The 144,179-nt window shown below is 44.7% G+C and overlaps 3 protein-coding genes and 3 long non-coding RNA genes across 15 annotated transcripts in view; 4 read left to right on the forward strand and 2 right to left on the reverse strand.

The window, feature by feature from the left end:
* PEPD (peptidase D) overlaps positions 1-16,845 on the forward strand; it is a 133,196-nt gene extending 116,351 nt beyond the window's left edge. For all 3 annotated transcript variants that reach the window (XM_068693766.1, XM_068693767.1, XM_068693768.1), the window contains 2 exons: positions 7,750-7,941; positions 16,162-16,845. In XM_068693766.1, the coding sequence (XP_068549867.1) occupies positions 7,750-7,941; positions 16,162-16,311 (342 nt within the window). In that variant the 3' untranslated portion in view covers positions 16,312-16,845. The remainder of the gene's footprint in view (positions 1-7,749; positions 7,942-16,161) is intronic.
* Positions 16,846-20,477: 3,632 nt separating this feature from the next.
* Positions 20,478-27,401, reverse strand: CEBPG (CCAAT enhancer binding protein gamma). Of its 3 annotated transcripts, none has more exons than XM_068693772.1 (2): positions 27,381-27,401; positions 20,478-22,634 (listed from the first exon to the last, which is right to left on the reverse strand). In XM_068693772.1, exon 2 carries the CDS (start codon positions 22,526-22,528, stop codon positions 22,076-22,078), a length of 453 nt encoding a protein of 150 aa, XP_068549873.1. In that variant the 5' UTR covers positions 22,529-22,634; positions 27,381-27,401; the 3' UTR covers positions 20,478-22,075. The 3 variants fall into 3 exon arrangements, with proteins under 3 accessions (XP_068549873.1, XP_068549871.1, XP_068549872.1); XM_068693770.1 differs by lacking the exon at positions 27,381-27,401 and adding an exon at positions 27,035-27,169; XM_068693771.1 differs by lacking the exon at positions 27,381-27,401 and adding an exon at positions 23,578-26,571.
* On the forward strand, positions 27,328-80,255 carry LOC137862093 (uncharacterized). 6 transcript variants are annotated; one of them, XR_011100060.1, is made up of 9 exons: positions 27,328-27,526; positions 28,238-28,300; positions 32,668-32,752; positions 42,159-42,341; positions 61,344-61,520; positions 66,995-67,160; positions 71,950-72,122; positions 72,328-72,440; positions 80,130-80,255. It is a non-coding gene; the product is annotated as an uncharacterized lncRNA (long non-coding RNA). The 6 variants fall into 6 exon arrangements; XR_011100056.1 differs by having other exon boundaries at positions 71,950-72,440; XR_011100058.1 differs by lacking the exon at positions 80,130-80,255 and having other exon boundaries at positions 71,950-72,128; positions 72,328-73,413.
* CEBPA (CCAAT enhancer binding protein alpha) lies at positions 43,239-45,587 on the forward strand. Its single transcript, XM_068693769.1, has one exon. It carries the CDS (start codon positions 43,533-43,535, stop codon positions 44,508-44,510), a length of 978 nt encoding a protein of 325 aa, XP_068549870.1. The 5' UTR covers positions 43,239-43,532; the 3' UTR covers positions 44,511-45,587.
* Positions 77,492-91,249, reverse strand: LOC137862094 (uncharacterized). The gene is made up of 3 exons (XR_011100061.1): positions 91,009-91,249; positions 88,336-88,447; positions 77,492-82,520 (listed from the first exon to the last, which is right to left on the reverse strand). It is a non-coding gene; the product is annotated as an uncharacterized lncRNA (long non-coding RNA).
* Positions 91,250-96,768: 5,519 nt separating this feature from the next.
* LOC137862095 (uncharacterized) lies at positions 96,769-101,481 on the forward strand. Its single transcript, XR_011100062.1, has 2 exons — positions 96,769-97,267; positions 98,991-101,481. It is a non-coding gene; the product is annotated as an uncharacterized lncRNA (long non-coding RNA).
* The last annotated feature ends 42,698 nt before the right edge of the window (positions 101,482-144,179 follow it).

Below are 144,179 nucleotides of genomic sequence, written 5' to 3' on the forward strand. Positions count from 1 at the left end.
ATGTAGCACTGAACAAGCACTTTCTTCCTTTTTTACAAACACTAAAAAGTTTGCATGTTTTCTGTAAAGGATACTCTTGAATATTAGAAAATATAACATTTCCCATCCTTTATTGCCATAATAAAGAGTAATGAGTATTGGCCAGCAATAAAGGTGGCTTAGCAACTATGTTTAAGACAAGATTTCTAAAAGAACGTAACCACTGGTGTTCCCCTTTTAAGCATGCAAGTAAATGTCCTGATTTTCAGAAGTGCTCCACAGTCAAGAGCTCCTTTGAGAATGTGGCCTCCTGTAGTGCGCCACGTTATTCCTACTGGGGAAGCTGAGCGTTGAATACTACTTTGAAAATCTGTCTGCTTCTTTTAAGGGTCTAACTAAAACTTGAGCAGCTCTGAAAATCCAGCCCCAGTGGTACTAATCACTTCAGAAAATCTGGCCCTCAGTCAGAAAGAGCTAGCTTCAAAGGGTGAAAACTCCACTGGGCTTAGCTTCAGCTGTAAAATTTAATCATGGAGGTGGTTTTCCCACACTCTTTCATTTGTTTCTGGGTAAATTCGATATGGGATATAAATGAGGGTTTGTGCCTGTTGCAATTGAGCAAATGTGGTAGGTGATCCCAAATTTTCAGACCCTGAGGTAGATGGGGCTGAAGTTTTCATTTAAATCTAGGTTCTGTGTCTCTAGATGCTTGAGTTGATTCAATTTCATGTTATATTAATTGACTGTAAGGCTCTGAAGAATGCTAAGTACATTTGATGACTTTCTGTAATAATAAGCCAGTTAATTTAAGTTAGGTTAATAACTACTGCGATTTTAACATCTTGTGAATTAAGAGTTTCATTTTGTTTTGTCTTTTAAAATTACAAGATTTACCTTAGTTTAAAGTTTTAATTCAGTTCTCTATTCTCACGAAAAGCTGATCCTTTCATTGCTATTCTGCATCGGCAAATTAAGGTTAGCGGTTTGTTTTGATCCTGGAGTTATCCATGTCCTCCGTGACTGTGCGTGCTCGGGGAACATCTCTGCTGTTCAGAGATGTGTGCAGGCTCCGTCTGGCTCAAACAGAAAGCTTTCTACCAGGTCCCAGATGACTGTCTGGGGATTTAGGTCACCAAATCTACTAGAGAATGCAGGAATAATCTTGTTCCCTTTCTTGTTCTGACAAAAATTATTTTCCTTTTGTATCCTAGTTTATGCTGAAGCAGAAAATTTCATTTTTTGTGGTTAGCATTGCAAATGATGCATTAATGGTTTTTCCTTTAAGAAGCAGAGGATGAGGTGAATTTACCAAGGAGCCTAAAGCTGTTATGTGGAGCCCCAGTGATGCAAATTGCTTCACTTGGTCATAACCTCGCAAAGCCTTGCTGCAGCTTTGTGTACCCAGGACCTGCAAACATGAAACAACCTGTATGGTAGGCACTTAAACGAGCAAGGAGAAAAAGGGCTTTTTACCAGTTTTAGCTTTTTTTTTTTTAATTTATTTTTTATTTTATTGTAGTCATTTTTTTTTGCCTTGAAAAAATACAAGAAATTTGCTTCTCATGCCTCATGGGGTCCCCTTGAATCACTTTTCTTTTGATTCTTTGCATTCTTTTACAGCAGTAGCAGATCCGTGTGGTTGGGTGGGCCACTGAGCAGGCAGAGTGCAGGCAAAAGACAAACTGATAAAGGCTTTCAATTCTGCAGCATTTCCATGCAGAATAGCACTGAAATCCAGAGTGTCTGTGTTGGGTCTAACACCAGTAAAGTTTCCTACAGCACTAAAGATTCTTCTGTGGGATTTGAAACCCCTCCCAGAGTTAGGTTAATAGATCTTCTTACCATAGCTGTCACATCTTTCATATGCTCAGAAAAGTTGTGATCAGGTCCCAGCAGCCTTTCCCTGCAAGGTCTGTTGCTGGAGTGTGGGTGTTCTTGGAAACTTAGGACTTGGGCAAAGGCAGAACAGAAGGGAAGGTCCAGGTGGTGTGTCAGTGCAGTGCCTGGTGCAGACCATGGTCTGTCTCCCCACAGGATTCCCCTCTTCCTCTGAGAAAGAAAGTGTTGTGGACTTGGGTTATTTATTGCTTGGATTGGGTTTCATTATTTTTTTTTTTTTGAAGTAGATACTTGCTTATGTTTGTTTTACTTGCTGAAGTTTGTTGCAAAACACTTTGTGTGCTAAGAGAGCTTTTATCTGAATATTTGTTGTCCAAATCTTTCTGAAAGTTTAGCAGAGACTAACAGAACTTGTGTTTTTGAGCAAGTCATTCTACATGCAGGAGGAATCTAAAACCAAGATAACAGAGTTACAACTTAGTAACAACTTTTTATCACAATTCTTTTGAATTATCTATCTAAATAACCTATCTATCTAAATAATATTTTCCTCATCTTCCAGATTTATGCTGTAGTTGGCAAGTTAGTGATTTTTACTATTTGCTCTCTGTTATTCTCACCCTTAGGTTTTAAGAAGAAAAAAAAAAACAACTGTACATTGCATTGTTTCCATTATGATAGCAATGGAGGTTGGTGACATCTGGGGATCAGGCAGTAAAAATGACAGGTGAAGTTATGGACAGAACCGTGTCAAAGCGATAGATTGAAATTCAGCTGTATCTGACTCAGAGCAGGCAGTTACCTCGAGTAAGTGACAGGTGATTCTTCCTCACTCCCTGCAATAGCAGAAAACTTACCAGGCAGTTTAAACCTGATACCACCTAGGAAAAGAACAAAAATGTTCCAAATAAAAATAGCCAGATAATATCATTTGCCCTTCATTCCCCCAATATTAACTTAGAGCTGTGTCCCAAAAGCTCCAGCTAGTAATTAGATTCTCCTGCAGAAGTGGAAGCTTTGACTTGCAAATGCCACAAGTGGTATATGATGCTTGGGGCATGTTCTCGGGTAACCTGCTGCTGATTTCAAAGGCAGGAGTAGCAGTACCTTCAGGTGACTATAGGCAGCTCAGGCTGCTGGGGAAAAGCGGGACAGACTGAATAAAGTAATCTTCATTAGCAGCACTCAACTAGAGAAACAAGGGCTGAGAGGGAAGGGACCAGGAGACAAGTGAAATGGAATTCAGGCCTTTTATTTTACTAGCCACATAGGGCTCCATTCTTTTTACAATAAATGAGCTAATTAGATGTTGGGTATACACAGTGGGAGAATGGGGAAGAGGGAAAGAGCTGAGATTTCACTTCAGTGTTAATTTTGTATAATCTCAATACAGCGTTGGTATTCTGTTGAATTAAATATTTGATTGAACTCAATTTGGTAAAACAGTTAGGACTTCACTGTATCGGATGTGGTCCAAACGGGACAGTCTTATTTTTCAGGCTCAGAGAAGTTCTGTGATGATTTAACTGGAAAAAAGCACCAGAAACTAGTTTTGTGTCTCTCAGTATTTGCAGTTATGAATAGCTTTGGTGATCTCTGCTGTGGCCGTGTTTTGCTGCTCTTGCTGGCTTGAGAAAACTTGTGGGCGATGCCAACTAAGCCTTGCAGCCCTGGTTTCTGTGTTTGTGCATCGCCAGCTGGTGCATCGGCTTTGTAGGAGATGAGCAGCCAGCAGACATCACCTATGTGTTTTTCTTCTGACCTGATCTAAAGACACACCCAAGATCAGTCTCACCCAAGGGTTCCAAGAGCTCTTTGTGCTTTCCATCATTGTGCCTGGTAGCTGGTGGCTGTGGGACAAGATCCATCCTGATGCACATTGCAGTTCTTCCATAGAAGAAGTAACATACCATTAATCACTGAGCTGCTTAAAAGTAGATCGCTATTCATCCTTACATTGAGGTATTCTGGGATATTGCAACTTCTTGTCTTCTGTAAGTCTTCCTACTTTCCTGAGCGATAGGCATATTTGCATACTTCCTAATTCCCTCCTTATTCCAAAAATAGATCTATATTTTATATTACTCTCCACTTAACTTAATTTGAACTTTTATTTTGCTTACATAGTAATGAAATCAGTTTACATAATAATTCTCTTGTTCCCTTGACAGTCCTTATTGCCTAGACATGCTGTTTTTTGTTACCTTACATGAACCATTAATTGGAATCCGATGTTCTTGGCAGGAGTACAGTCACAAATGACAGTGTCATACATCTGTGCTTACTGTGGGAGTGTCTCAATTTTAAAATGTGAGCAGAACCTCCAAATAAAATCAGTCTTAGAAAATGGTTTTGGATATAGTTTGTTGTAGCATTATACAGGAAAATAAACAGTTCTTTGAAAAGTAATATTCCCAAAATATCACTAGGAGTCTCTTTTTGGATGCCTAGGTGTTAATATTTTCTAATTATTCTCTCTTTTTTTTTTTTTGTACCATCTTACGCTTTACAATTGTACATACAGCACTGAGTCTGACAGGGTCCTGATCCATGGCCAGGCCTCCAGGATATAACAATAATAGAAACAGATATCCACAACTGCTGCGCCGGCATTCAGACTTTTACTCTTCATTTCATCTAACTCCAAAACAACATCATGGTTATTGTTGAAAACAAGACATTAGCTGTCTAGTTGCAAAATACATGGAAGCTTCCTCCTTACACAGAAGGAAATCTGTTAGTGGCAGAGGATTCATACCAATGGAGCAAGGTTTCACCAGCAGGCTTTACTCTCAACAGGATTTGACATGATGATGGGAAATGGCAATGTCCTTGTTTCAGACCTCTCACCTTCCATTTGAGGAGGAGGTGTCTCGGTCATTACAAGAGTCCTCAGTTGTCCTGGTTCTGTAAACCACCAAAGTGAAGCTGGTGGACATGGTACCTACCGAGATAGTTACAAGTGCCTAAGACGTCACTTGGGATGCTGAGGCCATAGCTATACGTATGTTTTAATCCAGTGCTGCTCTCAAAAGAAGGAATGTTGTCATCACCCCTACATGATCATCTTCTGTGCCGTGCTCTTGCCCTTCCTCAGCACAACTTTTCCTCCAGCTTCACGTGAGACAGACTGAGTATGCATGGCCACATACAGGTGACAGCCAGAAACTCGCTTCTCCTCTTCCATTTCATGCATCTCTTAGTGAACACCTTGCCAGACTCTACTAAAGGGACAGGTAGGGCTTCCCTGCCATGTGCCCACCCACTGGTGTCCTGCTTTCTGTCCTTGATAAGCTGAGCAGTTATCCTTTCTCCAAAGGCCCATAAAAGATGCTTTTGTGGAAGAAATGCAGCTGCTGCCATTTACCCAGTGGCTTCAGTACCCACAAAATCCAAGGATATGGAGATGAAACCAGGAGCTAACACAACATGGAGTTGCTAGGATTGAGGGAATATCAGAAAGTTTGCAAATTCCTTCTGCTTCTGTAGGAGCAAGACTGGGGGCTGTTTCCTTTGTTGGTGACCATCCAGGGAGCTTCCACCTCTGAAGGCATCCCCTTGTGTGTCCCTGGCTCTTGCTTGTTGGCTGTAAGCATGTTGTTAGCTTCCTGGAGGGAATGCTAAAAGCAGAATCGGACTGCAGACTGTCCAGACAAAGAATCTGAGTGTTGCTTTAGTGCTTGTATGGAAAGACCTGAGGTGTGCATCCAGGCTCGATCATCACACCTGGTATTAAATCTCCTTTGCTTTAAGAAAAGGCAAAAAATGCACACGCAGTGCCAGCGCTGCCTTCAGAGGATGTTTGCCATTGTTTTTCTCACTGTGCATTCATCTTTCTAGCATCTGTCTTGGATTGACTGCCTTAGAAAAGGCATTTACAAACAGAATTGAAGGGAAGTACACTTAAAAGCCAAATATGGGTTGTTTGTTGTAAAGCAGCCGATAGATACTTGGCAACACACCAAAAGGTCCAGACACTAATCTAATTGTTTACAGCTCATGGAAAGATTAATCCACAAGATTGGATGCCCTCATTTCCTTTACGCATTACAATGAATGTGTGAGATGCCAAACCCCATGGGGCAGCAGCAAAAAGAAAAATGGCTCCATTTCTGCACAGTTATTGTTTCAAGTTTAGAAATACATTGATTCTCTTTGATTTTTGATAAGAATTTAAATGCAAAGTGCTGTGCTTAATATCACACTATTCATGTTTCCTAGCCTCATTACATCAAAATTGTGCCTTCTTATTTTAATGTAACATGCAAAGCATGGATTGAATGTTTGAAATGAAAGGTAGCAATTATACAGTGAAAACGGTCAGAGTACGTTTGCTGCATCCCATTGGCCTGGCTTACAAGGGCACCAAGAGCAGATGCCCTGGGCACATGCAGATGCCCAAGCTAGTAAGCTCTGAAAACCTTGACTACTGTAAGATGTTTTGCATTGGGACAGAATAAGCTCTGCAAAAGAAAAAAAAAAAAAGCAACCCCATTATTGCTTGGGTGACCGGTGAGAACAAAACAAACAGTGCTGAGTGGCTACTGCAGGCTCTGCTCCTGTGAGATAGGCTTTCTCTGAACTGAAAGTGGAGCTCAAGAGCAAACAGTGCTGTGGGGTTAGACACGCTTTGAAGAGGGAGCGATTCAGTGAGATTAAAACATGGCTAATATGCAGGGTATGCCCCTGCCTCCCCCTGGCGTCATGGCACTTTTTCCAGAGGCGTGGAAGAAATGCAGGAGCACAGCTGTGCCAGGACGTGCAGCCCTGGCTGCCAGGAGCAGAGGGTAGCATCCTGGCAACGTGCTTCCCCTTCCAGAAGGGGATGTTTGATCCAAGTGCTACCAGTTACAGTGCCGGTGCTTTTGAGAAGAGTCAGCCTGCTACCAATGGGAAAAATTTGATGACTTTGGCCATGAGAAGGCCTTGGGAAAGCAACCTGGAGACCAGATAAATAAAGCCTTTGTCTTGCAAACCCACTAACCTTTGGCTGTATAGTTCAGAAAAGTTTTCATTAGTGAAGTGTGTACATGTTTGTAAGCTGGCTGGCCTGCGATCTGTTTGCTGGTCATCACGATATTTGTTGATGAAATTTTGCTACAGTTGCAAAGGATTTTCAAAAAACTAGTGGGATCGAGATATATTTATTCAGATGTTGCAATACCTGGCACATTTGGGGGAAGAAAATTAATATCCTGAACTAGTCTTTGCAGTGTTTCTAATTCCTTGACTAAGCACGTCCTCATATATCATTTTACTTTACCAGCTTTTGAGAAGAAGAGAACATTTTGCTAGTCAGAACTTGTTTTGACTTGGTGCTGACTGATATTATTAAAAACTATGTTGCCTGAAAGTCTGAATCTGACAAAAGTTTAGTTTTAAATGGGCTGCTTTTATGAGGTCATGTGTAGACTCATTGCTCATGAATCAAGATCATAAATATATAAGCTTAATAACATACAGTGAGAATAAACATTTGCATATCCTTGGAGAAATTGTTCTCTGTTGTATAGTTCAGCTATTTCAGCCAGGATGTAGAGGGTGCATTTCAAGATTTTCATGTTGCTTAAGATACTGTATACTTCAAAAGAAGGTATAGAAAGAAATAGTGCAAGAAATTATTTGTTCTCCAAAAACAGTACACACTATCCCAAGGTAGAGTGTGACAGTACTGAGCACATCCTAAAGCCAGAACTTCTGCAGCCTAAAAAACAGTTTGGCTATTGGCAGTTGAAACCTGGTAATCACTGTGCTTGAAAGCTAAATGAGAGAATGATGAGAGAGAATGTTATAGCACAATTTCAGTCCTCTAATTCCCAATTATTTTATGTGTTTTGGATGTCTTATGGAATGGTCAGCATTGGATGGTCTTGATAAGAGGTTTGCCACAGGTGGTGTTTCTGTCCATCAGAACTGGTGTTTTTTCCCCAGGGAGTGGACCGCATTGACCTGCCAGGGCTCCGAAGCCTGCGCACTGCTCGGAACCTGGAGCAGGGCATGGTGCTGACCATCGAACCAGGTATCTACTTCATCGACCACCTCTTGGACCAAGCCCTCTGTGATCCTGCACAGTCCTGTTTCATCAACAACGATGTCCTGCAGCGTTTCAGGGGATTTGGTGGGGTGAGTAATTTTTGGTTGGAAGGCTTTCTGAATCCCCTTTTCTGTTTCTTTGCTATATACTTAAGAAGTTTTAATGTCTTGTATGGGGGTCTGTTCCTGAAACAGTACCTCAGGCCATTTTGCCCTGCAGACAAAATGGTCTTTTCTTGTTATTTTTAAATGTACTTTTATACTTGTGATACCTAATTAACAAGGGACCTGTATTTTTCCATTGATTGAAATACCTTCTGTCAACACTGTACAGTTACGTGCCAGGTAGGAGTTCTATCCAATCCAAGACGTGTATATGTTATGAAATAAGAGACTGAGATTCACATTCCAGAGTTACAGCAGCAGCAGTCGGGCGCTCCGTCCCAGGGCAGGAGAGTCTTACACTGTTCCGAGTCAGGCATTACAGAAAAACAGCAATAATTACTCTTAATGCCTTAATGCCAGAATGGCCTGAAACTGATTAATGTAAAACCTTCCCCTGTTTTCCTGAGGAATGGCCAATGGTCTTCATGAGCTCTCGTGCTTAAGGTATCACATTGCAGGGCTTATGTAGTAGCGTGTGTGCAGAAAAGGTTGGCTGACTGGGGAGTTAGCAGTGGTCCGAATGATCGTTTCCACTCAGAGCTGCTGTGTAAATAGAAGGGCCTTGTTTCTCCATGCTCTCCAGGGCATTTCCCATTCAAAACCACCACCCTAGCAGAATGTGTAGCAGTTGCAGTGGCTTCCAGTAGGTTTTCATTTTAGCAGAGCAAGCATTTGAAGGGTGCCGCATTGTTCTCTGGGCTTCCGTATTCATGCACAGAGAAGATAAAGCAGGCAGCTGTAATGCCCCATCCTTCTCTTGGCTTTTCTGCTAAATCTCAACACAGCTAACAATCGCTGGCAACGGCGGTGATTTTCTGGTATGAGAAGTCACTCATTAGGAATTGTCTGTTGCTGCCATACACTAATTTATCACTGTACGCCAGCCATGAGAGGGTAATTACTGTAACGTTCTTGGTCTGAGCTGGCTTTGAACCACCAACCCAGACCAAAAAGTGGTGTGTGCCATTACCAGCTGTGTGAGTCACTCAGGCTCCTGGGCAGCTGCCTCTGGAAGCTCGCTATCCGGTGTGAGCAATCTTATCAAAAGACGTGGGACTTTACCCTCTCTGCTATTTAATTCACTGCTGAGGTTTGGGACGTTATCTGTCTCTGTGTTGTTTCTTTATCAAGACTTGCCAGCCAGCCAACTGAGATACAGATGAATGAAAGGCAGTTAACTCTCCATTTTCTAATTTTGAACACATTATATATGGTACCACGCGCTGAAACATATTCTAAAGGAACACTGTAGTGCACTCATGTAGCTTAACACCACAATGAAAACAGTTTTAACTATTTTCATTTTTCTTGCAAACATGCTGTGGGAGGTTTTGGGCAGTTGAATTGATTCCTGGTGAGCTTTCTTTGGAAGCGTTCAGTGAAGCCCACATTTTTCCGTGGTTTGCTGTGAATGCCCTCTCCATCTCTGCTGGCTTGAGGCATGCATGTGGCTCACCTGCTGTGTGTGTTTGCATGCAACAGGGATGGCAGCACAGCATCTCTACCTTGGTACGTCTTGCTGAATCAGTCACTTCTGTTCCAGAGATTCCAAACAAAGTCTAACTTTCTCCCCTGTTTTTTGCTTAGCTTCCTGTAATGATGACTTGTAAGGAGAGCTAGCCAACAAACTTTGCAAAAAGGGGGAGCTGCCCAAAAACGATTGAGCAAAAATCTAAATCTCCGATCCCCCTGTGAACAATACATTTTACTTAGAGCAAAAAAATAATACACACACACCCTGAGCCAGATGTTGTCACTTGATTTTGTCCAGGAGAAGAATGGAAATAAAATCTCAGACAGAAATGCATCTGAATATTTCTGAATTCTGCACAAAAGCTGAACAGTAATGCAATCAAAATGCAATTTGTGTTGTTGAGAGTGCTTAGTTATTTGCATGCTGGTTCATTTTAGAGTTTCCAGAATGAATATTTGTCTCAAACATATGTCAGAAAACTTTCTCTCTACATGATTTAAAGATCTTATGAAGCCCTGTGTTGTTACGGATGTGTAGTCATATGTAGTCATAGAAGTATGGGGATTAGTACTGATGGCAGTTCTAGCCAAGGAGCTCACTACAGTCATGTCCAATGTTTCTTTAAGTTTGTAAGAAAAATATGTACTGAAAAAGGAAATAACTAGCTTATTTTCCTCTGCAGAGCTCAGCACTAATTAAAGTATTCTTAATTTGGTATGGTTTAATTCACTTCAAAAATGAACTTACATTAACCAAAGTAATACCACTGCAATTCTGAGTAAGATGATCCACACAGGGATTTGTGGAGTTTAATGAATTCACCTTGAATTCATGTCTTTTTTGGTTTTGGATAATTTTCTTGAATGTGACAAGTCTCTGCACTGAGAACAGAAGCCCTCTTGCTGTGCCAGAAAGACCGTAGCCATTTACTGTAATTCATGCTGCCTAGTGTTAGCTGTAAGAGATTATAAAAGCTTCAGAGCAAGGAAGAATAGAGAAAAAGAGAGTTTTTCCTTCTCTAACTGTGAATATCTGCTGGTACCCACCATCGGTGCTGGTGCAGCAACACAGCTGCACACATTCAGACCAGGTGCAAGGCAGCCCAGCCTTTCTGCCTACATGTAACGCAAACACACCCAGGCTGTATGGCTGTAACTGCTGCTCGGAAACCTCGTAATTTGGCCTCTTCCCAATCAGGAGTTGTTCTTGATCAAATACGGATCCCTCTGGAGCAAGGCAAGAGTTTTTGCTAAGGGAGCTGCTTCTGAGAGCTCACGTTGCCCTGTCTGAAGCCCTAAACTCATACTTGACAGACGTGAAGTCCATTTTCGGGTCCATTACAAGCTTCCTCAACCAATTTTGGGAAGTCACTCGGTCACATGTACTTTAGTTCTGTGAATTGAAGGCCCAGTTTACTGAGGTCATAAACACTGTGGGGCAAGGGCTGCCGTCAGGCAGTGGCACAGCGCCTGTCCCAGGGCACCTCTGCTCTGCCCAGGCTCTGCAAGCGCCGCTCTCTTGAATAAACAGAGGTGCAAGTACAGCACATAGAGGTATGTATATGTGGTTGTATGTTTTGCTCAGGAAAAGCATTTGGTTCCTGAGGGAAGGGGAAATACCAACTCCAAATGCTGCCCTTTAGGGTTTGACATTTCCATTCTTCATAAGCCGATTTCTGATTCATGCAGTTCATATGATGTTTTCTCAAAGACGCAGTAAAACCATTCAGTCTTTTTTTTTTTGGCCGTAAGTATTCAGTCTCTGTTCAGGCTATATTTTTCCCTAAGATTTGTAGAACCAGCACTGCACTTAATATGTGAAAACTGTATGTAACTTAGAGAAAACGCTCCATCACAGCTGAATGTTGAATGTATCACTTCCTTTCATTTGCAGATTTTTCTCACTTTAAAGTTCAATATCCAGCTCTTGAAGATCTGCAAAAATTGTTATATTTTTGAAACAATAGGACTTCGTTTATTCAGGAAGGAATGTTAAATCAGATAAAAAGCAGAAAATATTTCTCTGTTTTGCATCTCTGAAAAGATATTTAATTGCTTCTACCTTTAGCTCACAAAGCCATGCGGTTGTCTTTGTCATGATTTCTATTTTGCATAAGGCTGAGCTCTGTTCCTGAGCTTGTGGCAAATGTGTGTTGTGGAATGAAGTAGCTTACTACACAATAAACATTATAATGCTCATCTGCTTTTTAACATTTCACATTATGCAGCAGTAATAATGCTACTCAACATATTTTGGAAAAGTTTTCACAGAAAAGCAGTTGTCTTCATGAAATACATAGCTTTCTTTAAAGTTTTGAGAAGTGATAATTACAGGCAGCCCAAAATCAGTGACTAGTTGCTTACAAACATTTACCCTTTTCTCTTAAGTTGTCTAATTAATGTAATTAGGTTAAACTAAGAGCAGTTGCTATTAACCTGTATTTAGCTTATAGTTTATTGCTTCTTTTTGAGGCTTGATGAAGGGAATGTGTGCCTGAAGCTTCTTTTTCCAGCTATATCAGTTGATCTAATAAAATGCATGGCCTCACCCTACAAATCTCAATCCTTTTTTATGAAATCTTTATATGTAGGCCTTTAAAATAAATTGTGCCTGACACGAGAACTTGCTTTTGAGTAAGAGAAGGGAGACTGGCAGCAGTGGATAAGAAAGAGTCCCTGCATAGCAGAGAGACTGTTAGCCTCCGGAGGAGACGTCTTGATGTTACCTCTCCATAGAATGTTGGAACAGGAGAATGCCAGATGTTTCCCTTGTCGTGCACCATACCCACCTCTCCCTAACTTTGACATAGGGGTGAGTCTATTTTCTAGTCAATCCTCGTATATCCCCGTGAAGTATCGAAGTTGAACTCTGCTTGTGATAAGTTTGCTGTATTAAAAATTATTGGTGAGTCGATGGCTGAGTCCCCTCGTCTACATGTGTCTGCTTCTGCAGGAAACCAGCTATAAAAGCAGATGCATGGCTTCTTCAGCTGGCCAGAAGCACGTGTGCTAATTTACTCTGTGTGGCAGCACATGTGGCACATGCCCTGTAATCCTTTCCCAGGCAGGTCTCCTGCTCTAGGATCTTGAAGCGATAGTATTGCTGCCTTCCACAGCCATAAACTAGTGCTCAATAGATTAAAAAAATTGAGATGTGTCACCAGTGGTCTTTTTTAATCACATCTGGGATCTGTCATCGTGCAGATCTGGACTATTTAATTGGCTAAAATTGTTTCTTGACTCTCAAAAGCCTTTTATATATATCATCATCCAAAAGAAATGAATGAGTGCTACAACCCCCTTCGCTTGGAAGATAACACAAGAGGCTCTGGGGAGCATGACTGTATTAGTTAGTCAGGACAAAGTGCGAGGCTGTATATATAGCTGACAGCAGCATGGTGTTTAACTCCTGTGCTGTCCTTGGCTGTGCCCGCACAGCCTTGCTTTGGGACAGGCTTAGGTTCGTTGAATCAAGCCACATGATGGTCTGTTGCTGGCGTTAGGCAGTTGTGCAATCAAATGTATCTAAATAGATCATGCCACTAACCATGATAAGAAGAAGGCATTTTAGAGTCCTGACGTTCCTTTGCAGGAGTGCTTCCTGAAACATGCCATCTCATGCTGAAAAAGCAAAGTCCCCCCTGGGGTGTTTGCAGGGAGCCCCTGAGAGCCGCTGGTGCAGCGACGGCCCCGCACCTCCCTTTGCTGTTCCTTTAAGCCGCGTTTGATTCCAAACCACGTTGTAGCCCTGAAACGAGCAGCACTGTGGAACAAAGAGCCTGCAAACAGGGACAGCTCTAAGAGCAAGTTTCATAACAACTGTCCCCCACTGGGAAAGGCAGTCCCAAGCTAGTAAGCCTTGCCAGCCAGATCCAGCATCTTTTGTCCATTTGGACAGGAGACAAGACCAAGTGCCGGGCTCTCCTGGAGGGAAGGTTTTGCAGGTCCTCTGAAGCTGCTTCTTGCTGCTGCTGAGTTTAAGCTCAGTGTGAAGCACTGAGGATGTGAACAGAAAAGCAAATGCAAAAAAAAATTTCCCCTCTTGAGAACCTGTGTTCCTCTGCACTTGTGTTCTTTTTAGGTAAGGGGATCGTATGCACCAAGAGTGGGAAGTATTTCTTCTCTGTTATGGCAGGTGCACACTTCAGGTTAGATTTATCCAGTCAGAGGGATGGTTGGATCCTGGAGAAGGAGCTGGAGCTTTCCTAGGAGTGATAGGTGAGGCACTAGGGGAGTGGCACGTTCTTGCCTCCAGCAGCATCCTGTTGACCTGCTGAGCAGCTGGTGGGGATCAGTGGGAGACACAGGACTGCAGCAATCCACAGCAGCCTCCTAACAATCTTCCTCCTATATGCCCAGTCACTGTGTGTGGTACTCCAAACTTGTGGGTCTCCCCTGTCCTCCTATGTTTGGTAACTCCCAGTTTTCAGACGTAGATGGCTCCAGCCTCCCCTTGTGCTTTGCTTGTTCAGGGTCTTTTGCTTTCCACCTCTGCCAGAACCTCCCTTTTTGTAGTCCTAAGCCAGCTCCCATCTTTTTGTCCCTTTATCCTCTTACAGAATTGCCCATTTCCTGGCTCCCACCATTCCAGACTTTACCTCTTCATCCACTGTTTGTCAGTCCTGTCTGGCCTCTCTGTATCTCGCTTTCCATGGCTCCTTTCCTCACTCTAGCTCCATTTTCCAGCTCATTCCCCATCCTCATTTTCTCTTGAGGCACATATAGGGTGCAGTATTGACAGACACATTGCCCTACCTGCACTTCCCCATGTTAGGCTTGCGTCTTCTGCTCTGTTTTCAAGGTTGTCAGTCCTCTCAAGGAGTGCCCAAGTTGTGGAGAAAGCGTGCGATGCTGAACTGGAAAATAAGATCAATTTTGGTGTGTGGGTTTTTTGTTGTTGTTGTTGTTTTTTTCTGATCTTACTTGTTAAGCAGATGAATTGTGACTGAAATGTCTCTGTAGCAGATTCACTGGCGACTTTTAGCTCAAAGAGGTGACACTGTGCAGCTGGAGGTGCTTGGGAAGGGGCTGTCCCACAGGCAGTTCTAGCCTTAGTTCTAGTTCAGCCTTACCTCAGCTGAGTTACTTTGGCACTTATATTTTTGCTTTCCACATCAAAACTGTGCCCAGATCCATTTTCAGTGGTGAAATGGGGTGTTTGGGCTTTTACAATATCACCAGACAGCCCTATCCCATGGATTCTAGCACTTCTGCACACTGACTGGATACCAGCAGGTTTTTGGCAGGGCCTGGAGAACCCAGCACCTGCAATGCGCTGCTATCAGAGGCAGCAGGATGGATGCTGGGGGCTGAATCCTTGGCTTATTTTTCACTCAGATGGCAAAATTTGAAGCAATGAATCAAGAAAGCAACCCTGGTAAAATCTGTTGAAGTGCACAGACTTGTTCATTGTGTTGCTGATTTCCCCTTCTGCAGCCTGGTGTGGGCCTTTCAGACACACCGAGAGGAGAGGGACTCACAGCTTTCAAATTTACAGCTGTCCAAATCAAAAGTGTGAACTCAGTGGAGTTTGTTTATTTAATTCTGCTCTATAATACGCTTAACTTGATACCAACTAAAAGAAATAATCTGGCAAAGACATCATTAAACAGTTTAATAAGGGCTGGATGACTCATTTTGTTTGAACAAATGGATTATTTTGCAATCAGAAGTACAAATGTTAACCAGCTTTATTTTTAGTTGAAAATGTCAAGAGGTCAGAAACAATTAAAGCAACTGTAAGGTGGGAGTCCCCTGAGTTTGTGTTCTCTTGGATTTACACCTTACTAAAATTGCTTTTATTGCAGCTTAGCGACTTAGTAACATTTTTCTGATAAGATAACGGGAAATGACTATGTAGGCATATTTACTGGTAAGGAGAGATTAGAGTCAAACAGAAATGGAACATACTTTTCATTTTAACAGAACGAGAGCTGGAAAACTGAGAGGATCTGTTTTTCCCTTGCGTGATTTGAAGTGCAATAATTGTATTTTAAAAGGAATGTCTGACCTGTTTAGGGTTTTCTCGTTGGCTCCAAATTCAGTGTTTTGAGTATCAGCTACAAGCTACTTCATATTGCAGCTCCTCCTTTGAAAGTTGGTTGTATTTAGAGAGAAGGGAATGTGGTTTGTAAGTGCAGAGTAGTTAACTGCAGCTCAGCAACAGAACTGCTTCAAGAACAAGCACTTCAGATGTTAGCAGGCACTGCTCTTCAACCTGTCCCTAGCGAGCTGTGCACTAGCAAGTTTGGAGGCAAATTCAGGGGGAAATGTACCTTTTTCTGCTCTTGATGTCAGAGGGTGGAGGTTTATTGGCCCCATGTAATTATGCAGCATGAGCTCACTGATGCAGCATCTCACTCAGCCTGTCCCTGGGGCATCCGAAGCAGCAGAGGCACCACCTGCGTCACCTGCAGAGCCACCGCAGGGAAGGGGAGCCTCTGTGGTGCCGGGGCGGGTGGCAGGAGCCTGCAGCCCGAGGGGGATGTCGTCCTACAGAGCTCTGTGCCACTGCGGTGCCGAGGGGAAATGGTGCTGCTTGCTTTATGGTCTGCCTCTGTTCTGTCAACAACTCAGACCGAAATGCTCCTCTTGTTCCCACTGCCATCGCTTCCTGATGTGCTTCTCGTCTCCAGCTGGAATACCTTGATAACTGCATCTTCTCTGTAACAGGTCCGGATCGAAGACGACATTGCAGTGACAGCCAGTGGAATGGAGCTGCTAACGTGCGTCCCACGTACTGTTGAAGAAATAGAGGCTTTCATGGCAGAAGGCCAAAGCAGTGTCAAGTCATTTGACTCCTTGTCCAGCCAAAAGCAGTAAACTGCAGTGGGATACTTAATGTCTCACGCTAATCAGTCATCATTCTGATTTAATGCTGTGGCATATAAAATGCATCTAATTCTTAATAGCAAGAGAAGCAAGCTGGCTATTAGCTGGAATGATTCACTAATTAAAAATGAAGGTAGAAGGCTTCAGCACTGGATATCCAGGTAAACCAAATGTTGCTGCTTGCAGTCAGCAGTTTAAATGACAAGTGCCACCTGAATAAACCCTGCTGCATAATCGGTGGGGCTTACACTTCTATCGGAGCTTAGCTCTGACATATCTTTCTTCCAATGAAATCTGAATTTTGATGATATAGACTCTTTAAAGTAACAAGTGGATTATATGAATGCTGTCAGCAGTTACAACAGTCTAAGTCATTTATTAAACTTCAGCACAAGTATTGCGAAAAAGAAAAAATCAGCTATTCTTAGTGGACACAATGACACGTATATTTTTCTTACGGATCTTATTTCAATGAAAATGGAGTAAACAGAATGAAATTTTTATTAAAATTCATCCATGGCATCATTTGTGTTCACAACTTTGTGTTCATTATGTTCTTCTGTTGCCATTTCCTCTTCTTTATCTGACCTTTCTACCAATTTGTGCTCTGGAAACTTTGACCCATCATTAGACAGATTTTTCTGCTCTGGATAATGGGTATATTGATCCTTCACACACAGCTCAGTGCTTATTAGATTTGTCCATCTATTTGTTCCTTAAAAATGTAGACCGCTGTGGTGTTCGTGAGCCTTAAAAATTTCAAGAAGGAAGTATCTTTGTTACAGGGATCGGGGTCATTTCAGCAGCATGTGCTCTGTGAAATGATAGTTCTTTTTAACTGCCCAGTGCTAGTAGGTTCAGAATTAAATAATGTAAATTTTATTTGGATAGACCACAAACATATTAATAATCATCATAAAGTGATTTTCCATTCATGCAAGATTTAAATTACCCAGAGAGTCCTTTCTTTACTGTAGGTGAAGCCTGCGGGAGAATAAATGCTCTTCTTGCATCATAAAATAGTCCTGGTTGTTCTAACTACATAAGAATAATCTTCCTTACTGAACACATCATGCTTACGTTCATTGCTTATGAATATGTGAAAACTCCTGTTTAGTCTTCAGGCTCTTTTGCACAGTTGGACTATGAAGCAGCTTCAGAGCATTCTTTCCACTGTACCTGGGGCTCTGGAGTCACAGCAGCATGTCAGAGCCCTTCCATGTCTTATCATTTGCCAAGGGAAGATTTTCCCCTGCGAGGAGATCTCAATCATCTCTGCATCTCCTGTCCTGTAGATGGTACATGAGCAACAGGATCTGGGGGCCTGCAAGCTCCTGTCTTATATGGGGTGTGCAATGCAGCATGGGCTTGGAGAGTGTGGAAAAGAACTGTGTTGCTGTTAGATCTGAAATAAGTTCTTTCAAAATTGTTAAACACATCACTCTTTCTGCTAATTGGGTTGATCAGAGTGACAAGGACCTGCTCTTCATTTCTAAATGCTTGGTGACCCATTGCCAAACAGGAAACTTGACGTGTTAGAGGCTAAAGAATCACATTCTGAAATAATCCAGGGGACGTTATAGGCTCATTTTTTAGTAGAGTGACGTTAAACATATTTACATTTTTTCATAGGTGGTTTGGCTGTGGTCTGTAAGAGGTAAGTACAGGAGGTTTTGAGCAAGAAGGGGAAGGGATGAGGAGGGAAGGACGTATGATCAGCAGCTTTACATGCAACTGTGCTAACACTTTCTCTTGCAGTGACTGGCAGGCTCGTGGCCTGAAATGCAGTACTCATGCAAAAGTCTCAATCTTTGCTTTGGTGAGAATAGATTTAGTTTGTGCAGATACACAAGCACAGAAACCTGCTGACACTGCTCCAGGCACGTCTCCCCTTAAACCTCAGGAGGTTTTTTCAGTGCGAGACCGTGCTCACGGCCTCGGCCTGCTTCCCTCTGAGTCAAAGTACGTTTCTGTGGTGTGCTCTGAACACACCCAGGAGCTCACTCACTGCTTTGGGCACTCTGAAACCTGCAGTTGCTTTGGTTCAATAGCAGTTACTATTTTAAAGTAACACTTCACAGATTTTCAAAAAAAAATAATTTGGAATTGTTTCAAGTAAGCTGTAACCCCAGTGTAGTTAATAGGCCTTTCCCTGCCTGTGATTAATCTTGGCAAATACTGGTCTCTGCTGCTGCAGAACAGGTCGAGCAATCTGGTGTTGTGCAGGAGGCAGAACTGGTTTTGCTTCGACATGTACCAGCGAACAGGAGCTCTGCGGGGAAGGCGCTCGCTCACGTAACCGGCTGCTCTTCTGTTGTGCTTGCCCAGGATGGGGAAGCATTGCAGTCAGGATGTGCACTGTCCTCCATTTTCCTTCCTAATCAGGCCCATGAACTCGGTCACTAGAAATTTCACCCTTCCTTCCAGAGCTCTGTTCTGTAATTATGATAATTTTAATCCACTTAAGCAAAAAGTGAATTGGAATTATATTTTTATATTAGAATCCGTTGGGGGGGAGGAGGCAGGGAAGAAGGCCTTTAAAAAACGCAAAATGATATTTAATACATTTTAAATGTATGGGGAGGAGAGAATGCAGGTTATGACAAATTTTCTTTTTGGCTACATTAGGATTTGTTAGGCTGTTATCTGTATTTTCCCAAATGCCTTTCCCCCCTGGTGCAGACTCAAGTAGAGTCGCACCAAAATAGCAGAGTGCATTGTGTTGAGCAAGTTGGCTGTTTAAAAGGTCCAAGTAGTGAGCTGATATATTTAAATTGCTTCAGCTGCCTGGGGTTGGAGCCACTCTGGGTTTATCTGCCACGCAAATCATGCTGTTGCAGCAACGCAGTATAATTAACGTGGTAGAGCCTCCTAGTGCTCGTGGAAGTTAGAGTAGGGAAGTTCTCTTACAGTAAGAAAACAGCAATCAGGTTTACAGGTGAAATGTAGAGCATTGTAGCACTTTTTCTTGTTGTGAGAGGCACTATGTTCTGTCACAGACTATAACTGCTATTAAAAATTGTATCAAAAGGAAAATATTAGTTTTTATAGGACTATACTAAAATTTTCTTGTGTAGGTATGTATTTATTACAAATTTTCCTTAGGAAGAAAAGAGGTTCTTCCGAGTCGCTTCACTGTGAGAGCTCTCCTGTGCCTTACTGAAGATGCTCGGCTGGATGGGGCTGAGGCACTTTGCTGCCAGTGACCAGGAAAGCCTCACCTCTGCCTTTGATCCGCAGGGGGCTGAGACAGCTGTTGTAGCAGGAAGGGGTTTAAAATAACAGGCTCCTGCCTCTCTTGCAACCAAGCTCACACTGTGAGCAGATATTATTTTTTTAAAAAAGTAAAATCTCTGGTCTGTGGCCTCGCATGTTGAAAGTGACATGCTGCACAGTCTGGATGCTTCCCTAGGCAAACACAGCAAGTGCATGGACTGCTAAGCCGGAAAAGTCATTGTGCAAACTAACAGCTTTTTGTAACTCGGTGGTTTTGTTTTAAAGAAGGAAGTGGAACTGGTGATGTCAAGATGTTGAAGTGACCTACCCGAGCATTCTAGGTCTCCATCAAAAGTTTTATTCCTACTCAAGAGATTTAAGAAATCATTCATCTAGAAGTAGCCCATTTTCACCAAAATCAGAAAAGCGAGAGAGATTTGGAGCTCCTGGTTAGGTTGTCTGGAGAGAAACCCACATTAACCTGTCAGACCAATGGCAGGATAACAGGGCGATGTAGTCTCAACTCGCAGAGCAAATAGAAGAGACTAGCTCCTGCGTTTTGCACCAGAGCTTCTGCCCCTCTAACAAACAGGGTGCAGTCAGGTCATCTTTATCCTTCTACAGCTGTTTTCCCTGCCCACATTCCCACGACCTATCATAACCTTTTAATTGTAATACAGGTTCAGGAAAGGTAGCTTTTTTTTTTTTTTTTTTTTTTGAGGGGGGGTTGTTGTTGTTTTGGTTTTGTTTGTTTTGTTTGGTGAAATTGGGAATTTAGCTAAAATGTAATTAGTTTCCAACTCTCCTTCCCCTGAATAAAAACCTAAGTAGAAGACAGTAATGGAGACTGTTGCATGGATTTCTCAGACAACAGCTGTTCAAGGTGGCCACCTCTGTATTTGAGCAAAAGAGAACAGGGACAGGAAAAATAAGGCCAGCACTAGAGGCAAAATGTTTTTATTAGATTCTGATATTTCAACCCTACCTATTCAAGCTGCAGCTAGAACCAAAAAAACGTATCTCTGTAAAAAGACTACCATAGTCCAAAACAATCCATAAAAGACTGCATCTAATTACCTTTGTATTAAAAATTTAAATTCAAAAAGAACTTTTAAAGGCTTTATTTTCTAACAGCATCCTCATAGAGATAATATCCAAGTTCTTTTCCTAAGTACAGATACAAGGCAAACAAGCATCCTACAAAATAATCTATGGAAAAAGGTAGTGTAGGAGGGAAATTAAGACAGTGTAATAATCCACTAGCCAGACACACAGGTTAAATGTAACACAACCATACAGTCAATGAAATATTTAAAAATGAAAATAAATTAAGGTTACATCAAAGTTCCTGCTTTACTTTTGTTGTTTAAATCCTCAATATAGTACATACCACTGCATTATGGATCATGGCAAAGACTTATCACTAGCATTTTAAAAATTGCTATAGCAAAACTTTGATGGAAATAAAACAAGACTGAAGATACTCCTTCACGCAACTCTATGATGGCAATAGAAATTCTGCTGAATCAGGTACTCAAACTAGGGCCATTTATTTTTAAAACCACTTTCTATACGAACTCAGCTACAAATCTGAACGCCCATGAAAATGGAAATGAGTGTCAGCAAGCAGTGGTCCATACATTCTGGCTGTACAGATGCTGCCTTAATCCTTTCATTGCTTAGCCAAGCTGCGCATTTTGTTCTCCCTGATACCTGCACCCCAGCAAGAATGCAGTTTTGCAGAGCAGAGGTTTTTGGTAGTACTTTGCCATTTTCTGAAAACCAAAATCTTGTTCTCTTAAGGCCCCAGAGTCACTGTGTGAGCAATGTTAACGTGAACACAGGCTTAAAAGACTTTGTCAGTGTGCTGCTTTACCTCTTATACTTGCTTCAGACTATCATTTGCCTTTTGGAAGCCAACTGCCTGTATATATTATTATAGTATATTGCTGTTTTTCTAGAAAACATCAGTAAGCATCCTAGCTCACTAATACTACACCCTCCCCATTAACTATAGCCAGATATGAAAGACCTAAGTGGTGCTTTATAGGACTTGCTCTACAGGTTTAAAGTAGTTGACAGGACAGCAGACTCTCTCCACGGCCTTTGCAGTTTGTAATACATAATGGAGAAAACAACGGGCTTAAATACACTAAAAAGTATTTAAAAGACAATTCACCCGGTTATGATTTACTGATACTACAGTGAACCATCCCGATGGATTCCTCCCATTACGCAAAATATAAGAAGGTAAGTACACTTCCGTGAACATGTTATTTCCCTAATGCTAAGCTCCTTGTTGACTATGAATTTAGATCTGCATTTGTTAGACAAATCTTCCAGAGGAGAAAAATATTTAACGCTTTTAAACAAATAGCCTAAGCAGTTTCTGGTTTAATCGTATCAAATCTTCAGTGTTAAACCTAAAAAGATCTCCAAGAAATGACGGTTAAAAGAACACATCTTTTCCTCAGTTACTGCATGGGTGGTGCAGACAAGCTGTACCTCGAGAGTTCATTTCATGAGGTTGCGACGGTGCCTACTGTCCGCTGTTCTCTGGGTTTGTTGTGGTGGTTTCAGTGCCAACAGGTTGCACATTGTCTGCGAGGTTGTGTGCGTGCTCAAGGAACAAGTCTTTCAGTACGCTCAGCTCCTTGGTTAGGAGCTTAATTTTTGCCTCCAAACGTTCATTTTCTTCTTTGAGCTGGGTGACCCTCTGCAGCGTGTCTTGTGCTTTCTGCTTGCTTTTTAACCGGCTCTTTTTCACTGCCATGTTGTTCCGCTCTCTGCGCTGACGATACTCATCACTGTTTCTATCCACAAAGGAATTTTTCTTTCCCTGTTTGCTTGGAGGCACAGCTTTGCCTCCACCACCAGGACTAACGGGAACCAGCTGGGGAACCTGCTGCAAACCACTGGTGTGCGCCTGGGTGTGAATCACACTTACTCCGTTCGCATCTGTAGCGGTGTTCTGTTGGGATGTCTTGCTCATTTGGACAGACTCTTCTTTGACACAACAGAATATATCAGGAGACTGAAAACTGTTTTCTAGAACGTGTTTCCAGCGGGTCTTCACATGGATTAAGGGCAAGGTGAACCTAGTAGGAAAAAAAAATGCTGTTAAAGTTTTGCCGGGTTTAGCTACAGACTTATACATCGCTGGCTTTAGCATAAGGTACTGATGGTACATCTGGCAGTAACACACCAAAACTATTCTGGAAGTAGAAAAGCTGCCAACTGCTGGGACATTTCAGAAGCCTCTCGAACATATTTGGATTGGAAGGGACTGTTACTGGGTCATCTAGTCAAGCTGTTTGCATTGTTCACTGGATTTACTCAGTTATTCCAAAGCCATCCCTGATGGATGGGTGTCTAGCCTAGCCTCGAATATCTCCAGTTTCACAACCTCTGCCTTGGCAACTGGTTCCACTGTCTAACTTTTCCTCCAGTTATATAATTTTCTTAATTTTTAGACTGATTTTTTCCTTCTGCAGCTTAAACCTATTAACAGCCTGACTCTTGACCAACAGGAGTACTTGATCCTTGTCCTCTTCAGACCATCCCTCTGGGTATGTGCACAGACACATTCATTGTTGGCCTGTCTTTTCTCTGGAGTGAGTGTGTTCAAGCTATCCACCTTTCTTTCAGCATCTTCTAGTGCTTTTACCAGCTCTAGGACTACTTTACTTGTTTTTTGAAGATGGTGTCCAAACTGATGATTGTTTCAAGGTCTCGCTAGTACCCAGTGGAAAAAAATAGCTGTGATTGCTGTAACCGGGTACCATGAAAGGAACCCCTTCAGCCACTAGGACAAGTACTGTAACAGCACTGCAATGAGCAGGTGGCACAGGAAAACACAGTGATGACCACGTGAGCATCACTACGCTTGAAAGCCAGGGGACTGTTGCCACCCATAGGGAGACGGGGGCCACAGCTGACATGCCTACAAGCCACCTTCCTCGGCTGTAGCTCTTGCCCCAGTCACTGCCCGCTCTCCTGTCCGGCAGGCAGCCTGGCCTGATGAGCAGGATGCCCTCTCACCTGACTCACGTCCTCCAGCTGAGGTTCAGCCTGCTCCTGACCTGCTGGTGGTACAAGCAGGACTCCACCACAGCTGCTGCAGGAACACGGCCCTGTCAAGGCTAAAAGCTGCTCCCCTTCTCTTCCCATCTCACAGGATGTGACCTCCTAAATGTCTGGGAGAAAAGCTTGGGGGAGAAGAGGGGAGGGGGCAATAGGGTCGTTCTAAGCTCCTGAAATCCCTGCCTGTGGCTCCAGTGAAAAGTACTTCCAGACTGCTCAAATGACTATTTGATTTCTTGTTACATTAAACAAAAGCATCTAACTGGCATAAAACAATCCTACTCCAAGATCTTTTTGTGTTACAAAGGTGCAGCCCCACGCTCTGTCACATGTGTACGTGCAAGCACACAACAGGTATTCAGCTACCTCCCTGCCTGCCGCTGGGAGGAACCAGGGGGATGAAAGCAGCTGCAACTGGTGGGGGCACCACGAGCTGCCCAGCATCCGCAGCGCCCAGCGAAGGGCTCAAAGCTTTACGTCCTAAAAGCACGGGGTAACTGCAGCCCTGCGTCCGGCTGCCGAACACGGTGAGTGGCTGTAAATGAGCTGCGGTGTGTCACTCCTCCATGTGTCACTCCTTGTCCTGCAATCGGGTTTGTCAGCTGCTCACTGCTCTTGTTTGTTTGTTTTCCTCAGCAGCCCGAGTTGCCACTTTACCTTCTGCTAGGTTATCATTAACGAGGTTAAAATGTTACTGTCTAGATCAGTTCCAGTTTGTCTCCCATAATAGGAGGGAGCCAGAGCTAGATGCAGTTGCAGTGTGGTTCAGTAAAATGCACAGAAAAGCCTGTTAAGTCTGGCTTGAATGTTACTTAAAATTACATTGTCATGAAGAAGTCTTCTCACTTAGTACAAGCGAAGAAGTGAATACCTGCACCCCTCCTAAAGAAATCGTTTCATTTTCATTTCAGGGTAGAAGGATACCAGAGCACATGTCAGCTCTGACATAGCTAAACCTATGTACATACATGCTTAACATTTGTATTTAATATTTTCCTGATTTTGGCTGTTGGAGCAACTTTTGCAAACCACATATAAGTCTTAGATTCCAACCGACTAAGCAGTGCAGATCGGTGGCTGAGCCGAACACACAGCTAACAAGATGTCACTGTGCACAAATAGCGGCATTGCAAGGCCACTTACAGTAGCTGCATGTGTGATTGCCCAGATATTTTTAAAGTCAAGACACAAGTGTATATTCTCTTCTGGCTTTGTCTCAGCTGCAATTCTGAAAACAGGATTTCTGCAGCCCTCAAATAGTACAGAGTTGTTAGATCGCCTCCTGTACCTGAGCTTTCCCCCTGATTTTTGGCATGTTTTCGAAGTCACACAGCATGGTCTCCTGTCCCCTCTATTTCAACACAACAGTGCTTACTAACTTCATCTGGACAACCCAGTTTAGTAACACGTCAGAAACATTTTCACCAACTGCTTTTTGTGCTTGTGGATACTGCAGAGGAAGGGGCAGCTCCTGCCCCCCCAAGATGAAGAACCAAAGCGTCCCATTGCTCAAGCTACTCTTCTAGCCCTGACTTACAGGGTACTCTGGACTAGATCTTCCTCAGTTCTTTCTTACTGCAGCTGACCCACTTTGTATCCAATAACTATTTATTCAGTGAGACAAGCTCTAATTTGGCCTGACGATCAACAGAACACTTGCCTGGGAGATGTGACACCTGGACTCCTGTCCTGCTCCAACTACTATTTATGCAGAGCAAGTATTACCAACTGTGCTGTATCACAGATAACCCCGGAGTCACAACAATTAAGGCTTGAAGCTAATCTCCCCTGGTTATCTGGAGGCTGGATCTACATCACCAGCTGTCAGCTACTCAGTTGGGCAGCGAGAGGGAAGGACACCCTGGTCGGCAGCGAGTTTTGTGGGGCACATAGTACCTGGGGAAGGCCAGGAGGCAGCTAGGGCCCAGGGCTCAGGTATCGTGCCACACAAACAGGTTGGCTCGCTGTTAGCCCTGACACAACAGGAGGCAGCTCCTTGGAGAGCCAGCTCGAGTTTCCCAGCATCTTGTTCCCATAAAGCAGCTCATCAGCCGGAGCTCGGTGCCAGCCCTAGGCTGGTTCCACCCAGCACATGTTAGTGTTTCCAGTGGCCAGTTAGAACTGCCTTGTTCTCTCCTTGGGCCACCAACTGGCCACCCAGGACACCAGCTGGCCACCCACTACAGCATAATAGCTGGTAGCTCAGGGGTGTCCTCACAGGCAGCCACTGTCTGACAGCACTCCGCAGGGACTGCAGGCTCCCAAGCAAATCAAGACCTTTATTATCTTTGCTTTACCCCCCTAAAAAACTTTAGACTTCCAAATGTTTGCCTTGGCGGGAAAAAAAAAGTATTTTAAATTGTTAATTAAATCAGTGGTTTGTTTGTTTTTTGTTTTTTTTTTTACTTAGCAGCAAAAACTACAAAGCATTTCTCTCTACTCCTTCTCTGAGATGTGACTCCGTGGATTCTGTTAGTCAGGACGGCTTCACTGCACAAAGTCACCCAGATGCCTCTACCCAGTGCAGAATCAGCGCAAGCCTGAACAGCAAGAGGTAGCCTCCCTTCTCTTTGACTTCCGTACAAATATCCCAGTAGGACCTGACTAAACCCAACTGCTGCTGCACAAGAAACAGCATAAACCTGCGGGCAGTTTGCTGAGCGCTGGGGGAGCCCCGTCCTGCAGGGCTTGCTGCTCGCCGCGCTCAGGGGAGGTGTCCTGGCCGAGGTGGCCTCCATCTGCCACCCGCTGCCAACCTTTTGCCTGCATTTTCCTCCTAACCTCCAATTACTCCTCGTGAAGGGAAAACCCTTCCTCACCCTGCACAGCGCGCAGCCCGACATCCTTTAAAAGAAAAGGGAAAAGGGACAGGGGGCACAGGGACCCGCTGAGTCCCCCCGGCTGCCCCCAGACCCGGTCCGGTCCCGTAGCGCTCCCCTCCCGCTAAAGGCGACAGCCCCTGTCGCGATAAGCCTTGCGCTGTCGCGACATGCCGCACCCCGCCGGGCCGTCCCACCCGGAGCCCCGCCCGGGCGGCCGCTGCCCTCGGGGCGGCTCCGGGAGCCTCCGCCCGCACCTGGCCCGGGGAAGGGGCGGGGGGGGTGGAAGCACCCCCGGGACACCCCCGGGGCCCGGCCGCCGCCTCCCCGCCGGGCCCGCAGCCCGGGGGCCGCGCTCCTCCCCCTCCTCCTCCTCCTCCTCCTCCCCCCCCCGCGGCCGTGCGGCAGCGCCAAGCCGTGACTTCACCGGGGGGAGGAGAGGCGCGGGGCCGGGGCCGCCCGCCCGCCGATTGCATCATGCGCGCCGCTCCCCATGGCCGCCGCCACCGCCACCACCCGCAGCGGCAACGGCAGCGGGCACGGCCCGGCCCGGCCCCGCACCCCGCGGCGGCGCCCCCCGCGCGGCCGCCCCTTACCTGCGGCAACGGCGGCGGCGGCGGCGGCGGGGAGGGGAGAGGGGGGGGGGCGCGGCCGGGCCCGAGCCTCGTCGTTAAAGCGCCCAGCGCGGCCCGAGCGGCGATTGCGAAACCCGCCCCGCGCCCGCCCGCCCCCCAGCCCCCGCGCCGGCCAATCGGCGCCCGGCTGCCCGGCGGGGTGACGCAATGCCCGCCGCGATTGGCAGCCCGAGCGGCCAATCCGACCCCTCCTCGGCTTTAAAGGGCGAGGCCGGCGGGCCGCGAGGGCGCTGCGGGGCGGCCCCACCTCGGCGCCCTGAGGCGCTGCGCGAGGCCCCGGCCCGGCCCGCGGGCGCCATCTTCTCACCTCAGGCGCCGCGGGGGGCCCGCGCGAGGCGGGGAGCGAGCCGGGGTTGCTGGCGCATTCTGAAATTGCGTTGGCTCTTCGCTCGTTTTTCCCCTTGTGAACACCTCAAAACAAATAAAAAAACAACGGCCAAAGGTTTAAAACAGGTTAGGAAACACCTGTGTGGTAGCTAAATGCTGTAGGAAGGTTAGGCGCAGCTGTGTCTCGTCATACAGCGCCTCACGTCTTGTGGAGGACGGTTTGGGCCCTTAATGCTGTTCAGAGGCTTTGGCTCGCGTCTCCTGAGCTCTGCCTAAACAAGATTACAATAAAAAAAATACATGTTTGCATCAAAGTTGTAGGTGCATAAAATGCATCTAGTAGCTCTTTGAAGGGGAAACGTGTACTCAAACGAGGAGGTGTATGTGCTTGCAGCGGGCAGCTCCAAAAGTCATCAGTTTGTAAAGTAAGGAAGTTGCGAGCAAGTTTATGGGCACGCGTAGTGAAAAAAACAGTGTGGAAAAAATAGTTACTGTTTAAATACAAAGAATTCCAGTCTGTGTTGTACTCCAGTTTAGGACGTAGACCTACCTGTGGAAACTTTTCCTATGCAAAAGAAATGAGAATGATCAGATTTGTGAACACAGTTGCAGAGCTTGGTAACATAGATATTTGTATTTGCCATTTCTATGGCCGTCTGATGTTGAGTGTTTTTGTTGCTTTTATAAAGCCCTGTGGAAAATAAACCACATTTGCAAAGAATTCTGAGGATTAGTCTGGGCAAACAGTTTTACTCAGCTCATTACCATGAAGATACTGTTTCCTTGTCAGTCATCAAGTATTTGCTTTAATATCTCAAATGTTTTTCTGTTTCTCAGTTGAAACTGTTATGTTTTCTCTGGCAATGACTCATCCATCTGTAACTAGAGCAAAAATTCCAGGTAAGCATTAAACATTATCCTCTACTTAAAATAGTTAAGTAGGTGTATGCTCTTAGAGTGCTTTCCTAGGATTTTAGAGTACTTTATCACCATTTATTCATTAATCCTCATCAAAGAAAGATGAAGAAAATAAAATGTAGACAAACTCATTCTCATTCGGTCTGATTATTTTAAACATTAAAGCCCATACGTAATTCCATGCATCTAAGGAGCTCCAATGCTTGGTTGGCATTGTATCCTATTACAGGAAAATCATCACACAGTGTACTTAAGTGTTTGCAAGATAATATTTTTCTTTCCCACAGTAAAAATGGATTATGGTGGAAGCAATTTAAAAAGTAATCACAAAATATATGGACTACTGCTCTTGAGGCATGGCGTTGAAATACACACCTTATCTGCTTACTGCCATATACAAGTTACACGAGCTGTCATGAGCTGGACTGTCCCTGCTGGGATGGAGTCCTCACTCTGATTCTGGATGTATTGCTGTAGCAGCAGTCTGCCTATAAGACTATAGATAATATTGTAATAGTAACTTATTTTCACATGCATAGTCCAGTCTTATGGTTCTTTAAAGACCCCAGTTCCTGAAAAATAAAAATTTTAAAAAAAATCCGCATCTTCAAATAGTATCTAGCAAATCACAATTCAAGGCAGAAAAACTATTGAGGAAACAGAAGCTATCTATGGGAGTCAGAGGCAAAAGTTTTAGAGGGGAGAGGAACTTTGAGGGAAATATCCTTGTTTATTGCTTGTTTACTTAGTGCTTACATTTAGGCAGTTTTCTGCAGTAGAACTCAGTGTGAGAACTGTTATGTCTCTGAATCATTTTTATTGTCTTTTTACAATGTTTATGGTTGTTACATCTCTGTTCATGGGCAATTATTTCTTTGTCCTAAAATAAATAATAATAATAATAATAATAATAAAAACAATTAAAAAAAAAAAAAAACAATATACAAACAGACTGGACTACAACCTATACTTTTTTTTTCTTCTTCTTCTGCAAGCATTCAATTATTTGCCTGCATGTCCCTCATGGATAGCCTTTAATGGACTTTTTAATTCAGACTTGAACGTTTCAGTTAAACATTTACCTTTCACACATGATTTAACTGTATAGTTTTTCCCTTTGGTGTAATATCATGTCTTTTGAATTCTTCTAGCTGAGAATTTAGTCATTTACTTTCTTGTGATTTAGAAGAGAGAAAATTAAATATATATGTATATATATATGTATTTTACAAGTAGAAATAAATACCCTCCTTGGGTACTATTTCAGGTTGTGATATAAAGTGTGTTTGTGGGCAAATGCACTGAATGATACCAACACTTTCTGTCCTATTTATAGAGATTATCCAGAAGCTGAAGAGACAGATCTGTAATCCACCCCCAGCAGCCTGTTAGTGATCCAGTTTTAATCATTCAAAGAGTGCAAAGTCATGATAGAATAGTAAACAAATGGTTAGAAAGCAACAGTAGCAGTCTCTTCTTGTCTGTTTTGACATGAAGAAAAAAAGTTACTAACCTTCCTATTGTCAGTCTTGTTATAAAAGTTTTTCGTAGTAACTGCTACCCCTGTTTTGTTGAACTAGATTTGCTTGAAACTGGACAGAAAAACACTGTGGGATATGATCACATTCCTTACAATCATCAAGCAGATGACATTCGTTTAGAAATATCCTAGCAATACAAAGCCTGTAGTAGAGTTTTTCCCTAATCTTATTATTGTAAAACTCTCTTCACTTAATAACCATTGTATTGTGGTGTTACAAGACTTATATTTTGCATTCAGGACTGACCTGCACCAAGATGAAAATCCTACTGTTAGAAATGTCTTTCAATCTGATTCGATAATTTAAATGGTAGAAATTTGTCTATTAATAGTTCATTTGTCAGAGGTACCCTTTTTGAATAGGTGAAGAGAAAGGAGAGGAAACATTGCTTACTGGTGATCGCTATTTCAGGACTGCACTTCTAATTCTAGCACTGACTCACTACAGCCTTGGAAAGTTACAGTGCTTTTGTTCTAGCAAATACTAAGTAAAGAAAGGAGCCATTCTATTCAAATAGCAAACATCCATTTTATTGTAACACTGCCTGGAGTTCATTTACAGGAAAAATCCAATGCTTTTGTTCTTTCTCTCTATGCTGCTAATAATTTTTGCAAGAAAGTATTTCCAGTTTCTAGTTTAGCATCTTCCAGTACTACTTTCCTTATTATCAAAATATCAAAGCCACACAAATATCTAGAATTACTTACACTGGTTTCTGAAAAGAGATCAACTCAATTACATGTGCAGAGTAAAAGGAGTGTTTCGCCAGTGGAGGAGGACATAAAAAAAAAAAAAAAGCCAACAGCTGTTCCTTCTCCCACAACTTCAGTAGGCTATTGTGTGATAGCAAAATGAATCAGACTAACACAGAAATCATACAGTGCATTAGAGAAAACTAATGCATTAATGATCTTTTTTACTAGAAACCCAAACTGTTGCTGTCATAAGTGCTACATGCCATGCTTTTCTCTCCACCTACATTTTATTTTATATTTTATTTTATTTTATATTTTATTTTAGCATATATCCATATCATCTCCTGTCTTTAGAGTATTCCAGAGGACTTCTAAGAAGATGACCAAACTATTCTAACTGTATCAGTGACTAGATACTGATTAGTGTTCAGTAGCCGCAAGTCCCTTCCAAGTCAGTGAAGCTGCTGGACTTACTATTTGTGACCTTGCATTCAAATATCTGAATATGGAATTGGAAGCTTTCTTGTAGGTATTTGAGTTTGGAAAAAGCAAGCATGTCCCTGAAGAATGCCTGCTCTGTGGGGAAGCTCTAAGTGTGTCAAGTTAGTGATAGGACCAGAGGGAGCAGCATAGAACTGCGACAGGGGAGGGTCAGGTTAGATGGTAGGAAAAGTTTCTTCACCAGGTGGGTGGTTGGGCACTGGCACAGGCTCCCCAGGACAGTGGTCACAGCACTGACCCTGCCGGAGTTGAAGAGGCGTTTGGATAACACTCTCAGACTATGGTTTGATTTTTAGGTAGCCTTTGTGGAGCAAGGAGTTGGACTTGATGGTCCTTGTGTGACCCTTCCAACTCAGTATATTCTTTGATTTTATGATTATCCCAAACAGTTCAGGTCTCTGGGAGAGGATCTAACAAAAAAAAAAAAAAAAAAAAAGAGTGCCACATTCTAACAAGGATTGTACAGCTTTGCTAACCTGTGTTTGAACATTCTCTGGCTTTGCTCTGAAACCTAGTGCTGCAGTTAAAATTTGTGTACCCATTGTTGTGAATATCACTGGGGCCTGACTTGCATTTTAGCTGAACTTCATTAATAATTGTGCTAAGCTTAATGCAAACCGCATTTTTTTTCTGATATCTATAGAATGCAACAGTGGTTTTTAGACTGCCACTGATCAATACTGTTTTTTATTTTCATGTGCATGTAAAATGTTAGGCAGGGTGAAACTGTATAGTTAAATATGAGTAAAAACAAAGTAGATAAATGGATTGAAAGGAAAATGTTGTGTATCATCTGTGTATATATAAAATCTTGTTCAAAAGAGACTTGTTAGAACTGAACAAGTCTGAGCGAGAATTAATGGCCCACACCTGGGAATAAGAGGTGAATTCTCAAGTATCCAGGTTTAGTAACTGCCACACCTGTCCTGTATTCCCAAAAGCATAAATGAGGTCTGCAAGGATTTAGATAGCTTAGCTTCTGAATGCACAGTGCCATGGCTCTTTTCCAAGGCATCATCAGTCACCGCATGAAAATCCCCACCCATAATTACTAGGGCATTATTTGTCACGGGGTATACTCTAATGAAGAACTTCACCTTATTCATATGATATCAAGAAGAGTAAATAGTTTGAGGGATGAATTTTACCCTGACTTTGAAATGGTTCTTCACAACAGAACCTTAGAGTACCCTTCCAGAAAAGCACTGAAGTTGGAAAGGCATAACTGTTTCATCTTCAGTCCCACGGTATTGGGAAAACAAGGAGCCAAACTGATTTTTTATCAGTGTCTTCATTATTCCCTGCAACCTATATATGGTCTCTGAAATACCATAAAAAGCACAATGAACAACTGTGTGAAAAAAGAAGACAAGAGCTTGTCACCTTGGGGGGGGGGATGAAGAGGGTATGGTCCACCTGCTTGTTTACCCTGTGTCACTTCTGTTCATACAAATGAACAGAAAGTTATTTATGCCTGGATGATACAAAATATGCAGGAGGGACGTTTGAGAAAGTGTACTGGCAATTACAGAATGTCTGTCGTTGAGCTGCTGCTAATAATATCTAGGATAATTTTGTGCTAGATTATCAGTGATGGTGGTATTTTTGTCAGGCAGGTACAGTGTCTCCTCCCCAAGAGAAAGTAAAGGAAGTACTCGGTGCCATCGTTCTTCCAGAAGGCTGATCATCTGAGTTTGGTGAGTTAACTGGCAGAAAGGCCTTTTCTTTCCCTGCATCCTGAAATGGAAGCAAAAGTAACAGAAACAGTGTGGCACAGCTCTCTGCTGTTTGGCTCTGCATACTCTCTTAACATATTATAGACTCCCAGAGGAACAAAGCAATTACATTTACACATGCAGGCACCTGAATATCTCTGTCACAGCAAATTTACCAGATACAATCTAGCATTAGGTTTCTATTGAATATAAATGCTGCAGCCAAAACAACACTTTGGTAACATGTCCCAGGACAAGAGTATCACTGGAGAAGGGCTCACCTGATTTTCTCTACTCGTGATAGTAAGTAGATCAGAATTTCCCTCTGATAGGCAGTAAAAGCTTTATGTCCCCATGTCCCTTCCTCTCTAGTCTGCCTATAGAGGTCATGTTTCTGTAGCTCACCAGTCTTAAAAAAAATAATCAGCAAATCTCCGTATAGGAAACTGTCCTTGATCTGATTTGTTGTGCCAGGGTTCTCCTGCACATTTTTTTTTATTATTATTATTTTTTGGGTCAGAAGATTATCAGGAATTTTGCCTGAGGAAAGAATTCAGGATCAGTAATATTACAATAAAGTTTATGTTGGTGAGTCATAGGGGAAGAGCCTGTCTTTGAAAATTCGGAAACAAAAAAGAGTAACGTGCAAAGAAAAGTTGATGCAGGCACAGAACACTTCAAAATGCTATGAACCGTGTGGTGCAGATTCTCAGTGGTGCACATGCACTTGCAGTCAATATAAATGCCAATAGTCACTTGGCAGAAACTGAGACTTACTCTCCTAAAGCGTCCCTGAAGACTTTCTCCACATACCCAATATTTGCTGAACATACACATTGCAAAGCAGATTTTACCAAGGTGTATACAATCCTAGAAACCTTCAAAGCTCTGCAGTGAGTGTGGTAACAGTTAAAATCATTTGTGCAGGCTTTTGAGGCCCTCCTTCAGGGAGTACAGGTATTGCTTTGAAGTCACCTACAGTTCCAGTGGAAGTGTGGTTTGGCAGTTGGAGAAAAGGACTTTGCTTACCAGGAAATGAAATTACTGGAGGTGCATTGTTTATGTGTACTTTTACCTCACATCATGTTTTTCCTCCTTTCTAAAGCCCTTTGACATTAAGGGACCCTGCAGGTGGGACAAAATTGAGGCTTGCAAAGTGTCTTCTGGTGTTTTCCTTCCTGTAAAAAAAAAAAAAAGGCAGGATGAGTGCACACAGGTGTATGTGTACTCCTGGCAGCAATATGCGCATGGGCAGCCAGTCCCAGAGAACTCCAGCTCTAAGCGACTGCCTTACTTCTAACAAGCTAATGTGGGATGTTGTGCTATGCTGATGCCAGAAATAACTGGAAAGCCTTGGGTACAAATGCCAATGCCTTGAGCACAAAAAGTTTATAACAAAACATTTCAGTTACATAAACACCATCCTAATGTGGGGACACTTATTAAACCATACTCTGTAGCATCAACAGAGAACACTGCAGCATATTCCCAAAGCCATCCATATGTCTTTGGATTTCATCAGGTGAAGGGACACCAGCTGTGGCTGTAAGCTTAATGGGAGTTCACAGATAGCTCTGACACCTCATACTATAGCAGCACTGGTAGCTGAGCTATGGGAAGCTGAAGAGCATGCATGCTTTTACTTAGTATTTGAGTGCTTTTAAATTGATTTCTAGAAAGATTTTCAGTCAGCTTAAAATTTGATACATGGCACGTATTCTGCAATCCACCACCAGATGTATTTTTTAGCCTTAACCAAAACATGTAGACCCAAGGACTCACAAGTTTTCCAATCCTGCAAGGGAGGTTGACTGAATAGCTCTGACCTACAAATAGGCCAAGGGGTACTGGGGCAAAGTGTCACGTCCTGAATATTGAGTTTTCAGCTGATGCGTCAGGAGATATGAGCTCTACCTCAAGGATTACCTACAGTTTGCACAGTTAGCCTTTTCTTATAAAAGAGACATATATTTGTTTTCCATAAGGGCATATTTTTTTTGTGTAACCAGTGGACTCAGCAGCTGAGCTTGCACAGCTATGTGCAAGGAGACCCATGGTGCTTTCCACTTCCATAAAAAAGAAGGAAAGAGGCCTTTAACTTTTGTCAATGGCATGCTGAGCTGGGCAACCAAAGTTTCTTTCAGTTAATTAATAAAGGAGAAAAGTCATTCCCTTGTGGTGAGGGATCTAGAGACACTACTGAAGATGCAAATGATCTCTTGATGGCTTAAGTTAAATGTAAATAATTCATAAGCCCTGCACTTAGCTATATAAATATTTGCATCTACTAAACCTTTCTAAAGGTCCCAGAACATTCATGGTATTGTGGGACAGCCCTTCCAATTTCATGGAAAATACTGACCTACTACCAACTGTACTGTCTTATCCAACCCAAATACTAGCTGTGTTGGCTACGGTAACTGTCAGGAGTTGTTTCTCTAATAGAGAAATACATATTTTTGTGCTAAGTTAGACTTTTCTGTCCTCCTTTTTTGGCTGCTGAGTGTAAAATAGCAGATAACAAGTATGGATCCAATCCTACATTGCATTTTAAATGATTAAGCCTTCTAATGATATGAGTTCTGTGGTGTGCAGGTTTTTAAACCATCGTCTTCATTTTAAAATCATGTATTTTATTAAAATAAAATCCAGTACTGTAGCACTGAACACTAGAACATTTCATAATTCTTTTTAGAACCGTGCAATTCCTATTATTAAAGATCTGAAGTGTTTGCCAGTTTTTAAAAAATAAGACTTATTTTTCTAAAATGAATTTTGACTTTTCTGTGTTAAATTTTACTGTATGTCATGTTTACCACATTTATGTCAGCAATTTGCACTGCTCACTTTCCCTGCTAATAGAATGTTGGATTTTTTTTTTGTATTATGAGGACCTGATTTGAGAGCTGATTCCTTTTTTTACTTAAACACAAGTAGTTTGCAAGGGCTTTTTGTTCTGGGACTAGAAACCTCTCAGCCTCAGCCCTGGGTTTTTGCTGAGTGATTAGCTTTGGTAAGACTTAGTTCCACTATTAACTGTATGGACCAGTTGTACATGACATTGTTGATTCTCCAAGTTGAGGGACAGTGACTTTTCAGCATGGCTTTATGAGCATTTAGATATGTAAACTTCTTGCAAATAGACTACCACTGTCATTGGATTTTTACTTTCTGAAATATTTTTGCAAACAAAAAAAAACATTTTTATGCTTCTGTGAAATGAATGAAAAATATGATGGTGTCCATCAGAAGAAGCCCTCTGTTTTTATTCATATGAATTCTGATATTTATTTAAAGCACTCAGTAGCTCTACTGTCAGTCACCCTTAAAAACTAAGCATAAGGAATGATTTGTTCCAAACATCATATTTTGAGGTAGCCAGTCCAGTTTTCGTCAAAAACTTTAAAATGTCCTTGCTCCCTCCTGACTATAGTTTCTAGGTTTTTATGGGACTGTGATCCACTCAGGAAAAGTCTACTGATCATTAGACTGAACTGGTTTGTGATTCCCCTTTATTGCACATAAGATAAAGACTTGTTTTACGCAAAGCATGACATTCCCATTTGAACAGAAAAATTGTAAAAAGGTCTCACAGAAGTCGTGCATGGGTGAATAATGCCTCATTTTTATTAACAAGACTGCTATGCTGAATGTTACTGTGTGTAATCTGTCTTTCTGCAAAGGCTTAGAAGGCAGAATAGATGTTATCTCAGCAAGTAGGAGTGCCAGGTCCTTTCACTGGGTGTTTTCAAGCGAGCTTTGAATCTCTGCAGGGAATGAAGGGCCATGTCTCACATAACCTGCCCCTGGTTACATGAGAGAGCCTCTATTACCCATCACTGTGCTACATGGGCAGTCTTCAGGTGAAACCACACCGTAACAGGGTCAACATGCTGCAGAAGGGGACTTCAGTGCTGTATTTCAGCTTGTAAGTGTAAGCTGTTTCTTAAGTCTTTGTGCAGAGGTTATTCTTAGGAGAGCCTAAATTCTGACGCCAGAAGTATCTCTGTTATTAGCTTGGAACTGATAACAAAACCAATGATTTTCAAGCTGAGATTGCCTCTGACTTGTTTCCTTCCTCCATGTGTCTGCGTTTCCCATGTGCTGGCCGCTTCTTTGATCATGGTTAGGATTCATTTGTGATGTCACTGGGCAACTCTAAGAACTTTGCAAAGCTTCCTTGTGACTCCCTTCCTTCTCGGTGCCTTTGACATTTTTATTTAGTAGGCCAACTCCTGCTTAGATTACTCATGCCAGTAATCCCTGGGCTGGCAGTGGTATAATTAGAGAAAGCTGAGTTTGGCTCAACAGAGAGGTCAAACTTTCAGATACTGCTCAGCATCTACACTGAGCAGTGAGACTGTTTTCTGTTAGTATAGAGTCAATATTTTTTTAAACCTGAAGTTTCAAAATGCTAGTCAAATGTAGCCCCAAACCTTTCTGCCACTGAAGTCAGTTGCTTCATGATATTCATACTAAAAGGGTTGTACCAAAGGTGAATAGTTCTTATATTTCCATGTCTTAGTCCTTAATTCCATAGATACTTAGAGCATTGAATGTTTCCAGGCTGAGAATCAAAAGCTATGAGCTGGGTAGTGAGGCTATCCCATTGTCTGACTTGTGAGTCACACAGTAACTTAAGCAAAAGAGAAACATAAAAAGCCCATGGGATCCTTGAGTTCTCTGGGAAGCCTCATTCCCTTCTCATAAAGCTGAAGTCTGCCACAGAGTCAGCAATGTGTTTACCTGTGGAAGGACAGTGGGAGGCTTTCCTATCCATATTACAGAATGTAATTTTTTGCCACATTTTCACTCTAATTTATAGCCTTGTCAGTCTCACCTATGGAGGAGTAAAGTTGATTTAGAGATGAAATTGATTTAGAGACAACATGGACAAATTAGTCTATCTCAGGGACTCAGTTTTGTGACAGAATGTTTCACATACTGAAATACCTAATTAAGAAACAGCGTGACCTTATTTTTATAAGCTGGTCTTCCTCTTCTTTTCCTGTTCCATCGCTCTCACTTTTTATATCTTGTTCTTCTGATTGTAAATTTTTTGTGTAGCAAAGAGTCTCTTGCTATACTTATGGAAAGTGCCTAAACTATTTTGGTATTTACATAATTCTGAAATTTTAGTTTTTGCAGATACCCTTAGAATAATGTCCACAGCTCAGACAAGAACTATTTAGAAAAAGTGGTAAAGCCTGAGCCATGCTGTACCATTGTCTTTTTGAAAGTCCTTTGAGGTCAGGAAAAAGTGGCACTTAGGTTAGTGGCAAGGTTTGTTATTACCTAGGTGGCCTTCTCAGAATGTATTTGTCCATCTTTTCAAATGTACCTTCTGAAAACTAGATGATCTGTGGCTGACTTTACATGGTGTCTGTACACATTGCCAAGGCTATGCTTACCCTAATAAACCACCTTTTGCATTAAAATAACAGGTGTGAATCATGTTACAGGATGACTGAATGTTTTCAAAGGATTAGTGCGGTCAGAACACAGGTGTAATAGACAAATGAGTATTTTCTTCCTGTGATTCTATTACATTGCAGGGTTCTTGTAAGTGTGCAACAGTTACCAATATATGTGTTCAGCTTTACGCTTCAGAGTTGCAAGTGAGTATTTTAAGAGCAGCTGGTAATCACAACACACTTTGGGTATCAGAGTGAAGTACTTGAACAAGTGAGAGGGGCTCTCTCTGTAACTAGTAAGATTTTGTTAAATAGTGATGCTAACCCAGGTGTACCGTCCAGCTGGCTTTATGCATGACAAGACTATCAAGACTCTCTCCGTGTTATTTCAGAATCTGTTTTTTTTTTTTTTTAGGTATGGTTCAGGACATTCAGATTTGCGAGCCTAAGTTCCCTGCATGTTCCCTTCTTTCCTCATGTAGACACTTGGATGCCATCTAAATTAAATGCCTAAAGTTGGTGTCACACATGTTCAAACAGACATAAGAAGCCATGGTCCAGTTTTCTAGATTTACCAAGAAACTGAATCTCATTTCTTGGATTATATCTTGGATGACACCATGAGAAGTAGCTAGCCATCTACTAAGAGTTAAAATCTCCAGAGAGACTTTTGAGAACATTCTGCCCCTAAAAGGGGAGTTGGGAACTGAGTTCGGAGTATGGTGCTAACTGCCCTATTACTGTTCTGCTGCATAATTTGTCTGTTAGCTGAGGTCTGTGTCAGTTCCCACTTAGATCGATAAGCCTGCGATTCAGGATTCAGCAGAGTAGGAGTAAGCTCTAGAGGAGGAGTAACAACACTTTTCACCTCCCAGGGAGACTTAGCTATGAATGAATAAAAGATTGTGAGCTATTTGTGGTGATAGAAACCATTGGTCTGTAAGGTAGACAGAGGATTGAAAAGTGATTCGGGAAGGAAAGAAGGAAAGTCTTTGTTTAGTCTGAAGTAAAAGTCTAGAGAGAGAATGTATGATTTGTGGATAGGCCAAATATTGAGCAATGCAAAGTATTCAGAATATTCCGGGCACCATGCTTACGGTCACTAAAGTACAATCCTAACTACAGAAGAGGAACTATCTATTTAATGGCTCATTAACAGTGTAAAACTTGTGAATGGGTAAACCGTTTACAGTTTCACACCCCGGTTGTATGTGATTACAGGTGACAATTAGGAAAGATTGGGTTATGAGTCCCGTGTGAATGGATGCAAGCTAGTATTCAGGCAGCTGATGGAAGTGGAAAGGTGTTCCCAGTCAGTAGCATGGTAATTGCAAAGGTTCCGAGTTCTCAGAGAGGAGTCAGCAGTTAGTTGAGCACAAGGACAGCAAGGGTCGAGGGCACAGTGGCAGAGACCCTGAAGACAAAGGGAATTATATGAAAAGGGAAAAGGAATATAGCATGGTTTTGCTTTCATTCACCTTAGAGTTGTGAACACTGTTTCTGCAAAGGAAAAAAGCTGTAACGATAAGTAATTAAATCATCTGTCATTAGACCAAACTTCGCACATCAAAAATGGTGATCAGTCACCAGCTGCCTTTCCCAGCTGAAGGGAAGGTCCTGGTTGACTTGTCATACCATGCTGCATACTGATCTACCAGCCTCCGAGGCTTTGGCACATGTAGCCTTTTCTTTTGAAAATTGTCATGTGTGGCAGTTTTTACATGTACAGTATGATGTTTTCCCTCCCTGGGGCAGAAAACACAGGAGAGGGGAGAAGTTTGTGTTTCATTGCACCAGAAGAAATAAGACGGTATGTTGCCAGCTCCTTATTCACGTATAAAACTTCTGCTCCTTCCCTGCCTACTTCTCTGGTGCACCCATGGCACGGCTCTGTCCCCAGCTGAGCCTAACGTCCTCTCCCCCTCATCACTCCCAGGACAGCCATACTGCCCTTTCTGCTCCGTAGTGGACTCCCTGTCCCTAGCCAGATCTGTCTCCTTTTCCCTCACCCCTTTTGCAGGTAGGAAAGAGGAGGGGTTGGGCTCTGCTGGCACTCATGCCCGAGTTTTGCATGCAGACAGGACATTCTGGAGCTTTGTCAATAGCAGTGAGATGCTCTAGTTTAACAAGGTAGTAATATAAACTTGTAATGGCACTTTGATTCGTCACTGGGCTGCTACATGCCAGGTTCTGTACTCCCAGACTGGTGGATCAGAAAGCAGAGCGTTGCTGTGCTGCCCCTGCGGCCAGTCGAGATCCTGGAGCAAGGCAACCCGTGGGAGCCAACGGCCTGTGAACAGCACAGGAGCCGAGTTCAGCCAACAGGAAGAGAGTCCAGCTCTCTGGTGCGATTAAAACCTGTCACAAAATTCACTTCAAAATTCAGCAGGGGTATTTACATTTCCCCCATGATTGTGATTTTCTTTGGTTTCCATCTTTACTAGCAGAAGCCAGTACAGCTGACTTTGTATAAATGACTTTCAGCGTCGTTTAGGGTTTTGGAGCATTTTCCAGTCCTTCCCTGGTGAGATCTGCTTTGAGATGGAAGAATAGCACCCTCAAGAGTTGACAGCAGTGCTGCTTCAGCGATCCATAGCATGCAACAGACGTCCTTCCCCTTTTAGTTAAATTAACTCACTGGCACACGCAGCTGAAGCAATGAGACAGAAAATTTTCTTTTGCCATTACATTTGAAATATTTGGTATCGGTCACTGCTGATAGGAGTGAGGAAATCTGCATTTGTGTATGTCTGAAGGATGACCAGCTTCTGAACATTTTATTTGCCTTCAAGAAAGGAGAGACAATAAAAAGAATAAGAAATGTCTTATTTATCTAAATCTGGGAACTTCATTTTATACCATATTTAAAAAAAAAAAAAAAAAAGGAATTAATGTCTTTGTGTAAAAAGGAGATTATTTAAAAGTTCTTAACTTAGATAAAAGGGGTCTACATAAAAAGTACTGAGCAAACCAGTCCTTAAACTGTGGGGACTTGTTCGTTAATTACAGTAATTAGGAATGGAATCTGATCCTAAACTTTCTGATTTACTTTGAATTTCTTTTAATATGTGGTTAGGCCTGAAATTCAGAATGATTATAAAATATGAGATCTTTTTAAGACTACAGAGGCGTAGGTATTGTTATTAAATGGCAAACTTAGTTACACGCTTCTGCTGTTTCACGCAGCACTGACCTTTTATTTTAAATGTGCCTGGCCTATTCCTGCAGAGCCTGCTGAGGCCTCCAGAAAGCTGGAAGTATGAGCTAGTCACCACTGCTGCTCCCAGTGACATTCCTCCCAGTAGGCAAAAAGTCAAGCTCTGGATTTGTCCCTTTTCTGTGAGGGGGTTTAATGGGGTAGCACCCGCAGAATTCAGCCAGCCAGATGCAGCTAGGGATGTGTCACTTCCCACGCTGAAGCATCCAAAACTTGTTTCTGTCACAGACTTGAGGCTTTTCCTCTGTATCATGACTTTTCTCAGAGTTCTTACAGGTGTTTTGCTTGTTCAGACAGTGGCCTTTCTAGCCGCTGCTTATGTGTTGAAATGTAATTTCAGAAGATACTCACCATATGTAAAATGAATTTAGGATTTTAATTGTTTTCTATTGTTGCTGAAAGGTATATTCTGTGGTCAGAAAGCCAGCTGACTGCTGCCTTCCTTCTGCTCATGAAACAGAGGGTCACAGGTGTACTGTGTGATACAAAAAAATGGGTTCTTGGTACATTGTAATGTTGTTTCCTGATTAAAATTTTGTCAATTACTGTTAGTTGTGAGGAATCTGTCAAACCCTTTCTGAGCAAGCAACTTGCTGTCACAAGTTTCTGGGTTATTAGGACACCTAGGACTAAAAAATACAGCATTTTTTTTCCAGCCACCGCTACGTTTGAACTCTTCTCTGCAGATCTTCCTCTAGCAGTTACCTGCAGCTGCTCTAGCAGCCTTGACACATCTTTTCTCTCTGCCTCTTTCCAGGTGACCCGGACCACCAGAGCTAAGTGCCGGGGGGCTTCCCGACGCGAGGAGGTAGGCGAGGGAGCCCCGATACGCCTCGTCTGCGGGCTGCAGGATGGCGACGAGAGGAAATCCCGGGCATCCGCACCCCTGCCGAGCTGAGGCTGCACACCGGGCTCCTCGGAAGGCTGCGCCCAGGAGCAGGTAGGTCCGTGCGGCCCTGGACGGAGGGTGGGCGGCCGGGAGCCTCGGGGCGCCGCAGCCCGCCGGAGCATCGCCTGCTCCCGGGCCACCTGGCTGCTGCCGCCGCGCTGCGCCCCGGGTTTATCCCGGGTAAGCTCCGGGAGCCGTGCCTCGCTGCGCGCAGGCTGCAGCTACACGGAGCTGCTCCGTTCGCGCTGCGGGACCGGGAGTGGGACAGAGCCACGCGCCCACCCCGCATCGTGCCGGACTGCGGCCAGGGGCAGCCGCCGGAGCGGCCCCAGCGGCCCGGGTCGAGTCGTGCCGAGCCGAGCCGGGCAGCCCCCGCCGCCCCCCGCCCCGAGCGCTCCCCGGCCGGGTCCTAGCGCCGCTCGGGGCCGGGCTCTGCGGGTCCCCGCTTCTGCCGAGCCGGGCCGGGCCGGGCTGGGCCGGGCCAGGCCAGCCGCGCTCCGCAGGTGCGGCGGGATGGGGCTCTCCGGGCACAGAGCCCCTCGGCTGGAAAAGCGCCGTCGGTCCTGCGGCAAACCCGGCGGGGCTCCCCTCCCGTCTCCCCCCGTCTGACCAAATATTTGCGAGCACTAGCGGGCTGTGCTGAACTTTGAGACTTTCCCCGCGGCGCCGCCGGTGGGAGGGCGCCGACCGGCCCCGGGCACGCAGGGGGCAACGGCCCCGCTCCCCGCACATCCCCGGGAGGCTTCGGGCAGCTCGGGACCCCCCCTGCCCCCGGGGGCGCAGCCCAGCGCCGGGAGCCCGCCGAGCTCGGGGCGGCTGCCGGGGGCGGGCGGGCGGGCGGGCGGCTGTGCCCGGCCGGGGCGCTAAGACCCGGCTGCGCGGTGGTCAAAGGTTCCCGGCAGGAGGTGGACACTAGAGGGCGATCCCCGGCCCTGCTGTGGGGGTGTATATATACGGCTCACAGGACGCAGGCAAGCCACTAGCAACAGGGCAGGCAGGCTGCGAGCGGGGTTCGGCCGGGCTGGGGCGGGGGACGGGCTCCGGGCGCGCCGAGCCGCGCCGTGCCGTGCCGTGCCGCGCCGCGCCGAGCTGAGCTGAGCTGAGTCGTGCCGAGCCGAGCCGTGCCGCTCGCCGCCGGGGGACCGCGGGGTGCCGCGGGCTTGGCAGAGCCGCCGCCGCCGCCCCGTCCGAAACCTGGATTGCAGGAGCCCTTCACCATGCCCGGCAGACTGTAGGTGCTTCATGGAGCAAGCCAACTTCTACGAGGTCGATTCCCGGCCCCCGATGAGCAGCGGCCAGCACCACCAGCTCCAGACTCCCCTGCCCGGCAGCGCCTACAGCTACAGAGAGGCTCCCTCGGCGGCGGCACCTGCTGCGGGCGGCGCGGAGCTCGGCGACATCTGCGAGAACGAGAACTCCATCGACATCAGCGCCTACATCGACCCCGCCGCCTTCAACGACGAGTTCCTGGCCGACCTCTTCCAGCACAGCAAGCAGCAGGAGAAAGCCAAGGCCATCCTGGCCGGGGATTTCGACTTCCACAGCATGCATGGGGCCGGCGCCGCCGCCTCGGCGCCGGGGCACCAGCAGCAGCACCACCAGCAGCCGCTCTTCGGCTGCATGGCCAGCTACATGGACGGCAAGCTCGACCCGCTCTACGAGCGCATCGCCGCGCCGGGCTTGCGGCCGCTGGTGATCAAGCAGGAGCCCCGCGAGGAGGAGGAGGTCAAGTCGGCGGCCCTGTCGGCCCTCTACCCCCACCACGCCGCGCAGCAGCACCCCTCCCACCTGCAGTACCAGATCGCCCACTGCGCCCAGACCACCATGCACCTCCAGCCCGGGCACCCCACGCCGCCCCCCACGCCTGTGCCCAGCCCGCACCACCCGCACCATCCGCACCCCCCGGGCGGCCTGCCCGCCGCCGGCGCGCTCAAGATGATGCCCGCGGACCACCGGAGCAAATCGAAAAAGACAGTGGACAAGAACAGCAACGAGTACCGGGTGCGCCGGGAGCGCAACAACATCGCGGTGCGCAAGAGCCGGGACAAGGCCAAGCAGCGCAACGTGGAAACGCAGCAGAAGGTGCTGGAGCTCACCACCGACAACGAGCGGCTGCGGAAGCGGGTGGAGCAGCTCACCCGGGAGCTGGAGACTCTGCGAGGCATCTTCAGGCAGCTGCCCGAGAGCTCCCTGGTGAAGGCCATGGGCAGCTGCGCCTAGCGCCGGGACTGCGGGGCGCCGCCGAGCTGCCACGCTCACCTACATATACATATATATATATATATATTATATATACTGGAGTGCAGCGATCTCAGATTGTTGGGGGGTTGTTTTTTTGTTTTTGTTCAGTTCTTTTTTTTCCTTTTTTTTTTTTTTTTTTTGAACAATTAACGACCAATAAAAGAAGCCAGGCAGCTGTAGTATTAAAAGGGTTTGTGCCTTAGGGATGACACATGAATAAGCTGAAAACATGGTGGGTTTTATAAGGAGAGAGGCGAGGGGAAGAAAGAAATAAAAAGCCCACGTGTCTACACAGGGTAAATAACAATAATAATCATAGTAATAAAGCACATATAGCATCCCAGATGTGCCTTAAAAGCTGGCTGCAGGAGCTCTGGGGCTTTTCTGTGCCCCAGCCTGGCAGGGTGCAAGGAAGCAGGGTGAGGGCCGGAGGGGCTGGTGCTGAGGAGGAGCAGGCAGCAGGGAGCACAGGCAGCAGGGCCCGACGCCTCTTGGAGCAGCGGGGGACAGCTGGGGGGCCCCATCCTGGCCCCAGTGCCTTCAGGCCACCCCGGGACCGATGGACACAGCCTGGACTGCCGGAGCAGCAGCTTGCGAGGGAGCACGGTGAGCTCCCTGTCTCAAAAGGAAGAGCGGCAGCGTTTTGTACTGTATGTCACGACATGGCGAAGCACAAGTGAATAAATACCTATCGATGCGGGTATTTACTATGAACTCTCAGTGTATTTTGCTTTATTCCAGGACATTCAGCTCTTCTCCAAGTCTCTGTCTGTCCAAGCTGTGCCTCATGTAATGTGAAAGCCTTTCCGTGTATACTAGCTACACTTTATTTTTATTGCATTACTTAGATCTTTGCCATCACATGACTTTCTTATCTGGTGACAGAGACTATGCCCTTGTGCTGCAACGTTATTTTATTATTTGTGTGGGTGGGTGAGTGCGAGTGTGCGCTGTGCTGCCTCCAGCGCGGGCCCGGGCCGGCCGCTGCCTCCCCGCCGCAGCACCTTTGGACTCCGGAGCTTATCCCCGGCAGAGAGCGGAAAAAAAAAAAAACAACAACAACAACAACACACAAACAAACCAGCCCAAACAAACCCCCTTCGCCGGAGCGCTCGTAGCTGGAGCAGGGCAGCAAGTCGGCCCGGGGCCGGGGCAGCGGGAGGGCAGCGCCGGGGCGTGCGTGTGCGGGGGGCGTGTGCGCCGCGGGTGGGTACCCAGCGGTGGGGTTGGGGATTGTTGGGGGGGAGGGAGGGCTGCATATAAAGTTTGTTCGAAGTCCTGGTTACACTCATAAATAAACAGCATATATTCGACCATAACCGCCCGCCTCTCCGTGTGGTGCCACTTCTTCCCCGCGGGCTGAGCCGTGCCGGCCGGCTACGCCAGCTGCCGGCTCTCCTGCCCCGAGCCACGGACACGCGGCCGCCTCCCGGGGCACGGCAGCTCCCCGCACGCCGCCGCTCGGTGCCGCGGAGCCGGCCGCCTCGCTCGGGCCGGGGCGGACAGGGCCCCGCAGCGCTCCCGGCTCCCGGCCCGGCCCGGCCGCTCTCCTCCCTTTCCCTCCCCTCCCCCGGGGAGTTTCGCCCCAGCCGGGCCGGGCCCACAGACACCGCTCCGGGGCTCCCGGGCGACCGCGGGGCCAGCCCCGGCCGCCGAGCACGGGCGGGCGGCACCGCCGCGGGTCCCCGCCCCGTTCCGCTCCGCTCCGCCTCGCCGCGGCTGGGTCCGGGGCCGGGCCGTGAGGGGAGGTGGCGGGAGGCCCGGCGGCGATAGGGCGCGAGGGCTCCGCCCCGGCGGCTGCCAGCGGCGGGGCCGGGCCGGGCCGCGGGGCCGCGCCGCCCGCGCCAGGCACCGGGTGTGGAGGGGGGGGGGGAGGCCGCGAGGGGCGGCGGGCGGGAAGGTAAGGGGCGGCATGCTCGCCGTGCTGGGCACCGAGAGTCGGGGGCTTGTCCCTGCCCTGCGGAGCCGGGACTCCGGGATACGAAGGGAAGGAGAAGGAGAAGGGGAAAGGGAAGGGGGAAAGGAAAAGGAAAGAGGAAAGGGAAGGGGAAGAGAAGGCTCTGCGGAACACACCGTGGCAGTCCGTGAGGATGTATCAGAGGGACATGAATGTGGACCAGAATCAAGGATTTCACTTTCCAGTTAGATTCAAACCAAGGGATTGATAGCGTGTACTTTTCCAAGGGGAGAATCAAGTTCTACTTGCACTGGGCAAAACCAATGGTTTTTACTTGTGTTTCCTCCTTCCCCCACCCCTTCAGAGCTGGGCTCCCATCGCGAGTGATGCGCCTCCCTAAGTAATGCTGTCCAACGTGTAAAGTGGGGAAACGCTGTTATCATCTGAGCAAAGATTATTGCAGGGTATATGTGGGAGGGACTGTAATCTGGTGGTTAGAGCATGGGAATACAGTCCTGATCGTTTGAGTTATGTTCTGAACCGTGACTCACTGTGTGTGTGTGTGTGGTTTCAGCAAATCACTTACGGCCTCAGACAAAGCAGATTTTTCCATTAATTTAAATGAACTATAGATTAGGCAGGTCTTCAGCAGAAGAATCAACCATGTTGTGATTCAAAATTAAGATCACCTATCTACCACATAGGTGTTTCAATAGTTATATAAACATAGCGTGCCACGGAATATTAGGAAGAGTAAATTATTGATAGCAGAAAAGTGTTTAGAGATGCTTGCCTTAAACACAGTGCCAGAGTGAGCAACGTGCCCCAGTCCTAAACCAAACCATGGGCTGAGCCCTGACGAAAGGCTCTCGCAGCACGGTGCTCTCTGCAGCCTGGGTCTGCGCTGGCAGCCCCTTCCCACTGCAGTTTTGTGTTTTCTCTTGCTCTCCAGCAAGAGGCTGAGCTTTTGACAGGGCCCCAAGCCATTGCCCAGATGAGGAAGGTCTCACAGCAGCGTGTGCAGGGATGTTTGCCCTCACACAGCAGAATTACAGAAAGCAGTGCTCCATCTCTCTGAAAGGACAGAGGACTTTACAGCCATCCTGCCTCCCAGATGGGAGTGGGAGAGCAGGCCCCTGTTACCGCAGATTGAGCTGTCAGATTTCCTCCTCTGGGGGGAAGTGGCAGGGGTCGGCAAATCTGGAGAGCAAAGGCTGAGCCTCACCCTGGAGAGCATTATGAATTATTCCACCAGTGTGGCGGGCCGTGGTCACACCATCAGCTTCTGCAGTGTGCCAGCCACGAGGGCTGGTGGTCACCCTGCTAGGACACGTTGGCTCCAGCAACAGCGTCCTGCCAGCCTGGGCAAGGGGACACAGGTATGGGCTGGCGTTAACTCGGGTACGGTGTCTGTCTCTGTCGTAAAGGTGAGCTGACGAGTAACGCAAGAACATTTGTCAGAGCTGTTTCCTTGAATGGAGGAATGCTGTGTGTGACCCCATGTCTTGCCCTCGTAGTGGCATATGAACCAAACTGTTCTCAGTAGCATTTGGGTGTGCGTTAGGGGCAATAGGCAATGGAAAGGGTTTTTATGCACTGTCTGGTCCAAAGATCACAGAATAGTTGGAAGGGATAGCTGGAGACATCTGGGGATCATCTTGACCAGTGGATTAAGTGCCAACAGGCACCAGGCTGTGCTGCTCCAGATGCAGTGGCAGCAGGGACTGCCCTGCTGCAGGGTGCTGTAAGCAGCATGGTGAGCCTGCATGGCTGTGGGCAGCAGCTGGCCTTGTACACAGTCGTCCTGCTCACCTCCCTGCACACACATCCGCTGCACCAGGACCAGTTATCCTGACTTGGCCAAGGGCTTGAGCAGTTCTGGCACTGGCAGGGTGCTGTGGATGGGTGCACACTTGGGCGCGTTCATCTTTACAGCTTGGGGGGGAGGCAAGTTTCCTCCCGAGCCTGTTCCTGTGAGCAGTCCTGCTACGATGCTGCCAGCCCCTGCCCGTCCCAACACACAGTTCCATGGCGGCGGTGCAGGCCTTCCTCCTCCACCCCATGCCCTCGTCAGCCCCAGGCCTGGGGCTGGGGACACGGAGGGGGTGAGACGTGGGGGTGGGCAGTGATCACATGCTAGGAGGGTGCGGGGAGGAAGGGAGTAGTTGTCTGCTAGCACTGTGTACAGAGTTGAGAGGTTGCTCATGATCATAACAAAGTCCTGCAGTCTGGAGTGGCTCAGGGTGGGGGAGGAACATCAAGATTTCTCAGTGATTTTTTTTTCCACTGCAGTGGGGGAATTACCCCAAAGGAGATCCTCTTCTCCACCTGTTTCAAATTGTTAGAGGTTAGGAGACAGTTTCTGGAGTACTCCACGACAATTCCCACACTGAAAAGGGGGCAGTGGAAGATCGTTGCTGTTAGGAGAAAGCAGGTGTTTCTCCATGCTATGTGCTGGCTGGGTTTGACCCAATTTGGTGGTGAAAACAATGACGAATGTCTAATTGACTAAAGGGTGGAGGAACAGGCCCACTGCCCTCTCTTGGCTAAGCCAAAAATAATGTTTTATACATTGACATCTGTGGTTCTGGCCTTCTCTTTGGTCCCCTGTAATGAAATCCTCATTTATACAAGTGAAATTCCATACAAACACACAGCTTGCGTGGAAATATCCATGTGTAAGTATGATTTGCTGCACCTTATCTGAGGTCCAGCATTTTAAAGCCAAGACAACACTTAGTGGGAATAAGTATACCACAAGAAACTTCAGAAGAATCAGAAAGTCGGTTCAGATAATTCCTTCCAGTCTGTATTATATTATTAATATTTTTTAAGGTAATGCTAAGAGTCTCAAACGTAGACTGGATCTGAAGAGAAAAAGTCAGACCTTATTCCAAAGAGTTAACAGTTTTGGTGGAAAATCAGCACTCATATATCCAGAGTAACCCAGTTCGGTGTAGGTAGCCTGAAATAAAAATCAGCTGTTTGGAATACATATATAGAAATATTTATGTCAGTTCCATTATCAGGCTTCTCCTTGAGCTGCTAAAGGCAGCACGGTCACCCTGCTGCCTGCTGGGTACTGTGCTGGGGACTTCCATAAACGCTCCTTCTGTGCGAGAGCAGTGGGCTGATGTTCCAAGGAGTATGTGGCAGTAACTCCTTAACTGGAAGGGAATCCTCACAAAGGGAATCCAATTCATTTACTCTAAATATTTAAGTGCAATTTTCGTAGTTTAACATCCTATTCTACTGCAGTATTGCATCTTGCCTCCAGAATTAATAGTTAACCACTGAGAAAGACAGGTCTGGCAGAATGGAAATCAGGCATTATATTATCCCATGAGTCATGTACGTACAGAGAACCAAACAAGTGTCAGCCAATGGCTTTGAGCCCAAAATATGTCAAAGATGAGATGCGTATCTTCATTTATATTAAGGAGATAGAAAGCTTGTTGCTGTTCCCATTAAACAGGTTGGAGTCCTGCCACTGACTGCAGTGAGAACAGGATTGGGCCCATGCAGCAGGCACTGGCTCTGGTTACCTGCACTGACTGTATTTTTTGTGCAGCAGGGGCAACTTACATTTTAACAACCGTTCCTAGTCAACAGGAGATTCAAGACCTGCCCTAGTTTAAGACATTATTCCCTCCTTTACTGGACGCATCGGTTTCTCCTTTGAAATATGAGGATGCTTGGTAGGAGGCAGCAATGGAAGCTTTTCTGGGTGCAGCTTCACTGGGAGTCAGGAGCAAGTGACTGAGGAGAGGGGTTAGCACATCTCCTGTTATGAGCAGGGTTTTTGTGATTTCTAATTATTTACATTAAAAAAGAGCCACAGTTAGGAATTAACCCTGCTTTAGGCATTCAAACCACTTCCCTTGGCAAAATCCCACTGGAGTTAGGGAAGGTCTTGACTGAACAAATACCTCAAAATGTTTCAGAACGTTTTTGCATACGGTGGGACTTCTGTACCTCAGTTTTCGCACTCTAGATATTCCCTCTGCAGTGCCTAATGCATCTGGCTGTAGATCTGCCTCAAGAACCAAATAAAACTCAGGCTACTAATACATATTGGATCCACCACGTGATTTGTACTAGTGTTCCTCAGGGAGAGGAGATAACACAACCAAATACCAGTAAATACACCCCAACTGGTAACTGGGAGATCAGGGCTGACTGCCAAACCTGCTGTTGGTCACTGAGTCTCACATATTCTAGCTTTCATCATATGCAACTGTACAGTCATCTCTGTCAGATATATGTCTTATTTTCATTATGTTGTCATTTATACTTCAGGTTTCTCTTTGGTGGAACAGAATTCAGTTTCATGCGGGGATTGGTGGACTAGGAATGCGTATTCATGAACTTTAAAAAAAAATTATTTTCACATTTTTAGTGACATGCCAGTTCAGTTAAAACACTCTTGACAGAGTCAGGCTGAAACGAGTATTTGTTGTTGACTCATAATTGTGAAAATTAGCATTTAGACTTCTCGTAAAATAGTATAAAATCTGGAAGTCTGTGTGCAAGTGCTGCTTGCTTCATTCCAGTCAGCAGCCCTCCCGTGTTGACTGGAACTCAGGCTAAATTCCAAAAGAATGGGACTAGCAATGCTTTCATACCAACATTTTCTTGACCTATCTTATTATTGGTTACAGAATTGGCTTATTCCCATTGTAGCTGAAGGCAGGGGTAAAGGAGGGATTGCTGTTCGTGCAATAAAGCTAAGGTTTGATTCTCTAGTCTGCAGTTTTAAGAATAGCACTGTATTATTTGGCTCGCTGAGAGAAGAATGTATATAAAAAGTATTGGCAACATTTATTTTAAAAAGTCAATATATGATTACCACATGAAAGCATCAAGTTTTGATTGTAAGTGAACATGTAGGTAATGTAAATAAATAAAGCTCTAGGCATACTGTTTAATGTTTACATTGTGAGCAATAACATTTGCAAATATCCCATCAAGAATTCTGAGTTGATAAAACCAATTTAAAAGCAGCCTTTGCTAAGGCAAATTCCAAGTGGGGATTTCATGAGACCTGTAACAACACATAGGACATTACATAATAGGTAAAGAATGACGTTCACATTTTGAGTTATCTCACGTAACTTATTTTGTAATGTCATGGCCAAGTGGTGTTGTAAATGTGATTCTTTAGCTGTCAGTAATACAACTGTAAATTTTTTAAGCTAATTTGTATATGGATGATTTCCTTAGAATTATAAACAGTGGCAGATGTTTCTTGACACTGCTGGTGTTCGTACTTTTGTTCAGTAGCTGGGTGCATTTCTCAGCTTCACGTCAGTGACCTGAATTATCCCTGCAAGAGCTCACGAGCAGCATTAAGAGAGTGCTCTTGTATTTGTTGTAGTGAATGAAATTTGTTCTTTCTGTAGCCCTGTAGGAGAAGACCTAAAATAATGAAAGTGTTTTAGGGCTCAAAGGAACAGTATGTATTTTGGTAGGAAAATGTGATACTGAGGGGAAGGTAGAGAAGAGAGCAGACAGACGGCTGCTGTTGGGGTGCAGAGCTGAGGGCATTTGGAGTTTGCTTCTGCTGGTGACAAAAGTCACATCATATTTACAAAAGTCACATCATCATTCAGGGCTGGGAGGAAATATTTGAAGGAAGGCAGGTCTGAGGGGGAGCCAGCTGTCCGACTGCTGTAAGAGGGCCTAGTGCTTGAAAAGGTACCCAGCTGAAGCCTGTGGTGTGTGCACTTGGTGATGGCAGACAGGGAGTAGGCGTGCTGAGGCCATTATTTTTGTAGCTTTCATGCTATACGATATAATGTGTTTATTTAGAAAAGCATATTTTTTGCCCCAGTCGGAGTCATTTCCCATGAAAAGCAAAAGTGCTCTTGCTGGAGGACTGCTGGGTTTTGTGAAATATGAGAACAAAGAGAAAAGTTTCAGTAAAGTTTGAAACGTAGGGGAATCCTTCGCTGCATTTCTTCCATCACAGGAGTCCCACCCAGAATTCCAGTGCGATGGGAGCGTGGGGCAAGGGAACAACAGTTCATGTCTTGAGTATGTGCATGTCCTGGGCACGTTTCTGTGATGTACAACATGAAATTGGTCTTCTCACTGGGGGAGGAAACACATAGATGCAAGTGAGACTGGCTAGCAGATGTTAGCATGTACCACAGACATGGGACATCAGCTTTTATAGACAATTCCTTAGTTAGCATTTAAAATGCAAAATTACCTTCTGATATTGCCATTTTAGAGCAGCAAACTTGCCCTGTTAGCACCCATGAATCACAGTGACAGCACTTGTATGGCTGTGTGTGTACAGCACAGCTAATGAGTCTGTATTGTTACTGTAGTTCGTATGAAAATTATTTTCACACACTGAAAATCTGGTGCGTTGTTATGCATGTGAAGGAAGCTGTTATTTACCTGTATGTACAGTCTTCTGATTTGGATAGGTAAATCTAATTTTTCTTTAAAATCTTGCATTCTACTTAAAGTGCAGGTCAGAGGATTACAGGATTTTTCAAGCCAAATTGTATTTTGAAGAAATCAAAATGTATAGGCTATATAGAGTTCCTTTAAAATGAGCTTTCTAGATTTCATATGTGACTGCATTAGAGTCTATAATCTGTTGGCACTTACGACTTCTAGACCTTTGCAATTTCAGTAATTTTATGTGCTAATAAATGTCTCGTAGGCAGCTCCCTCTTACCAGTCAAAACAACAATACTGACTGAATTGGGAGAGTTTTTGTTTTTTTTTTTTTTTTTTAAGAAAAAAAAAAGGAAAAAAAAAAGAGAGAACGAAATGTGGAGATGTTTTGTTCGGTGTTTTGATCTTATACCCTTTTAGTTTAGAGCACTTGAGATAGATTTTCAAGCTTTTTCATTACGTTCATTTTTTTTAATAAAAAAAGCATTAATTCCTATGAGGTCAGGGAAACATCATTTGCCTTGCAAGCTGCGATCAGGTCATAAGCTGTGCGTACAGCTGCGTATCGTCTTGCTTTCCAGAGCTGAGCTGATGCATATGACTTGGCCACTGCACATCTGGCCGCACTGCTGCAGATACCTGAAGGCTTCGAGCCTGCGGGATGCCCAGCATTTGTTCTGCTTGCACGGGTGGGTGCTACAAAGCACCTGTGTGAGGAAAGCCTGCTTGATGCTTCAAGCACGGTTCTTGTTCAGAGGTGGGGTTGGGGTCCTGGCAGCCAGGGGACGGGTGCGTGTGCCAGGCTCCGTCCAGAGGCACAGAGGGTAACAAGCCTGGACTACCTTAACTGCGAAAGAGTGACTCAGCTGTTTCTGCAAAGTTTTGAGTTTCAGCAGAATATTTTTTCCGCTATGCTGACAGCTTTTCCACCCACGTATTGCAAATGTGGCTTCGTGCCATAGAGGTATTTTAGGATTATAAAGTCTAGAGTAAATTTTTAGCATTACGTATGAAAAAGGTGCCTTCTGGATCTTGCAATGTGCAGGTTTGTGTATGGAGTGGGGGAGCGGGGGAATTCTTTGTAAATCCCAAGGCTTGGGGGAGATACGTTCCCGTCTATCATTTACCTATTTTTATTTATTCCACTGGAACCTAGTCAATGATGTTCTCAGCCCACCTGTATCTACAGAAATAGAACTACGTTGAAATCCCCCCAAGTTTTGGCAGTGCTTTCATTGTGGGGCAGAGTTAGTCACTCACACACCTGGTATATACTGTTCCTTTCTTGATCCTGTTATTGTAAGGCATTCCCAAACAATCCTGCAGGGAAAATAAAGTGTAGAGAGATATACAGGGAATTAAAACAAATAAAATGCAGAAGGTTTCTTAACCTGTCAAGTGTATTGCAGTGTTCAGTGAGTTACTGTACTCAGCTGAAGATGAAACTGGATGGAGTGTGCTTGTGATATTTTTCCAGCACATTGAGCCCCTACATGCAAATAGATCCAGCTTGCTCTGAGCCAGTCGTTTGTCAGTCCTTTGTGTAAGACCGTGACCCTCGCTGTCTGTGGGTGCTGCGTGGATCAGGCATGGGAGGACTGATTTTGGAGGAGGACAGTTAGGAGCTGGGGTTGTGCTTGGTCATGTGTTTGGGCAATCCAGCTGGTTTGTCAAATCCAAAGGTTTGTCACAATTGTTTTATGCCACAAATGCTGATACAGCAGCAAAAGCCACTATCAAGGGCTTCACCACATGATGGGACTGGAGAAGAAAAAGAGCAGAAGTCTGGAGAAGTGATGTTAGTGACCAGTAACCACCACTCTATGGCAGATTACTCTTGTGAAGCCAGCAGGGCTATGGCTTCTTTTGACTCTGTGTCAGCTGAAGGAGCAGTAATTCACTCGCGATGTCTGCAGCAGTCCTCAGCTTTCTGTGGGGTTTGGATTTTGGGGTTTGGGTCTTTGTTTTGGTTTGGTCTTTTATGAAGTAACTTCCAAAGAAAAGATGTAATACAAAATGACAGCATATATTAAGCATAAAAGCATTACTGTCCTCTGGGAGCTGTCGGAGAAGCAAACACAGAGCCACTGAAATGCAACCCCACCAGCTGGCCTAAGTGCTGCCGGCAGGTCAGCAAATCTCTGCGGTCATTGCTGGGCAGATCTAAGGGAGCCAAAGGGACAAGTGACTCTTGTCCTTGGCTAGCAGGGAGCCGCCAGCCAGGGGAACAAGCTCACCCTTTGTTTCACCCTCAGGCTGCAAACGGACCAGGAAATCAGCCCTTCCAGCACCTTGCGCTGGATGCTGATCGTGTTTTCCCTGTGTCACAAGGCGGCTTGGTTCCTCCACCGTTTGATGCATTAGCGTTCAGAGAAAGGGGAAGAGTCCTGCTCGATTGCTAGAGCCCCGGCTTGGCAGAGCTTATCGCTCTGGGCTGAGTCTGGAGATTTGTGAGCCTGAAATTTAAAGTGAAACTCGGTGGATGGTGAGTGCCATGGGAATCAGAGCAAGCCGGAGGTTTGCATGGATCCCCTTAGGGTTAGAGCTGCCGAGTTTCATACGGTGCTAGAAAAAAAAAATACAGTGTCTCTGGAAAAAAAATCTGTCTGTGTCTTGAGGCAACTGCGGGCACCTCCAGCCAGCACCTGATTCACTAGCGAACAGTTACCTACGAGGCATTTCAGCTGGCAGACACTTGTCCTAGGCGCCGCAGGCCGTGAGGGCTGTTCTCGGTTTAATCTATTTTTAATGTGGCGCCTTATTCCAAACTGCTGAGTTCTCACATTCCCAAGCTGTCATGGTAATAGGATTGTGCAGTCTTATTGGCTAAAGTTTTCCACCCCAAGTGCCAAAAGTTAGGCTCCTAAATCCATATTCAAATTCCTAAATGAGGCTGATGAATCCCGCAGGAGTCAGTAGGAACTGGACGTGGTGCGCACCTTGGAAAATAACCCAGGCCATTAGATGCATGAGCAAAGCCTTGCTGTAGGCACCCAAGCTTTCAGATGTGGGACACCATATGAATTGACTGAGCCCAAACTACGAGGATGTATCCCCAAAGGTCAGAAAGGTTCAAGTGCAGGTTCTGTGTTCAGCCCTGCTGTGCCTGTTGTGAGATGAAACTTTACAGCTGGTGACTGTGTGAGCTGTTTTGAAGGGGCAGGCTTAAAAGCAACCCATCTCCTTCCTAGTGCGCTGGTCTTTTTTTCCCGATTGGCTGTGAGTGTCAATGTGAAGGAGGGAGGTGAGGTTAAACAAGTGGGAATTTTGTCAGAGATTTGGAAATGGAGTGCGTTCAAAATCGTGGCAAATAGCAGAGAGCAACAGCGTGCCTATCCCTTTCATTGGCTTCCTGTCTGTGCTACTTCCATACCCGTGATCTAACGCTGCATATTTTTACTCTGCTACCTTCTTCTGCTATTCTATTTGTAGCACCCTGCTAGACTTGTTTCCAAGCCAATCCAAAATTCTTCTGAAACTCCCCGTGCTAACAGCAACGTGAAAGCAGAACTCTGCAGTGGCTGCAGCAGCTATGCTGGGGGTTTAGCTTTAGTGGAGTGGTGGTGGTCACTTCAGCCCTCCAAGTTAGATTGAAAATGGAAATGCCATCTGCCAAGAGAAACAGCTTACAAAAATTGCATTACGTTGCTTGTTTTTCATGACAGGCCTGAAAATATGTTACATGGAATTACCGGCCAACACTTGAAACGTGTTCTTTTATTGCTTTGTTTTGTGTGGAAGGCTTGTTTGCTTGTTGTTGGTATTGAAAGATAACACATAAGGCTGCAAAAGTACAATGCATTTTCATCCAGAATTTATTTATTACACTTTAATGCAGAATTTATTTATTACACTTTAAAGAGGGTTTTACTGCAGTATGAAAATATCAAGTCATTTTTTCTCCCATTTTCTACAAAGGGGGAAGAAGCAGTTTTCAGTGTCCTGTCCCACTGTCTCAAAGGTAAAAGCTTTGAGAAGTCAAAACCAGTTCCCACAGAACATTGCCATTCACTAGCCAAAGGACCCACAAAGCTTCAGCAAACCACATCCGTTCACCCAAAGAGCACAGATGGAGTGGCAGACCCTTGTTCTGGTCATGGCCCTTGGGCACCCCATCATCGAGCCCTCAGGGAGGTGCTAAGTGGCTGCTGGCCCACGGATGCCAGGCTCAGTGCAGGGCACGGTGCTATGAACAGCAGGTGCGGCGCTGTCTCACCATAAAGCCAGACCCTAAAACCAAAAGCAGAGCTGATGTACTCAGGCTTCCTAAGCACAAAGCATGTTTGATATCCAAAGGTCAGCCTGAAAATATGGGTGTTTCTGATTTTTTTTTCCCACTCTTGCCTCCCTTGCCATTCCATCAGAGCATAGAAACCCCACTCAGGGCTTCATGCTTGAGTCCTCTGAGGACTCCAAGCCCAGAGTCTTCTCCCCAGGGGTAGTGCCAGCAATACCACTGAAGTGAGAGAGCAGTGCTCCTTCCTTCTGGCTGGTGTCTGTCTTCTAAGTCACTGTCTTTTATTTTAGAGCATTCGCTGAGGAAGTGGGAGACCTGGGTTCAATGCGTTCCTCAATCTGCGAGCGCTTGTCTCTCACTTCCCATGAGAGTGTCTAACTGCCAGCCGATCAGCTATTCCGGGTGAAGCTCTTCAGAGTGAAACCTGCATGAAACCTCCACTAAACGGATGTTTGCTCTCTTCGTCCTGCTGGTGGTGGGCAGCTCCTGGGTTAGAGTTAAACAATTGGAGCTCTGTGCTAAGAGGAGCCTCAGGATGCATTTGGCTTGCTTGGAGCTGGTTTGCAAGACCTCCACCTCGGGGCTCAGGAAAGGGGTGTCTGTGTCTCTGTATGCCCATGGAGGCCGGTGTAAAATGCAGCTACTTGGAGATGCTGTTCTGGGCAGGTGTGCCAGCAGAAAATGTGAATGTGAGCCAAGGAGAGACCACAGAGTGCAGGTGGCTGAGAGACAGGGTCCTCTGTGAATCTGGACTTCAGTGCCTGAGCTCAGTTAAGTTTAAAAGCCAAGTCTGGTTTTAAGCACTCAGGGCGTTTATTGGTGGCAGCTCCTTAAAGCTCAGCTCTGCATTTGGATCCCCCCTGGGCACAGACCCTGGCAGATCAGCCAGGATCTCTGCCGCTGCTTCGATAAACATTTCCAGGGTTTATTAAATGTGCTTGATGACGTTCTTTTGTGGAGACAGTAATTTGACAGTCATCACGTGAGAAACTCAGGATTTGCCATCTGGCCTGGCAGGACTTTTTTCTTCTCACCATTAATTAAACTGACGTTATTGCAAACTTTTATTGTGGTGGTTATGATTTGGCCTGCGATAACGCTGGGGCTAGTACTGAGGCATGCAAAGTGCCTTCCACTCGCGTGACGTTAGCAGGAGGTGCAGCTGAGCACCTCACTGGACTCCAGTGTCAGCTCCAATAACAAAGTTTCTGAGCCGATTCCTGTGAGTCCTACTCAGGCACCTTCCCCTGGAGCGGGTTCTTCTGGTTCTGAGGGGATTGTTTCACAAGTGGGAAGACGTAGCTGGGGGGAGGAAGGGGGCAGCTGCTCAGCTGCAGTGGTGGTGTACAACGTGCCCTGACAGGAGAGCTCACTCACCACAGCTTTGCCCTGCTTGGTGAGGCCGTGGCCATTAATGGGAAAGTGGATTGGCAGCAACAGATTTTTAGAGCACAGTGCAAAAAGAGAGGAGGGCAGCGCAGTAGGACTAATGCTGAAGTCATCTGCACAAAGCCGGTACATCATGCTGGTAGCTGGTGTGAGGAAGAAAGACATTAAGCTTTTCTGGTGATGGGACATGAGGTGGCTGTATTCTGTCTGGGGTGGATCACACAGAATCACAGAATTTCTAGGTTGGAAGAGACCTCAAGATCATTGAGTCCAACCTCTGACCTAACGCTAACAGCCCCACTAAACCATATCCCTAAGCTCTACATCTAAACGTCTTTTAAAGACTTCCAGGGATGGTGACTCCACCACCTCCCTGGGCAGCCTGTTCCAGTGTCTAACAACCCTTTCAGTAAAGAAGTTCTTCCTAACATCTAACCTAAAACTCCCCTGGCGCAACTTAAGCCCATTCCCCCTCGTCCTGTCACCAGGCACGTGGGAGAACAGGCCAACCCGCACCTCACTACAGCCTCCTTTAAGGTATCTGTAGAGAGATGTGTGTGGTATCCAGCATCCTAGCCCATTTCTAATCCCTGTTCAGATCCAGCTCCAGCTCCTGGGATGGCAGAGCTTCTCCATTCTTCCTTCACTAGTCTCCAAACTGTGACTTTGCGAGTGTGCCAAGACCAGTAGGTTTGAAGAAAATGGAGGGCTGTGAGGTTTGTGAGACGGCGTCCCCAGCACTAACTCTTGCCATTTTTTCCCTGTCAGAACCTTGAATGTTCAATGGCTCAGAGATAACTCAGCAGCTTCAAGGGATTCAATAATATTTGTTTTTGCCCAAATCCCTCGAAGTCTGAGGGAATGGAGACAGAATCAGTTTGAGATGAAGAGCCAAGACAAGTAAATCATCCTTGTGTCTGGGTGAGCTCTCATTTGAAGAGGCCACAGATGGCAGGGATGTTCATGAATCAGCACTTTCACAGACCTCTGCCCATTCAGAGAGCAGTGTGTGTAAACAAACATGAAAACGGCACGGAGCCACAGAGCTTTCCAGATCCTTCCTGTTCCCTCTGCACCGCTGAGGGGGCTGTCCTGGGAGCAACCACAGTGGAGAGGGCTGCCACACTGGTCCCAGGCTGGTCACCCTACACCCCGTGCTTTGGCTATGTGAAAGCCAGAGGCTGGGGTGATGGCCTGGGGCTGTCCCCTGTTCACCCCACAGCACACCCAGGTGTGCTCTTCAGGCAGGGAGGCAGCTGCTGACTGGCAGGCACTCAGGGTTTATCTGAAATGGAGGTAAGGAAGGGTGAGGCGAGGACACGAGCTGTTGCACCACTGCACAGCTGCAGGTGACGAACAGCTCCTGTGCATTTGAGCTCCATGAGGTGGGCCTGCCCCTGGTGTGATCCTGCTCTTTGATGCCCGTGTTGGGTCCACGTGCCCATGAGCCCAGGGCTTCAGAACCCTCCTCCAGCTCCTGCTGATGTGAAGCAGGGAGATTCTTCCTGCACCTGTTTGGTGTTTGTTAAATGTTACACCAGGAGAAGGCAACACCAGAGGGCTGTGCCGAGAACCCCCCTTTGCTGGAGTTGTGTTGTGTGTTCTAGGACCCGCTGGATAAGAGGTTCCCAAGAGCCACAGTGTCACTTCCATGCCTGCCCAAATGTCGGCCTGGGGAGTGCTGCTCCTGAAGGGTGACATGTAAGTGACGAGGACTGGCCAAGCCAGTAAGTGTGCCTAAATTGTTTGTGAGACTGTTATAGACAATCTCTCTGGGCTGAAACACAGTCCAAATCTTCAAAGCACTGTGTGGGATGGCAGCTGTGGGACTCCTATTAAAGTTACTAGGCATCACACAACCAAAAACTCCTGTGACACCAGTGTGTTTCTGCTGGGAAATAGCTGCTGCTGAGGCTGCTGAGACAAAGGAACGTGGAGGAAAATGGACTCCACCAACTTGCTCCCCAAGAGCAATACCTCACTAGATTTCAACCCTAGGGCTTGTGCGTTTCTTGTAATAATAGTGGATATCAGGAATAGTGGATAATAGGTATAACAGAGGATATCACCAGAGATGTGCAGAACATTTGAGACATTGGGACCTATTGTCAGCAAATGAGATGCTTCAAATTCATTGCAAAGTTGGAGAACATCTAACTCTGTAAAGAAGTTGATGGAGTTAAATGAAGGGAATTGAGTGAATATGATGAAGTCAGAGCATCAGGTTGTCATCCATGTTCCCAGAGAAGGTTCTCAGAGAAAGCCGTCACAAAGCATTACCCTGAAAAGTAACTGCCTCCTACAGTGATAAATAGTCAAGAAAGCAGCTAAACATAAAAAACGTAGTCACCAAATGACTACAAGTTGATAAGCTTGAAAGCCTGGATTTTTCTTTAGGAAGGTTCAAGAAAAGCAAAATCTTTTTTGTTACTTTTTTGAGGGTTTCCTGTGATGGTGTCCAAACTGTAGTGGGGTTGTCTTAACCAGCTTTGACTGTCAGTGGTAGAAGGCAGCAGCTGAGAAAAAGCAGCCTGCTGACAAAGCTCAGAAAGTGTGAAGTGTCATATGGCACCGGGATTAGAGAGGGGTAGAAGAGTTTGGGATGGAAATGAGCAGTACAGAGCAATGAAGTGCTTGAGGGAAAACCTGCTTTAGTGAGTGAGCACAGCCACAGGGCAAAAAGTTGCCCACCAGGCAAATACCAGTGATCATATCATAGGCAGGGAAATGGAGTCAGGCTGGTCACAGTGCTTTTTGCAACTCTTAGAAGACACTGATGGATGAAGACTCAGGGAAGAGAAGCTTCCTTTTTCTTACTGTTTTGACATCTTTCAGGCTTTAACATGAACTAACTACCATTATCCTAATTTTACAGATGGGGACAGACGGGTTACGTGACATGCTCAGGATCACATGAGCAGTCTGTGTCAAGAGTGAGAAACTGCACCTGGATCTCTCAGTTGTGAGGCTGCTGCTCTGGCACCGCGTCATCCTGACTGCAAACACAACACCGGGATTGACTTTGCCTATGTCCTTCCTATGGCTACCAATGGTAAGGTTTTTGAACAAATCAAAGAAAGCAAAAATAGTCACTCCTCCAATTTGTATGTCCAATCCTATCTAGGCAGTGGCATAATGTACCCTAGAGGAGTCTGTAATTAATACAACTAATTACCCCTTGCTGCAAAGACTTTGAGACATCACTGGTTAAGAATCTAGATGAAACTTTCACCTTGTTTACAGAGTTCTTTATGTTGTGTGATTCAGAGTGGATTGGGGTGATATCTGCAGGAAAAATTAACTTATAACCAAGATGAATACTGCAAACTCCTTGGTGCCATTGACATGACTTGGCCACCACTGGAGCTTTAATACACCTAGAGAGAAGTCAGGTAAAAATTAGACTGGAGAAGTAGTCATCAGCTATTGCAGAAGGGTTCATTGTGTTTGTCAGCATTCATCTCCACCACTCCAAAAGGTTTAATACATGTATAACAGCTGACAAAGGAATGGGTATCAGTAGTCTGTTGACACAAGAGCACATGTGGCTTCTAGGCATGTTCTTGGTTTTCAGCTACACCAAAGATCATCAGGATTGTTATTTTCCAAAGAGCCCAGGAGACCATTGTTCCCAATGCACAGCACACCTGGGGCGCGTCCCACTCTAAGCAGGGCAGCTACTGAAAGCCCAGCCCTCAGTGGAAGGACCTATCCTTTTGACTCCAGTTCCCAAACCTACTACTGACTTATGCTGCTCCAGATATGTGCTGTGGGCTGCTGCTTTTAACCTGGCAGTGTTGCCAGAGGCACTGGGCACCTGGCATTTCATGACACCTAAGAAACACCCATTAATTGAAACTCATCAGGCAAACAGCCACTTCTGCTTGCTGTGGCTCTGTTTTTAGCTCTTCAGCTCTGAAGTAAGGCTGACAATTTTTGCTGGTTTCTCAGACCTCCTATTGAGTTTTGCTAATTAATATTTTTGAACTACTTAGCTGTTCTCAAGTCTATGGTGATCCAGAGAATTATTATTACTGCTGGTATTATTAAGACTAATAATACTGCTAATAACCTTAGTAAGCCTGGCAAAATTCAATTTGACTAAAATTCTTGCCACAAATGAAAAAAAAAAAAACTAACTTCAGTGCTTCAGTGATGTGAGGGGGTACGTGACTCAGTTACCAGTACCTGCTGTTTACAAGGGGCAGGAAGAGTATATTTGCTCAAATGAAAAAGGTCAAGGCAGAGGCCCATTTGCTGTTTGTTAATAAGTAATCTGAAGTACAACACAGCTTTACTGTAACAAATCGGCCTAGCTTAGCTGTCCTTCCATCACCATTATTTCCAACACAATTCTTGACTAAAATGCCAGTTCAAAAATAATCCACATTCTCATAGATTATTTTCAACATCTCCAAAGCCACGCAGAGGATTTGTAGCTGGGGATCCACAGCAACAATAACATCAAAAAACCTCTTCCATATTTTTGCCAGTGCTTGTCTCAGGACACTGTTGGCAGCAAAGGCTGAAATGTCAGATAGAGCATTATTTAACTCCTCAGAAATTCTCCTGTAGACTTAGTCAGACCCATGCATCTTCCCTGAGGAAGTGTGCCAGTCCAGAGCCGTGGTGTAGCTAGCCTGCGTACAGCCAGCCCCCTAAGTTACTGATGTAACTTACAAATCCACCTACGTCATCTCTGCACCTGGCCCACAGTCAACAGTTAAAATTCAAACATGGACGTTAGAGAATATCTTTCTTCCAAGTATTGAGCATACGTGCACTTCATGCATTGCAACCCCTGCCCTGTCATTGTCTTTTGCCAGAAAGATGGTCATTGTCCAAGCAACAGTTGTCTTTAGTCACCCAGCAGTATTTTGGAAAAGGGCTGGAATAACGATGAGCCTTTGTGGTTCATCTATTGGCTGCAGGTAGGATTCATTAGAAAAGGTTTTCTTATTAATGAGACAAAGCAATACTTGTGCCAGCTGCCAGCTAACCACAGATTCTCTTCTGTAACCCTTAATGTTCATGTACTTCAACTGTACTGGCCTGGGGCACTTCAGATGTCACACATCTGTTCCTTAAAATAGGGATTGTGAGGTACACCATGCCAGAGCAGACGCAGCCCTAGCACAGAGCGTGGCACTCTCAGCAGGCACCCCAGCATGGGTTTGTGAGGGTGTTTTGCCATATGCACAAGTATTTCTTGGAGGAAGGTAGCTACACACACATGCATGAGGTCACCTTTGGAAAGAGAAACCATGTGGATAGCAAACTGTGATTTCTAGCTTCCTGAAATGCAATTTCAAGAGGCAATGATCCTTTAACAAGTCAACAACCTAGTCCTGACTGCCTGTTAACTGAGGGGGAGGGAATGAGCTCGGTGAGGGAAGATTTCCCCTGCAGAACAGGTCACATTTGGCTGTGAGCGCAGAGCATCTTTCTGGTGCCAGAGCCTTACTAAAGTCTCCCAGAGCTCTGTAGTCCTCGAGGCCACCAGAGCCTGCCACCACCCAGGGCAGCAGCATGCGAGTGATGAGAAGTAGGAATGGCTTTCTGCAGCTGCCCCTCTGGCATCACACAGAAGACAGTGAGGCTGAGCAGCAGATGTGCAGGTGAAGAGAACTCACAGCAGACAGGGAAGAACATGCATGGCAGCAATTGCAGGGTCTTTGTGGTGGGATGGAAAGAGGATTCTTGCAACTGAGTGTTCACACACGTCAGGAGACAGTGTTAGTGGCTCCTAGCTGCCAGGAGCGGAGTGCTTTGGATGCCCTGGAGCCCTCTTGTTGTCTGGGGGAAGCTGGCATGGCTGGCGCTGCCCTGTGTGTCTGTACCTGCACAATTGGCTGCAGCTGGGTGGTTGGCAAGCAGTGCAGTTCACAGAGATCCTTGAATTGATCTGATGTGCACAGGATGTTTATCCCAGAACACCTGGGATTGTGGTGGAACTGATGCCCAGTTCTATGAAATTTGGGCTGATTTCATCTGGGATCTGGACAAATACCTTCTAGCTAAAGTGAGGCTAAGAGGAGGGTAGCATGAGGTCCTAGATCCCATGCCACCATGGTGCTCTGAAGGAGCATGTGGCTGTGCCATACGTCACACGTCCTGGCAGGGAGAGTAATAAGCATTGCTAGCTGGCAGCCTTGGCAGAATGGTGATGCCACATGAAAATGCACGTGTTCATTACTCATGAGATACACATTTGCTGCCCATCCCCACCTTTTCGCAGTATTATACACCCAGGGTGGTGGAGCTTTCTGTGCCTGTCCCTGGATGTTGTGCTATTTCCTTTTCCTGCACTTTGTCCTGGGTAATGTCTGTTGTAGTGAGTTGCAGGAGCCTTTAAAAACACTGATACATTTTGCTCTTCCTCCAAAGTCCAGTGAGCTTTTACTTCTTCCCCTTGCAGCAATGGGAAAACAGGGGTTCCTGGATGTCAGGTGATTCTCCTGAAGCAGTGAGACTAGCTAGAAAATGCTAAGTATTCTCCAAACCTACTCCTGAGCGTTAGTCATCACCCCCACGTCACCCCTCAATGGCATCATGACAGCCAACTTGTGGATTATGCAGTCGTTCATGGGAACATGAGAAGCATGTACTGAAAAGCAAACCCAGTGCCGCAAACAGCACCGTGGAGACGCACACCCTGTTCTAACCAGTAGCCACGATACTGGGAAAATGTGCAGGTGGTTTCAGAAACTCGTAGGTAGTCTATTATCACAGAGAAGGGGGGGAAAAAAAACTTAGGGAGGTTTCCCCTATGACCATCTGTTAATTTTCTCCTGAAGCCACTATTGATTTTCTCATGCTAATGCCCTGCACACACTGCTGTGAATCAGAGCACTGCACTGCTGTTACTGGACCATGCAAGCTTCCCCGACTGGAATTAGCATGCTGGCATGCTTCCTCGGTTTGTACCTCAGTGCTTCATTTGCCTGGCAGTCATCAGCCTTGGAGACAAGTCTTCTGCTTTCCCGCAGATCCTGGGCTTTGCTGCACCTCAGCTTGTGACAGAGGTGGGCTTCCTTTTTCTACTCACCTGCCTCCTTCCATATAGTTTCTGTAGCCCGTCCTATTGTAACAGAGGCCTTGCTCAGACACCTAGCTGTGCTTCAGCCCGAGATCACGCTACTATTTTGTGCTACCTTAGGGATCAAGTGCTAAGACTGCTCATTGTCTGCAGTCCCCTTTGCACTTATATTTTGACCACTGCATGGACACGTGCAACACAATAAAAATAACCACCCACCTTGGTGACAACAAATGTCAGCCTTTTGTACGTGCCTTGCTGTATCCATAGCCCCTGTAGCTAATGGTGGTCTTGGGAATGGACCCACCAGGAACTAGCTCTGTGCTTCTGCCTTGTGCCAAGCTGTGGATGACATGGGTTTGTTGGGGCAGCAGCTGTACGGCCTTACAGCGTGGTTGCCAGCTGCCCCTGCTTTGGGCTGGAAGTCCCTGATGTTGCCTATGATGGTGAATGCAGTGAAACTCCAAAGGTGAGCTATGGGGCAGTGATGGTGGGAACCTAGTGGGGTTAGCTTGGGCTGGAATACACAGTTCAGAAGAGCTTTCCCAGCTTTCTCTTTCTTTTTACAATCTTCTGAGATACCAGAAGAAGGTGTTGGAAGGCAGATCATGGCTTGGGGGCAATACAAACAGCTTTGCTCTTTATCCTGGCACCTGAGAGCATTTATTATAAGTGACTCGGGCTGTGGCTTCATCCTGATGTGTTGTGTGTGTACTGGGAGTGCTCAGTGGTTTCCAGAGGAACTTACTGAGCGTTGCAGCAAATGGGGAAACTCACCAAGGAACAGTTGCTGCAGTAAGTGAAACTTTGAAACAACTTTTGCTTTTCATTTGTGAGCAAAATACGGCATTTTTAAAGCATTTTTATTTATTTGTTTCAGAGCAGAATTATCAATTTCTACCATTGCAAATATAAATTTGTGCAGTGAAAACAGAAAGCAACCAGCTCAAGTTGCAAACTGTCATGGATTTGGTCCCGATGGAAACTGGTGTAGTTGAATGTTTCCTCAAAAAAACGTCATAATTTGTGCATTTTTATGGTAAATAATTCTGGAAGAAAAAAATGTTTCTAATATCTATGAGCAATGCAAACAGATGCTGAAAGTGTTTTGCTATTTACTGGTTGTCTAAATACAATTTTTCCCTTTTTTAGAAGAAACAAAAAGGCTTTTCCCTCCTCCCACAAATGAAGAGACGAATGCACCACTGCGTGTCACGCAGAGAGCCGTAACAGGGAAGGATTTAGTGTGGTGCTGGGGTAGGATGTTGCTTCTGTAGAAATAGAAGCAATACAGAATTTTCCAATGGCTTTCCCCCTTTAGTGGATGCTAATTCACGAAACTCCTCATTTTATGGACCAAGACCTGAGTGCCCAGCCTGAGTAACTATGTGGTGTAGCCATTTGCAAATGCAATTATAAATTTTTGAAGTTATACCCAAGAGCAGTTTGATATCTCAGTATTAAGCTCTGTGCTTCTTGATTGGTAGTGCCCACCTGCTGACTGCAGAGCCAGTACTCTGCACCGTGTGCCCAAAGCAAGCCTGGAATTTCCTTGCGAGGTCCGAAACCTTCAGCATCGTGATCAGAGAGACTAATAGGGGGATTTTAAGGCTTTAAGTCTGCAGTGACCCAGTCCAGTGGATCCTTTTGAAGGTGAGTACAGACAGCCTTTCTGTCACAGCACACCTGTTTAAGCTGAAACACTTATTACCATCAGCCAGGAAGTGACAAACAGGGTCACTGTTCTCCTCAGGGTCATTGTTCCCATCTTCCACCTCTTGCAGAGCACCCAAACCACAAGGCAGTGAGCTAAACACTGCTCATCTGCCCTCCGCTGAGGATCTGCTGCTCTACAGCACGGCACTGTTGAATCATTGGGCCAGAAAGCAAGTGCACGCGAGGGAGCGTGGCTGTCTTTCCTACCAGTTTGAGTATTCACATGGGAGTTTGAGAATCTGGTCTCTACTCCCAGGACTGTTTATGCATTTTACATGAAACAGTCACCAGGTAACATATAATCCCTGATCAAAGCCCTCAGGGGCTTTAGGCAAAGCAACGCCCAGTTTCTGGATCTTCATCAGAGTTAGGTGTGAAATGGGCTGAGCTGCTTGGTCCTGTCAAGACTGGGGCAGTTCTGGGCATGCAAAAAGGTGGAACTCTAGATAGCTGAGGAACTTGGGAGTATTAAAAAAAGTTGGAGATTGAAAGGGCCAGATAGTGGCAAGGACCTAGAAGCTACAGCAGGACGTATATGCTGGCATTTCAAACCAACGTGCAGATTTAGGGTACAACCTCCGGTGCTTCAGTAGTGAAGTCTTCTTACAGGGAAATAATTGTTCTCACAGATTCCTGAAGTGGAAACTTCTTTACATAACAATTTTATGTCTTGTTTTTTGTTTCTTTTGTTTGTTTGTTTTTTTTTAATGTCCCATTCCAGTCACTTCATTTGCTTGGATTTCTTTCTACTAGGCAGCATGTGCTGAGCTGCACAATGGTGGCTGCCGTATGAATAGCTTGTTATTCTTACCAAGCGTGACAACTGCTGTAGCAAAATCAAGAGCAACCTGCTCTAATGTAAACTGATTTCAGATTGCCTCCGGCAGTCCCAGCTACCTCATCTAACCTCTTTTTTTTGCCAGTCATTTTTTCTTTCTTTCCTTTCCTTTTTTTTTTTTTTTTCTTCTGCTGAAGACACACCCTATGCTTTCTTACAAGGTGTTTTATCATGCTGGCTTTTGTACCACTGTCCCCAACATGCAGAGTGTCTCTGGTATTATCCTTGGTACTTTGCACAGCCATTTGGTTTCTCTACCTGATGCAGAATCCGGTTGCCAGCCTGCCCCAGGGTTGAGCTCTGCCGTTGCTGACGGTTGTACCCAAGAATACCTGGCTACAAAACACCACAGATGTGTGCCCAGCTCTTGATGGGGCTGTTGTATCTTTGATACCCCACCTGCATTTTGGAGAGTGCTATAGGGCTTGATAAATGCAGACAAAGTCTTATTCAGAGTGACAGCAGTGTCAAGTGGGCAGCAGTTGTGCTGGTAAGGGAGAGGAGAACATGGAGGGTGGGTTTGGGGCAGGCAGTATTGCTGGAGAAGCAGTCTGATTTGCCAATCACAGCTGCCAGATCGGTGTGTATGATGGGTGTGATATAAATTACTACCTATAAATAAATACCACAACAGCATTTTAATGAGGTGTTTTCTAGTAGCACTTGTCCAGGCTGGTTGTGTTATGCTAAGGCTGGAGAAGTATCTCCAAGCAAGCATCTTGGCTAAACCTTCATAAACACGGTCTCACCCAAGATCTAACTATGATTTGTTTGGATAAGAGGTTTTGCTTGTTTGTTTCTGGACATACTTTCAAATACATATGGGTTTTTGCCTTTATTTACTTATTTATTGCTTCTTGGCCCAGGTTTTGTGTTGGTGTCATAGACCCTAACTGGTGCAGAGACAAGGGCTAAATCTGGTGCCTTTGCCGAGCATTCATTGTTGTTCTGACAAAAAGTTGCAGAATGGCTGGGTCATCTGTGTTTTTTGGGTGGGAATTTGGGGCTGTGACTCACAGGACTGGCCTGTGTTACCCCTTACACACCGTCCCATCTCAGGAAGCAGTGTCCTTAGCTTCTCGTGGTGTGCCAGCAGACCTGGTGGTGCCGCCCGTGCTGTTGGTAGCTGTGCTCTCACAGATCCACACCCCACATCTGCACTGTGGTTCGCTAAGAGCCAGAAACCAGTCCTGAGGACTTTTCACAGCAGCTAGCAATTTTTAATGAGCCTTTGGCAGCCTGGGCTGCTGAACAGATGGCTGCAGATAAATGTGCACATATACACTGTTTATCTGTCCTGCTCTATAGGGTCCCCTCACAGTGTTGTATCGGATCCTGTAAGGTTGCCCCCTGCATACCTGAGTGCACACACTGCTTCATACAGCTGTGCTAGGGTAGATGTGAGTCTGAAGATCGGTCATGGTTTTCTATGAGAACCAAACAGATCCTGGTAGGAGGCAAATACTGAGGCTGGGGTTGCATTTGGAAGCTGTATCTCAGGCATGGCTTTTACAACATTTTAGTACAAAACAATAGTTTCATCAGAAAGCCTCTCAAATGCTAAATTGTCACCGCAAGAATGTACGAGTGCTGCATATATCCAAAATAAAGTCAAGAAATAGACTTGCTCATGAACTAAGGAGTTTTTGCAACTTTGATGCTTGTACATTAAAGGCAGGACCTCTTTTCTGCTCAGGTTGAAGATCTGAGAGAGAAAGTTCAGTTCTTTGATCCTTAAAGATAAAATCTCTGAAGTGAAGTCTCTTTACTGTCTGGACTTGTGATGCATACACCAAATTCATTCATATTATAAATAAGTAATAACTGGCAGGTGATGCTATGGAGATAACAGCTTCATTCTTTTCGAGGAATCATTAACTCCAGCCAGGTCTCCCAGATCAACAGCTATTAAAAAAAAAAATAATAATAATTTTGATGGTTGGAGGGGACATCTGGAGGGCTACACTCCAACCTGACTAACTTCTATATGAGCTTAGGTTGCTCAGGGCTTTGTCATTACATTTTGGATATCTCCAAGGATGGGGATTTCACAAATCTCTCCCAGCACCTGTTTCACTGCATGCCTATTCTCATTTTGAAAAATTTCTTCTATTCTATTCAATGGAATTTCTCCTGCTACAACTTGTGGCCATTGCCCTTGTGCTGCATGCTGCTGATGAGAGTCTGGTTCCATTATCTGCATGCAGCCCAGGGTGCAGTTGGCCATCATTACTCACAGGCACGCTGCTGACTCATGGTCAGCACTTTGTCCACCAGGACCCCAGTCCTCTGTTCAGTGAGCTCAGTGTTAGGCACAAACATGCCGAGGATGCATTCGCCCTATCATCCAGGTTGCTGATCAAGACTGGCCCTAGTGTTGTCCCCCGAGGAATGCCATTTGTTAATGCCAATTAGAAGTCTAGTTGTTGACCATTGTTGCCTTTTGACCTTCATAGTCCAGCCGTGTGCTTTTTCCAGCCGTGCTGTGGTCTGTCCCTCCAGTCCATACCACCCGTTTGGTAAGTGTGGGAGACAATGTTACAGGTCATACTAAAGCCAAAGTAAGTGACATCCACTGCTTCCTCAACCTTGTCCATCCAGCTCATAATCACAGCACAGAAGACAACCAGGTTGGCCAGGTACAATTTGAGCTTAGTAAATTCACGTTGCCTGTTCTTAGTCCCTGTCTTGTCTTTCTTCTATCTGGAAGTGGATTTTACGTGGACTTGCTCTGTAATATTCCCAGGAAATGTGCCGATACTTTACAACTGACATCTTTTTATTTGCTAATGCTTTGAGTAATGCCTTTCAGAAGAAGCCAGGTGATTACATGTGTGGGGTTTGTGAGTCCTCCAGCATGAGCTGTGTTGGTTGAAGGAATTTTTGGTAGAGAGTGGCTGAGCAGGTCAAACTCAGAAGCAAGCTAACCAGGACACTCCTGCTGGGAATCCCTTTCTTCCCAGCCTAGCCACCAAGGATGACCTGCCTACCATTGTTGTCATGGCTTTTGTGTTACCACAGGGCAGGAATCCTAAAGAGAGAAAATGATAAAAGAGGAGGAATGAGGCTACCAGACCAACAGACAGTGGAGTATGATATTGTCAGAGCTGGCACCAGGAAAGGCTTTGACTAGTTTGAGTAGGAGGAAGAAATAAGGAAGAAGAAGGGGTAAGGTTATCTGCATGGAGTGCTAGGTACAGGCATGGTCGTTTCTAGAGAGCATGAGTAGTTCAGTCAACAGGAGGGGTCAGGCACTTGCCAAAACACACATTAACACAATGGCATATAGTAGGTTGAATTCACAGAAGGCGGTTGAGTTTCACTAGGTAAGACATTGGCAAAGCAGTTGGCCTGGTCTGGCCCCACAGTCAGACCTGGTGGATTTCCAACCATTTTCTTTCTTACTTTCTATAGTCACACTATTGTACTTCAGGCCTCTGTGAATTAATCTGCCATGCCCTCAGAAGCTCTCTTTTGCTGCAGGGGCCTGGCTGCAGATACAGCACCTGCTTCTGGACAGGGAGGCATCCAAGAAGTCCCCTGAATCCCTACTTTTCTGTAGAAAACAAAACTCCTGGAAATGCTGGTCAGAACATTGGTGGTCTTTGTGGGAGACACTGGGGCATTCTCAGCTGGAAAGGCTTGGCAGAACAGATACGTCCCCTGTGCATGAAACTAGCCTGTGTAATTGGAATGAAGGAAAGAGGCAGGAAGGTGCAGTGGTGGGAGGTGTCAACTCTGCATGAGCACTTGGACAGGCAGCATTGGGCATGGCTTGCTAATTAGCAGAAACATACATAATCCTATTGTATTTCATTGTGCCCATGTTAATGTGACTGAGCAGCTGTATTCCTGTGATGGCCTTACCTTTGTAATCTTCTTACCTAGCATATGAGAAGACTTTCAACAGTGATGCACAGAAAAGCAAATAGGACATTGGTGTAGTGACAGCCCTGCTGTGGCTCCATGTGCATCTCTAATGGAGGAGACACAATCTCAGGCACATGCAGCTGAAGTTTGGATTTCTCTGCACAGCAGACTGAGGTTTCCAGGGTCCCAAGGTACATGTGAGTACCTGCACACTGGACTGCAGTCCCTCACACACTAATGAAATCTGACTTGCTGGGTCACCCTCCTGCTTCATTTGCAGTGACACAATATCATTTAAAGTTGTTTGCTTATTACAGAGATAATATCACAAGGTGTGGTGCCCTGATGGGAGTCTAGCAAGAAAGTAACACTCATGCACCCTCCCACCTTTGGCAGATCGTCTGAGGGTCCCTCATTGGCTTCATGACGGAAAGTGGTTGATTCACCTCCACCCAGCGGTAATTACCTGTTGCTGTCTGCTGGAAGTTCCCATGTTTGGCATTGGAGTGGTAAGCCTAGAACTCACTGCTGAGATTAACTGCAATGTAAAACCATGATTTCTTGATGCCTCTGTTTTATATTCAGCCTAGTAAAAGTTGCTTAGTGCATTATATCATTTACTTGTGATATTATATAATCATTAAAATATGCCTAATTGCTGTTACCCTGATGTACTCATACTTCTCAGAAGCTATTTGCATGCAGCCTTCCCATCAAACAAGAGAGCAGTTCTGGTAGCAGAAGAGCTGGTGGTTTTTTTTGTTGTTTTGCTTTATTATTATTTTATTTTATTTTATTTTATTTTATTTTATTTTATTTTATTTTATTTTATTTATTTTATTTTATTTTATTTTATTTTATTTTATTTTATTTTATTTTATTTTATTTTATTTTATTTTATTTTATTATTTTTATTTGCCTTTTAGGAGAGCCCTTTTTTTCTTTTTCCTCCCTCCTTTTATTCTAGATCCTCATGCATACAATAGAGCTCCTTCCAGAGGGGCTTTGCCCGCCCCTGAAAGCTGATCGTTTTAGCCCCTCAGCTTTAAGATACAATTACTCCCTTGTCAGTGCAGTTCTTACCGAACCAGGCTGGCTTGGCAGGTCTCCACTCCTTCTTTGTTTAAGTTTATTTATTTTTATATCAGAAAGGTAGTAAAATTGACAAAAGAGGTTTATTCAGACTCTAACTGTACAGTTTACCTCACACACAAAATAAAACATCCAGCACACTTCCTTTTGTTTGTGGCATCAATGCTGAACTCTTATAAAGCCACAGTTAGGTAACTTCTCCCTGCCTTTACCTTTTGAAACCTTTTTTGCATCAGTGTCCCATGCTGAGTTTTCTGTTGTTTGCTCTGCACCCTCCATCTTTTTGGGATGTTGTTGGCTCAAAGTGGAAAACTTTTCACAGAAGTGAGCCCAAGCCTTTAGGGCCCCAGCAGGCAGGGCTTTCAGTGGAAGAGAAGGATGGAGAAATGAAGGGAGGGGGCTCCCACAGGGGCCATTTTGGGTGGAATTAGTGGTGCCCCCCTGAGCAGTTCACGTGTCTCCTCACTCAGCTTCTGTGGGTCCCATCTGCACAGGGGGAAGCTCCCAAACACTGCATCGGGACCAGCCATAGCCTCACTGGGGTCAGGCCTCCACTCGGCTGCATCCCATCCTGGAGCACCTCAGAGCTGCTGTGCTGAGTAACCTCTTCCATGGCACAAGCACTAAACCCTGGAGTCCTTACTCAAACAGTGGGCTCTCATTTAGGGATCAGATTTAGTATCCAAATGATCCTATAAACACAGCTATGGAACAGGAGCTGCAATCTATTTAGCAAGGTCTGTTTTCATGTATGTTCATCAGTGAGTTGGGATCAGAGTGGGTGTAGGTCCTGGGGATGGGTGACTGGAGTTAGCAAAGAAGAAAGAGGTGTGGGAGGATGGAGTAACATTTCAAAAGAGAAGGTCAATTCACAACTCTGTTTCTAGCTGGTGTACACTAATACTCCTGCTACAATTATATATGAGGTCTGGAAAAATGAATAAATTGTCTTTAAAAACCTGGTTTAATTGAGAAAATAGAGCAGAGACAGCAATGCAGGAAGGAGAAATTAATTCACTCGATATTATTTGTTAACATAACAACTTCTCCGCCTTTATACACACTGCAGTAGTTCTGTCATCCAATGCAGGCACACAACATGTCAACTAATGGGGACACTGCTGCTGGGGAGGCTCTCGGACAAGGTGAGCAACAGCCAGACAAATACTGAAATGTTTACTGCAGACGCAGGTTCATTTGTGACCTGGGCACTGGGACTACCCAGCCTCCAGCCCCATGTGTGTATTTTGGCGCCCGCCTTCCTCTTCTGAGGCTCTGCTCCTCACCTAGGCTGTATGTAGCCAAGTCTGTGCTCTGCAAAAGGCAATCGGTGACGTTACTGTGCTCTGCTGACCAGGGGTACTGTCTAACAGGTGTTCTGAGTGCACTGCAGGTTACATGCACGTTAACCAGCATTTTGACTTTGGGGAGGGCTGTAACCTACATCAGATGGTGGGCTGGGATATTTGCAGGCTTGTCCAAGAGCTTATCATGTTCAGCACTACCAAAAGCCTGGGGAATGGGATACCCAAATCCCTTTGGTGCTGTTACCATCCCAATCCAGCTTTCCTCGGCCATGCCTGGAACTTGTCCACCACCAGCATTGCTGGGTGTCTGTGCCCATGTGCTCTAAGTGCCTTCCTTTAGAAACAAGAGAAGGGCATGGCCTCCTGTGCTGGAAAACACGCACAGAGTCTCTGTGCTTAAACTCACCAATGGGTACAGCGCAAAGCCAGGCCTTGGGAACTCTGATTTTGCCTCCGACACCGTCTGATGATCTGAGTCCGGCTCTTGACAGCCCAGAGCTGCCACTCACCCTCCTGGAGGTGAGGTGACCCTGGCTTGGTGGGTCACAAACCCACACCATCAAACCCTCCCAAATGTATGCAGTGCATCATCACCTTTGTGCTACTCCCAGCTGAACAGAGAGAGGACTTCACCTCCCCTTCTTGTATCAGAAAGGTCAACCCCAGCATAGACTGCCTTTTCTTTTAAAGCCATTAAAAAGATTTTACATCATAAAATGCTGTAATAGCAATGCAATTAATGACTCTTTAGAAGCATTCAGAGATTACTGGCTCTTGGTGCAGTAAATAGAAAGCAGTAAGGTTCTGTAGTTCATTTCCAAACAGGTGAGTGGGAACTCTGAAAGCAGCAGCGATTAGTGTGTCTGCAGGTCTGGTTTCTCCTTTCCCTGAAGTGAAGGTAGGCGTTAGTCTGAGGTGTGCAACATCAACATCATGCCTGATCTAAGATTTGCCAATGTTCGTTTGTTGCTTTCTACTCTTTAGCAATCAGACAGAAACTTTTCAGCTGGTACCTTCTGGGTGACAAGGTTTGAGAAATAACCTTTCGGTCACTATTGCAGCATTGTGAAAATATTCTTAGGTGATAAGACAGCTGCATCCCATGAGTAGAGCTCATTATAGCAGCGCAACCTGTGTTCCCTGGTATGGTTCAGAGAGTTCACTACCAAAAATGTACATTACTTCTCTGGGTGGTAGTGTATATACTGCAAGAGAAATGCTCCAGATGGAGCTGCTCAAACTTACATTGGCATATTTGCCTGTTCTAGAAACCTTTACACTTGGTTCTGTTTAAGCACCATTAGTGGCAAAAGCTACATTGCGGGCTGTGGCAGTGGGACTGGGTCAGTAATGGCATGTTATGATAAATGGGCTGTGTTGTATCACAAATATTGTGATTGCTCAGGAGACTGGTGACCCTCTTGTTATGTTCTGAAGCTATATTTAAGTTTCAAAATTTGAGTTATTTGCTATATAAGCCATTGTAAAAATGAGTATCATTGTAGTGATATATAACTGACAAAGGTATCTCTTCCCAGTGAAGCAGTGTTGAGTCATTATATATTACCACCAAAGGAACAAACTAAGTTTTAACAACAATAGTTGGCAGTATTTCTATTAAATGGCATTAGCCAATAATTTCTAAAAAATGCCTGTTAATTACAGCATTCAACCCTTGCAGACAGTTCTATTTTACATGAGTGCAATCCAGTTTCCAGCCATCAGCTGAAGACCGTAGACTTTCGTCGTAGCTGAACAAGACCATATATTACCAGATTCCTTTCTGGGGTACATTTATTGTCACCATTTTGTTTTGTTTTTGTTTTTTTATTATTTTTGGTTTTGATTGGTTGGTTGTTTGGTTTTAATCCTGACACTGCCAAGTACCATTCAAAAGAGACAGTTTACTCACCGCTACCTCCAGGCAGCTCATCTGGCTGGTAAGCAACCTGCCGGCTCAGGTCCAGGGCAGCTGCTTAGCTCAAACACAGTGCTCTGCCGCTGCGGCTGGGCTGTCGGGGCAGCCAGCCTGGCTCCAGAGCCCAGGTGACCTGCTGTCCTCACAGCAGCCCTAACACCAGCAGCAAACTGCACGTCCAGAGGCACAGTGCTTGCACAGTGCCACGTCGCACTGTGGCAGCCAGCCTGGGCTGAGGACTGCTGGTGGAGCCGGGGTGGGCTGAGGAGCAGGAGCTGCCTGCTAACTGGGGCATCCTGCCCGTTCTGCCCGGGCATCTGGGCCATATTGTGCGTCCCTGGAACGCTGAACCCCCTTGGCATGTTTGGCAAGAGGGCTGGCACAGGGTGTGCTGCCATGGCCATCTGCTGCTGACCCTCAGCTGCTCACAGGAGGTGTCTGCTGGGTTCCCAGCACATCTGGTAGTTGTCGTGTCATGCCACGAAGTGTTACCTTCTAGCTACACAAATGCATCCTAGAACGCACAGAGAAGGAGCAGATATGGATAAATCTCATAGGCAACTGTAATAGTGGCAGGAAAAAAGTGATATTTGTTTTGTACTTATCACTTCGACTAGCTGTAATTATTATTGCTATTGTTAGTGCTTCTATTTGCAATATTACCTGAGGCTGCTCAGCCAGCACTGGGCTCCATTGTATTCAGCACAAATGCATCCAGACCCCTCCAAAAAGCTTCCAGATCAGAATGCAAGTGACGTATGATGGCAGAGAGGAGGGATAAAACCAAATGGATACAATTAGCCTAGGCACAACTTAGTCATTCTCTTCTTGGTATAATTATGAAATGGACAAAGGTAGCGCCAAATAACCTCAAATGCCCTTCTGGCCATAATTAATTATATTGCATAATAATAGTGTCAGTTTAAACATTGTTTAAAACCGATGCTTTGCTCAAAATTACTGTACAGCCACACTTACATCTTGCACAACAGACTAATACATAGCAGTGTCTTGACTTCCATTTTCTATTTCATTGTGTCCTCAGTGCATAGGAAAAGCTCTTGACCAAAGAGGAGTCAGTGGTACAGTGGTAAATAAAAGTGGGTAGATTCATCTGTCTGTGGTATAGAAGAAGCAGGTAAATACTCGAAGAGCCCAGAGTAGAAGTGGGTACAAAGGGAGTGCCCTTTGCCTGCATTTACCCTTGACTACACCACTTAGAAGAGTTGCATAATTGATACAATTGAACCACATCAGTCCTTTATTTATAGAACATAATGAAATGGTTTTCAACATCCTGGATCACGCTACATGGGTGATTGCCATATATGCATCCAAGGAGAATAAATAAAAACATTTCCCTAAGGTATTCTGTCTCTTCACCTTCTCTAGTTGCATCCAGGACTTAATTTTGAGAGATGTTCTGTAACTAGTGCAGCACGTAATCCTGTGCTGCTATTGCACACACTGTGTCCAGAGAAGAGCTGCAGTGATGCTGCCCCATAACATTGGAGGTTCACATTTCCCATGTAGTACATCAAGTGTTGTCATAGATCAGGGAAGCTTAGAGTGCACACATAGCTATACATACTGCAAACTGTTTAGCACAGACCCCCACATTGTACTGAAGTTACTCCTTTTTTTCAAACTTCATTAGCTTGTATTTGACATAAATCTAGCTTGCCTAGAAAGCAGACAGACTCAAGCTCATATATATATATATATATATATATATATATATATATATATAAAGCTGTGGCATATGATAGTTGCTTTCAGTGATGGAAATGGAAGTGAGTCATGAAGCAGTCCCCTGATAAACACAAATGGCATAGATAATCTGAGCCCACTGTTTGAGCCGCAGGCTCCTGCACCAGCTTGTGCTTGTGATGATCGCAGAATCATAGAATCATTAAGGTTGGAAAAGACCTTCAAGATCATCTGGTCCAACCATCACCCTACTGCCAATGTCACCCACTAAACCATGTCTCTCATTACTGCACCTTGCACTGTGATCATCATCATCTAAGGACAAGTGTGGTCTACAACAGAAGCATGAGCATCAGGTAGAACTGAGAAAAGATTACTATAAAAGTTACAAAAAATAAAACACTGCCATTATTATTTTTTTTTTTCCTGTCATTGGAAAAATATGGATAATTCAGAAGTATTTCTCTTGCTGGCTGTTTTGTCCATCTTTACATGATGTTCTACTATTCCTATTGCATCATTTGAACTTGGCCTTTACTTATGATGCTACATTGTTTTATGTATACACTTTATAATTAGAACTACTAATTGCAAGCTTGCTTGTTGCCTTTAGTTGATTTTCCAGGGCATTACTTGCAAAAAGATCACAATTACTCAGTTCTTTTCAATTGCTCAGTGAGTATTTTCATACATAGAAACCAGGACTAGGTATTAAACGTACTGTATTTCTAAGCTTTAGACTGTGCCCACCTGATGTGCAGAAATGATCTGCATCAAAAATTTAATATTTTCTGAGGTGTTTAAGTTCTCTTCTCATAAGCTTTTATTTTTTTTTTCTGAATAAAATTAAAAACCAAATCCGATCAGACATACTGAGGGAGTTCTGCACTAGCTGTTACATTAAATTTTAATTGTTTGTGTTTTTTTTTTTTTTTTTACATGTATAACTCTAGCCCAGACATATTGTCATATTCTTGATACGTTTGGGAAAAACAGCACACAAAAAATATCCATATAGTTTAATCATTCTGCAAGAAAGAGCTAGTCATTTCTATATGCATGCTGCAAACCTAAATACAATGGTCCCATTTTATCATTTGTTATTTCAACTTTGCTGATGATTCAGTGGTGTTATTCCAGTGCAAAAAAACTGGAGTAACACAGCAGTGAATCAGGCTCATTGGCTCTGCATCTCTCTATCTAAAATGAGGATCCACCTACAGGTAAAATACTATCATATTGCAAGTATCTCACAGACTGCAATCTGTTCTGGCATGTCAGATCTTCATCAGAAAAGGATTGCATAGGTTCAAAATTAAAGCACATGCTGAATGCTGTTTTAGTCAATGGGAATACTCGTGAACAAGATGAGCTGGTTTTGGCTTTTCTAATGACAAATCACTCCAATGAAAAATATCAGAGCATATGGTTACTTTTTTTCTTTTTTTTAATTGCCCATGTTTTCATTACCTGTGGCTGCCACGGATGGAGATAGCAGCACCTCCACCGCTTTCCCAAGCGGGCTGCAAGTTGTAGGGCCAGCTCCCTGCTGGGGACAGGGCATGCAGGCCAGAGGAGTTGCTGGGTGTGCAGTGAGCTCAGTGATGCGCTGACAGCAAGACGCAGTGACTCTCTCTTGTCACCACACTCTGATGCTGGTGACAGCTCCAAGGAGACACCTCCAAGTGTGTTCTTGCAGCAGTGGGAGTTACATCAGACACTACAGCTATTTTATTGGCAGCCACGAGCTCAGCTTCATTGCATTTTGGTAAAACCTCAATGGCAAATAATGCTAGAAAGTGCATATAAGTGAAATCAGCATATTTTTTCAGTATGAGTATTTCATGATTTATTAAACAGTCTCTACTCAAACTGCCAAATAACTTCCCCCTTCCCTTCTGTCATTCCAAGTTTGTTTCTTTCCAAAGGCAGTCTTAAAGGGCATCCCACAGAAATCTGCATTCAGTCATGCCTGCAGATGTAGCTCTCTCCCACTTGCACAAACACACATTTAGCTCTTGTGCACCTTGTGATTGAGCTGATTAATAAATAGATCCCAGGTATATGATGGTCCTGATATACTTGGCAGGAAACAGCCAAACGCCTGTTGGGTTGAGCAACAGCCATCAGAGGACCTGAGCAATTAACTGAGTGTATTGATCTGTTTGCAGGTGGGAGGAATTACCAAGGTGAGCTGCCTGTGGCACACTGAGGGGCTAGGAGAAGGGCTCTACTGTGCACCCAAGGATTGCACTGGGAACACAACTGGAAAAGCTCTTCTGTTTCCACCACATGGCAACAGCATCACCTTGGGTAGTTGCTGCAAGCACCCTGCGAGGCCTTGGACCCATGGCTTTGCCCAGCATGGCTCAGATCTCCACACCTGACCTGCTCACGGCACGAGTGGTGTCGTGTCACACACGCTGCAGTCTTCAGGGTGACATCAACACTGAGACATCACCGCTGGGCTTTGCTGGATTAGCACAAGCTTTTTCACCCCGTTAAAGGCTTTGTCTTTTGGTCTTCAACCTGTAATCAACCCAGGTGTTAGCAGGTGAAAGTTGGCACTGTCTGCTGGCATTCAGCTGGAAGGAGCTGATGGCATCAGGGTGCAGTGACAACTGAGTGACACCATAAGAAGAGCGGCAAGTTGTTGGCAATCCCAGCAGAGAGGGAAGGGGGGGCCATGACCTGCCACTCCCCTGCTGAAGGCACAGCCTTGGTGGCAAGGTTTGGCTGCAGCAGATGGGAGATAAGCAGTGTGTGTAATTGCACTGCACAGCTTTCAGGAGCAGAGTGAAGGCTTCACTCTGCAGTGACACCCAGCCTCTACCAGCACAGATCAGTTGTCATTGTCAAAGAGACTTCAGGTGAACCCAGGAAAAGTGAAACATTGTGAGAAAAAATGAAGAATGAACCAGAAAGAACCTTACACTAACACTAATGTGAACACTGCTCTATTAAGAATTGTCAGACTAGTTTTTACCTTGTATCAGAGAGATTGTTTTTGAGAACATATGCAGAGTGAAATGAATTCATAAACCTCTGTACCAGGTGCAATCATTAGTCAGTAAATGAATTACACATAATTATCTGCTTTGTATTTAATTCACTTGGCTTCCAGTTTCTTACTCTTCATACAGTGAAACTCTCTATCTCTCTCACACAAACACACTCTCCATGGGCAAGGAGGTTTTGGAGGGCTGCCATCATCCTGACTCATGAATCAGACTCCATGATTTGAATGATATTTATCTAAGCCTGCAAACAAAGAAGATGGCTATGTGTCCAATGAGAGAATAATTATTGTTATTATGTTTATAGAGCAACAAAGTCGGGAGTTAGGACCCCGGGGGAAAGGCGGCAGGAAGGGCGAGCTGGGCAGAGGCAGGAGGCTGTAGGCAGTGTTTCAGTGCAGGCATGTGCCAGGGCCCTTGCAGGGTTCCCTGCCTGTGAGTCACCTCTGCCAGGAATCACCCAGCGGCCAAGGCGGGTGGCGAGGTGATGCCTGCCTCAGCAGGGACGCTCGCTGGGAGCCGCAGGACCACCTCGCCGAGACACCAGGACAACGCAGGGCCTGAGAGGGCTTTGCCAGTGGCTGGAAGAGTTGGGGGTGGCTCAGAGCATCCTTGCCAGCTCTGCCACTGCAAGGCTGAGGACTGAGGATGGGGATGTGCCGGTCTGCGGTAAGTCAACCCCAGCCATGCGGGGTAGCAAAGCTGAGCAGCAGCCTCCTACTTGCAGTAAATGTTGTGTATTGTTTTCTTTGCAGAAGCCATCTGTACACTTATATCCACAACTACTTTATTTTAACTTAACTAGAAAGAAAGGGAAAAAAATCCATAAGGGAAAAAGCCTCCTTTGCATGTAACACAGCTGCTGCCACAGCAGGTTGCTTAGAAATAGAAATGTCTCTTGGCATGGCATTTGGGCTCACCTTGCTCCGTGACCTCAGTGCACCGTTGGACAGAGGAGCCCTGCTCCACCGCCCGGGAGAGCTCTGGACACTGTGACAGTGGCAGTTCTTGCGTGACCCAGGCTTGCTGCTGCCAGGTCAGTGCTCAGTGTGCTTACAGAGGGCAGTGACAGAGGAGACTTTACCTGTTAGGGCAATCTGTAGTAGGCAGTGAGCTTGGGAGAACCAGCAGTTTGAACACCATATTTCTAAAATGCACCTGCCACTCTAAATCCTCATCCTGCCTGGGACCTGTTAGAGCCTTCTGAATTTAGAGGGCACCCCATGCCACGCCAGGAAGGGGACCTCAGGTGGCTGATGTGTGGCTGTTTCCAAGGCACACACCTGCACAAGGCTCAGGCAGGTTTCTTGCTGGGCTCCTGGAGACAGGCCAGGTCTCACCTGTGTTCACAGCCAACTCCTGCTGCATCTGTACAGCACAACAACAACTGGTAGCTTTCCTTCATCTTGGCACCACCAAGCAACAGCCCTGGTCATCACAGCCACTGATCTGCCTGGAGATCTCAGAGAAGAATGCCAGCCTCTGGAAATGGTTTGGTTTGTGGTTCAAGGACACAGCCAACCAATGTAAAGGCAAACAGCACTCCTGTTGAGAGAATCAGAGCAAGCGTTGACAACACACAGCCAGGGAGGCAGCAGGACAAACAGTTGAAATTACCTGTCAAATAACAATGAATTTAGAAGAAATCCTACATGAGGAATAAACCGTCCTGGTATTGGTCTACCAAGATCAGTGTGAAACACTTCCAAATTTAGCCTTTGTTATTGGAAGGGTGGCAAAACCAATAGCCTACCTAATAATCGATGCTTCAAAAATACCACTAAAAATAGAAAATAAATTGATGTTACTTCCAGTCAGCCCACTTTTAGAAACAAGTTTTATCTTGCTAGATGTTTTAACTGATGAATAAATCTATATCGCAGGAAGAAACATGGAAAGGCTTTGACTAAGGAATTATTGCCAATGGAATGATATGAAATGATACTTTGGATCACAAAGCATTCCTCTGGGGATGTGTATTGCAAGTGCTGGCTTTTATAAACTGTAGTAAATCTTCCTTACTTAATTCCCTCTTCAGAGTAACTTACATTTTCTGGAGAAGGTTGATAGAAAACATCTATGTGCCAACATTAACAGCCCAGAGAAAACAAACAAACAAAAATCTTTTACATGAGAGCAATCAAAAATATTGCTGAGACAATACTGGCCACAACAGGAGAAAATGTGTTTTTACAGGCTTTTGGTAAAGTCTGGGAGTCCTGGACCAGGGCTGTCCTGATCCCACAAAACTGGTGCATAGCCTTGAGAAAGCCAGCCCAGCTCTCGGTGCTGCAGTCTGCCTCGCTGCAGCAGCGATGTGGCACTGTCTGCCTCCCCAGTGGCCTGGGAAAACAAGAGGACATCGCACTGGTTACACAGACTCATGGCACTTCTAGGGCTGTATTTACCACTGAGGACTGCTGATTCTCTTGAAGATCATTTTTTAGAATGGAAAAGGACCTCCTGGAGGGACAGTCCTCTCACCCTCCAAATAAACAATCAGTTGGCCTAATAAAAATATTACTGGTCCCCACACGTTTGGTCTACAAGGCATTTTTAAGATCCTTGGATGGAGGAGATGAACAAAACAGTATATCAGGTGGGTAGAGAAATAGCTGAGCACAGGACTTCTTAAATAATATTGCATGCTGAGCAGTTCCTGCATCTCCTGCTCCCCCCTCAGTAATCCATATAGGCTTTATTATTAGAGGGAGAAAAGACAGTGCCCACACTCACACGACAAGGGCTCTGCTGTTTACAGTCCCAGAGAAATAATGCCATGAACTATGGGACCAACGAGAATGCCATAAATACTTCTCACTGAGCTGGCTGACAGAAAACAGTCAGAAGTACAGAGCTATAAATTGCTGCTTCATTATAAATCACTGCATTTGGCACACCTGTTGCAGCACACCTTGGGGCTGTTGCTGGACATAACGTGCCTTTATTTATTTATTTATTTTAATGTTGCAACACAGATGGCAGCTGGCTTTGTACATGTGAGCATGGTCATATTGTCACATGCACCACAAGACCACAGAGCAGTCATACTCTTCACTGTCAAACCCAAGGAGGTTTCTGAAAAATGTGGTTCTGCAGTTGCCTGGTCTGACTGAGCACACATGGCAAGGCTCAGGCGCTGCGTAACACGGCTGTGCAGCCGGCACCCGTCCAAACATCGCAGAGCGTGGGCAAAGCAAGTTCAGGGCTGTCTGCACCTGTCTGGAGAGATGTATTTTTTCAGCACAGTATGTGGACTTAGAACCAGGTCCTTTTCCAGTGTGAAGTCCGTCACAAGGCAGTGATCTTGGCACAAGATCAGTAAGGAAAAAAATATTTCAAATTTTGAGAGAGGAATTTTTCACAATTTACAAAAGGTTTGATGTTAACAAAGTTATAAATTGAAGTCAGTGACACAGGAGTGCAGGTTCAGCAGGAGAGTTTTGAGATAAGACTTACAGTCGCTGGACTTTTTGAGTTACACCAGTGAAGCTAGACTAGTATTTTATGGGATGATTAATAGTCTGTGCTTGCTGGGCTTTTACTAGTTTTTGGTAAAGATACTCAAGCAATATAGAATAGGAATATTGTTTACCAGCCCTGGGAAGATGTAACATGGCCCCTGCTGGGCCATGTTCTTCTGCACTTTGGACGACTCAGAAGAGGACAGGGAGAAGGAGGAGGAAGAACCACATCCTCCTCTAGATCACAAATCACGTTTGTTTGTACCTGAAGGACCATAAATTGATCTGTTTGCAGAGTACTGGCATGTAGCCTGGGAACTTCCATTAAAAGATGTTGCTCCACTGCACTGCACCTCTCAGTGTCAGAAGTGGCATCTTCAGCATGCAAAGAAAAGCTTTAAGACCATGCCTGTGGTAAAGAGAAAACACCCTGATGGATCTGACAGCAGAGTTCACCAGTGCTTTCCCATGGGACACCAAGATATTTTCTCCCTTGACATTGCAGCACGCTCTGGCTCGCAGCTTTTATTATTGCATTTTGTCCTGTTGCACCAGCCTTGCTATGGCATGAATATATGAATTTGTATTTTGGGGATGTAATCTAGCACTGACCTACTGCGGTTCTTCACACACACGTAACGAATCCTCTGGAGCCGGGGAGAATTTGGCTCTCCAAGCTAATGGCAGGACAGGTCATGTCCTTTATGTCCCGGGCACAGGAGATCTGCCTGCATGCCCACAGTCCCAGACCTTCCCAGCCTCATTCTGTCTGCTGCGACGGAGGAGTCATAACCTGGGCTCCCACGAGCAGCTTTGTGGTGTGACCGGGCTCTGTGAGGCCATGGCAATGAGTCCTCCAGCACAGCTAATGGGCACGGCTGTGAAATACAACCTTTTCTGAAGAACCCACTCCTGCCCATGCTTTCTGCCACCCCGTGCCAAAGTAATGAACTAACCTCATTTACAATTGTTTTGCTTGACATATGGGTCCCAGATAATGAGAAAGAGCTAAAAGAAGGTCGGTTTAACTCAATATGGGGAAGTCCCTACTGCACTGGGTGTGGGTATATACTGGTGAGCTTGGCTCTACAAGAGGGAAAAGGACAAAGGGACAGCCAAAGAGAGGAGAAAAGCTGAGCTGGGAGGGAGGGGCAGAGGAAGATTTTGTGTGCGCCTGGGAAGGAAACAATGGGACAAGGGGAAGGAATTAAAAGAACCACATCCTTCTCTGCATCACACCCCTGCAGTTTAAGTTACTCCCTCATGCTGGACCAACCCGTAGTGCCTAACATTGCTCCCCTGTGACTGCTGTGGTGAAGCTCTGTCCCATCAGATGTGTCTTGATCAGGCACCATGAGGCCAGCAATGCTCTTAGCATGGCAGATAAAACTTCCCTCCTTTATGATGACATTTTGACATGTCCCACTACTCTCTCTAGCCTATCCCAAGCCCCTGCACCTAAGCTCAAGTGCCACAATTTGGAACATAAGCCAAAACACGTTCCTCCCTCCCCTCCATCTCTGATCAAGCCAACCCTGAGCCCAGCTCCCTCCAAAGCTCTCTGCAGAGCTTCCAGTCAGGACATCTTTACAACCCACCCACCCCACTTCCCTGCAACTCCTCCTGGGGAAACGGTCTGTGAGGAAGGGAAAAACGCAGGACAGAATTTCCTTGCACCTTCTTGTGCCTATTGTCTTCTCCTCTCAGCTCAACTCCCCGCTTATGGATGGCTAATTAATGCCAATATTGATGTCTTTTTCCATTATTCCAATATTCCATAATGTACTCATACCATTTATAATATTCACCCTTCTGCACTCTTTGAAGATTCAAAGCATTTGCAACCGTTTAGTGCTTATTTTTCCGCAAGGCAGTGCAAGATAAGTAGGGATGTCAGCACTAGCAGCCCCCCCTAGCAGGTGGACCAGTCAGTACAGAGGGATACGGATTACCAGTAGCACCGTCAGCATTTGCCGTCCTGTATGAGGTCTTCTGTTCCAAGCAACAGAACAGAAATAGGTCTCCTCAATTTACCATTCCCTTCAATTAACAAATGTCTGAAAGTGCCCAGCACTGAGTCAGCTTAGAATGGTTTGGGCTGGAAGGGACTTTTAAAGCTCATCTTGTCCAACCCCCCTGCCATGGGCAGGGACACCAGACCAGGTTGCTCAAAGCCCCACACATAAATGTAGATATGTAATGTATATATACCTATATGCAATAATATATATTATATACATATACATCTCCATGTGAGACAATCAGGTTTGATTTTGCTTCAATAAGCCTTTGAATCTTGTTGAAGTATCCGTTAGAACATCTGAGGTTTCTTTTTTGGCGGGGGAACTACAAATGTCCAACTTCCCTGTCTCCAGAGACTGCAGAGGAACTTAACCCTCTCTCAGAGCACCTATGACCAGGAGCGCTGGATTGGCATTCACTTAGGAGAAGCGTAAATCAATCTGAACACCACCATCCTCTCAGCTCTTAAACTCCTATGGCTCTGAAGTCACACCTTAATAAATAGCACTACTACTTGGAGAGCTTCTGTTGCTGAGAACAAGGCCAGTACGAGGGGACAGGTTACACACTTGGAAGCGTACAGAGTCCTTCAGGATTTATTTGTTCACTCCAGAGAGAAAGTGAGTCATGAGAAACCTTAAGGTGGAGCACTCAAAACAAGGAGTGTATAAATGATTAGCAAGGGAAGGTCAGCACTAGTCCTTCAAGTCTGAGCATGCCCCATTGTCGATGGTACATAAATAATACCAGCTGGATGTTTGTGGTTGTAGGAGAACAGCTATCACACTTTTAGTTTCTTACACGTCTCTGACTCATATAATACAATCAATGAGGCTGATCTCAGTTTTCTTATAAAAAGATAGTTAAAGTTACAAGAATAAAGTGGTTGATAAATGGAACTCAATCAATAGACCCACTTTCAAGACAGAAATGCAGCTTGACAAAAGCCAAGCTTATTTTTTAAAATCAAACAAACTTTTTACTAGATGAAGATTCAAAGAGGGATGAGAAATGAACCTGAATTCCACTTGCCATAATGCAGCAGTGCAATAAATCATCCTGTCTGATAAAATCCGATTGCAGAATCTGTATTAACACACTTATGCAAATGAATGAAAAAACACTGCATGTTTTCTTCACAGGTTGAATTTAGTGTATTTGCAGAGAACAAAAAAATCAGTGAGCAGGAACAATTGGTCATTCACTCAGAGATATCCAACAAGATCATTGGGATCTTTTTTTATTTTTTTCCTAAGACACAGTTCTATAATATAGATTTTACAGAAAATGCTCTGGGTAATATGTAAGTATGCTAAACACATTATCTCTAGATCCACTGATACTTGTGATATTGCATGATATGGCATCTAACTACTGAGTACAGCTGTTGAAAGGCTGTAGGTTCTGCTATTTTCACCAGTAGCAACTGTACTTTACTACAGGGGAATCCAAGCCACTTTTGTACTTTATTATCCAGCTGTGACTGCTCTCAAACATTTCTGACACAAAATCTCTCATGAAGGTACTGAGCACCTTTTCCAGGTATACTAAGCTTTTCTTCAGATACTCCTTACTAAATTACTTCTCGAGAATTTAAGTTGGACAGGTGAACTGCAACATAGAGACTGGCCAAGTCCTGAATGGTGCAGAAAGCAGAAGCTTCTGTGGAGTGTGAAGGTATATAATCACATACCTTTATCTGGTCTTACATTAATACACACTTAAGTCATTTCACAGACATCTGTATCAGGTGTACAGCATCAGGTGAAAAAGCAATATTTTTCAGCTTATTTCTGTTTAGAAATTCAAAAGCACAATCCTACCACAACCCAGCAGTTAGAAGCAATGTCAGGAAAAGTTATATATTTACATACCACAGACAAGATGGTCATGAGTCTGCCCTTTCTCAGGGAGCTTCTCTTGCGCATTTTCTTTCATGCAGTCACTCAAAGACACTTTGAGCCCTATATCCAAGTAGATATCTGGCTGAAATAAAAAGAAGTCACATCTGAAACTGATGTGGCAAAGAGAAAAGAGACCGCAGAAATGCTAATTGTATTCATCGAACTGTGGGGAATGAGTTGGATGGGACACCCTGCACTGCTGGATGGAGAGGACCAGTTAGAGCAGGGTTGTGAGGAGCACAGAAGTGTGGTTCAGTGGCTCCTGTCCCAGCTGGAATAGGACAGGTGACAACCAGATGAAGCCCATACAAAACCTGAATGTTTGCTGGTGCTACCTGCCCCCCCTTGCTCTCAGGCAGTGAGTGGCAGGAAGGTGACACTCCTGTCCTCTGCCTCTTGAGGCAGGAGGCAAGAAGGACATACGTAGTTCCTGGGTGTTCGGGTAAGGAGAATATTTGGGCTTGTTGTAATATGTGCATGCTTTCCAGTCTCAGTGCTATCTCCCTTACCAACATTTCCTTTGCAGTCACCACTTTCTGACTGGGGTAATTCTCAGCTCTTCTGGGGATACTCTAGTGCTGGTGATTTACTGAACTACAGAATTAAAATGTGATTTTGAATTTTAATGAGTTTTAGCATTGTTCAGAACTGTACAAAGTTCAGTTAAGTCAATTTGCATTTTTTTCTATCTATATACACGTATAGCTATGTGTATCTTGTCTAATAATGCATTTGTGGATGTGGCCCATACATTGCCTTAATTTGAGAATCTTAAAACACTTCTCAAATATTAACTATGGAATATAGAAACTTTATTCTGAACTGTTCTTAATCCTCAGGAGAGCTAACATGCAGGGAAGACATACCGTCTTCTGCACAGAAGGTGGTGTATTGGGTAGGGACCCCAAAAATTCTGACATTGAACTGGCCAAGGAAAGAGATGGGTCTCTTGCTTTGGTAACTGAATGTCAACGCCTTGTTTGTCAGACAAGTTAAAATAACACTTGATCATGTCTGGTTTGCAGATTTATTTATCCTTTTGCTTTCTGATCAACAAAATAATAGAAAAAATATTTGAAAAAAATCATAAAAAGCTGTGTGCAAAATGCCAATCATTATACAAACAATAACGGGTGAAATTGTGAGATAGGATTTGCAATGTCTGAATATGTGGCGGAAGGAAGCTGTACCACTGGATGGCTGCAATATCATCTTCAAGTTGTAAGACCCCTTTCTAAGCCATTACAACAAAAGTTATATTCTGAGTTTGTCCTATCTTTATCCACCTTCTGCAATCATGTGGATATCCCCTTGTGCAGCAATACAGTTAGGGAAATGAGCTAAAACCTAATTACTTTATTTAGATAGTTGAACCTCTGAAATGCATAAAGCCTAACTGGTCTTGTAAGTGCTGCATGTGGACTAGGCTCACATATGTGCATTGCATTTTTGCCTAGAATTGTGTTGTTCTTATGCATTTCTATGGGCACAGTGAGCGCTGATACGGGCATGCAGTTTACTTATGCAGAACTAAAGTAATGACGTGTGGTCTCTTGCCTTTTCTTCTTTGGGAGGTGCTGCAGATGGCTGCTGTTTTCAAAGCAATTGTTAGTGAAATTATGTCTGCATCCTTTTGTATGAAACAAAAGAATGAGACGACAAAATATGAGTTACAAACTAACAAAACAGAGGTTTGGCAGTTGCTTTAGATCACAGGAAAATGTCTCAATCCACATACATTTACATGAATAAATAACCAAATTAACTACATAAGCGGTGCTATGATTCTTTGTCAGTGTGATCCTCTGGATTATGCAAAGTATACGAATGTATGACAGCAGACAAGCATTTCAGAGAGGAGATAGGTAACTCACATTTCCTTGCAATGAACTATACTGAAAAAGGATGTTTAAGCCTGTAAGCTCAGAATTGCTGTGCCATCATCACACAAGCACATTACTGAGACATGGCTGACTGGAAGCACAAACTTATTCTCACAGAAATCCATAACAAAAACCATGTATTTATTCGTTTTAAAAGACATGAGGAATAACCCCCAAAGCTGACCAAGCTATTTCCTTCTGTCCCCTTTGTTATTTTCTAGTATCTCTGGGCCTGAGTCAAAACCACAGCTGTCCACCCAAGCTTTCCCACTGATTTCTGTGGGGCTTGGAAGGGGCCTGCGTGTTATCTGGCTTTGATGCTGACCTTAGCTTGTCATCTCATCTCCCAGGCTCCCAGGAAGACAGAAGAGCAGACCCCAAACAATGTGAGGGAAGACGCTGGGTAAAGTCTGCCTGGCACAGGTTTCAGTAATTGCCTTGAGATATAACTGATGGCGAGGCATGGCTTCAAAATCCAAATGAAGGAGTGATGTCTCAGCATGATATCCCATGTGTCTGAAGAGCACCAAGCTCACTGGAGAGCAACAAGCTCACTACAGGGTGCTCCCATTATAGGGCACCCCCAAACCTCTGCATTGTAGAAGGAATAAAAACTGAAGACTTTGGGCAGTTTCAATGATTTAATAATAATAAAAAATAGAATTGTGACTGAATTTGATGCTTGCCTACAGTTCTTGTCCTCTCAATTTTGCCAACATACATTACTGTTCCATTTTTTTCTAGGAAAATAGGGACATACCTGGAAGCTGTAGCTTTCTGCTAGGACCTGCAGCCTTTTGAGCAGCCGTCTACAAGTGACTCAGGCATAAATCTTCTGTCATCCAGAATGGCACGGAGAACATCACTATCATTCCCAGGCTTGCTAGCAGAACGTCTAAAAAACTAATGCCATGTGTTCATGTCCTGGCTCAGGACACATCCTTTAACCAGTGCTCTTTGTGGACCAACAACCTTCTGTTCTGTCACCCATGTTCCCTCCTAGCTTGTACAAAATATGTAAAGCACAAGAGAGAAAAAGTCAATGAATGCTCCATTTACTCAGTAAGGGCTTGCACATGAGATGGAATAACACGTGGCACCCACCCAGGATTACATCAAAACATCGCTCTGCTTAAACATGGTGGGTTTTGACTGAAGAAGTAAAATCAGGAACTAGTTAAAATTAGAGGAATAAGGTAGAGTTTAATAACCACAATAGACAGCTTCTGACCATGCAGTAGTGCAGAGGTTTACATAAACCCAGAAACTTTGCAGAAGCTGGCAAAGTGGCTGGCAAAAAACATGCAGGACACATCCAGTGCTATTTTCTAAGGTAGGCAAATGGGAGGGATGTTCGTTTCAGTAGGAAAATAGAAGTACTTCTTTATTCACTCCTTTATTCACACCTAGGGAGAAAATATCTACTGTTGACAATAACCCCAGCACACACAAGAAGCCTTCTCTCTGCCAGAACATGCAAGCCTACAGACATGAAGTAAGGTTCTTCCATAATAGGACACCCTCAGACCTCTGTATTTTAGGAAGATCAACCACCCACTTTGTAGACAAGCTCTGCGTTCAGGATATCTCTGCTGTTCCTGAAGATCTGTGGCTGCTTCTGGGAAAGAGTAGAATTTCAAAAAATCATATTTTAGGCTAGTGAATTATTATAGGTGATAATTTCCATCATTCTTTTTAAAGGGATGGTTCAGTGGCCCTTTGAGAATTTGAGTATATCTTGTTTTTGCTGTTTGGACTAGACAGACTGCAACCATGGATTTGAAAAATAAATAACTTGTTAATACCCTGCTGGCTTTAAAAAAGAAATTTTGGCATATGCATCTTCCCTTTGGGATTTTGACTTCTAAGATCTGAAACCCAAGTAGCAGGGGAGCCATCATTTGGCAGTAAGACAAAGTGTGGCACCATGACATTTTCTGTTCATGCAAATCCTTGCAAATGCATTTTTTCTGAAGTGCAGGTAAAGGTTTAACACTGTTTAAACCTGTAGCTGGATGGACTAAGACTCTGAGAAATAAAGCCACTAGAAAATGGTATTTCACTCATGTGGCTCCATGAGTGAAATACCATTGCCGAAGAGAACCTGAGCATCACCACAGGCCAGGATTATGAACCTGAGGGCTCAGCTCCCTGTTGTAACGGCAGTATAAATGTACTGGATGAGTTTTCAATTTAAAGAGCAATAAACCTTTTGCCAGTCAACCCCAAAATATACCTAACCACTAACTCCTTACCCCTGCATATTGATGACTAATCTGTTGTGCTTCTTATCCTCATCGTGTTCCTGTTTTCTCTGTTTTCTCTCTTGTTTTGTAAGCTCAGACCTGCTAAACAGTGCTATAGGACTTTTCCTCTCCAGTCTTGGTGCCATTTTGTACTACAGCACTCTAGTGCCACTTCATACTGTGACGAGAAATAACGCATCGACTGCAATGTATATTGCTCGTGTTCTTCTTCACTGCAACAATGAGTCATTATTCAGAGTATGTTTATGTAATATCATAAATACCAATCTCTGGTATTTATGCAGCATAGTATTTACTTGGGCAAGTTGCCACATGCACTAAAGAAGTAAACAAAGAGCCATTCTTTGGAGGGTTAAAAAAGTCTTAAAATGAATCCAATTTTCCTTCATAAGGCACTCCTTGTTATTTTACCTAAAGTGGCTCTTTAAGATATACAGTATGATAAAACACACAATTCCTGGGAGACGTAATTATGGTTCCTAAGAGACTGGTGAATAAACAATCAGGAAAAGAGTGTTTGTTTTCCCTAGGTTTTTCTTAACTATTAATGGAAGGCATTAAAAAAATGGGGAGGAATGTGTTGGGTCGATACATGGTAAGAAAATTCGAGGAGCACACTTCACTGAACACACAGGGTTTCTGCCTTAAAAGCAGTACTATTTTATTGGATTGCAAATAATCCTATTTTGCAAATGTATTTGCGGTGGGTGTAAATACCACAGTGGACTCTTTGTTTGTTATATTTAATGTACTGCGTACATCAATGGCATGGTGCATGTTCTAAAGTAAAGAGCTTGCCTTGTCTCACATTACCTTTAAGCATTAACACAAACAACTTCCTTCAAATCAAGGCAACAAAATCTTCTGCATTGAACGAAATGTTCTATCTGACACAAATTCCTCAGGAGTGGTGGGGGGGCCCGCCTGGTGCAGCGCTGAGCAAACGCCTTCCTAGCAAATCAGGGACACTGCAGCCAACCCTATGTATACGTGGCCACTGGAAACCTACAAGATGGCTGAGGCAAAGCTGAATCAACAACTGAAGAAAACCTTTTTGCAACCTGCACGTATGAGGATGTAACTGAATCGGGGACAGTGTTTAATAGTATTGGTGCCCATAACGTCACCCAGTGGTCTATCACCTAAAAACAGAAGATCCCAAAGTCACTGACCACTTCTCTACATCAGTTCCCTGTCCTGTAAATTAGACTGATGAAACCAAGTTATTCTATTAGATGCTGTGAATTTTTAATTTGCTGTCATCTATAATATCTGAGCAAGTGATGGACTTCAGAGTACCCTCGTAGAAGCACAACTTCACACCGCAGGGCCCGAACAGGACCAGCACCTGCCACTGCGGGTTTTTACCCTCGTGAATATAACCATCAGATCTGATTAGTTTAGCAGAGACACATGGAGACTTCACATTTCTCCTGTGGCAAGTAGGTGTCAGAGCAATAGATCACACTGCTATAATTAATATTCATTTATGATCCACTCACTTCCTTTTTTAAAAAATACAGAAAATTCATGGTAAGGTCTTTTATTCCAGAAGATCTGAAGTAAATGTTGATGCCATTAGCAGGCTGAGGAGCACACAGCTCACGAGCTATGAGTTACTGCCTAAGTGATGGGAGATAAAATTTTGTCTCTTTTTCTCTATCCTTCATACACAGATTTGCAAAAATGGTTACAAGAGAAATGTATGCACAGGATGAATCTGGTCAAGCTAGTACTTGTTCTTGTCTTAAGGATTTATTAGAGAAGTGAATAAACATACTTGTTGTGGTAATTAACCCCATGTAAATCACAAATCCTGCCTTTATAGGGTTTTGTTTGTGCTGCTGTCATTAAGGGCTATTCAGTGTTTCCAAACCGAAGGCAGGCCCGAGGTAAAACCCCGTCAAGCAAAGGGGAAGACACGCAAAATGAGGGATAAAGGAGCCCCTGGCAGGGGGACCCCTTCAGGAAGCCATCCCCCTTGTCACTGGATCACTTCCTTGAGGGTCCAGAAAATGAAATACAACAGCAATAACAACCATCAAGTCTGAGCATCTTCGGGCAGTCTCGGCTTGGTAACTACACTCTCGTCATCTAAAAAAAATAAAATAGATTTACCTCCAGCCTCTCAGTCCCCAGGCCCTGTTCGTGTGAGGCCCATTTCCCTTAGCCAGACAAACAGAGTTCAGGGTCTGGCCAGCCCAGAGCTGCCCCATTGTGTGTGGCACGTGTGTGGCTCAGGATACCACAAGCTGATGAAGGACAAACTGCTCATGCAGTGCTGGGCTAGCTGCTCCTCAGCCTCTGGATGGTCCCTTCCAGAGTCTGTAGGAATCTTTTCATTGATTTCAACAGGCATTGGGTCAGGTTTAATACTCCCAGACAAGACACCTGAACAAATGCAGTGGTAGTGTTATCTGATCTTCTCCTTTGGTTTGCTGGGCTGATCCTGCCTTGTTTCTTCCAGCAGTTAACACCATGAGTAAAGGAAGCCCCTCTCTAGTAGGAAACGCCTTCCTTCCTGTAACAATCCCCCCAGATGAAATAGCAGCAGTGTGATGCCTTTGAAGAAAATCTGAACCAATGCTATAATGCTGAGTGGATACTTCAGTTCAGCAGGTTGCTAGACCTCTTGCTGACATCTGCTCTATAGAGCATGCAAATGATTAAGGTTCGGTAAGAGCAAAAAGGAATGAGATGTTTCTGTACACACACTTCTGATCACTTCGGTAAGGAGTGGTCGATCAAAGATGCCTTTCAGTTCAGGCCACTTCTTTCTAGAGGAAGTTTAATCAATGAATAATCTGGAGCCACCCAGTTAGGAGCCTGCTGGAGAACTGGAAATATAGTTGGTTTTTCATAGGTCAATACTGCTTGTGAGACAACTACACTTTTCCTCTTGTGCTATGAACCCATCCTGTCTTCTGGCTACACTGGTGAAAAAATGATCACCCAACAAAGACAGCACAACACAGCAAAATTGAAAACACATTTAGCAATTTGCATACCTTGCATGCCATAGAACACCCCCAAATCCTGGTGGAAATGTGCATAATGTGCCAGACATCTTGAACCCAGGAACTCCCCTCCCCATAATCCCTCGGGACCGAAAAGTTTCTGATTGTACTCCAGCTTCCCCATAAAAGCTTCATTGTTACTGCAGCCCAGCCTTTACCAGGAGTCATGGCATTGGGCCACAGCCTCCAGGGACACTCTCAAGCTGCACAAAACAAGTTTTTCCAAACAGTTTAAGTATTTCCCAGCCCAGACTCTCACATTCTAGTTGTTTGTGCAGGGACAGTAACCCACCAAGCCCTGCCTAAAATACTGGTTGTTTAAACTCCACAGAGACATTTTTTACTAACATTCCTTACTGCTGTAACCTCTTGACCATTTTAAACTACTATTAACGGGCAGACTCCATAGGCCTAATGTCAAGGAGTCATCCCTGCTGCAAAAAAGCAGCAGGCAGACAATAGATACATAATTGCTGCTTCCTTGGGACCACTAGTTCAGCTAGAAATCTCTTGGTTCAACCGTACTTGGGAGCAGTCCTTGAGATAAACATAGTGCCAGCTCAACAGCTCTTAGTCGCGATCCTGCTGTCTGATGAAAGGGAGAGAAGGGGCCAGGTGAGAGCTGAAGGGCCCAAGGGGCAGTGCTGTGGTCCAGGGGCACTGGGGGAGCTGTACCTGTTGGAGGGGCCCAGTCCACACAAGGGGCAGCAGCACCAGCGGCCGGCTCAGTGCTCAGCTCCTGTGCTCGGTGCCCAGAGCACCTGGGGCAGGTCTCCGAGGAGGGCAGGTGGCCCAGTGCCCATGCACAGATTTCACCCTCTCAATGATAAGCAAGGAAGTGCTGCAGAGGGAAAAGGCCATTGGAAAATCACTTCTTGTAATTAGGTTTCTTCCATGGGAGCAGGGGGGATCCTGGTATTTGTGCCAAGGGTGCAGGCAGGCTGGGTGCAGGAATGTGATGGCAGCAGGGAGAAGCTGGGGAAAGAGGAATGGCACTGGGACACTTGGCAGCTGCCACAATTGCCTCTGAAGATGTCTCTCATGCACTGCTCGTTTGCAAGGGGCTGCTGCATGAGAGTGGCACAGGCTCCCCGGCTCCTGCCAGCTTCTTCCACGTGCATTACATGAGCACCCAAAGACCATGATCTGGCTTGCAGGGAAGGGCTGGCAGCCTGAAACACACTGCCTTTGGGGATTTGCTGAGAGCGGCCGTTTTCCATAGGGACAGAAGCAGCCTATCCTGGCCACACAGGAGCCACCAAGCTGCACATCTCCTCCCTGCAGGGCAACAGCTCCCCAGCCCCACTTAAACCGGCACCAGACCCTGGGTATCCCACACCTTCCCCTCTATCCTAGGCCTAATTGAGCTAATCAGGGCAGTCCTCTGCTAAATTAGTACTAATTAATGAAACGCTAATTAAAAAAAGGGCTGACTGTAATTCACAGCTGCTGCTCGTCATGGACTCCTCTCTCAGCACTCAGGAGGCACTGGTGTCTCTGCCTTGCACCGAGGAGGTTGGAACAAATCAAAGGCATGGGCACAAACCACTGGGATGCTCCAGCCACACTGTCTGAGCTGCACGGGGCCCTTCAGAAGGTGGCTTTTAGGTGGCTTGCTCTGCAAAGGCGATAAAGTAAACAGAACTGGAGCTAGAGAGGAATTTCTGGAGTGCTCAGCACTGGGCCTGGCCTGTGCCAGGAGCCCAGGCTGCCCTTAATGAGCTGCTGCAGGCTGGTGAGTGCCAAGTGGGCAAAGCCTTTTTGCAGGTGTCTAAACACACACTGCAGTCTGAGGGGGGGAAAAAAAAAGGCTTTAAAATGTGCTTGTGAATTCAATCAGGGGTGCCTGTGCCTAAGGGCCCTCAGTCCATCAACACTTTATCCCCTTGGACATCGAGTGGCTTTGGGCAGGGCTGAGGACGGTGTGGGCAGCCAGCTGCCCTCCCTGCACACTGCCAGGCTTTCCACTTCGTGGCAGTGTCCTCTCCAACGAGGCAGCCTCAGCAAGCAAGCATGTAGCACGGCATCACCTAATGCCTCGGTAAGGCCCTTTGGCTCAGTTTGGTCTAATTTGCTAACACACACACCATAATTACAGGGCTTGTGTTTAGGCATATCTCAAGAGTTCCTCGTACATGTAATAGGAGAGGCTAATTCATCTGGAGCCCAGCAGGGAATAAAAGCCCTATGCCATCCAGGGCCAACCCATATAGAGGCCATCACACAGGTGAGAAGAACCTTGAAAGCCACGGGAGATCTGTTGCAGATCAAAATTGACATCTGGCAGGGTTCTGCTTTTGCACCTTACACTTGCTTCCCAGCACCCCTTTTGGGTGCCTGCTGACAAGTTGGAGGCAGGGACAGAGGCAAGCTCCCTCACAAGGGTGCCCAATGCCACTCCAGCCCCCCTGTTCCTTGCTTGCCCCATCTAGGGACACCTTGGCAAGCTTGAAGGCCCCAGCCTGGAACAGATGGGCTCAGCTGCCAGGCCAGAGGGTGCTCTGGGGAGACAGTCACCAGTCTGCCCATGGGTGCACGATGCAAGGAAGGAGACCCGGCTGCTTACTCAAGGCCTTTTGCCAGCATAACTACGTTGCTTAGAGGTGCACTACCTTTCTTTTTCCTGATCAGGGTAACTATGTCCGCAAAAATCTAAATAGAGACCAAGCCCAGGTGTGGGAGTTGATCCTTTGCCTTGTGCGTGCCCAATGGCAACATCTTGTGTTGTCTAATAAGCTCTATCTTGCATCTCTCAGCGCACAGGTTGAGCCATGGAAATGCTTCTTGGGTGTCATACAAACCCCTAGCCAGGTAATGCAGAGTGGGCAGCTTCTGCAGGATCTTTGTTCTCCCTGAATGACATCTGCTGCAGTTCTGCACTGAAACTGTCCTTGCTCCAGACTCAGCGCCGCTCTGCTTTTAAACACTGATCATCAGAGCTGGTTTACATGCTTTGAGATGCCAGCAAACCAACAAAGAACAGCTGACACAATTCACTGATGGAAAAAGCAGTGCGTGACATTTTTTTGGCCTAGAAATGTATCTCACAGTAATGAAACATTCTGGTAGAACTGCTGTGAGCCTGTTCTCCGGACAGACCTGCACCTGATGGAGCAGGACTGTGCACTGTGCAATTACAAGTTAGCAGGCTCTGGGGGTAACTGAGAGTCTGTGCAAGGCCCCAAGGGCTCAGCACCCAGGGGGCTTGTATTTCAGCAATCACTGTAATGGATTCTTTTTGCAATACAGTGAATTTCTGGTCTTGAAGTGGAACTGTTGTGTGAGGGCACAAAGCAATGGTCCCAGCTCTGTGAGCGGCTAGTCTTTGGGGAAATGGGAGGATGGCAGTGTCACCAGCAGGGTTGGTGCCTCTTTCTGGATGCTTTTATAGAGTTTCTGACAGTTGCTTAAGACATTAAATGTATATGTGTCTCAAGAGAGACTTTTACTTTCTATAGGACTGAAACATTTTGAGATCTTACAAGGAGTTATTGGCTCTGGCTGAAGATAAAACCCTGCAGCTGCCTGGACCAGAATGCTTCTATGTGAGGATGGACACGGATGCCACGTGCGGACCCTATCGCCGTGCTCCCGACAGAAGATCCCGGTTCTGCATTGGCAGGAGCCCTCCCACTGAAGTGCTACAATTGCAACTACTCTACTGAAGCTACATTTGGCCTTTTATCTGACCTCCTTTGATCTTTTCCACAACCTCTGGCAGGTCTTCAGTGCATTCAGTTCTTTATATTAGAGCAATCAATCCCACATGCAACCAATTAGGTTTAGACATAGTTTGGTGACCATAATATTGTACAGACATTCTACCAAGTTTTCAACAAGAGAGGGTGGCTCCTACATGTCACTTTCTAGTGGGGAGCACGCTGACTGCAGTTCAGAAATATCCCAAGGAGAAAAACATATTCCAGAATTATACTCTGAGCCCAAATGTCCCACTTGTAGACAACATTCTGGCTTTGTGTACATACAATAGCAACCCAAACACTGTTCCTCCTCAGCGCTCGCAGCACACAGGCCAAGAATCTCACTAGACCTGTGTGACCAGGTTTGTCATCCAATAACTTCATCACCTGCCATTGTCATTGCCTGTGACACGCACCAAATATGTTTTGCTTATCAGAAGCAAAGGGGCAGCAGCACCCGGAAGGTCCATTTGTTTTGTCTGGGCCCCCAGTGAGGGATGGGAATGCAGTCAGCATGGGTGGGTACCTGCCTTCGCTGCCTTTGCACTAAATACAGTTTGGTCCTCTCTCCCTTGCTTGCTGTACGGATGCATCACACTCTGGCCGATGCTTATTGTATTATCTGAAGCTGCTCCTTGGGAAATTCTCAGTTAGAGACACATCTTCTGTCTGTTCATGGTGCGAATCTCCTGCTGATCTGCGCTACTGACCCAGACAAAGATAAATGGGGTCTCATCCTGATCCTTTCCAAACGTGTATTGCACGTTTGCTGTAATGGACATAATACTTCACAGGAGTAACCATAAAAGATTGTTTGGCATAGGCTCTTGGAAGCAGGCTGGATACCTGGCCCAGATATGAGTTAATGCATGGGTTGTGGGGTTCCCTGACCAAATGAAAGACAGCAAGATGAGGAAAGATACTGGATAATTGAGGTGGCATGACAAACATCACAGTTGTTATTCACAGGAATGTACTTGCAATCTGGTTTCCCTGGGTAGGACAAGAGACTGCAGTCCCTGAGATCATCCCCATCAAGAAGCACATCCTTCTTATGCTGTGAGTGCCCAGCACCTCGCAGCACCAAGCCTGTACTTACCAATTAAAGCACAAAAATAAATCACAAAGAAAGACAGAATGGAATGAAAATTCAGGAAGCAGTTCATACTTGGAAACAAATGAAAAATGAAACTTGGGTCTGTTCAGATAACCCTGAAACAGCACAGGTCTTCCAAAATCCTGCACAGGCATTGAAAGCACATCACTAACATCTCTTTTGAGCCTTGGAATACAAACTATTGACACTGCTGTTTGTCAAAGGATCCTAGAATCTGTTCACCATGGACTTTGCTCCACTAGTGACTGAGGAGGAGCATGGTTCCTCACGTGGGTCATTTCCTTTCAATGGAAGGAGCCAGTGTTGGTGCTGATTAGTAGCTCGTTTGCTTGCTCCGCTGCCAGGGAGAAGATTTCTTGTGTCAGGGGGCTTGGTGGCAGCACGAGCAACTTCACATCAGTTGTCCCAGACCCAGAAAGGCCTCCTTAGAAAGTGTTTTCTCCTCTCCCTGCTCACACGTTGACAAGGAGAAAGATATCTGTGGGGACTCCCTAGTTCTCGCCATAGCATAAGCACATAATAAGAAGCACTATAGACCATGGTGCTGGTGCTAAACTATTTGTAGAGTTTTTGCATTACAGCTGCTGTAGAGCAAAACATCTGGATAACGTGGCAATAGAAACTCTAATGAAGTTCAGATGGAAAATTATTTAATGGAGTAGCTTTCCTTCAAAAATGTCTTTCTGTCAGAATCAAAATGCTTTGTGAAACATTACTTTTACCAAGATTTTTGGTGGAAAAAATCACAGCAATTTTGAGGAAAAAATAGAATTTTGATTTTATATAATATTTGCATTTTTAAATGTTATAATGATTTAAATAAGCCAAAACTATTTATTTTTGTGGAATTTTCCTTTGTGGAGAATTTCAACATTTTGAGGTTTTGTTCTGAATTGGAATGAAAACAAATTTCAAAATCTCAAAATCGTCTGTGAAACACAATTTCCATTCTCTGGCCAGCTCAAGTTTCAGGCTAGAACATGTATAATAGGTCCCCTGCAGGGAACCCCCTTAGGGGAAAAAAAGTCTCTGAATGAATTTACTGGTGCAAACATATAGTTTTTAGGATTTATCTATTTTTCCAAGTACACAATGGCGCTCTGAAAACTTCTCCAAGTCACTACAGAAGAAGCCTCCACAAGTTCCTGAAAAACTTATTTCTGAAAGGCATTGCTAACTTTGCCCTGTCGATGGTGGCCATTTCCTGGTAGTGATATTAGTCACTCAGTTATAGTTGTCACTTATTTCCCATAGACCACAGAACTAATCTCACAACTATTTTCTTGTCCAACAAAGGCTGGACTGCTTTGAATAGCTTTATATTACACTTTCAAGGTAGGTGCTATCTGCTCAGATTAAAATATTCAATAGAACAGAGTTTTCCTCTGGGATATCTAGATGGATTTAAATATTTACAGTCTTAGCAAATACTTCTGCCCCAAAATAAAATAAAAAATCAAACATTACAAACAAACAGACTTGCAGCTGGATGTGCAAAGACCAAAAATCCACTGTAGGACAAATTAATTATTAGGGACGCTGATGGATACCTACTGCAAGTGCTATTGTCATGGGAATTATTTTGGATTTACAGTGACATAAAAGATTTTTGGCCTTCCTGTTCACAACAACTTTATGTATCACGAAGGTATGAAGAAACCAAACAAATGAATTAAAATAAAAAGTTAATCATGCGCTCTATTAAACAAACAAACAAACAATCCCCTGCATATGATGTTTTTGTTTGCTGCCTTTTTCTAGTTGTGTTTTACTGATGGGGAGTTTGTATGCACTGCTCTCGGTGTGTGCATGGCACACTGTCCTGCTGTATTCTGGAGAGTCTCTGCTCCTCCAGAAAGCAAAGGCTTAGTGTCAAGGTGAAAGCTGAACTAAACACACACTCTGCAGTCAAAGTTTGTTTATAACTCCTGACTCTGCTGGGTCAGTTATGCGGCAGTTTCACTAAACAAACAAGTAGAAAGCAGGTCAATGTCCAAATACTGGAGGGCAGCTCATTTAAATTGCATGAATAGTTGTCAGAGGAGTAAAGTTGTAAGTGAAACACATCGCCTCTGTGATAAACAAAAGTGCACGAAAGGTGGTAGATCAAACTCATGCCCAGGTATGACTCTGGGCTGGCCTTGCCTTTCACTACAATGCCTTTGACCAACTGTCTCAGCATAACGCAGGAAGTTTTTGAGAGCACATTTGGCACTTGATGCATTTGTTGCAGAATCAGCAACATAAATCTTTCATTCCACTGTCTCGAGCTGCTATATTGTAAGGTGTGTGTTAAATCACAACAAGGTTCATCCTCTGAAGGGCCAGAAAGGGGAAAACAAACCAAAATTGCATGGTAAATCTATCAAGGAATGACACAGAGGAGCCCAACTGGTTAGATTGGTACCATGGCAGTCCCTTTCCCATGCTTCTGTTCAACAAGGCATTTTCTGCTGTTTCACCCTAGTGTGTTGGCTGTTTATCTTGTATACACAAACCCTCTCCTTTGCTGAACTGCCCATGCCTCTCATACCCTTAAACCAGTTCTCTTCAGAAACCCTGTGAGGTGCAGAAGTGCCATTCCCCATTTTATAAAGGCAATTGGCGCCCAAAGTTAGAAGGGCTAACTGACTGCTAAAATGCAAGCAGCCCTGTCTCTAGCTGAGACTTCCCTCTGAATTTTCTTCTTGAAAGACTGAATGCTTGTCTGGATCCAGAGAACATTTCCAGCCACTTGTCTTTCACAATCCTGCATATCTCTTGCTGAACATACACATATCAACAAGAGCAATCAGTCATCTGATGCACATAAATTCATTATGATGCACAGAAGTTCATAAATTTGTTATCAGCCCCTATGATGTAACCACAGCCTTTTGACATAATACCCCCCTCTTTCCTTTTGTGCTAGAAAGCATGTAAAAAACCTGCCCATCTGATTAGAAACCTAATTTTAATTTTAAACAATCCCAATATAAATATATTCCCTCTTTGACTTGTATTGTCCAAGAAATATGTTAGCATGCTTCCTGCTCTGAGGCTGACTTTGTGATGCCATTGTCACGGTGCCCCATCACACTGCCACCGGGTAGATGTGTCAATGCCTCGGCTTGGTCCAACTCTTCCACTTCAGAAAGGAGAAAGCACTGTGACTGTTGGACATGGAGAGGCAAGAGTCTCTCAAGAAGTAAGCTCCCTGCTGGGAAGGAACCTAATGTGGTTCTCATGTAATTTATAGTAATTCACTTGTATTATATCAGCAAATTCATTAACTAGAGTCTTGTTCACTTTCCTCAGTGAAAAATTTCAGTACGGACAATTTAGAATCAGTCTTTAAATTTTTACGCACTTTTTAAGGCTCTTCTCTTTCCAGTATGCATCTGCTCCTGTGTTTGGAAAATTTCCCTTTAGATGCTATCAATTCCCTTTATAGTTTTGCTCTCCATCGGTATTTCTGAGGGGGCTGTCAGCAGCATGCTGTAGTCTCAGTCTGCTCTGTCTGTAGCATGTACTGCCTTTGACAAGAGCAAATGTAAACCAGGGTCATCTACCTTTGAACACAGCAAACTGAAACAAAAATAAAGATTTGCAAAATGAACGCAATCATGTAGATTTATTCTAAGGGAAGTGGGCAGAGAATTGGTCCCAGGCAGACTGCAATACAGGAATCCCTAGATTCCTAGACAAAACCTGTCTAAATGAGTTTGTGGTCAACACTTGAAACAAGCAATTGGCCCTCCCATCAGCTCTTACAACAGACCGATTATGGCAGAGCTCCATGTGGCTGGCACGGAAAGCTCCTCCGCGGCTTCTGCTGGCAGCCTGACATGTGAAGGTGCGGTAACGCATTAACTGCGCACTGCGAGATAGAAACCACTGATGCTTTGGATTTTACCTCAAATACTTTTTTTCAACTCAGTATGTAAACATGCGAGCAAATGGGCAGAATGGTTTAAAAAGCAGCAAGCATGATTCAAATGCTTAAAGGAGAAGAAGATATTGTTCGTCTGAGCAGAAGTGAGAGAGAGGCAGCTATCCAACTTGGAGGGACAAGGGATTTGTTCAGGGAGCCACAGAAATATTTGTCTAGAAGCCACAGAAGAAAATGAAGAAAAGTATGCTCTATAATTAATATCAAGACAATCTTGTATCACTAAGATCTAGCTGGGAAATATTTCCTTCAGGGAAGCTCTAGACTTTAAAATCTAGCAGAGATTTTCTAAAAGCTATGGAATAAATACATGCATAGAGTAATGAAAATAGTATTAGATTCCCATGCAGAAGGTATAAATGAAATAGCAACAGCACTTCTACAGCAGCAAGATTTATACAGGACTAAAACTCCAGTGAGAAAAATCTAAACTGCTGTCCCATAGACAGTCAGTCTCTGATCCATCCCCCGTCAGTGGGAAATAATGGGAGAAGTTAAGTGGGTCAGTGTAAAAACAATAAGGAAGTGAAAGAAACACAGAGTCAGAAAGTTCATCGCTTTCTGTTATCCAGTTCCTTTTACAGTGTGATAGCTGGTTTGCAATGACACAGTGAAAGAAAAGCCTACTGCAAACTTTTTTGCACCTTTCTAAGCAGATGAAGACAATTAGAAACATTAACAAGTCTATTTTATTAGTAGTAGCAGCAGCAGCAGCAATGGTTGTTGTGTTACAGTAGCATTGAGAGTCACAAACTGTATGCCCGTGCCCACTGCACTCTGCATCCTACAAGCACACAGTAACAGATGGAAGAGTTTAAAACCTTGATCTTATTTGTTTGTAAAATTTTGATTTGATTTAAAATTTGTTCTGTTCCAGCAAAGATTTATTTGTGTGCTTTCTTTACTACTGTGAGGAACGTGACTAGTCACAATGTGGAAAGCAAAGCACATGCAGGACGAGAATCAGAAACAAGCAAGAAAGAGAGGGGAGAAGGAGAATATTAGCATCCCTGAAGACTTTATTTTCCTTTGCCTCTTTGTACTGTGAAATTTTATTTAATGCCAATCCCCGCTGCACTCAGAAAACATGGGTGAAGACGCAAAGAAGGCTTAGATTGCCTTAAAACTTCAGTGATTTAAAAATGGCAACACAGTTTGGCTTCTTGTTGTTTGGCATCTGGTTTCTGAGCCTTGCAGTGCATTTGGATAACATTTTCAGGCTTTTCCCTGCAACTGGAAGAATTAGAAATTTATTGTTAAAAAAAAAAAAAAAGAAAAGAAAGAAAAGTGAGAGAGTCATGTGATCGTGTGCTTCCAGGAGCCGAGACTTGAAGAAAAAGCCCACCCCAGACTCACAATAAAATCATGAGAATTGAAAACACCAGACTTAAGAAGCTCATCCAAGATTTCTGCTGTGCATATGGAAAACCAGGGTGTTGTCAGGACTAGTTAGCTAATGTTATAAAGCACTCAGAAGAAAAACGTTAGTTATTATTTAGGAGGAAACCAAAGTGTAAAGTGTTTTACATATAAATCTGCCCTTTAGAAGGGCAACATTAAAAACACAAGATTGAGCTCCGGATTACTGAAGGGTAATAAAGAGGTTTTAAACACAGCCATAACTCATTCTGCATGAAAATGACTCAGCAGTGCCTTGACCAAGCTGAAAACAGGACCTCTGGAAGTGATTAGGAGTGGACTGTCTCCCATCACGCCTCCCCACCTCATCTTCTGCTCAGGCTGGTAGATGGACGCAGCAGCCCAGGGAGAGGAGTGAACCCAGAGCCAAGCAGGGAGACCACAGCTCTGCGCCCTGCCTGTGACTCCGGAGCAGGGCAAAAGGTGGTGAAACGGCTCTGCTAGCTCTGGCAGGTAACGCCACACAAAGAAGCGTATCGTGCTGTAGTGTAGATGTCCCTGTGTCTACATCACAGCGATTTCAGGGGGTTCCGACCAGTTCTAGCCTGGCAGTGTGGACTGAAATAGTACCAGCAGTTGGAGCCTGCCTGATGCGCTTCTGGAACGCCTCTGCCCGCCTGGTTTCAGGCAGAGCAATCCAGTTGGCACAGCTGAGGCCATCTTGCTGTGCAGCAAAATCAGGGGAGGGGGAGCAATGGGGAGATTTACTTCAAAAGTGACTCCTGAGCTGAACTAAGACACTGCCGCAGGCTCGCTCACCACTCCGTGTGACAGCTGTAGGGAACGCTGGGTCTGAGGGCGGAACTGAGCCTTCTGAAAAATATATTTTAGGCCAAGTGTTTTTCAACTGCATCCTTTTGCGGGTCCAAACAATATTGCTAAGGGGGTGAGAACTCCTTTAAAGCAAACGCAAGCCTGCTGACACAGGGTTTGCTTTTCCTTTGCACCTTTTGCAGGCTCTCCAGAAATCCTTCCTTTCCCGAGAGATCTGCTGCCGAGGATCACTGCTTTCAGTCTTTTGGACTGGATCTGTGAGTGGCAGAGCTCTGTTCAGTTTGGTGGCACTAGAATAATTCGCACATGTTGAAACATTCATTTCCTGCCTTTAGCTGCTTTGGAGCTGGACCTGTCTTACACGGCACTTAGCTGCTTGGAACCCAGCAGTCCGTTCCTCCTTCAGGTACAAGGCAAAGGGAGTCCCGTTGCTTTGTTAGGAGAGAACTTAAAACAAACAAGCCGCCACCAACTGCAGTTCATGTATATGGTTATGATTTTAAATTGCAAACAGGAGGCTACTTGGCTTTGCATGGTAAGCATTGTCTGGCAGCGGATGGGCTCCTCTGATCTCCCTGAGCCTTGGATTGCTGCTGTGAGATTGTGTCACAACTAGTCATTAATTATTTCATCAAAAGCTTATTTTTCTCATTTCCTCATCATTATTTCCACCTAGTTTCTTATAAATTGAATCCAGTTATTGGCATGGTTTGTTTCTCCCAAGCAGAGAAAAATATTGACCTTAGAAAAAATGTACTGTTGATATATGTAGTTCACGTGCATATGTATGCGCACACCAGGCAAGAAATTACTGTATATGTGTATAAATATTGCTCAGGGCCTCTTTGTCCTCCCACTTACTCTGGAAGCAAGCAGATTCCCCTTCTTCCTACCTGTTAATTGGTGGACACAGAGCCTTTCTCTGGGAAAAAGCAGAAAGAAGGTGAGTGCAGCTACCAGGAAAAAAATGGGAGATCTAGCAGTGCCATCACCTCCTCAGGAGATACTTATTTTTAAATGTGCCACTGTATTCTTGGACAAATGAGACCCCTCCTGGGGTAATGGCAGCCTTGATAGACAAAACAGCATAGCTCTGGCACTGCTTTGGGGAGATAATTACAGCCTCAAGAGAGTCATGAAGACCAAACCCAAAGAAGCAGGGGAGGAGTGAGGCAGCCGGAACATCCAGAGCTGGGGCTCGGCAAGCTCTCCTGTCACCAGCCGCCAAGATGCGGCAGAGAGGAACGACCAGATCCACCGACCCCTCCTCGCCCCCTGAGAATAAAGGCAGCCTCGCAAATACATTGCGGTTGACAGCCCGAAGCATGGAGGCTACCAGGCTGCAGTGGGCCGGAGGTGAGGGGATTGCCCCAGGAGAGGCTCTCCAGGCAGCCCAGCAGACCGACAGCCCCATTGTCAAACTGAGACAGCAACGAAAGCTGCTGGGCAGCATGTTGCCGCTGCCACCCTTCTGGAGCCTGGGGCAGGAGACGGGAACACTAGCATCTTGGTGAAGAGCCCAGTTGTTTTTGGGAAACACAGAGTCTTCTCCTCACAATATGTTCAGTATGCAGTGTGCAAAGCATTGAGGAATGTCAGCGAGGTCCCTTCTGTGCCTGACTCAGCAATGGCGCCGCGATAAGCGCGGTTTGTCCTGCAGCTCGTGCTAAAGACCGCGGGATTTACCACAAGGACTCCAACTCTTTCACAACACGAGAGGCACAAGAACATGACAGCAGCCACACTGGGCCAGGCCAAAGGTCCAGCTAGCTCCTGTCTCCAATAGTGGCAAAAGCAAAATGCCTGGGGAAAAGTATGAGCACAGGGTAAGCACATACAGCATTTCCCCTGAGTGTTCTCCAGCCCCCAGCCATCTCCAGCTTAGGAATTTCTGGAACCAAGTATGGTTTTGCTGTACTTAGAGCCCTGTAAACTGCTCTGAGTCGCATCCTTCAACAGTCCTTCTGTTCCCCAACTTTTCCCCAAGTTGTCATGCTCTCACAAGACTTATTCTTTCTGGTAGCTTATTTATTTGCCCTCCTGATAGCTTGACGTATGACTGTCCACACCATTCATCTGAATTTTCCACTCTTGGTTTTATGTGCTCCTCTCTTCCCCATCCCTCAGACTTCACTGCACCTGCCTAAAGCTCAAGCCACCTACTGGGCCTGCCCATCACTTGAAAGTTGCCTCTTCCATGCTACAAACTTTTGTGGAACCTTTCAGTCCCACACTACAGCTATCATCTTGTGTCTCCTCACCTGCACCAGTTCTTTCTGACCCTTTGTTTTTGCAGTTTTCTGTCCAGGACTGGTGCCTCTCTTTGAGGTTTACCAGCGGTCCCTCCAAAATCTCTCAGAATTTTATATAAGAAGTGATAAACTAATTTTTGGTGCTGTCATCCTGTGTAATCAAGGTTAGGCCATGAAGTGTGTGACACTCCTGAACTACGTGGATCAAATGCACATCTGATTTCTGGAAGTATGCAAAAGACAAAAACATTAGGTCTTTCTGGAAATCCCCATGCAATCCTTTTTGGCTCCTGAGAAGGACTCATTAAACTGTCTGTGAGCCCTCATTGGCAAAGACCTTGAACTGAGAGGACGCTGCAAGGAGAGGCCCAGTTTTAGTAATTCAGCACTGACGGTGCGGAGACAAGTCCCCGAGATCTGCACCACGTAGCTCATTCCCAGAAGCAGCAAGTCATGCTCAGTGCTACGACAGTCAGGGGAGGAGTCCGCGTAAGAGATCACAGCTGTCCCTTTTGGGAAGGCGGTGTCCATACTTCATCCTGGACTTCCCCAGTGATGAATCACGTCTCCAAGAAAGCTGTTCCCATGAGTGCAGTGGGTTCAAAGAACAGCTCTTGCACCCATGGCAATGAGTCAAGCCTCTGCTCTCTATGCTTTCTGTTGGATCATCCTCAACGTGGACAAGCAGACCTCACTGCTGCTCTGACAGGGGAACAAAACCAGTGGAGCTTCCCTACCAAATCAAAGAAAAGCTATTCCTCTCACATCTCATTCATGGTGGAAAGCAAGGAGGTCAGGGAAGGTCCTATTGCTTTTCTTATTTTCTCCTTACCAGTAACCAGAGTCAAGGACAGAGCCTTATGTACTCTGGGCAAAAATTTCCTTCTCTACATTCTGCACAGATACTCATAAAAAGTTAATTCCTTGTCTGGCTACTAATTCTAAAGATTAAAGTCCTTTTCTTGTAGAAATGATGCACTCTGGGCAGGGTTCTTGTAAGCACCTCTATACATACCTCTATATCCCTGTGCTGATCCTAAGGAGTAGAGATCATGTCTACACATCCGTGGGGAGTGTGTTTCAATGCCCATCAACCGCTGGCTTCTCACAGCCAGTAAGTGTGTGTGTTTCAAGTGGCATTCTCATGAGCTCCTGGGTGTTGCCCTGTCAGAAGATATCTTCATTTAGGAAAGCAAATAGGGAGGCAAGCTTCATCTTGCTTCACATGCAAAGAAAAGAAAGGATGCAGAAAAGAGTGTAGCTTAACCATTGGATGCTCATCATGAGGACTTGGCACAGCATCCATCACAGCCCTTCTGCAGTATCAAACCTCTGCTCACCTCTGCAAATGGCACTGGGAGAATCTGCACATACTCTAATGACATAGCTCACCAAGACTTCAAAAGCAGATGACCAGCTGAAAACTCATCCAAAGCTGGAATGAGCTCCTCCACCAGAAGGAGCACAAAAAGCACAGAGGAAAGCTATTATCAACATAAACAAGTGTTGTATTTTTGGCTTTGCCCATTGTTGCCCATTTGTGTCTGCTGTGAAGTCATTGTCCTGCAACTAACAGCAGGCACATTGCATGCATGACATTATCAAAGCAGAAGGAGATGTTGTCATGCTCCATTGGAATTAGAAGTGTTGCCAGGAAGAGAAAATAATATTTTAAAATATCACATTGCTACATCCCCATGTATCTACAGAACAGGACAGTGTTTTGAGATGCTTATTTAACATCACTATCAGTGTATAAACAAAAGGAGATGATTTTATAGCTAAGGTTTACCCGTGTAAAGACTGGATAAAAAAAAAAAGAATACTTGAAGTCCAGCTAATGAGCATGCAAATCAGCTTTTGGTTGAAAAAGTTTCACTGAGTTCAAAATGTTATTACTGTATTTACTTTCACAAAAACTTTTTTTTTCTACCTATTCCTTTAAGTCATTCATGTGTTCAAAATGAAATGCAGGATTTTTAATGCTTGCTATGTAAAGACTGGGAGTTCTTAGGGGCAGGGCCCATATTTTTTTCTACAACATCTAACACAACAAGGTTGTGTCCTGGCTAATAGCCAAGACATCTGTTCCCATATAAATATTAATGCTATACCTCAGCATGCACCCTCTGATAGTTGTCAGGGCTGTAATTCACAACACACATCTCACCAAGAGATTTTCCTGCGCAGCACTCCAAAGCCCTAACAAGCTTTGAGCAGACGACAAAACAGCCTGGCAAGCTGGCAGTGACAGCGGCAATGGACATTTCTGCAGCAAACCCAGAGATTTATGCAACATCTTCAGGAACAACGATACATTATGGAAACACTGCACATCTGCATAATTGCACTCTACACGATGCCATCTACTTGGTACAGCCCACTGTGCCAGAATATGTGCACCAATCACCTCCGGTATGCTGGGCTCCATTTAAAACACATTAGTACTAATCGCTGCATCTTCTCCCACTTGGATGCAGGATTAAGCACCAGGAGGAATATACAAGTGCTCTGCCACCCCCCCATGCACACGCGTCGTGCTCACAGCAGACCTGAGACTCAGCGTGACAGAGGTTATGTCCTTATGGGGTAACGTCACTATACACAGTGCCTGGGTTTCATTATCAAGAATGCAGCTGGTTTAATGGTAATGGGTCCACGTAAGAACTTTATATCAAAACATTCCCACCCCTGGACCAGCCTAGCTCAGATGAGCTGTTGTTTCAGTGTGCTTATGCCAGCAACCTGTCTCAAAATCTCCTTTGCTCACAGACCCTTTTTTACAGTTGCTCACCCTGCTGCTGTTCCAATAAAATGTACTTTGGACACTCCTGAGCTCCACCTTGGAGCTCTCAGCTGCCACTGAACAACAAATGTGACAGCAATGGAAGTGCCTCTGACACATTTTGATCGCAAAGCTTGAGCACAGCCCAGCATGAGCTAAAGGAGCCCATGGGTGCCCTGCTCTCACAGCATGTGCCACCCCACAGGGCTATTTAAGGGGCACCTCCACAGCCTCGCTCTGCATTGGCACCACTCACACTGAACTGAGCTCTGAGCTTTTCACACTAAGGAGCAACAGGGTGTCCCCTTCCTTCTCGCATGTGTGTCTTGTGGACCTAAATGGCAGTCCCACATGTGATGGTGGGGAGAGTAAGGGTGTTGTAAAGTAGTGAAAAGTTAGAGTTCCTCTAGGAAGTACACAGAAACCAGAAAACCAAAGGGACCTCACTGTGCCAGTGCAGTTTCTGAGATAACTCATTTGAAAGCAAAAGGGGAATAGTATGTTTAAACTGAGGCAGAATTACACAATAAGGAGGAGCTGGGATACTACCCAGTTGACAGAGTCAGCGATAGAAGAGAGCCTTAGCCATGCATCAAGAGAGGAACTGGACACATTTTTGGAAATGGAGCAAACTGAGGCATAAAGCCACTGGCCAAGGTTAAATGAGCTGGAAAAGAAAGTGATTTATATGCCCTGCGCTGATAGGGGCAGGTCTTGCTGGGCTTTCAGGGCAGACTTTCCCCATTCGTTACTCTTCCTGCATTGCTTGCGTGCTCAGTCCATATTGATGAGATTAAATATAATGACTTTGGAAGTGTGAAGTCATGACTGCTTTGAAACTCTCAATCAATGGGACAAATCCAGATTGCCTTTCCTGAAGCCAGCAGGGAAAGGTTGGACTTAAATCAGTTTGGCAAAAATCGGTATTCAGCCTTTGATAACATAAGACAGTATTGCTTAGCGTAAGCAAAGGTAGCAGATTTGGGCTCTCGAGAATACATTGCTCATATCAGAGAAGGGGTATTCTTTCTCCGCCATTAAATATTTTTCTGATGCAATATTCAGTGGCAACCAAACTACATGTGGGCTGAAAACCAAACTGAGGTTTTACAGCTCCCATCGGTTCAGCATCTCTGAAAAGTCATACGCACATTCTCAACGGGGCCATAAAGAAGAGGCATCCTGGAGATGAGACCTGGCTGAAGTCTAAACGTGTCTGTTCAAGCACGTGTGTCATGTTCACTGCCACCACCTACTACGTGAAAACTGAAATCCTTGAAACAAGGGGAGGGACGAGGCGTACAGGGGGTGTCTTCCCTCTAGACTCAGCAATGAGAATGAGAAGTTACATCAGTCTTTCTCAGAAGCTAATCTGTGGCTTTCAGGCCAACATGGTTTGTTGCCAATGACAATTTGATTTCTGCATCAGCAGGTCACAGAGATCAGGTAGGGGCAGAGGGAGTGCTTGTATCAGCCCAATGAGACAAGGCTGAGCTCTGCCCACTGTCTCCTTCCCCTTTGGTTGGCGTCTCCCTGTTCCAAGTTTGGGGGTGGGAGGGAAGTTACCCTTTGAAAAACAAAACTCAGATATGCTCAAAGGCAGCTGCTGGCCACTCCTGGCTGGCAGCCGTGATGCTTCCTGGACAGTTGGGTGGTTCAGTAAAGCCAGGAGACAAAAAGACTGTGTAACACACAGGTTGTTTACTAAAGGCTAGACTGATGAGATAGTGTCTGTGATACCTGTGCTATCAATACTGCATTGATCTTCTTGCTGCCACTGCGAGGCACAGCAGTGCAGGATCTGGCCTCTTGCCTCCTGGATTGCTGTCCTGATGCACAGGGGTCTAAGGACGGATGGCACTGCAGGGCCGCTCAGCAGTCCCTGGAGAGGTGTGTGCCACTGTGGGGCCCTGCAGAGGAGCGGTCAGCCTTGCTTTGGGGGAGTGGTGTGGGCTCAGCTTGCATGCTGGCCTGGGTGAAAGACCTCTCTGCCAGGCGGGCGGCTCCGCAAAGCCAGCTGAAATGGATGCAGGAGCTATTTTGCCAGAAGTCAGTGTCAGATGAGGTGCAAAATGTAGTGTAGGATGTGAAATCTGCATCCTGGCCCATAAAGTCAAAAAGAGAAGACAGGTAAGAGCTGCAAAGGATGAATCTCATATCATCAGCCCGGGAGCCTGGCTGTGCTGGAAGCACACTGGGTCTGGACGTGCAGCTACAGCTCCTGTGTCACTCTGAGGCAGCCTAAGGACAGCTTAGCCATCAGACTTGCATGGAATAATCTTTCCCAGCCTTTCCCCAGAGCCTGAGAGGGTTTGGCCTGATTTATCTTGATTGGGTTTTGGACCAAACCCAGAAGGTATGAAGGTTTCAGCAGAAGATGGTTGGGACCAGAGTTTCTTGAACAACCCTAAAGCTAAGCTGATAAAGAAACTTTTACAACACAGTCCCCATTTTACAAATGAAGCAAGAGATACGAGGAGATAGCAGATTAAAGAAGATAAGCCTTCTGCTGTTCTCCATCAGTCCATGATACTGATCATACCAAGCTCAAGGCTTTAGCTCAAGGCACTCAGACACTGCAGGGTTGAAGCCTAAGATAAAGTGTGTGGGGAAACATCATGAACTGAATATAGATCTCCTGGTTGTGGCCACAATTCCTGAACGATAAACACAACTTCCCTCCCAGTGAAACACTAAGCAGATAATAACAGCCTTAAATAAAACTGTTACAATAAAACGCTGTTAAATAAAACAGCTTGCAATCTGGGATTGCGACTGGAGAAAGAAAAGCAACAACTCGCAGCATCTTGAAGGCACACCAATAGGTAATGGCTGAAGGAATCTCACATGCAAACTGAAAAGCAAAAATTGCTACCACCACCCCCTGCTTAGACTCTGATGCCAATGATGTAGCATTATAACTGAATTCCCTGCATGTGCTAGCAACTTGGAAATGAGTCTTTCCCCTCAAGTGCAGAATTGCTGCGTGACTCCCCCTGCAATGGGCTGACAGCAGGGCTCAGGCAGTGGTAGGAGAGCGCATGTCATTGCTGCAATCTGTAATCAAGGTCTGTGGTGCTCAGGACTTCAGTAAACAAGATTTTCTCATGTTTACAGTGCAGTTGGGAGATAAGCAGGAGTTCCAGACACTAGAAGTTCATGATCTGCTCCTCTCCTATCGTCCAGACATAGCTATTTCCCTCAGTATGCTCTGGGGAAGCAAGGAGTACAACTTCCTGGGGACTTTCAGCTGGGCTCAGGCACCCAGGATGACAATTTGAGTACACATCTCTAGCACATTAGCCCTCAACGGTAACGATAGCAAGGGCACAGTAGGCTGAGCCACCTGCCTCAGCAGTCTGCAGTGCAGAAACAGCTATCGCAGCTGAGGGAAGTGGAGACCTGACCTTCGCTGCTACAACCTGCCTTTTCTCCCTTGTCACGTCCCTCTGAATCCCATCTAGGTTCTCTAACAATCACATCTACAAATGACAAAGCATCTCGTCAGTTTAAATTTGGAGGCTCTCCTTATAACCTCTGACCCCTGTACTCTTACCTACTTCCCAGGGAAGACATTCTCCAACATTTCCATAGGCCTCCTAAGCATCTCAAACTACATAAGCATCTCCTTGCTTTCCTCGCTTGGCTGTATCTTTAATATTCCAAACCCTTAATTGCCTTTCTCAGGTAAAGCCATGCTGTTTCTGAGCAGCCTGTTTCAGTGAATGACTGCTGCAGTGAGTCCCTGATCGATTCCTCTTATCTTCACCATCTGACACATGCGAACGCTCCAGCGATGCAAGGCGTTGGCTGTGCTCCCGGCTGGGGAGGCCTGTAGCACCTGGCTGGAGAAATTCTGCACTTCCTGACTTGTTCTTTCCATACATCTTGGAAAAACACCTCTATGTAACAAGGTGCATTTCTCACTCTATCTTAAAACAAAACCAACCAGAAGCAGACACAAAGTGGCTTCTGGCCAGGACTTTCCTCAAAACATCTGCTCTGCAGCTCAGTCAGGCTCTGTGCCCTGTGAAACCAGACTTTAATGAAGAAGGAAAGGAAGAGGAAGTAAAATCACCTGTGGCTTTGCTTCTGAAGAACTGGATGGTTGCATTAGGCTTGGTTCAGCCTGGCTTTGGACACAGGTGTTAACTAAAGAAAATGTGTTGCTTTTCTGAGCTGTAGCCTGGAGAGTTAGGGCAAGGAATGAGTGGCCTGATAGGAAGCAGTCTATTACAAGCAAGTCAAGTAAGTCCATGCAGTATGCAATTCCCTTTTAGTTATTACATTTTGAATTTATACACTGTTATGCAGCATAGACGTGTTATTGGCCATCACTATTCCTACAGGTACAGCTGAATAATACTGTAACTTCTGTGAACTTGAAAATGTCAAGAATTAAAACACTTAAGATACTAACTGCCAAGCATTTCAGAAACGACTCCGTTTCACTAAATCTTAGCACTAAATCCTCTTATATCACCTAAAGAACAGATCTCTTTTTGTTTTTAACATTTACTGTGTGTCTGCTTGGCTACCAGCTGCTGCTATCTGACTGCTGTGGTTGGTAACCGTAAATGTGGGGGGCCATTTTGAAACCAAAAGAGATTAAAGACAAGAAGAGGAAGTCCAACAACTTGAAGATGCTATCATCAATCCACAGCTGGCCGGGAACAGGAAGCAAGCGGAGATGGCATACATAACATACAGCCTCTATGGCAGAAAGACAAACAAAAATTAAAAGCTGTAGAAATGGTAGAAGTTGTTTCTGAGTAACTACTGCTCTGGGCTGGTCATCTGTGAATGAGAAGCACACACTTAGAGCATGGGCTCTTCCTGGTGCAGCCCAGATACAGTTTAGCTGACAGCACAAATGCTTTCATAGCCAGTTTATAAAGGGAGAAGGGCACAGTGTGAAATGGAGTGTAACAAACTGCAAGGGAAACTGAGGATTGGACTAATTTTCATGAGTGTCAGAGCTTTGTATGGACCATGGTGGAAGGGCATTCAGGTCCTGAATGTTTTCATCACCAGTTTAATTACAGCAGATGAAATACAAAACAAGACAAGGCTGCTCATACATAGCTTGTAGTGAAAACAACGTTATCATCACCTCAGGATCCTGCGTGCAATGGAAAAGCTGCCATTAGGAGAAAGGCCGTTTCAGGCCAACCATGAAAGAGCCAGATGTGGGAAGGCACAGCAGTCCCTGAGAGCCAGACTGGAAAGGAGGGCGTGCTGGGTACTCCGAACCACAAGAGCAGCAGTTTGGGCAGAGATGCTTTGCTCCCTCCCAGCACTCAGCCCAAGGTGAGGGCTCTGTTCGGGATCCACAGGAGTGCATTTGCTGGTGCGTTGTGTCTGCTCTGGGCAGCAGGTTGGCAGGATTTGCCTGTGGCCTCCCCTGCACAAAGACCATGGCGCAGTGGTGGCACCAGCAAGCCAAAGCCATCCCTGCTGCAGCTGCATGAAGAAAAGGGACCACAAAGAGTCCACAATATGTTTCACCTCTTTGTGGACCTTTGAGGCCAACGTATGCAAGGAGAGCTCTCAAGCCGGGGAGAAGCAGAACACTCAGGCTAGTGCCAGGCACAGGGCAGCAAGAGGAAAGCGCTGTGCCCTGACTTGCAGCCAGTGGAGTTTGGCCAGCTCCAAGTATCCGACCCACAGCTCATTAAACACTTCACAGTGCAGTCTGAATCTTTTCTTTAAGTTTTGTTAATGCCACGAAGTAAATTGTACCCATAATATATTTGTATGTGTAGCTTGCATCAGATTGGATTAAGGTACAGAAAGCTTTTTAAACACAAAAGTGCCCATTGTAGGAGTGCTGTCATTAATGACACTGCACTCATTTGGAGCAGAGTTCAGCCACAGCCTACCGAGCATCACTGTAGGGAACTCAAAGTGGGCACATTCAGCCTAAGCAGTAATACCCAATATCTCCACCAGTGAGGTAATTATGATAATCCCTTAATTACTGGCACTGGGAGAGTTTGAGGAAAACCTGCCTGGTAAACAAGCTCACCCTATAAGAACAGAAGTTCAGAGGCCAGAGAAAAGCTGAAAATACTCAAGTGAGTAAATTGAGAATGGGGAAAGTTATAAAATCAGTGAGTAAAAGATAATCAAAGGGGGAGATATGTGAGAAGAAAAACCATAATCCACATTTTAAAGATAACTTTCTTGTCTTCACTGTTTGCTTCCCACAGCCCTTTCTGGCAGAAATACAGGATTTTACAAAGGCTTTGCCGAGGCCCCTCAGTACCCCAGCTCTTCTGCCTCCGAGCATCACACTTCATGGAATAGCAAGCACAGGAGTGCAGAGACATAGAAAAGTGCAGGGAGGATGCCCCAAAACTTCTGCTAGCCGAATTACAGCCCCTTGTTGTAACCACTGGCTCCTACTGCTTTCTGCACAGCAAACTCACAGCATGCAGCGGGCACTGCGCTGTCCTGACTGGCGTTAGGTGCTAACAGGAAGCCCAGAAAGACTAGATAAAAACTGAAAGGAAATGAACAGCGCCAGATGTAATGAATTTCACCGAGGACTAGACTGTCTCTGAACAGCCTGCTCCGACCGAGGGGCTGTGCGTTGCTGGGCTACCTCAAAAGCAGAGTGGGGAGAGAGCTGACTGTGAGTCACCACTCGTTTCCTGTTCTCTCCCCGCTCCATGATGGAGCAACTTGTGTTGGCTGTGCCAGCTCCCCTCGCCGGGGCACTCAGCTGCTCACCTGGGCACCCCTGCTCCAGGCTGTGACGGTGGAAGGGGACTGCGTGGTGCCGGGGTACTGCCCCGGCACAGTGTGGGGGAGCCACTCCATGAGACACCCGTCACCTCTGCTCGGCATGGGGAAGTCAGGGGCACCCCGGGTGTCACGTACAGCAAGTGGTGACGCTGGTCTGGAAGCACATGAGTCACAGCCAAGGCAAACTCCCAGCACTTGTCTTGGTCAGAGGAGAAGGGTCTTGGATCCACCCCCAGGACATGAATCTGCTTGGAAAGATATTAAAAATGTGGATTCTACAACAATTTCTGTCTCAGGACATGGGTGCTTTGCTCGCATTGAAGTTTCCCTCTTTGATTTGTAAAACAGAAGGCAACAGACTTTAATGCCAACAGGACTTGGGGCCTTGTGCTCTTCATCAGAGCTCCAACTGTGGTGATGAGCAACTTACTGAACTGAACTGCATCGAAAACACTCGACTCAGGGTCCACGAACTGTGCATTCAGGACTGTTTACTAATAGCACATCACAAATGTAGCATATCACATACTGTACTCAAACTACAAACCACTGCAACATTACTCATGCAAATTTTTTAAAATAGAATAAAAGACATTGAGCAAAGCTGTAAACAAACTCTGCCATACCAATCATTCCTCAGCAGGATGGTGCTCATTCTTCATTTTGCCAGCCTTTGGCTCTTTTAATTTGCCTACACTGTTCTTTTGGATTATATCAACTCATCCAAAAATTCACATGCAGTTTTGCCTTTGTTTTAGTTGCTAGAGGCATATGCAAGACCACACTGGGGTGCACGCATGTGTTTAATTGATTAGTTGGGAATAACACCACACTGAGTGGAAGACCTCTGCAAAACAAGGGGATATGAGGAAGATTTGGGTGGGTATGAGTTCTACGAAGCAAGAACTAGGTATATAACACTACTGCCACCACCACCACCACCAGTTCAGATTTCCCACTGCAAACAAGCAGACTAATTACGTTATCCAGGAAGTCTATTTTTGAAAGGAAGCACTGTCAGATACAGAAACGAACATAAACCTGGTAGAAACTTCCAGTATCAATTAGATCAAAACCAGGGTCTGGCATCTTTTGTGACTTATGCTCTGAGAGCAAAGTAGCATGCAATGTTTTGCCGCAAATTGCTTGTTCTGTGATTGTAAAAATGAAAATAAACACTTTAAGAATTGTTCTCATATTCACCCTTCCAACAGCAAATACCAGGCCAAGTTTATCAGCTCTACTGACTTCAGTAGAGATACCCCCAGACTAAATTTGGCTTGCTGACCTTTGTGCCTCTTTGAATTTGGAGTAAATGTTAATAGTTGTGAAGACGATGGACTGAGCCAGACAGGGCAGGCACGTGCTGTGCAAGCTTCCCCACAAAAGTTCTGCTGATACAACACAATCCTGACCTGCAAAACCTCTGCTGTTCTTACAGTCTGGATTTCTTAAAGAGAAACTGTTACTAATGTGACACTAGATCCAATTGTTCTGTGACAATGAGCACATCTCTCCTAGGAATTCGACCAAACATACTTCATGGGCGATCCAAAGCAGCCTTTAATTCTGCTGTGGGTCTAAAAGAAAATAAAACTTAATTAAATCTGCAGGGGGAAAAGTCCCCCCATCATTCCCACCAGAAGCAAAATTTTCAGTCTTCACCAAAGACCTCACCAAATCAAGGCAAACTCATGGAAAACTGAGCAAGCCTCACCTTGCTAACAGTTTTCTGGAATGCTCCAGTAAGCTGGCCAAAGAGTCTCAGAGATATTATAAAAGTGAAATATTTTCATTAAGGCTCATTAAAAATATGCCTTTCATGAAGAACGTATGTATCTCGCAGTCCTAAAAAACAACAACAAACTTGCTGGAATAGATGCTGCCATGTTGTGCCCTTGCTGTATTCTTGGCCTTTGACTTGCCTTCAAGCTAGTAATGAAGCGACTCCATATAATGGGTGGACTAGAGAGCTGCATATATGTGCTTTGCTTAATTGCCCATTGCATGCTGTGGTCCCTCATGCAACAACAATGAATCCATTATAATTAAATCTGGGGATTATTAATTGATTCCATTTACACATATTGTCATCTTCCATAGGAGCTGCAGGAATCTGTCTTTAATGAACTTGAGCTAGAAATCCTGGGGACCATCTGAAGTCATATAAAACAGAAATTTACCTGCGGTAGGTAGTTTCCAGCATTGCTTGCAGTGTGCCAATATTCCTAGTGAAGATTAGGTAATTAATTTTGTGCATGAATAAAGGCTCACATGCACATTGTAATCATTAGGTTTGTTTGGCTTTTTAATGTCAAAAATTAAGGACCTAACTTGTTTACTGCCTAACTATAGATCGGATTGTGTGGAGATGTTTATAATGAAATTCAGCAGCAAGGGAGCAATATAAAAACCAAGGAACTGGAACCGATCTCAGGAATAGAAGTTCAGTATTGTCCTAATAATTACGCTGGCAGCTGTATTTGCATGAAACCATGCTTTTTCTGTAGTACTCAATTAAGGTTATTCAGCTGCCTTGATGTGTTTAGAAACAAAACCACTGGCATCCAAATAAGGCTAATAACAAAAATGCAATATGATGTTTCCCATTTCCAGCAAAGGGTAAGAGAACAGATGTTCCTTATGTTGCCATGTTTCACCAGCACAGGGGGGAGCTGAGAAAGTTTGCAATTCATAGTGACAGTGCCATTAAACTAATGTAGTACAGAATGTGCGCGATGGAGGCATGCAGCTCTGAACAATCTGTTTGGGCACAGAGGAAAGGATGGGAAGAACTGGAATTGACCTTTCAGGTTAAAAAAGAAAAACAAACCAACAAAAAATTCCTCTGGCCTCTCTTCATACCTCACACAGAAAGATCAGCAGTTAGATGTGACTGCTGTTGGGATTCCAGGCTCCTTTTTCGCCTGGACATCCAGTCTGTGCTATGGACACCCAGGATCCAGAGGGAAGCTGTTGCTTCTCCCAGTTGCCCCTGGCTGCTGCGTGGGAGCGCGGGGCACAGCTGCACGGACGGGCTCTGCTGCTGCAGCTGCGAGCGCGGTGCGATTGAGGAGGACAGCCAGTGGTGTCAAACAGCTACCTCAGGCCATAAAATGATCTCTTGATCTCTCAGCACAGCCGCCAGTCTGTGCCAGGACGTGGCACTGGTGCAGGGACGGTCTGACACAAGGTGGCAGTACCCTCAGAAAATTGCCTTGACTTCTCCTCTGGGATCTCCCAGAGTCAGGCTGGCTGCCAATGGTTGTCACCTTGCCACCACCATGGCACGGCCATACATGGCCACAGCACGGCCAGCCACCATGCCCACGTGTCCCTCTTGCTGCACGTCTGCCCTGCAAGGCAGCTGCAAGGGCTGGTCGCTGTCACCAGAAAGTGATGGACCTTCACTGGGTGTGACCATGCCTGGGCCCTGAGCCTGCAGGGATGCCTGCGTGGGCCTGACCAAGTGGGCTGAGGGCTGCCCAGGATGGGGCAGCAGCCTTCGCTTTTGAATGGGCTGAATAAACCTACAAGCAGGCAAGGGGCAGATCTCCCTTCCTGAACTCAAGTCTTCCTATTATCCTGGGGACCTAAACCCAAGAGAAAAATATTGTATGAAACATGTTAGCACATTTTGGGGAGGGGGAACAATGAACAACAGACTGCATCGACATCTCTGCCAGCGTTAGGTTAATAGTTCAGGCGTCGCCACTGGGGCAGGCTGGGCGCTGGGGTGGGAAGGCTGCTGGAAGACACACAATATCAAGCAAAGGGTAGATCTCCAGCGAGGCAGATGAGATCAGGGCCACCAGCAGAGAAGGAGACACACACAAACCAGTGGGCGCCAAAGTAAAGCGTCAAATGGATCCAATATTGGTTTTACTTTCTGTGCACATTCCTTGGGAAGGCTGCGAGTGCCCACGCTGCCTGAGCAGCCAGGTTGTGCTTCAGGCTGCCCCCGAGCAAGCACCGCTGCCCCCGAGGGCACTGAGCACCTCCCTGATGACAGCAGGTCCTCAGCACTTCGCAGGATCAGACCCTTTGACAGATCTGGAGCATTTTCACTGACCTTCCTCCAAATATGCCTTGCCTAGCTTACCATGCCAAAGTAAATAAATAAATAGACCAACAAGCAGAAATGCCTTTACCGGACATTATTCTGGGCTGATTGGTTGTGAAACTTTACTCAAAACCCCAAAACCACAAAAACTGCCAGTTTTCCAAGCCCTGTGTTTTTCATAGCTCTCATAGCATTCTGAATAGTTTGCATTATTTCAAACATAGAATAAATATACATTTAAACTGGTTGGATTATTGACACAGGAAAAAAAAAAAAAAAAAAGGCACTTAACTCCTTGTTCTGTTTCTTTTTCCCATGAAGTGAAATAAGAATTAACACCACTGAATTATGCCCTGGACTTTCACATTTGTGCATGTAAATGCTGACAACAGCCAGTGTCTGCAAATGCATTTGTATAAAATGCATTTAGTAGGAGTACTTTAAATTAAAAACAAATAAAAAATCACCACTTATGTCTCTGTGCAATTTACTCAGAGAAAGCTTATCGTAATGATCCCAGGCACTTGCACAGTTTTTATTCATTGCGTTATCCACCACATTCTCTAACGTTAGCACATCATTGTCCTCCAGCCAAGCTCAGTAAAACACTACAGGCTGCGGTCACCCCTGCTTTACAAACAGGGCTGGAGAAGGACTAGGTAACTTGGCCAGAGCCCTGCCTGCCAGGGGCAGTGATAAGGATCTAGACCACCAGCTCCCTGCTCTCTTCTTGTTCAGGAAGGGTACTGGGTGGCCACAGAGCTGGCTCCTGAGGCCGGAGGTCTGCAGGAACACCCAGCTGGGGCACAGCCCTGTATGAAGCACGAAGCGCTGATGCCCATGCCATGCCCTGGCACGGCTGCTTGTCTGAGCCCATCCGGGTTGCACACTCAACCCCTGCCCAGGGTCACTCACAGCCACAATGCCGTAGGGAAAAAAAGACATGTTTGAGCTCCCAGTCCCCTATTGGAAAATCAGGCACAGAAGGCAATTTCTCCATTATTCCTTCAGAAATGCTGTTGTATTTCATAGAGTCATAATTCCATAAATTCAGCCCACTGCTGAACAATCACAAAAGGCTAGTTAAGGACAGGAGGACAGACGTCTGGGAAGGCAAACCAGTCTGTTATATTTGGAGATCCTGCTCTAATGAGCAACCCTATACAGTTATTCAAATACAAATGTCTGGGTAGCTAAGGTGTCATATGTGATTAACTCTCGGCACAAATTATGTTAATATTGCTACCTCAAGAACACAAATTAATTAAAAAGTTACAAAATGTAGGCATGGAAATTCACATTGTCTAGAACCTGTATAGACAGTTTCCCTTTTCATACAATAGCTGGATTCATTACTGAAGTTGCAAGAAAATGAGAACCCTCGTCAAGTAAGGTATTAGAGACACCAAGAGTCTCCTCTGAGTAACTCGCTCTCAGTGCTCTTCACATGCACGTGTATTGTGAAAAGATCCTCACAAAGGAACGTGACCAGTGTTGTGTCCATACTTCTCACACTAATTCTAACTTTGGGATTATCAGAATTAAAGAGTTTTTAAATCAGTTCAATTTTGAGCATTTGTTCTCTTTCTTAGCATTTGTGCTGTCCTCTGGTTATAGGCTATGTAAACTGTTTTGTTTTTGGTTTTGTTATCAGCTTTGTATTTGTTTCTGACCTGTTTCATCCACTTGCTGAAACAACTCTCTTAAGAAATGGAAAGTCTATGGCACTTGGGCAACTGCTTACATCAGGAATTTACTTCTACTGCTACCTGGATACGGAATTGCTTTCCTGAAATAGGGTCTTGGGCCAAGTTTCACTTCTAGTGAAAAAAAAAAATGCTTTTAAAACATTTAAAAAAAAATGCTTTTAAAGCACTAATAATTGAACTGTGCAAAGAAAGTAAATGCAAACAACTTTAGTTAAGCTTCAGTGTTGCTTTTTAAATAGCAACAAAAGAAAATCCCATTCAACTTCAGTTCCATTCTGAGCCTAACACTTTCTAAGCCCTCACAAAAGCACCCATCCTGTCTCTGGGACAAGAAGAGAAGATGTAAAGCAAAGTCCTTCAGACCCTACCCTAGCCCAGCACATGAACACTTCTGTTGGGAACAGGTCCCAGAGGTCCCAAGCAGATTTACTTCAGCTGACAGCTTTCTGTGCAGGTGTCTCCTTCTAAACAGGCAGGGCAAGGGCCTTAAATAGTCTTCAAAATCAAGTGAAACTGCAATAGATGGAGAAGCCAGGGCTGCTCTCCACTGAAGAGCCAAATGCCTTCGGGACTGCCTGGGTTTAATACAGAGAATGCAACCAAGAGTCTTTTATTTATTTCTTTGTTCTTCTGAACTGAGGGAAGGATGCCATTTTAATTTTTATGCTCCTGCAACGTAGTCACCTATTAAAAGTTATAGTTGTGCTCATTTCTGGAATTTGTAATGGACAGTAATTGTTTCTGTAATAGTAAAATTGCTCTCAGCTAGGCTTTAGCTTTGCTGTGATGCATTCCGTACTGTCACCCAAATCCTGGGATAATAATGAGGCTGAGCTGCTTTTATCACAGACAATAAAAATTGAATACACAGTATTGCAGAGAAACAAAGTAGAACACTTCCCATTGGAGTATCAAAATGTAATACATATGGGTTAATGAAAAAAGAAGTGCTTGGTGATTAATTTGAGCATTAATTAAACCCTGTAGTAAGATACTTCTATATACTGCTGAAAATTAATAGTAGGTCCCTGCATCTCTCTGATTTCATTGAGAAATTACAGCAGCTCAACAGCTCTGGAAAACATCACATGTCTTAAAAGAGATCTGCAATGCATTAGCAAGTGTCATGATGCTTTAAGTAAAGGAATTGCTCCAGAACCATCCCTGATTAACAGTCTAGTAGCCCAGCATTCACCAAATATGTAGAAGGCATACAGAGACATTGTTCCTAAATATGCTTCAGTCCTTATTTCTAGAGATGAGATTATTCATTTCTGCATCTTTATAGCAATTTTACTGACACTATCTCCATTTTAGCTGCAAAGCTTTTGGACCCAAAATTTAGGATGACTACAAAATGGAAGTCTGGCTTAGTCTAGGTTAAAAACTGGAGCCCTCATACCTTTTCTGATACAAGCTAATTGTATTTAATTCGGCTTTTCCACAAAGTTGAATGAGAGTGTTGGCAAGCAAGAAGTTGACTGTATTTTACAGAAAATTTTGACATATTTTTCAAAGGCTAGGTGCCTTTGAAAAATCTACTACCATCAGTACATGGTACTACAGCCTACAAACAGCAGAAAGTAATGATTCCTGAGTGCTAAAGCATGCAGGCAGAATGGGCTGATCTAAAGGTCAAATACTGGCTACCTCAATGAGATACTAACTTTAGCTTTTGGCAATCATCAAACCATTAAAAATTAACTGAAACTATGTTTTGGCACTGCTTCTCCCTTTGTTGGTCTTAGCAATTGCCATAGGAATCCATACTACCCCCGCCTCACCTGGAGTTCATAGCACTCGTTATACTCTCACTGTAATATGCTGGTGCCCTCCTTTACCCAGATCATTTTAAGAATGAATATGCCGTATATAATTCTCAGCTAAGCCTATTACAATAGGCTATAATAAAAACAATGGTGAAACGGCTTTGAAATAATGATGGATTGTGCATGTGGCACACGAATGTGCGCTTCATCGGCAAGTGCCTTGTGGATACTCTGTGGATCTCTGAGGCGAATCTTGCACATAGTCCATTATTATTCTTTGCACTGCAAGACCTCTTGTACTAATCCATGGTCCTTCTCAACCCAGGCCCCTGATCTTCTGTATTTTATGGCAATTCTGTTTCCCAATTCTGACTCCAGTCATTTTTACCCCCCATTCAAAAATAGGAAGGACCCTGATAGAGGTCCGCTGCTGTTACTTGGTGGCTATGTCAGAGCTTCCTATCATGGCGTGTCTCAACAGCAGAAAATGCACATTGCAACAGCACGGAGCTGTGGCTTACGGCCAATCAACTGTTACGATTACGCTACCGCGCTGAGCTGCTTTTGCATTCCTCTGTGAGGAAACCTTTCAGAGGCCCTAAACCATGTTTCATAACATTTTCTGGTTTTACATGTCAGACTCATCTTACTCACTTGCATCTTTCCCTGCACAAGTTCCCCTTGGGACTTCCCGGGAGATGCTGATGTGGGCTGCAGAAAAATGGGCCCTTCATTAATATTGACTGCTCATCGAGCACATGAGAAGGGGACAGGGTTCAGGCACTGATGGGAGCTGGGTGCCCAACCTCTTTTCAACAGGGAATGAGTTCAAAGTCTGGTGAGAATGCCTGTCCAGCCTCCCAGATTTCTTTATAGGGATTTACAGGCACAACATACAAACCAGCTCGGGTTGCATCAAGAGCAGGCTGCTTCTGAAAGCCAGTAGCTGAGTGCTAAGGTCCTGCCTTTGGCTTTCCAGGAACCTTAAAAATAAGATAATCTTTTTACCGTACTAAATACTTAATCTTAAAAGTGTTTGTGTGAAACTTATCATAAGCAAATGAATCATAATAGAATTACTTTCTAATACATTGCTACTCTGCAAGCAAAACCTTGGCAGTAATGGACTTCTAACGTGGAGAAAGCTAAGAGAGGGAATCAGCCTTGGTAAAGGAGGAAGAAATTGAAAAGCCATATTTCACACAGGCCATACCTATCTATCTCCTGGATATATTAAAAACCTGTAATCTTCATTCACTCCTACAATTACAATGAGGAATTTGGCAATCTAAAATATGATGTTCTGTTATGGATAGCATGCCATATGGAACATAGTAATGTCATATGAACACGTCTATGCTACATAGATGAAAAAACTGGGAGACGTATGAGACCCTTACTTCTGCCCAGGCTCAGCACAAGGGCAGCCATGGCAGACGTGAGGCGTGATGGGGCTGAGGTAAGCCCCACATCAACCAGGAATTGAGTAGGTATTCAAAAGTCCTCATTTATAGTGCATACTGTAGCCTATAATCATAGTAATCCTGTAAGGCAGTGCCCCATGGCTGCCAAAGACCAATTTAAAAACTGGAAATATTACTTTTTTTTCTTCTCCCCAAATCAAGCCTGAGGCAAAAAGTGTTTCTTTGCCAGATTCTTTCAGCTCTCTGTGGATTAGCTTCCCAGACGGGGGTAACCAGATGCTTTATACATGTTTCTAAACTGGCATTAAAGGTGTGGCCTCTGGTTTTCAGTTTTTCAACCTGCCACGTACCTTCAGGATTTTGGAGGCTACACACTGTTGACCACTGTTGAGCAGCAAAGGAAAAGATAAGTTTTCAAGTGTTAAGTTTGGTTTTCATTTGGGTTCCTGACAGCTCCAGCTAGTAGAGCTGGGCACACTAACACAGCACCACAGCAAGAGCTGGACTGCACTCATGTGCTCCCTGCCACAGTGCTGGTGAAAATAGCCTTTGAGCTGAAGTGATCTTTGGTGCTGGAAGAAATACAAACCCAACAGCTCAATGCAGAACTGCTGCCACTTTCATCTTCAAAGTGCCACACTGCGCTCTGAAATGAATTTCGCTACAAAACAGCAGGAAAATTCAGTGCCCTGAAATGAAGTATAGGCTGAGCTGCAAATGTTTCCCCTCTGCATCGCACCACAGCAATAAAACGTCAGAACTATTTAAGAGCCACTGAGGTATATACATTATTTATACAAAAGGATGCCCTCAGCAACTCTGGGAGTTCCCTGCAAAGCCAGAGACAAGGCAGAAAACAAAAGAGAACAGAATCTTATGAAAGAAAGCTCAAGGAGATAAGATCTCCCGAAATGTGTGGGCCCAAGCTATGGGTGCACGTAGCTATGGGCACATGATGTGGTGGGGCAGCTGGTGTTGAGCAATGGCCTGAACCTGCTTCGAGCCACTGTTGCTGAGCACAAACCACACAGAAGTGCGGTGTGCTTCAATGTATCCCATGACAAAGAGGTTCCTGCAGACACCTCCAGCCTTTTGGGCTGCTAACCCAGGCCCTCAGGGTCCACCAGGACTTCGCGACTCAGCCCTGTAGAACCTAGAACGAGTTCATCCTATGGCTTTAGCCTCCAGTCGCTTATTTGTTATTTATTATTGTTTTTATTACGGTAGCCTCAAATGGCCCAAGCAAACAAGGGTACCACAGGGTTCAGCCTTGATGGAAAACAGATGGGGAGCCAGACCCTGCCTCCAGTCATAAAATGCAGAAAGCTGATGTAGCAATGCAACAAAGCTTTTGTGTGGTTTCCTTCTCGCTGCCCCTGTCTCTTGCTTCCTAGGGGATGTAGGAGACAGAGTCCTGGTACTGCTTTGCAATGTTAGCAATAAGGGAACCTATTTTCAAGGGAGCAGAAACCAAAGGCAGCGCCTGCCTCCTTTGGCGAGACACAGATCCTACCAGTCCTGTCACATTCAGCAGTTCCCAGCATTACCAAAGGGTCCCGTGATGTCCATGGGGTTGATGTTCATGCACATATAAAATGAGAGGCACAAAGATCTGGCTCTAATCATTGCTTAGCCACAACTGTCTTAGACGCTACTTACTGTGCCAGGTTTTAAGCATCACACTTCAGCCATTCTGGGGGAAGGGAGATTTATATCAGAGCTTTGTTCACGACAAGGTAGCCCAATTTACACTGGGGAATGTGTAAAAAAATACCTCTCCCCCCCCTACCCAGAAGTGGCTGAAGAGATCTTGCTCAACTGTAGCAGAGAGAGTGCTCTACCCACTGCAAAACAGAAGCTGAACTCATAAAGTTTCAGCAAACAGAAGTACACAGTTCAGGAAATTAGGAGCCTGTGAAAAGCAAGGATGGCAATGGAAAATATTTTGCAAGCCTAACTCTTGCTGTTTCTAGAGAGATAAGCAGAGGATAGCCAAACTGAAATCCAGCTAAAACATCTGGACTAATTCTTCTGCAAAATGCCCAATTTTTATTAAGCACACAGTCAGTGCCCTCAGCAGCCCGATGCAAAATAAAAGCAGTGTGGGGCTATTGACTCAAGCCACCTACAGAACTAGTAATAATGCTTCCTTCAGCGTTTACACCACACCAAGAGGTTTCCCGTTCAAATTCAGATCAGAGCCAGCCCTATTTAGCTGGTTAATTCTGGTGAGATTATATCAGAGGAGATCTGACTTAATGCTGATTTTAATAACATATCAAAGCCTCTCTTTTTTGGACGGAGGCAGAGACCGTTCTAAGTAATACATTTTTTTAAACTACCAGTGTTAATAACATAAATACAGAAGTGACAAATACATTTGTAATTGCACAGCTAGTTTGTGGTATTGGCATAGCAGAAAATGTTTCAAGCCTATAATACTGTCAGTAAGAATTACTTTAGGTAACAACTTGGGATCAGTTACTTCCTCTAAAATTGGAAATTGCTGAAATTACTCCAATTACCAGAGCTCTCTGGGAACAGTATACACACATACCACTTGTCTTCTGTGCTGTTTGGGAATATTTTAACTAATAGCAAATTATGGAACATCCATAACTGGCTATCATTATTTCAGAGAGAGCGTTTAATCTAAATTTGATTAAAAGACCATTTTTGTTTCCCACGTTTAGAGAATACAGCAGATGTGAATCTGAATGCTGTTATGCTTGCTAATAGATGCAGGACACATGGTAGTGTGGTATTAATAAAGGTTTGGGCCAAGATTTTCAAAAATAGGACCCTAATTTTAAGATTCCACCATCCATATTTAGTGTTGGAAATGAGCAACCTTTTTTTCAAAGAGCTCCAGCAGCTCCTATTGAAATCAGTGGGTGTCAGAGCTTTTGGAAGTTGAACCACTAATTCAAGAATCCCAAGGGTGAGTTAAGAGCCAAAATTTCATCTCCTCATGTTTGAAAATCTGGGGATAGGATTCTGAGTGTAGCAAAATTCCCACTCACTTCAATGAAGCCAAGATTATTCTGTGATCTGAAGCTGTTTTTTTGATGAAACCAGGTTATCCTAAGAGACACGAGCAGAAGTGAGTTATGCAAGCTGCTCCAACACAGCAAAAGCATGAAGTCATCCCCAAGATGCCAGAAATTGTACAGTATAACTACTGTTATTTCAGGTATTTTTTGTGTGGCTCTAACAGGTTTGTTAGATCTATTGCATACTGTTTTCCTGTGTTCTGAACATTTTTATACATGTTGAAGTAAATGACAATTTTCACCTGAGGGAGGACATGCTCAGAGTAAGTATTGTGCTCACGATAAAACGGGAAAATGCAATATATTGCAGCACCTTCCCCTAAATTGCCAGTTTCAAAGATTGTTGTATCAAGGGCACTTTCAGGAACTGGGAATGCAGTTCATTTTTCTCTCATTACTACTACTAAACGTCCCCCAGAATACTTTGCTAGAAAGCATTTTTGCAGCTATTGCAGACATGAAGAGGGGTTTCTCAAAAACAGAGGAGCAGGCGGTGGGAGATGCAGCACCCAGAGCCTGTCTCTGGCCTTTGCTCAGCCTCCCCGTGCCCACAGGAGTCCTCTGCCATTCAAGCCTCCTCCCAGAGCTGCCACCGGCAGCAAAGACTGCGCTGCGATCAGGGCACGTTTTACACACATTATGTCCTTATGGATGTGAAACTCTGGAAGACTGGGGCAGGTTTACTCCCTGCCTATGTCATCAAAAATGGAGCTACACCCAGTCAGGCCAGCAGCAAGCCCTTTGGCTCCAGCTGGGGTGATTCATGCCAGCGTGGAACCTGATTCTTTAGGGGAGATAACACTGTAGCTTGAATTTTTAATAAACAGGGCTGGGCTTGAGCTTCCTCTGGGTAAAACCACACAGGGCCTCTTTCAGTTTCAGGAGGTGAGAACCAAAACTACACTCTGCCTCCAAACAAAAGCTTGCTTTTATCAATTTCCAGGATTTTCCTAATGCCAATGTTGTGGTTCTCATTTTTCCACAAAAACATTGCTAATAATGGAGCCATCTCTTGAAAAGCTCCAGGATTTATGGCAACTGGCAGCATGTTCAATACATAATTGTTTTTTTGGAACAATCATAATCCTATTATTTGCCAATCTCCCCCACCAAGATAAATTTGAAGGAAATCAATCTGCTGACACTTCCCTGATAATTTTGGCGATTCCCACCTTAAAACTTAGCACTTGCACTGAGTGTATACCTTGAGGGTGTGAAACCCTAAGGCTTCCAGTTAAGAGTTAAAGAGTTAATTGCTAGCAGTGAACAAAGACCATTCACTAGCATAAGCCCTGACTTTGTCCAATTGGTATTACAGTAAAATATTGAAGCAACTTTGTCAACAAGTTCGAGCAAAGATTTCATGGAATTATCTGGATGGGTAACAAACATCAGAACGTCATCAGCTGAGAGAGTAATTTTATACTGCTTCTAACAAGAAATATGTTGTATCCCTTGAACTTCTTCCCTGGGTCTTGTGGTGATAGCATGAGGTTTCAAATCATAAATTATCTGCACTTTGGGACTGGTCAAGGTTTTGAGTTATCTGGCTAAGTTTACAAAGTACCCCTGCTTAGTGTTAGCTGGATTTATTTCTTGTAGTGAAAATTCAACTGGTCTGGCTGAATATCAAATGCTGAATAACTATTTCTATTCTTGAAATTCTAATCTTTGGGAAAAAAATATCTTGTAATCAAAAATCCTGTTTACCCAATAATGCTAGATTACTAATGATACTGTCAGCAATTGTTACTGGTGACAAACTATTATTTTGGCATGGTAGTCATACACGTCCAAATGCAAATCTGATAAAAATGCTGCAACCATTTGCACATTTTCCAAATTTGGCCCACTGAATATGTACACAAATGCATGACTCCAAAATACAAATATAAAGGTTAGATGCGAACAAAACACTTGAAGAGGTTTGTTCTGCAAACTAGTAATGCCCAAAGCTCGCACCTTTGCGTGCCATACAACATGTGCTCAGTGCACTGCGGATGCTCATGTGCTGCGTTGGCGCTATGCCACCCATGGCCAGTTGAGTAAGTAGGTGTGGAGCCTATGCAGCCAGCCGGGAAAGTTGGATCTTGGGCATGTCACATCTGGTAGAAGCATATTCTACAGATTACTCAGGAGAGTAACAGGTGACTCAAAATGAGGGTTAACCTCTCCCAATCGTCTGAATCCACGGCACTGAATGGTCACGTTCAACCTGGTCCGCAGGGATCTCACAGAATCCTTTCCCGTGGTTACTGCTTAGTGCTATCTGGCCACTTTGTAACCTCTTTTCAGCTGTGTGATTATACAATGAACACAGAACATCTGTTTTTTGTTACACTTGAAACACGCCTCATCAGTGGTTGAATGAGAGGATGTGCTGGTGAACAGCTCTGGAAGGGCTCCTCACGCAGCAGCTGAGAGCATCGGCTTTCCACTGATAGCTCTGGCAGCATGTGAAGCATTTTAGCTGGAGCAATTGTGGTCATAATGGCATGCAGTTGGTATTTTTTGGTTGGTATTTACCGATACAACTCACTAAAGAGCAGACTGTGAGAGTGCCCCCTCCTTACCCGGAAATGTTTCACAAGCAGGAAGTATCACCTCCTCGGCCAACGTGGATCCCCAGCACTGCCACAGTGCAGGAGATGGTGCAGCTGGCAGAAATGGCTGCACTTTGCCAAATGGCTGGGGTGTGGTGGTGAGAAGCAGAAAATGGCCTGGTTTTCAATGATCTTTTCTCTGAGCAGCATTGGCTCACTTTTTTCAGCTAAATTAAAACTATTGCTACCCTCAGGTACTCAAGAGACAATGCAAGAGCTACTGAAACTAGAGAAAAAGAGGTATAAAATAGCCATGGGTGTTTTTGGGCTAGAAACAGAAGGAAAGTGCCAGAACAGGAATGTAGTAAGAAAAATGGGAAGAAGCAGCTCAACTCAGATGTAATGGAGTTAGAAAATACAGTTACCTGCAGAAGCGGGAAACTAGACTTGAAAAGTTTCCCCACCCCTACATATGTCTTGTAATTGATGGAAAACAGAGACACTTCCCAGACATCAGAAGGATGGTTCTAGCTCTCCAGTTGCCTGATTACAACTGCAGCTCTGAATCTCTGCTCTGTGACTTATTTTTGTGACAATCTGGGGTCTGAACTGAGCCCTTGTACAACTTCCTCACAGTCAAAGGATCAGAAGGCTTTATTCAGGTATCTGACCCTGGAAACACCTGACTCTCCTTCCCAGAGCTGCTCAGTCTTCAGCCCACGTCTGTTTGCATGTCCTTTAGCCCAAGTTCATATTGCAGTAGTAATAGTGAAAATTAATGTTATCATACATTAGACAAAATACCATTTATAGATTTTCCCTTTTTTCAATAAAAGCTACATTTTCTACAGATATTTTTTTCCACAACAGTGGAACCACACAGCAGTTTTCCATTCAAGAATTGTAGGTAGGCAATTTCTGAAGAGCTCATCTGTAATGACAGAAGAAAGTTAAGGTGGTTCTCTTACCTCCCTAACAGAACCACAAAGCAATCTTTTCTTTTGTCACCTTTTATCTAACAATTCAACATTAGAACCTGGATTCTGATTACCTGAAAACTTACTAGAGTTTCCTCAGCAGAAATGAAATCACTCAAACACTCTGTTCAGTATATAAATAACACTGTTGCAAATCATTCCTGAACTAAGTGCCAGTAACTATTGTTAAGATTTAGGTAGATCTTTCACAAAATGTCACACTTCAGGAATTAGTAGTTAAAAACACAGTTTATATTTCAAGACCAAATACAGAGCAGAAATTAATCTCTATCCATATTCTTATCCATTTAAGTGAGTGATGACAGGTACTGTATAAACATCAAAATGTGTGATAAACGGAGCTGGTTTTAATTCAATGATCTGACTGAAGCAATGATTGTGCTGAAAGGTATTTGAGAATCAGATAAATGCAGCGAGTTGCCTGACTAGAGTAAGCCTCGCTCACCATTTGGTGAGTGCAGTTCGCTCCTGACTGCATGTGCTATTTAGTGATGAGCACAAGCAGCTGTTTGAGCCGTGCCACTCAGTCAAGGTCCAGGTGTCTGCTGCTCTAAGATACCGTACACTATGACTTGTTACTCAAAGGAGCTTTGTTTCAGCAGATTGCACTGGCGTGGCAGCTAAATCCCACTTGAGAATGAAAACATTCACTAAGTTCCTCTCGTGTCAGGTATTTTTCCTCCGTTACATGTCCCATGCTAATTATAGAATTATCTGAAGGGCTTTCTAAGTGATAATGACTGTAAAACACAGTTCAGTGTTGCAATTACATTTCCTCTTTCTATCCTGTGAGGCTAAAGATTAACTGATTTCATACTAACATGCCAGTTTTTTGATAACTTCATAATGTTTCCTAATCTCTGACTAACTTCCAACTGATGAGTTAACTACAGTAAAATAGGTAACACAAAACCAACCTGATGAACTTCTTTTTCAGCAAAGCAGTGAGTGAGAAAGAGAGAGAGGGAGCATGCAGAAATAATTCTGCTGTACTGTGATTCATACAGATATGGGACTAAGTTCTGGACTATTTTTGATTATAGGAATACTTTGCATCATTTTCTATGATTCCTAACATTTTTCAAGCCTTAAAAGTTCCAACCTAATATTTTTGCAATTAAATGTTTAACTTTCTTTTGATAATATTTTACTGAAGAAAAAAAATATGATAAAAGAAATATTTTAAAATATAAAGGATCCATATCTAAATGAAGCTCCAAATGCCTTTTCCTTTAATGATTTGCAAAACATGTCCACCTTTTGGTTGTCTCAGAAGTGGAATACTTACTTCCAGCATTTTAATATTTTCAGAATCAGAGTATTGGTTTCTGGCCAGGAAGTTGGCACCTGGACTTCAGGAGCCAATGATGCACACAAGCCAAATGTGGGATGCTCTGCACACTCATTTCATTACTGGATTTTAGCTTTCAGATTCTCCCCAGTACCACCGAGCAGGAGGTGTCCAGCAAAGGGCATTTTCTTCTATTTTTCCTCCCTGGAAGTGCTGAGGACCTCAGGGACCTGTCCGGAGTTCTGGCAGTCTGGGAGCCTTAACAGCTCCACCACCTGCCCCCCAGCTGCTGCAGGCAGCTGATGGAGGAGCTGAGGCAGCTCCCTGTGCTGGGCTGCTCTGTGAGTCTGCTGCTCTCCCAGAGAATCAGAGTGACTGCGTGCTGTAGGCACTCGTTCTGGGAATGTGCGTTTTGGCCCAATTCTTCCCATGGATTTTGTCTCAATTCCAGGAGAATTAGACAGCCCCACTGTGCCTGCATTGATTACCCCATTGTTCTGCACAGCGGCAGTTAGTCTGATGCCTCAGGGAAACGTTAGAAATGTGGTGCGAGTCCCGTAAGCCGTTCTGAGCATGGAAAGTAAATCTGACCCAATCAAAAAGAACTGGACTTAGTGCAAAGTAGCTGGTGCGTGTGGGTATATACATGTATTCTGTCGATAGACTATCTGGTCTCTCCTTTGCTGTGCGAGGCATGGATCAGAAATGCAGACCCAGTGCAAAGGTAGGGGAACTCTTGCAAATGCAGCTGAAATAGTAAATGGGTTCACTGAATGAATTCAGGTCACAGATCTTAGTGTCTGATTGAGTGAAAGGGAGGGCAGAAAACACTGTTGCAAGCTGTGCACTGGGAAGATGTATTCTCAACAGACTAACATGAGCAGTGCCTTGCATTGCCTTGCACTGCAGCATCCTCATTAAATCTGAGTCTGTCAGCCTGTACCTGATAAAATGGGATCCAACACCCAAGAGTTAGTTGTGCCTGTGTTTTGCAGTATTGACTAAACTAGCTTTGACAAACATTCATTAATCCCATAACTGCCTTCCATGACAGATCAGAGCATGCCCTGATATGACTTACATTTACTGCTTAAGATCACACACACTGAGTCAGACACAAGTGGAATCCAGGAATCCTGCCTCTGTCTCTTCCATTACCCACCCAGGACTCAAGCTGGCAACTGATTTCATCAATCATTTCAGTATTTAGGGGGTGCCAGTCACCAGGCTGCAGGATCCAGGAGGCACAGTTACCTCAGTGCTCGAGAAAACGGGAAGAACTGCATTCCCCGCACATGGCTGTCAGTAACCCTGCGCACATACAGACTTTTTAAAGAAACTCCTCCTCACCAGAATACAGCATCAGTCCTAAGCAAAGGAGAAAGTCTGCTCCGTGCTACTCTGGGCATGTCTTGTTTCCTTGGTAAAAAAAGTGATATTCCACTAAGCCCATTTAGAGAGAGCTCTGCATTTTCTGGACTTGAAGATTAATGCTTAGCCCAGGTAGGAGCCATCACAGATAAAACGCCCAGGGTGCAATTACTTGAGGCAAGATTATGCAGGTAATCTAAATTATGACATTTCCTATCTGTTCTCTGTTTGACTTCATATAACCTAAATAATTTTCTCTTAATATAATTCTTCTGTGTGTGTGGTAGTTCTATATGCACCACTGAAAGACTGTGTAGCCTTCTTCATTTGCCACAGGCTTGCTGTAAGTAATTGTAAATACCCAGGTAGAGCTGAGTGAAGTGATCCTGTAGTCTGTAGAGCGATCCTGTAGTCTGGATGAAGAATGAGCGGACTCTCAGGCCTGCGAGTGTGCGTGGTGTTAGTCAATGCACTAACCTTTGGCCTCGAATGACACAACTTCTACCAGTGGCTTGCTGGCACTTGTGTCTGTCTGCATTTGCCGGAAGGCCTGAAGTCTGGCTGGCTGTCATTCTGTCCATGTTCTGTTTTTAAAAAGCTGCCTACCATAGAGACTCAAAGCACCTTCTGTGATAACTGAAATACACAGAAATGTAATGATGCTACCTGAACATGCAAAATCCCCAAGTTCATACAGTGATTTTACCCATATCAGGATTGCAAGATAGGGTCATACATGTAGATTATTAATGAGTGTCTTCATTTCTAGATTGCTCTAAATAGTTATGTTGATTTTCTAAAACCCAAGATTTAGCTATTTTGCACAATCACTTAATGACCTCCTGCAAGCAAAGATTTTATCATCCGTCTACACTCTGTGTTTGCAAAGTCTGAAGGATACATTCCATCTCTCAGAACATGTAAAATGGCTTTCTGTCACCTTAAAATAGACAGTGGTTCTCCCAGACAGATGTGAAAAACAGATTATCAGTTGGACATTGTGGGGTTATTACCAATGAATCATTGTTTTTAATTGATTAATCAGATAAGGAAGGTTAGGGGGTAGTTTTATAACAAATGGTAATTTCTTCCTCTCTCATATGGGCATGCTATAGGAAGCAATAGACCACAGAAAATGGCTACCCCCTTTGATTTTACTGCAGATCTGGCCACAGGAAATGTTGCACATTTGGATCAAGCAGGATAAACAGCAAGGGCTTCCTCTTTTGTGAAATCATCTTTAAGCAGCACCCCTCCCCAGGAAAATAGGTTTTCCACTTTACATAATGTTGCAGCAGCAGTGGTTTGTTCCTAAGTTTTTTCTGGGTAGGTTATGAACTTTACGGCTCTGACCACAGATCAGTTATTTATCATAACAGGAAAGATGAGACCAAAGATATTTCCTAACCTTCTTCTTTGCAGATCAGAGAGAAGCAAACCAACAAACATTAACACTTTATATTCAGCCGACAAAGACTGTACAGAAATATCTGCTCTTCTTCATATTTGGTTGAATTCCTCTGTAATTTTGAACAGCAGGGAGCTAACCAATATACTCAGCTTCATTCGGATCTCTTCTACAATCCATTATAGCTGTCTCTCAAAAGTAGTTATGCAGGTACAAAAAGAACAATTTTGCTTAGATACAAACTAAAGAAGATGGTAGAGAAAAATCAAACTTCTAGAGAAGACTCCTCCATTTTGATATTTAGTGCAGATGTTCCTATGTATCCTGGCAGTATGTTACATACATGAAATTTCTTTTTGAAATATTCCTGGCAACAAAAGCTTTTCTGAATCACATTTGCCCCTCAGCACCAGGGAGTCTGAAAACACTGAACTCTAGTGGCAGATTTAGCATATTTGTTATTTTGCAGGAGAAAATTAATAACTGTAGGAAAGCGTGTTCCTATTTTATAGTGCCATATGACAAAACACACATAGCTGGGATTGCTCAAGTTACTGTACCACAGCTCTAAAGAACAGAGTATTTCATGCAGGACCAGATTGCAGCATTTAACCACAGGCCTGCAGTGCGCCTGTTTGGAGCTACGCAGTGGGAGGGGAAGGTGGGACAGCCACTGACCTCTGCGAGAGTAACCCAGCCTCTGCAACTCACCTGGGGAGATTCAGAGCAGTCACAAGCACGTGTGGGTAAGAAGTGAGGGATTAGCCGCAAGTACCAAAGTCCTTGCTCCTGCTACCTTGGAGCAGCGTTAAGCCCCTCTTCTAACACCCCTCTGCACTGTCATGCACAGCAGTTGCTCTGGTTGACAAGGAATAGCTTCAGCCAGTACCTCCACTGGGTGCTTGTAAGTGATAATGCCAGTTCTCATTATGCTGTCCTATTTCTAGGTAGCATTTTGCTACCAGCCCTGGAGAAGCTGAGGTCTTGCTCACAGCTGTGCCCAAGGGCCTTCATAGGCTCTTCTCCACCTGTGCTTTAACAGGTTGTTTCTGGCATGTTCCTCTAGGATGCTGGTCACCATAAAATTAGTATAAAAGGGAAACTGCTGCAGTTCTGCACAACTCAGGAGGCTGCCTGGGGAAGAACTTTCCTACTTGTCTTAGGTGAGGGGATTTCATTCAGCCAAGCACACAGGGGAGGTAAATGTCACTGGTTTCCTTACAGAAGACATGTCTGACCAAAAGGCAGTTTGAAGTCAGGATTTAGCACTGGCTTTGGTAAACTTTGGATTGGATTCCAAATGAATTATTTTTGTTTCCTTTTGACATCAGTTGGACACTTCCTAGTTCACATGAGCCTGAACACCCAAACAGGACTCAGCAGGTTGGAGCTGCAAACCACACAAAGAAATCCTGCAAGCCTGAATTTGCTGAGGCTTGCCTCAAACAGAAACGTGGGTGATCTAGAGCTTATGGGGCGTAAACCACAGACTGCTGGCTGTAAAGCACATACTCCCATTTCTCCATCCCTGTGCAGCAGCCAACATACGTAAGAACAGAGGTATCGAAATATGATCTTGACTTCAACTCAGTTCAACACAATGTCCAACTCAACAAAAGATTCCCAACTGTTTCCGTGCTGGAAACATCACCAAGAGAATATATGCAATTAGCACAATAACAAAGAACTCTGAGTAGCAACCAGCAGACTCACTAGTATATCTCAAGTAAGATTAACACTTCCAGATAGAGAAACAGGGTCCTTATTAGTCTGCCACTAAACGTCATGGCTTGTTCCTGCAGCCAAACTAATCATAAAGACTGTGGCTACCCTGCTGTTTAGAAAACCCTTCAAAATTAATTAAGTCACATAGGTAGGTAGGTAGGTAGGTAGGTAGGTAGGTAGGTAGGTAGGTAGGAAGATAGATAGATAGATAGATAGATAGATAGATAGATAGATAGATAGATAGATGAGCAGCAATTAAATCTAAACCCACTTGTTCCTGAAATTACTGAATTTCCTCTGAACACAAGTCTGGCTGTTATGCAAATACCTGAAATCAACTCACTCGAATTCTTCAAAAAGGAATTGTCCTTTGGTAAAGAAAACCTAACCACTGCCTTTTTTGAATCAAGACCCTTCTGTTTAAGCAGAAATGTCATTTATAATAAACACAGTATTGGTGGAAGAAAGACAAATCTATTGTCTGAGAAGAACAAGCTATTTAAATTCTACAATGATGGAGAAATTGAAGGGAAAGAGGTGGCTGAAGGGCTTTGTGAGTCGCACAATGCCTCAAGCACTGCAAAGAGTCTAGAAAATAATAGTGATCTGCTTAAGGGTTGTGTCTGTTTCAAACAATGATGACGACTCTTCCAATCTCATTTTAGTACTGTTGCTGTTATGGAAACTTTCCCTGTCCTCATCAGCTCAATTATGCGTCTCTACGACACTAATGAATCACAGCTGACACTTCCGGGGCTCAGCCTCTTCTGAAGGCTTTTGCTTCCCTCGTAAGCTCTTTGGTCAAGTTTAAAACCGTATTTTCTTAGGCTAAAATAATTGTCTGAAAGGAGTTTTGAGAGTTAATTAGGAAACTCATGAAACCAGCAACAACTGCAATGGCACTGCTACTTCTACCCCATTACCTTTCTAAATAATGCCATCATGTTTTTGAGAGGCACTCTGATGCTCCAGTGATTGCTGATGTAAACAAAATACAAACAAATAAATAAAATAAATTCAGATTCCCTCTCCGATCTCCTGAGTACCTCTTGTCTGCTTTGATGGGACTAAGTTCTATGAATACAGAACACTCTTTCCTGATGAAAATTTGCTACAGGTACTCACAGGGCTCAGGGCAAGGAAAATTTCTTCTGGTGGTCTGGAGCATTCTGTGACACATGGTCATTTAAATCCCTATTGCAAGCAAGACTCACACTCCCAAGGATTAGATCCACAAAGGACCATTGTAAGGCTGCCTTTTAAGAGCCCAACAATATAACAGGAATTGTAACCCTGAGTACAGCTCCCTGTACAATGCTCCCATAGACATAGACACCAAGGAAGGATACATGCGCAGGGAAAACAACCATCTAAATTCACCTATAGTAAATGCCAAGAAGAAGGATGTATCTTAGACCCTCATCATGCTACATGCTTTCCTCTGGACTGCAGAGATGCTTTGCCCGCTACCCACATCCTAGCCTGCATGCTGCTGCTGTACCAACACCAGCCCTTTCCCCCAAACCTGGCAGGGGCAGCATTTGTTCGTCCCTTCACTCGCTCAGTGTCTGAGATGTGGGAGATGGAGGCACTTCCTTCCTCTGCCCTTTGGGACTTGCCCCTGTGGGTGCTCCCATCACCCACCTCTCAGGTAGGTGAAGGAGCCCAGGAGAGCCTGCTGGAAGCTTAGGAGCAAAGCAGGATGGTCTCGGGGTGCAGGAGGGTGCATGTGCCCCAGAAGAGATGCTGTCAGAGGTAGTTCAAGACCAGAAGGGAGCCAGCACAGCTAGCTCACTCTCCATCTTACTTCTGGGGTGCCCTTTCAGCTGAGAGTTTCATAAGCTTTGTGTCAGCGTGCCTGGGCCAGATGAGATGGCTGCAGTGGGGGCCTGCTTATCGCTCTCACCTCTCCTAGCTAAAATAAGGATACTTACAGCTCCCGGTACATGCCCTGGCTGAAACAGCAGCAAGACGGTGGTGGAATGTGTGGATCACTCACACTGAGAGATGGATGGGATGGGATGGGATGGGATGGGATGGGATGGGATGGGATGGGATGGGATGGGATGGGATGGGATGGGATGGGATAGAAAAGCAAGGCAAGGAGTATGCACAGCTGGAGGGGCAGCTTTTTACAGCTAAAATATGTGTAGTTTGACTGTAGCCCACAAAACTACAACCCATTTCTGATTCTTAATGAGGGTGAAAATTCTCTTTCAGCATTTTTACAATTATTAGGCCTCCAGGAGTTTTTACTGGAAATCACTGACAAGCTCCTGTCACAAGTATAGATAACTCAGCGTTCAATGGCAGAGTTTGGCTGACAGTTTTATTATACTCCTGAGCCAAACAATCAACTGCATTTAAGGCCAGATGACTCTCCTGTTGTACATCCATATATGCTTTACAGTACAGCTGTAAACAATAGTGAGAGCCCCTACAGGAAATTAGATTTGCAGATTTCAACTTTTAGAGGTTGGGCAAATTAATTTGATTATGTAGTGCTGATCTGTCACTGATGCATTTTGCACCATACATTCCCATGGCCCTATCCAAAGTGACACACAATGTTAAATTCAAAGTCCCATTGTCATCCAAAGTTTAATTTTGCTCTCTTTGAAGGGGCTACTTCTAGAAATCACCAAGCATTCAGTTACAGTTTTCACAAGCTCCAATGCCAAGAAAATACACTTATTCACTACCCTAATCATACGTGCAGTGACAGAAAGGGCACCATCAACAAAATGAATTTCTTCCAAGTAGAACTATATGCTGTGAACATTTTTATCAGCAGTGCTCGCCCACCAGATGAAGCTGTCCCCATAACTCAGTCTAAATTACTGCTCCTTTCTCAGCATTTTGGAACGTATTTCCCATTTCAATTCATTTCTTCTTATTTGAACTCTAATGAGTTATTGAGTGCAACTCAGTGGCTTCTCCAAGGCATGCTGGCTGTCCAGCTTTGTTACTTCATGCAAAGGCCTTCTACTCTTTCTCATAAGGTTATTAGCTTGGATGAGCATGTAAAGGGAAAAAGCAATATACATGAGAACTGGAAGTAAAATTCAGACTTTTTTTTTAAATCTACTCTCATGTAATCTAAACTCCCAGTGACAGCATGTGTGGCAGGAGTAGATGTCTTGTACTTTGTAACTTGCAACATTGTACTTTGTACTTGTAACATTGTATTCAGCTACACACAAACTTGCACCAGGTCAGTTAAAGAAGTGAAAACTTTTATTTAAAAGTGGAATTTGTGCTTTAGCTAAGGCTCATTCCGAACTGACTTAGACTAGCCCCAAAAGAGTCTGCTTCAAAAGATGCTGCAGGCAGCCTTTTATACAAGGTTAACAATAAAGTTACATTTCATTTCCAATTCAGTTTCAACTGTATATTCTTTATTTTCCACTTAGTTTCACAAATTTTATAATTTTCTAGATAAAGTAAGTTCCACGGGACAGGAGCCTGTTTCCATGCCTCCGCAAAACCTACATCATAGATGTGCCATATAGCCTTTGCCACTCTAGAAAAATGACAGCAAAGATTTGAAGATTGTCTTGGGGCCAAAGAAGTCTTCTGCTAGACTTGGCTTTATGCTGTCCTTCACTGACCACCTGCATCCCCAGGACATGACATAAGAAAAGCAAATGAGCAAGACAGACCTAATGGGTTTTAGTCAGTGAACAGCAACTGAAGACCACCAGGGAGCAGGGACAGAGCAGTGGGTGAACACTGAGCTCCGAGCAGTTAAGTCAGTATAGATTGTAATAATATACAATGTTTACAGCATGGGTGAGGTACCAATTGCCTCACAACAAAGAAATAAGCCAAACAAATAAAACACAGAATTCGCTTCTGTATTTTAAAACTACAATTCAGATTTATCTCGAAGTGAGAACACAGATCAGACTAAGAAAGAAAAGAGAACAAAAGCGACCAACAAAGGGACTAATAACAACCCACCGCATGCTGAAAGGAATGTCGTGTAGTATTTAGGGAATGAAATGGTTTTCCAGCTTGACTAGTGAATTACAGAGATGATACAGTCAATATAGACTTTAACGAGTATACGATGATCTCCAAAGAAGTGCAGAATGCTACTGGTGAACTGCTTCTTTCCCCAAAGTGACTTAAAATTACCTACTTTCTCATATAACCACTGCCTTAAGCCTTTAAGAAACAGCTGCAGGAGAATAAATATTTCCATCAAAACCAACCAGTTTGACTGAAAATGGATTGTCCATGCATCCTGAGAGACCTCTGACATTTTGGATGCAACCTTAAAAGATCAATGGTGAATTACTTCCTACCTAGGGAAAACAGAAACCAAGGGCACTTGGAAAGATACAGTAAAGAGTGGGGAAGAGAAAATTTGGTAAACTCTGAAACTCGCTACAGGTGTAACTACTCCTTGCTAGAAAGGCTACTCTGCAGGACAGAAGTTAACTGCACACTTGTTAAGAGATAAAGCAAAGTTTAAAGTTTTTAAAAGAACAGAGCGAGACATTTGCATCACTTCCCAGGTAGCAGTGTAACGATGCTACCTCGGTGCTCCCCATATCAC

Source organism: Anas acuta, chromosome 10 (genome assembly GCF_963932015.1).
Source record: "Anas acuta chromosome 10, bAnaAcu1.1, whole genome shotgun sequence".
Lineage (NCBI taxonomy): Eukaryota > Metazoa > Chordata > Aves > Anseriformes > Anatidae > Anas > Anas acuta.

Bases quoted from the DNA above. Each gene is read 5' to 3' on its own strand.
- CEBPG (XM_068693772.1), bottom strand. From the start codon at position 22,528: ATGAGCAAGACATCCCAACAGAACACCGCTACAGATGCGAACGGAGTA.
- CEBPA (XM_068693769.1), top strand. From the start codon at position 43,533: ATGGAGCAAGCCAACTTCTACGAGGTCGATTCCCGGCCCCCGATGAGC.